At 33.6% G+C, this 144179-nt stretch overlaps 1 protein-coding gene across 1 annotated transcript; it reads right to left on the reverse strand.

Annotated features, from left to right (window-relative positions):
- Window positions 1-72705: 72705 nt before the first annotated feature.
- LOC139899816 (uncharacterized) lies at window positions 72706-73437 on the reverse strand. The gene is made up of 2 exons (XM_071882650.1): window positions 73030-73437; window positions 72706-72939 (listed from the first exon to the last, which is right to left on the reverse strand). The coding sequence occupies exons 1-2, from the start codon at window positions 73435-73437 to the stop codon at window positions 72706-72708; spliced, it is 642 nt and encodes a 213-aa protein (XP_071738751.1).
- Between the last annotated feature and the right edge of the window lie 70742 nt (window positions 73438-144179).

The following is a 144179-nucleotide window of genomic DNA, read 5'->3' on the forward strand; positions in this document are numbered from 1 at the left end:
ATAGTCCAATTTCCACAAGTGTCGGTCTTTTGCCCAAACCTTAATTATGGTACAAAGCCCAATTACCCAATTTTAGTAATTAGCCCAACATCATGATTACTTCGTTTTAAATAAGCATAATAATAACTTAGCTACGAGACATTAATATAAAAAGGTTGAACATAACTTACAATGATTAAAAATAGCGTAGCGTTACACGGACAGAATTTCGACTTACACACTCAAACGATCTCTATCATAAATCTTATTATTATCATAATTTAAAATTAAAATTAAGATTATTGTTATATCTTATTACATTAACATTATGATAGAGATTTTTAGATATTGATATTGATAATAGATTTTTAGGATAGAAAAAGGGATGCTTTTAAATTGATCGATAATCATCGCCTTTTATAGGCAAAATATGAAATTGAATTTTCATTTACGACCCCTGAACTATGCTAAATTAACAACTTTTTATTATTTAATATTATTCTTATTATGAATTATTTAAATATTATATTTTATTCTTGTGCATAGTTGACTCGTAATTTTTACACCGTTGCGTCGAGCGTTGAGAGTTGACTCATGTCCCGGTTCCGGATTTTCTAACGCCTTTTCGTATAATTTAATATCTTGTACTTTGCGTTTTGTAACTTGTACTCTTGTCATTTTTAGACGTTCTTCATCAATAATTTGAACCTTTTTAATTGTATCTTGTACTTTTGAGCTTTTTGGACCTTTTTGTCTTCAATTTGTCGAATCTGCCTTTTGTCTTCGCACTTATTTAATATAAACGAATATCACTTGAAAATGGAACAATTGCAACTAAAATCTTGTCTTTCTTGGGGGATAATGCTATGAAATATATGTTCCTTTTTAGCCTTATCAATATCCCCACACTTGAGCGTTGCTTGTCCTCAAGCAATATAGTCTTGAAATACTAGAATCACTTCTTTATTCTTCACACTTTGTACATCAGTGATTTTGATATGGCGGTATAAACAATGGTAGTAACGATATGGTTTACAGTCCCACATGACTATAAAAATTTAGATCCATTAAGGAAATTGGATCTTTATGAAAACATTTGATCTTTTGAAAATTCATTCTAGCTTTTACCCTAGATAAGTTTTCTGATTTGATCCATCATCGGTGTTGCAAAATATATTTGTGGATCAATATTTTAGCTAAAACTTTTAGGTTCGTGTAATCCACTGCTATCCCGGTATCGGAAAGCACACATCCAGTTTACTTGTTCCGTATATTACCTTTCGGTAAACTACCGTCCGGTTGTAAAGGAAAGTGATGAACAAGAAACTGTTAAGGCAATGTCCTGTGACATGCAGATGATTATGGTCTTATTAACGTGTCGGATGCTAGAACTATCCTTGGTAGGAGCGATAGTAAAGATCATCCTATAATTTTTCGGTCTGGCACAAGGTCCTGTCTCCGACCATGCTATGCAACCACCGTTCTTACGGTTGACACCCGATTTGGTTCAGGTGACCTAATGAATTCCAGGTGAATTCCTAGGATTTTACGTTCAATGGTAATGAACGCATTGAAAATGGGTTTTCAGAAAACAAATCGGTTTGTATTTTTGATCAAAATATTTTCTCGTTCAAGCTCGAGTTTAGATATCATTGAATTCCATGAGTTTGTAATTCTCAATCTTTAAAGTCAATCTCAAGGATTGAGTAATATCAGGCTTAAAAGCTGATTTTTGATCTTTTAAGGAGATTATCCTTTCTGGGGATCTAATTCATTAGTCTTATCCAGCTAATTTGCACGGTGCCTCCCCATTGTACGAGATAAATCCTTCTCATGGTTAGGATAAATCTGACCACATGGCGACCCTGTTTGATGCTGAGGTCCGTAGATTTCCTGCTGATTTTAGAGATGACTTTTCTAGATTTTTCGTCAACCTACAGCTGGTCTGGACGACAACTTCATGACCTAAATCAAGAAGCGCGTGTCTTTTTCGGAAGACTTTACTTCCTTCAAATGATGGAATTGATTCATCGTGTAGATCCATCTCTTCTTTTATGGTTTCATCGGGTAAAACAATTGATTATCGTCCAAAACAAAAGTATTTTCAAAAATTTGTACAAAAATATGTGGTATATGTTGTGAATAATTTGGTAAAGTTTTCCCACACTTGGCTTTTATTTATGTTTTTCTTTGCCTTTTTCTCCTCTATTCCATTCTTAAATGAATTCTAACATTTTAGTTGTTTCTCAATTTATGTCCTTTCCGAGGTAACGATAATTTCGGTATTAACACCTAGTTTTCATCGTTCATAAATATGTATAAACATGATTTTGAGTTCATTTAGTTGAAAATTTTTCAAATTTTCACAAAATTTGGCAATTAAACTAAGTGTAAACCCGAGAGAATTTATAACCCTTCCCTACACTTAAGATCATGCAATGCCCTCATTTGCATGAAATCAGACTATAATTATAAATTCATGAGGGTGATTAACGTAGAAAAGTGATTAAAAATACCGAGTTTGCAAACATATTGTTATTTCACATTTGATTTTTTGCGTCTTGTCAAAATCAGTAGCTTTTGCTGAACTTCATGACAGTCTTTGAAAGTGCGCTGTTTTACCCTGTTGTGTATATAACATAAAATACAAACATATATACATATTTTTGAAGTTTGGTACATAACCCCACGTTCAAAAATTTATAATATATAATATTTTTGGCATCCTTTAGATCAATAAAATTAAAAATAATGATAACAAAATTTGTCGCCCCGCCCTCGGGTAAAGCAATTTCGGTTCAATGACCTAGTGTTCAACTTACGACGAATTTTAAAAATCATATTTTAAACTTAATGAATTAAAGTAAATTTTGTTTTTAAAAACTTAAATTAAAATGCATATTAATTTCATAAAAAAAAAACCTACAAAACAAAAATTCAGAATGGAGGGAGAAAACTAGTTCTTTAGTGTCTGCTAGCGGAAAAGACCAATCGGATTTCATTCTCGGAACTACACGAGAACAGAACAACTAACTACAAACAGCATTTTCTTTTTAGAATATTTGAATCTCCTCACACTTAGGTAGCCGTGGTGTCAAAATTGTGATTAACTTCATCGTTAATTTCTCTTGGTCCATAATCAACTTGCATATCCGTGACTTTTTCTTTAAGCCATTGGTCGGATTCCTGTGTAATATCCACAATTTCAACTAGTTTCTCCTTTTCTTTAGGTGATAGATTGGATACTAACCGGTTACATAACTTAAAGTTCCCCTTGGTTTTAGCATCGCGAATCCGTTTAATAAGTTTCTTCATTGAACTATTAATAACGGGATCATTTAATTTCGTATCAACAACGGGGTTCTTTGTTATCATGTCATCATTAGGTGTTACTTCATTTTCCCCACACTTAGGCGTTTCATTATTGCTAAGTATTACCGTTGGAGTTGGTAAAACAACATGGTTCTTACCAATCGTTTTTGCTGGTTCAACGGTTTTGGTTGGTGGAGATTTAGTCTTTCGAATCATAAAGGTGATCGATTTGTCACCACTACTAAGTGTCATTCTACCATTTCCTACATCAAATAACGCCTTGGTGGACGCTAAGAATGGTCGACCTAAAATTAGAGGAATGTTTGGGTCCTCTTCTATGTTAATGACAATGAATTCGACTAGAAAGGTTAAATTGCCTACTTGAACGGGTAGGTTGTCAACAATTCCAACTGGGTGTTTAATGGTTTGATCAAAGAGTCGAACACTCATATCCGTTGGACTTAACTTACCTACACCTAATCTCTTATATAAGGAAAGAGGCATAACACTTACACTTGCACCTAAATCTGCTAGTGCATCATACATGACACAATCACTAAGTAGACAAGGAACAATAAATTCACCCGGATCACCTACCCTAGGTGGAGGTTTTGGTGGAACTGTCTTCACCGGGTTTATATTTACGGCTTTTGTTTCTTGCACTTTCTTATTCTTTTTCTTCTTCTTCTTTTCAGAGGTATCACAATCTTTATTACCTATCACTTGCTCATACTCAACTCCTTTTCTTGGAAACGGGATGGGTGGTTTGTATGGTGCCACCACTGGCTTTACATACTCGGGTGGTGGTGGTGTAACTTCTTCATTGTTACTCTCATCTAAAACCTTCCCATCTTCTGGTGCTGGTTTTTCAGAATTCGTTGAAACCATATTAACATTCTCATTCCGAGGATTTACTTCAGTATTACTCGGTAGCTTTCCTTGTTCCCTCTCACTCATCATGCTAGCAAGAGTACCTATGTGTTTTTCTAGATTCAAAATGGAAGCTTGTTGAGTTCTTAATGACTGATCAAACCTCTCGTTCGTTTGGGTTTGAGATGTAATGAATTGTGTTTGAGATTCAATCAGCTTTGCCATCATTTCTTCTAGATTTGGCTTTTTCTCTTCGGGTTGTTGTGGTGGTTTATACAAGCTAGGTCTTTGTTGATTGAAAGTGTTGTTTTGAGTTGGTTGGTTATTCGGACCTTGTTGGTTATACCAGTTATTTTCGGGTCCTTTTGGATTGTAAAGAATGTTTTGATTTCGATTGAAGTTTAGCTTTGGCGGTTGATAATTATTTTGATAATTATTTCCCGGCCTTTGGTTCATATAGGAAACATTCTCTCGTTGTTCCATCGTTGGTTCAATGTGACAATCTTTCAATAAGTGTGGTCCACCGCATTGCTCACAACTGATTCGTATTGCGTGAATATCTTTATTCATCTTTTTCGTTCGTCTTTCGAAAGCATCTATTTTTGCGGAAACGGAATCAAAGTCATGGCTAGAATTGGCTCTAGCCGCTTTAGATGATCGAAAGATATCTTTTTCTTGGTGCCACTCATGCGAGTGGGAGGCTGTGTTATCAATAATTTTGTAAGCTTCAGTTGCGGTTTTCTTCATAATGGATCCACCAGCGGTTATGTCGATGTCTTTTCGTGTGGCGATGTCTACGCCTTTATAGAAGATTTGCACTATTTGAAAAGTATCTAGACCGTGTTGAGGACATCCTCTCAACATCCTTCCGAATCTTGTCCACGCCTCATATAATGTTTCATTTGGCTTTTGCGCGAACGTAACAATTTCTCCTTGAAGTCTCACGGCTTTAGATGCCGGAAAGAATTGTTTAAGAAAATTTTCAACTAAAACATCCCATGTGTCAATCGCCCCTTCAGGTAACGATTCTAACCAATCTTTGGCTTCTCCCTTTAAAGTCCAGGGAAACAACATGAGATAGATCTGCTCATCTTCCACTTCTCGGATTTTGAATAGTGTACAAATTCTTTTAAACGTACGAAGGTGTTCGTTAGGATCTTCATTCGGTGCACCACTGAATTGGCATTGGTTAGTTACCATGTGTAGAATTTGTCCTTTGATTTCATAATCTGGCGCATTAACTTCTGGCTTAATAATGGCGTGACCTTATCTTCCATACTTAGAGGTTCCGTTACTTCCATAATTGAATTTGTTGAATACGAATCACTAGAGGATTCTGATTTAATGGTTTGTGGCTCAGGAGGAATAATTAGTGGTTCAAGATCTTGGAATTGTCCTTGAATATGCTCCGGGTTCTTAATTGTGAAGTCGGGTTCAAAAGATGGATTATCGGAAATTTGAGTTGGAGTTCTTGTTCGACTAGATGACGATTCTAAAGAAAAATCAACGGCGACAATATTTGCTAGATGTCTTGATCGAGTTACAGGTGGTGAACGTATGAAAGGTGGTGAACGTTTTGCTCGGTGCATTCACAGAATATCCTATTAGTTATAAAAATAAGAAAAACTTATATAAGTTGTCCAATTAATAGACTTTTCTAATTTTGCCCACGTTTCGAATAGCCAAAAGATGTAGCAGGTAGCCAGGACCCTTTAAATCGGAAGCCCACAACTAGCCACTAACAAATCCAACTATTACTACGAACCAGAAAAATGTCAACGTCTATTAATTTAACCGCTTAAATAATTTTTCTTTCCGTTTTAAGATTTAGATAAGAAGTATAGAAAATTCTAAGTCCTAAAAACTAGAGTATCGAGAAATAAGGAAGAAATAGATTGCGCGTCGAAAAATGTTGAAAAATAAAAAGGTCGAAAAATAGGCGTCGAAAAATAAAAATAAGAAAGTAGTGCGAAATACGGCGTCGTAAAATTCTAAAGCACCTAAAACTTAGTCTAAGGAATAAGCACTTAAGGGATTTTACGGCAAAGCCTAAAAATTCTAGAAGTAAAAATAACTATGGCAAAACTAAACTTAATACTAAAAGTTGCGACTATAGTCTAAAAATCTAAAGGTAATAAAACTAAAAAAAACATTTTTTTTTTATAGACAAAATCTTAAAAAAATATATTTTTTTTTTAATAATTTTTTTTTTTTTTACGTTTTTTTTTTTTTACGTTTTTTTTTTTTTTTACGTTTTTTTTTACGTTTTTTTTTACGTTTTTTTTTTTACGTTTTTTTTTTTTTTAAAACGATTTTTTTTACAAATTAATAATTTTTTTATAATTATTATTTTTTTTCAAAACTTTTTTTTAATTCATTTACTATTCATGAATAGTAAATGAAAAGAAATTAATTAATTTACTATTCACATGAAAGCGATATGATAGAAATTATTAATTACAAGTTACATAATATACCCCTGAAGTATTTAATAAATACGACTTTTTAAAATTTTACGTATCAAATTTTGATTCTAAAATATTATTATATTATTATATTCTATTTCAATATTATTATATTATTATATTCTATTTCAATATTATTATATTATTATATTTTATTTCAATATTATTATATTTAAAAATATAGTGTTTTAGCGCTCCCCGGCAGCGGCGCCAAAAACTTGATGTTAAAGCGAAGGGGTACGAAATATACTTATTTTTATTACGAAAAGCGATACAAAATTACACATGTTTTATTAATTTACGGATGGGATATACCTAAACCTTGCTACAACACTATAGGCAGTGTACCTAATCGTAGAGTAGTGTAGTTTTTAGTAAGTCCGGTTCGTTCCACAGGGAGCTAGTGATTACGTACTATATTTTTATAAAACTATATTTATATAAATATATATATATATATATATATATATATATATATATATATATATATATATATATATATATATATATATATATATATATATATATATATATATATATATAAGTAGTAATATTATTATAAAAGGGGGGTTTTTACCGTTTAATGACCGGTTTGTCGATTTTATATTTTTAAGCGTAAAGATAAATGACAATAATTAAAGTGCGTAAAATAAATAAATGACGATAAATAAAATAACAATAAATAAAATTGCGATAGAATATGAAATAAAAGGATTATGCTTATTTAAACTTCCGTAATCATGATGTTTGACGTTTTAATTTTAATTAATTGTTACTCGGGTTAATTGTCCTTTGTCATGGTTTATTTGATACCTATCTGGTTTTTATCCATAATAGTCCATCGGTCATAAATATAAAGTGCGAGTGTCCTCGTCAAATTACCCTTATACCCGAAGTCAAATATTCCAACTAATTAAGGATTTAAACTGTGACGCAGTTATCACTTCTGTCAACAATTACACCAGTTATCACTGTATGTAATCTACCCCTGTTTTGATTAGATATGAATATTAATTTACACACTTGATCAGTTTGAATAATCAATTACCCAACCCGAATAATTAATTAAATGATTATAATAGATTCCATATGAACGTCACTAAATAGGACAACCATAATCATTATTAATTATTAGGATAATTAATTTGAAGATAGGTTCGACAGACTCCAATGAGTTGTCACTCAATTAGACAATACCCCCCATCTATTAATAGTCAATAGTCCAATTTCCACAAGTGTCGGTCTTTTGCCCAAACCTTAATTATGGTACAAAGCCCAATTACCCAATTTTAGTAATTAGCCCAACATCATGATTACTTCGTTTTAAATAAGCATAATAATAACTTAGCTACGAGACATTAATATAAAAAGGTTGAACATAACTTACAATGATTAAAAATAGCGTAGCGTTACACGGACAGAATTTCGACTTACACACTCAAACGATCTCTATCATAAATCTTATTATTATCATAATTTAAAATTAAAATTAAGATTATTGTTATATCTTATTACATTAACATTATGATAGAGATTTTTAGATATTGATATTGATAATAGATTTTTAGGATAGAAAAAGGGATGCTTTTAAATTGATCGATAATCATCGCCTTTTATAGGCAAAATATGAAATTGAATTTTCATTTACGACCCCTGAACTATGCTAAATTAACAACTTTTTATTATTTAATATTATTCTTATTATGAATTATTTAAATATTATATTTTATTCTTGTGCATAGTTGACTCGTAATTTTTACACCGTTGCGTCGAGCGTTGAGAGTTGACTCATGTCCCGGTTCCGGATTTTCTAACGCCTTTTCGTATAATTTAATATCTTGTACTTTGCGTTTTGTAACTTGTACTCTTGTCATTTTTAGACGTTCTTCATCAATAATTTGAACCTTTTTAATTGTATCTTGTACTTTTGAGCTTTTTGGACCTTTTTGTCTTCAATTTGTCGAATCTGCCTTTTGTCTTCGCACTTATTTAATATAAACGAATATCACTTGAAAATGGAACAATTGCAACTAAAATCTTGTCTTTCTTGGGGGATAATGCTATGAAATATATGTTCCTTTTTAGCCTTATCATATATATTTATTTTATTTATATTATTATTATTATTATTATTATTATTATTATTATTATTATTATTATTATTATTATTATTATTATTATTATTATTATTATTATTATTATTATTAAGATTAATATTATTATTATTAATCGTATTCAGTAGTATTATTATTAGCATTATACATAAAATACTACGATGAAGTCATGAGCGAGTTATTTCAAAACGGGTTTTACGAGCGGGATAGAGCTAAGGAAAATATGGGTTATAGCTATGGAGATTATGGGAAATGCTTGGGGGTATGCTCGTGAGGTCAATTTAGTGTTTATCATCTCCGTTGCGTCTACGTACCTTTCCTGCAATATTGAATCTCAATATTGATACGTGAGCACTCATAACTCAACTTTTATATATTAATAGTGTATCCCTGACTAGTGCTCAAGTATATAGAATTATGCATGCTTGTATATTTAATATTGTCATTAAATAGTTGACGATAGATTATGAACTAGTTACATATGCGGTTGAGATAAGGTATAAGATATGCATGTCGTTGGAAAGCTAGCGAAAAATTAAGAACTTTTCATTTAGATATCGAATGGTTTCGATGAACGGATTAGAAGTTATAGTCAATTGAATTTTTGTATTATTATTAAAAATGATTATTATTATCGTCGTTATTATTGTCGTTATAGTTTTTATCTAATTATTATTATTATTATTATTATTATTATTATTATTATTATTATTATTATTATTATTATTATTATTATTATTATTATTATTATTATTATTATTATCATTATCAATAAAGGGTATTATCATTAAAAATTGTTATTTTTACTATCGTTACTATCGTTAAAGTTATAATTAGTATTATTATTATTATTATCATTAAAATAGTTATTAGTATTATCATTAATATTATCATAATAATTATTAGTATTAGTATTATTATTATAATTAAAACTAATATTAGTAACATCTAATTATTATGATTACTATTATTATCACTAATATTAACATGATATAAAAGACGATTAAAAGCTATTAAACGAATCGATTAGGAAATAATGAGTATAAGTATCATGATGAAATTAAAATATTGAAAGGTATTGATTTAGATAAAAATATCGTTTTCATTATTTTTATCAATATTATTATTAAAAGTATTATTAATATTAAAACTATAATTTTTACAAAAATTATTATTTATAGGAATATCATTGTTAATATAAAATATCATTATTATTATCATTTTAATAAAAATTATCATTTTATCATAATATCATTTTTAGTAAATATAAATATTGATATTATTATTAGTAGAATAATAATAATTATTATTACAAAATAATACAATTTTTACGTACTATTGTTATTATCGATATTAAATAAATATGTGATACAAAGATATTTTACTATGTGTAATATAATTACATTAATACTACCTATCATATTATTTTATAATATTAAATGAACTTTATAAATTTTATTACTTAAGATATATAAAAGTATATTTTTGTTATATAAATTTTAATATAAAATTGTAATTATTAATAAATGAATTATATTATTTACTCTAATAAAATCTTTTAAAAATATTTAAATATATAAAACGACTATTTTTAAATTATATAATAATCATGTATAAATTTTGGAAGTCATTTTGGTCAAAATGACTTTTGTTAACTTTTGCATATTAGTCTCGAGCATTAGGATTGTGATACACTATGACTTGACATAAATTGTTAGACAGATATTGATCGACATATAAATATATATAATTAATATAGGTTCGTGAATCCGAGGCCAACCTTGCACTTGTTCAATGACGTCATATGTATTTTTACTACGAAATACAGTAGTTTCATTTGCTCCCTTTTTAAATGCTTTTGCAATATATATTTTTGGGACTGAGAATACATGCGCTGCTTTTATAAATGTTTTACGGAATAGACACAAGTAATCGAAACTACATTCTATGGTTGGATTATCGAAATCGAATATCACCCTTTTTAGTCTGGTAATCTAAGAATTAGGGAACAGACACCCTAATTGACGCGAATCCTAAAGATAGATCTATTGGGCCTAACAAATCCCATCCAGGTTACGGATGCTTTAGTACTTTGATTTTATCTTATCCGATGAGAGTCCCGGAATGATGGGGATATTCTAGACGCGTTCTGTTAATGCCGATTACCAGGTGTTCACCATATGAATGATTTTTATCTCTATGCAGTTTTTGCGAAATGCCTGATATGAGATGATGTTTATGAAAAATGGAAATGAAAATCTTGTGGTCTATTAAAATTATGGAAATGATCGATTATGATAAACTAATGAACTCACCAACCTTTTGGTTGACACTTTAAAGCATGTTTATTCTCAGGTTTGAAAGAAATCTTCCGCTGTGCATTAGCTCATTTTAAAGATATTATTTGGAGTCATTCATGGCATATTTCAAAAGACGTTGCATTCGAGTCGTTGAGTTCAAAAAGATTATTATTAAGTCATTGATAGTTGATATACTATGAAATGGTATGCATGCCTGTTAACTTTAGATGTAATGAAAGTGTGTATTTTAAAAATGAATGCAATGTTTGTAAAATGTACCATTTAGAGGTCAAATACCTCGCAATGTAATCATATATTATTGTATTCGTCCTTATGGATTAGGACGGGTCACTTCATATATTAAATGGCTTCCCTCCATCCCATTCCAACATCCCCAAATCAATTGCAGTTAAAAACCCTAATAAAACCCTAATCAAATTGTTCGATCATAATGGAATGTTGGTGTGGTCGTCCCGCTATTGTTCGTATTTCCGAAACTGATGCTAACCCTGGTCGTCGTTTCTATTGTTGTGCATCACAGGTGATTGTCAAAAACCCTAAATTCGAGTAATATAGTTATGCATCACAAATTAGGGTTTTCGACCATAATTTGTATAATTAATTTTGATGGATTATATATGTTGCAGAGGGGTAGTTGCACCTTCTTTGCATGGTACGATCCTCCGAATCCCGTGATAGCTGCAGTGTATGAACGGCTTCGAAATGAAGAATGAAATGCTAGGACTTGGAAGTTAATATGCATTGTTAGTTGGGGTCTGCTTGCCATGTATTACTTTGGTAATTGATCTACAATGTAGTCTTATGGAAGTTTTTGTTTTAGTATGTATTTGGTATGTTTTTTGTTTGTGAACTTGTTTTGGTTTTATGTAAATGTAATCAGTGAATGGTTGTTGAAGTAATGAATGAAATGAATGGTTATTTGATCAATCCGTGTTTGTAGAATGTAAATGTGTACAATTATTGATGTAATCAGTGAATGGTTGTTGAAGTAATGCAATTGCAATTTGCATTGACCTGCTTTGAACATGTAATATCAAATAACAATGGAAACAACTTGAAATGTCAAATTAAAACTACCATTACATAGTCAACATAAGACAATTAGTTTACTACCATTACATAAACTGTTTCCAAAAGACAATAACACAAGTACCAAAAGACAATAACACAAGTACCAAAAAGAAAGTAGAATTGTTCAGGTACACAACCATAACAAATTTAAACATTAAAGATCCAACATAATTTGCTATTTCTTCTTCTTCCCAACTGCTGCAACCTTTCCCTTTTGCTTCACACTTCCACCACCACTAGTAGATGCCTCCCCTTTTTCCTTTACAGCCTCTCTTGTTATGTCCATACTCTCCACATGATCCACACTTCTTCAACTTACCTGACAGTTACATAGAAACAACCATGCTAAGAAACTTAAACTAAGTAGGAATAAATTGTAAAAGTTAAGTAAGCATACCTTGTGTTGACAGTTTTCCTCCATTACAAATCTCATCAACCTCATTTGCAGACATCCTCCTTTTTTTCTTAGGTCTTCCAGGAGTGGAAACCTTTTGTGATGCCACAAGTTTGTACAAATCACCACCTTTTGGCCATAAATGCCTGCCATTCAAAGGCTCAATTGTAAACTGATAGGTGTTGTTCCAAGTAGTTAACTTATACACAGAATGAACCAAAGTTTCTGGATCACCAACTTCAAAACCATTTTCAACCATATTCAAGTTAACTGCAACTGCATGTTTGCATGGTATGCCAGTTAACTCCCACTTTCTACAGGCACAAGTTCTGATCTCCATATCAACAACAAACTTCTCTTGTGGTTGTCCATTGATAGCTGGTCCAGTAACTTGATATTTTTGGTTTCCTCCCCATAAAACATTGCATTTGTTAGCTTCAGATTTAATTTTTTCAAAAACTTTAGTAGCTCCAATATTTAAAGGGCCATCACACTTTGACTTTTCTTGATAACATTCACAATCCTGTTCATACAATACTCCCTAATGTACTCTAAAGCTATTACAATGGGGTTGTCTCTTGCATCAACAAGCAATCTATTAAAAACCTCACACATGTTGCTAAGTAAAACATCAGAAACAGCCCTGCCAGTAAAGTGACTCCTTGCCCATTGATGAGGAGACTGTGACGACCCGAAAATTTCCTACCAAATTTAAACTTAATCTTTATATGTTTCTGACACGATAAGCAAAGTCTGTAATGTTGAGTCTCAAAAACTTTGAAAGTGTTTCATATATTCAGTTGACCTTCGATTGTTCTCGACGATTCACGAACAAGTAATTGTAAATAGATTCATATATAATAATAATATGCATATAAATATTGCTTGTAAATATATATAAATATATTAAATCTATTTGTTTAAAAATATATAATATATTTATTTTAGTAGTTAAACTCGCTATTTAAAACTGTTTATATATAGAAAGAGAATATATTAAAAATAAGTGATTTTGAACCCAATTAGTAAACGTCAGTAACACTCGGTTGACATTTCTTTAGTGTTCATATTGATATAGTACATATTTATGAAGATTTAAAATAAAAGTTGAACTGTAAATCGATTACGAAGATTTTAGGATTGATAAAAATATTTTTACCTTTGATAAAAATATTTTAACCTTTTTAGATTAAATATTAGTACTCCGTACATATTATTTGGAACAGAAAATAAATAGTTAACGAACATTTTTGATCAGGTTTCAAACAGTTAATGAGTGAAATAATTAAATATATTTAATCTAAAAATTTGGGATTTTTCTGAATTAAATTTATCCGTAACTCTTTAGCAAGGGACACGATGTAATAGTCCGTGAATAAGTGTCGGTAGCATGCAAACAACTAAACATTACGAGAGTGTAATATAATTGTCACTTTTTATTTCCTGCTTTTAACTTAATACATGAGTAAGAATATGACATAATATATGATATAATATATATATCTCTACATCTCTTCTCTCTTGTAGTACTCGATCAAAACATGCAAACTATCTTCTACTTCTTGTTTCTATCCCCACGAATCTCTAGTTATTCATAATCCTTCTTTGTTTCATATTTTTTTTTTGAACCAAACCGCCACCATCAACTAATCATCATTGAAAGATTTCTCGTGTCTTGTTTTTGTTTTCGTAGATCACCAACACCAAACCAAAACCGTAACTACTGCTAGGTTTGCTATTTCGGTTTCCTTATCCTTTTGATCGACTCAATTCAAAACACCAACCACACCACACCTACAATCACCATGTGCTCGTTATTTCCTGTATAAACTACCATCAAACAAACCTCTCGATCACTGCAATTGCTACTATGCCTAATTGCTATTCAACCCACCATCGTGAACCTTCTTTGATCGACCACCATGCACCACTCAACTTAAAACCACACAAACCATCACAAAATTTCTGTTTTTCTTCCTGTCCGAACACTTGCTGTTCCTACTATTCCTGCACAGTAAAAACCACCTCAAAATAACACCATAAACCGCCATCAATAGCTGCTACACGTCTTATTTTTCTATTCTGGTTACAGCCACTGTTCAACAACCCAAACTCATTGAATTCCTGATGCTATTCGAAGGTCGGAGATATCCATGTTGAACCTGCAAGTTCCACTTTTACAGCTGCGTATTATTTTCTCCTTTTTCTTCTGATTTTAACCGTTGACAACCACCACCGTTGACTAACAACACCAAACCCACCACATCCATCTAACCATCAAGAAACCCACATGAAATCACGAAACCACTACTCGAGCTATCTCTGTTGTGCTTATTAAAACCGAGACTCTAACACCACCCTATCACCACCCATATTACCACCAAACCACCTTCTGCACCCGGTGCTATTTTGATCAAAAATCCACTGATATTCAATTCTTTTTCTTAGTTTGAATCGATGAACAACACTCACCCACAAACTTAATTTATGTTCGCTGCTCCTGTGTGAGTGGATATTGATTCGACAATCACAGCTAAGGCCATCGAACTATTCCTGCTGTTTGTTTATTCAATGAAAGGAAACAAGATAGAAAGAAACAAAGTAAGTGGATTGATTGATAGCTGATGCACGAATAAAATAACAAATTGGAGGGGTCAGGTTAGGTACGTCTTTTTTCTTGGATTCTAAAACACCCCGTACATTTTCACTGTTTATATCAAATATTTATATCACAGCATACATCCTGACTTGGGCTGTAAATGGACAGTTTGGACTGCATATTTTTTTAATTGGGCTGTGTTACTATTTTCGTTGGGCCAAAAATCGGCTTAGGTAGCTACTGAAAAGACAATAATAATAATGATACACTGTTAGATTAGGATGAAGATGATGATTGATGATGTTTATGTTGATGATGATGAGGATAGTTATATTTTTCTTTTGTATATACAACGATGATGATGAATTTTTTTTTTAAAACAAATGGTATGATGATTATCATAATCATGGTGATCATTAGAAGAATGATATGATTATGATAATGGTACTCGATGATATAGATATTGATGATGATCGAAGATGATGTCGAGGGTTCATGTGATATTGATCGATATAGATTTGATGATGATGAGAAGATGGTAACAGAAAATGAATTAAAAGAAACTAAGATCGTAATTAAGTCAGAAATGTAACAGATGGAGTATTGGTTTAGAGGAGTGTTTGGGAAATAGGAGGTCCTGTGTTCGAATCTAGGCCACTGCAATTCTTTTTAATTTTAACAATAGAAGCTGCTGGGCTAGCCGTGAAATGTCCCGTTCATATTGATTATAAACGTTCCATATTAATTGATTTCGTCGCGAGGTTTTGACCTCTATATGAGACGTTTTTCAAAGACTGCATTCATTTTTAAAACAACCATAACCTTTATTTTATCTATAAAGGTTTAAAAAGCATTACGTAGATTATCAAATAATGATAATCTAAAATATACCGTTTACACACGACCATTACATAATGTTTTACAATAAGAATATATTACATCAAAAATAAGTTTCTTGAATGCAGTTTTTACATAATATCATACAAGCATGGGCTCCAAATCTTGTCCTTATTTTAGTATGCAACAGCGGGAGCTCTTAATAATCACCTGAGAATAAACATGCTTAAAACGTCAACAAAAATGTTGGTGAGTTATAGGTTTAACCTATATATTATCAAATCATAATAATAGACCATAAGATTTCATATTTCAATATACATCCCATACATAGAGATAAAAATCATTCATATGGTGAACACCTGGTAACCGACATTAACAAGATGCATATAAGAATATCCCCTATCATTCAGGGAAATCCTTCGAACTTGATAAAAACAAATTCGAAGTACTAAAGCATCCGGTACTTTGGATGGGGTTCGTTAGGCCCAATAGATCTATCTTTAGGATTCGCGTCAATTAGTAGATCGGTTTACTAATACTTAGGCTACCAAGCAAAAGGGCATATTCGGCTTCGATCATTCACCCATATAATGTAGTTTCATTTACTTGTGTCTATTTCGTAAAATATTTATAAAACTGCATGTATTCTCATCCCAAAATATTAGATTTTAAAAGTGGGACTATAACTCACTTTCACAGATTTTTACTTCATCGGGAAGTAAGACTTGGCCACTGGTTGATTCACGAACCTATAAAAAATATGTACATATATATCAAAGTATGTTTAAAATATATTTCCAACATTTTTAATGAAATGTCCCGTTCTTATTGATTAAAAACGTTCCATATTAATTGATTTCGTTGCGAGGTTTTGACCTCTATATGAGATGTTTTTCAAAGACTGCATTCATTTTTAAAACAAACCATAACCTTTATTTCATAAATAAAGGTTTAAAAAGCTTTACGTAGACTATCAAATAATGATAATCTAAAATATCCTGTTTACACACGACCATTACATAATGGTTTACAATACAAATATGTTACATCGAAATCAGTTTCTTGAATGCAGTTTTTACACAATATCATACAAACATGGACTCCAAATCTTGTCCTTATTTTAGTATGCAACAGCGGAAGCTCTTAGTATTCACCTGAGAATAAACATGCTTTAAACGTCAACAAAAATGTTGGTGAGTTATAGGTTTAACCTATATATATCAAATCATAACAATAGACCACAAGATTTCATATTTCAACACACATCCCATACATAGAGATAAAAATCATTCATATGGTGAACACCTGGTAACCGACATTAACAAGATGCATATATAAGAATATCCCCATCATTTCGGGACACCCTTCGGATATGATATAAATTTCGAAGTACTAAAGCATCCGGTACTTTGGATGGGGTTTGTTAGGCCCAATAGATCTATCTTTAGGATTCGCGTCAATTAGGGTGTCTGTTCCCTAATTCTTAGATTACCAGACTTAATAAAAAGGGGCATATTCGATTTCGATAATTCAACCATAGAATGTAGTTTCACGTACTTGTGTCTATTTTGTAAATCATTTATAAAACCTGCATGTATTCTCATCCCAAAAATATTAAATTTTAAAAGTGGGACTATAACTCACTTTCACAGATTTTTACATCGTCGGGAAGTAAGACTTGGCCACTGGTTGATTCACGAACCTATAACAATATATACATATATATCAAAGTATGTTCAAAATATATTTACAACACTTTTAATATATTTTGATGTTTTAAGTTTATTAAGTCAGCTGTCCTCGTTAGTAACCTACAACTAGTTGTCCACAGTTAGATGTACAGAAATAAATCGATAAATATTATCTTGAATCAATCCACAACCCAGTGTATACGTATCTCAGTATTGATCACAACTCAAACTATATATATTTTGGAATTAACCTCAACCCTGTATAGCTAACTCCAACATTCACATATAGAGTGTCTATGGTTGTTCCGAAATATATATAGATGAGTCGACATGATAGGTCGAAACATTGTATACGTGTCTATGGTATCTCAAGATTACATAATATACAATACAAGTTGATTAAGTTATGGTTGGAATAGATTTGTTACCAATTTTCACGTAGCTAAAATGTGAAAAATTATCCAATCTTGTTTTACCCATAACTTCTTCATTTTAAATCCGTTTTGAGTGAATCAAATTGATATGGTTTCATATTGAACTCTATTTTATGAATCTAAACAGAAAAAGTATAGGTTTATAGTCGGAAAAATAAGTTACAAGTCATTTTTGTAAAGGTAGTCATTTCAGTCGAAAGAACGACGTCTAGATGACCATTTTAGAAAACATACTTCCACTTTGAGTTTAACCATAATTTTTGGATATAGTTTCATGTTCATAATAAAAATCATTTTCTCAGAATAACAACTTTTAAATCAAAGTTTATCATAGTTTTTAATTAACTAACCCAAAACAGCCCGCGGTGTTACTACGACGGCGTAAATCCGGTTTTACGGTGTTTTTCGTGTTTCCAGGTTTTAAATCATTAAGTTAGCATATCATATAGATATAGAACATGTGTTTAGTTGATTTTAAAAGTCAAGTTAGAAGGATTAACTTTTATTTGCGAACAAGTTTAGAATTAACTAAACTATGTTCTAGTGATTACAAGTTTAAACCTTCGAATAAGATAGCTTTATATGTATGAATCAAATGATGTTATGAACATCATTACTACCTCAAGTTCCTTGGATAAACCTACTGGAAATGAGAAAAATAGATCTAGCTTCAAAGGATCCTTGGATGGCTTGAAAGTTCTTGAAGCAGAATCATGACACGAAAACAATTTCAAGTAAGATTTCCAATCTAAATAAGATTATTATAGTTATAGAAATTGAATTAAAGTTTGAATATGATTATTACCTTGTATTAGAAAGATAACCTACTGTAAGTAACAAAGGTTTCTTGATCTTGGATGATTACTTGGAATGGATTTAGAAAACTTGGAAGTAAACTTGCAATCTTGGAAGTATTCTTGATTTTATGAAACTAGAACTTTTAGAATTTATGAAGAACACTTAGAACTTGAAGATAGAACTTGAGAGAGATCAATTATATGAAGAAAATTAAAGAATGAAAGTGTTTGTAGGTGTTTTTGGTCGTTGGTGTATGGATTAGATATAAAGGATATGTAATTTTGTTTTCATGTAAATAAGTCATGAATGATTACTCATATTTTTGTAATTTTATGAGATATTTCATGCTAGTTGCCAAATGATGGTTCCCACATGTGTTAGGTGACTCACATGGGCTGCTAAGAGCTGATCATTGGAGTGTATATACCAATAGTACATACATCTAAAAGCTGTGTATTGTACGAGTACGAATACGGGTGCATACGAGTAGAATTGTTGATGAAACTGAACGAGGATGTAATTATAAGCATTTTTGTTAAGTAGAAGTATTTTGATAAGTGTCTTGAAGTCTTTCAAAAGTGTATGAATACATATTAAAACACTACATGTATATACATTTTAACTGAGTCGTTAAGCCATCGTTAGTCGTTACATGTAAATGTTGTTTTGAAACCTTTAGGTTAACGATCTTGTTGAATGTTGTTAACCCATTGTTTATTATAACAAATGAGATGTTAAATTGTTATATTATCATGATATAATGATATATAATATATCTTAGTATGATGTATATACAGTTAAATGTGTTTACAACGATAATCGTTACATATATGTCTCGTTTCGAAATCATTAAGTTAGTAGTCTTATTTTTACATATGTATTTCATTGTTAATACACTTAATAATATTTTTACTTATCATTTAACATAATTAACCAAGTGTATCAATATCTTAATATGATTCATATGTACCTAGTAAGACGTTGTTATAACGATAATCGTTATATATATCGTTTTCGAGTTTCTTAAATTAATAGTCTCATTTTTATGTATATAACTCATTGTTAAAATACCTAATGAGATACATACTTATAATAAAATCATGTTAACTATATATATAACCATATATATGTCATCGTATAGTTTTTACAAGTTTTAACGTTCGTGAATCACCGGTCAACTTGGGTGGTCAATTGTCTATATGAAACCTATTTCAATTAATCAAGTCTTAACAAGTTTGATTGCTTAACATGTTGGAAACACTTAATCATGTAAATACCAATTTCAATTAATATATATATAAACATGGAAAAGTTCGGGTCACTACAGTACCTACCCGTTAAATAAATTTCGTCCCGAAATTTTAAGCAGTTGGAGGTGTTGACGTATCTTCTGGAAATAAATGCGGGTATTTCTTGTTCATCTGATCTTCTCATTCCCAGGTGAACTCGGGTCCTCTACGAGCATTCCATCGAACCTTAACAATTGGTATCTTGTTTTGCTTAAGTCTTTTAACCTCACGATCCATTATTTCGACGGGTTCTTCGATAAATTGAAGTTTTTCGTTGATTTGGATTTCATCTAACGGAATAGTGAGATCTTCTTTAGCAAAACATTTCTTAAAACTCGAGACGTGGAAAGTGTTATGTACAGCCGCGAGTTGTTGAGGTAACTCAAGTCGGTAAGCTACTGGTCCGACACGATCAATAATCTTGAATGGTCCAATATACCTTGGATTTAATTTCCCTCGTTTACCAAATCGAACAACGCCTTTCCACGGTGCAACTTTAAGCATGACCATCTCTCCAATTTCAAATTCTATATCTTTTCTTTTAATGTCAGCGTAGCTCTTTTTTCGACTTTGGGCGGTTTTCAACCGTTGTTGAATTTGGATGATCTTCTCGGTAGTTTCTTGTATTATCTCTGGACCCGTAATCTGTCTATCCCCCACTTGACTCCAACAAATCAAAGACCTGCACTTTCTACCATAAAGTGCTTCAAACGGCGCCATCTCAATGCTTGAATGGTAGCTGTTGTTGTAGGAAAATTCTGCTAACGGTAGATGTCGATCCCAGCTGTTTCCGAAATCACTAACACATGCTCGTAGCATGTCTTCAAGCGTTTGTATCGTCCTTTCGCTCTGCCCATCAGTTTGTGAATGATAGACAATACTAATGTCTAGACGAGTTCCTAATGCTTGCTGTAATGTCTGCCAGAATCTTGAAATAAATCTGCCATCCCTATCAGAGATAATAGAGATTAGTATTCCATGTCTGGAGACGACTTCCTTCAAATACAGTCGTGCTAACTTCTCCTTCTTGTCATCTTCTCTTATAGGCAGGAAGTGTGCTGATTTGGTGAGACGATCAACTATTACCCAAATAGTATCAAAACCACTTGCAGTCCTTAGCAATTTAGTGATGAAATCCATGGTAATGTTTTCCCATTTCCATTCCGGGATTTCGGGTTGTTGAAGTAGACCTGATGGTTTCTGATGCTCGGCTTTGACCTTAGAACACGTCAAACATTCTCCTACGTATTTAGCAACATCGGCTTTCATACCCGGCCACCAAATATGTTTCTTGAGATCCTTGTACATCTTCCCCGTTCCAGGATGTATTGAGTATCTGGTTTTATGAGCTTCTCTAAGTACCATTTCTCTAATATCTCCAAATTTTGGTACCTAAATCCTTTCAGCCCTATACCGGGTTCCGTCTTCCTGAATATTAAGATGCTTCTCCGATCCTTTGGGTATTTCATCCTTTAAATTTCCCTCTTTTAAAACTCCTTGTTGCGCCTCCTTTATTTGAGTAGTAAGGTTATTGTGAATCATTATATTCATAGATTTTACTCGAATGGGTTCTCTGTCCTTCCTGCTCAAGGCGTCGGCTACCACATTTGCCTTCCCCGGGTGGTAACGAATCTCAAAGTCGTAATCATTCAACAATTCAATCCACCTACGCTGCCTCATATTCAGTTGTTTCTGATTAAATATGTGTTGAAGACTTTTGTGGTCGGTATATATAATACTTTTGACCCCATATAAGTAGTGCCTCCAAGTCTTTAATGCAAAAATAACCGCGCCTAATTCCAAATCATGCCTCGTATAATTTTGCTCGTGAATCTTCAATTGTCTAGACGCATAAGTAATCACCTTCGTTCGTTGCATTAATACACAACCGAGACCTTGCTTTGATGCGTCACAATAAATCACAAAATCATCATTCCCTTCAGGCAATGACAATATAGGTGCCGTAGTTAGCTTTTTCTTCAATAACTGAAACGCTTTCTCTTGTTCATCCTTCCATTCAAATTTCTTCCCTTTATGCGTTAATGCAGTCAAGGGTTTTGCTATTCTGGAAAAGTCTTGGATGAACCTTCTGTAGTAACCAGCTAGTCCTAAAAACTGGCGTATGTATTTCGGAGTTTTCGGGGTTTCCCACTTTTCAACAGTTTCTATCTTTGCCGGATCCGCCTTAATACCTTTTTTGTTCACTATGTGACCGAGGAATTGAACTTCTTCCAACCAAAATGCACACTTTGAAAATTTAGCGTACAATTCTTCCTTCCTCACTACTTCTAACACCTTTCCCAAATGTTCACCGTGTTCTTGGTCATTCTTTGAGTAAATAAGTATGTCATCAATGAAAACAATGACAAACTTGTCAAGGTATGTTCCACACACTCAGTTCATAAGGTCCATGAACACAGCTGGTGCATTAGTTAAACCAAACGGCATGACCATAAACTCGTAATGACCGTAACGTGTTCTGAAAGCAGTCTTTGGAATATCATCTTCTTTCACCCGCATTTGATGATATCCGGAACGTAAGTCAATCTTTGAATAAACAGACGAGCCTTGTAGTTGATCAAATAAGTCGTCGATTCTCGGTAGTGGGTAGCGGTTCTTGATGGTAAGTTTGTTCAACTCTCGGTAGTCGATACACAACCTGAATGTACCATCTTTCTTCTTGACAAACAAAACAGGAGCTCCCCATGGTGATGTGCTTGGTCGAATGAAACCACGCTCTAAAAGTTCTTGTAATTGGCTTTGCAGTTCTTTCATCTCACTGGGTGCGAGTCTGTAAGGAGCACGAGCTATTGGTGCAGCTCCTGGTACAAGATCTATTTGAAATTCAATGGATCGATGTGGGGGTAATCCCGGTAATTCTTTCGGAAATACATCGGGAAATTCTTTTGCGACGGGAACATCATTGATGCTCTTTTCTTCAGTTTGTACTTTCTCGACGTGTGCTAGAACAGCATAGCAACCTTTTCTTATTTGTTTTTGTGCCTTCAAATTATTAATAAGATGTAGCTTCGTGTTGCCCTTTTCTCTGTACACCATTAAGGGTTTTCCTTTTTCTCGTATAATGCGAATTGCATTTTTGTAACAAACGATCTCTCCTTTCACTTCTTTCAACCAGTCCATACCGATTATCACATCAAAACTCCCTAACTCTACTGGTATCAAGTCAATCTTAAATGTTTCGCTAACCAGTTTAATTTCTCGATTCCGACATATATTATTTGCTGAAATTAATTTACCATTTGCTAATTCGAGTAAAAATTTACTATCCAACGGCGTCAATGGACAACTTAATTTAGCACAAAAATCTCTACTCATATAGCTTCTATCCGCACCCGAATCAAATAAAACGTAAGCAGATTTATTGTCAATAAGAAACGTATCCGTAACAAGCTCCGGGTCTTCCTGTGCCTCTGCCGCATTAATATTGAAAACTCTTCCCCGGCCTTGTCCATTCATGTTCTCCTGGTTCGGGCAATTTCTAATAATGTGGCCCAGTTTTCCACATTTATAACAAACTACATTGGCATAACTTGCTCCGACACTACTTGCTCCGCCATTACTCATTCCGACACCATTTGTTCCTTTCGTTCTGTTAACCCCTGGTCCGTAGACCTCACACTTCACCGCGCTATGACCATTTCTTTTACACTTGTTGCAAAATTTGGTGCAGAACCCCGAGTGATACTTTTCACACCTTTGGCATAGCTGCTTCTGATTGTTGTTGTTGTTGCGATTGTTATTGTTGTTGGGACGATTGTTGTAGTTGCTGTTGTTGTTGTTGTTGTTGTTGTTGGGCCATTTGTTGTAGTTGCGATTGATGTTGCGATTGTTGGGATAATTATTGCGATTATTATTGTAATTGCTGTTGTTGTTGTATTGGTGATTCTTATCACCGTTTTCCTCCCACTTTCTTTTGACTTGCTTCACATTGGCCTCTTCAGCCGTCTGTTCTTTAATTCTTTCCTCAATCTGGTTCACTAGTTTGTGAGCCATTCTACATGCCTGTTGTATGAAGGCGGGCTCGTGTGAACTTATATCTTCTTGGATTCTTTCCGGTAATCCTTTCACAAACGCGTCGATCTTCTCTTCCTCATCTTCGAATGCTCCCGGACACAATAGGCACAATTCTGTGAATCGTCTTTCGTACGTGGTAATATCAAATCCTTGGGTTCGTAACCCTCTAAGTTCTGTCTTGAGCTTATTGACCTCGGTTCTGGGACGGTACTTCTCGTTCATCAAGTGCTTGAATGCTGACCACGGTAGTGCGTAAGCATCATCGTGTCCCACTTGCTCTAGATAGGTATTCCACCATGTTAACGCAGAACCTTTGAAGGTATGCGTAGCGTACTTCACTTTGTCCTCTTCAGTACACTTACTTATGGCAAACACCGATTTGACCTTCTCGGTCCACCGTTTCAATCCGATCGGTCCTTCGGTTCCATCAAATTCCAAAGGTTTAAAGGCAGTGAATTCTTTGTAGGTGCATCCTACACGATTTCATGTACTGCTAGATCCAAGGTTATTGTTGGTATGTAGCGCAGCCTGTACTGCGGCTATGTTTGAAGCTAGAAAAGTACGAAATTCCTCTTCATTCATATTCACGGTGTGTCGAGTAGTCGGTGCCATTTCCTTCAAAATAGTCAAATGGAACAAGTTAATCATACAGAATATTAAGAGTAGTTAATAGTATTTCGTAGCATAATATGAACTCATTTATAAAAGCTTTTTCTTCATATTAGCATTTTATAAGTTTAAATTCGGGTAGTGCCTACCCGTTAAGTTCATACTTAGTAGCTAATATACAATTCAACTACTACAATTCTATATGAAAAACTGATTATAATAATATTTCGCGTTCAAACTTTTATACAATATTTTACAAACTTACAATACCGCTTATTTTACATAAAGCATGAAATATAGCACACAATAACTTTGATACAAGATAGTTGTGAAGATAATTCTAGCTAGTACACAAGTCGTTCAGCAAAGGCAATAAAGACACGTAATTCATACGTCCAGAAACAAGTCATGCATTCTGGTTTTACTAGGACTACTTCCCATCCTTGGTCTTGTGGAACATAACCGTTATGGCGGTTGATAAGATAGCGTGTTGTAACGTCGTCAATGGGACGAGGGTTACGTAATGACCAACAGTCTCGTAATAACCTAAAAACCTCATTTTGAAATGTCCCGTTCTTATTGATTAAAAACGTTCCATATTAATTGATTTCGTTACGAGGTTTTGACCTCTATATGAGACGTTTTTCAAAGACTGCATTCATTTTTAAAACAAACCATAACCTTTATTTCATAAATAAAGGTTTAAAAAGCTTTACGTAGATTATCAAATAATGATAATCTAAAATATCCTGTTTACACACGACCATTACATAATGGTTTACAATACAAATATGTTACATCGAAATCAGTTTCTTGAATGCAGTTTTTACACAATATCATACAAACATGGACTCCAAATCTTGTCCTTATTTTAGTATGCAACAGCGGAAGCTCTTAGTATTCACCTGAGAATAAACATGCTTTAAACGTCAACAAAAATGTTGGTGAGTTATAGGTTTAACCTATATATATCAAATCGTAACAATAGACCACAAGATTTCATATTTCAATACATATCCCATACATAGAGATAAAAATCATTCATATGGTGAACACCTGGTAACCGACATTAACAAGATGCATATATAAGAATATCCCCATCATTCCGGGTCACCCTTCGGATATGATATAAATTTCGAAGTACTAAAGCATCCGGTACTTTGGATGGGGTTTGTTAGGCCCAATAGATCTATCTTTAGGATTCGCGTCAATTAGGGTGTCTGTTCCCTAATTCTTAGATTACCAGACTTAATAAAAAGGGGCATATTCGATTTCGATAATTTAACCATAGAATGTAGTTTCACGTACTTGTGTCTATTTAGTAAATCATTTATAAAACCTGCATGTATTCTCATCCAAAAAATATTAGATTTTAAAAGTGGGACTATAACTCACTTTCACAGATTTTTACTTCGTCGGGAAGTAAGACTTGGCCACTGGTTGATTCACGAACCTATAACAATATATACATATATATCAAAGTATGTTCAAAATATATTTACAACACTTTTAATATATTTTGATGTTTTAAGTTTATTAAGTCAGCTGTCCTCGTTAGTAACCTACAACTAGTTGTCCACAGTTAGAATTACAGAAATAAATCGATAAATATTATCTTGAATCAATCCACGACCCAGTGTATACGTATCTCAGTATTGATCACAACTCAAACTATATATATTTTGGAATCAACCTCAACCCTGTATAGCTAACTCCAACATTCACATATAGAGTGTCTATGGTTGTTCCGAAATATATATAGATGTGTCGACATGATAGGTCGAAACATTGTATACGTGTCTATGGTATCTCAAGATTACATAATATACAATACAAGTTGATTAAGTTATGGTTGGAATAGATTTGTTACCAATTTTCACGTAGCTAAAATGAGAAAAATTATCCAATCTTGTTTTACCCATAACTTCTTCATTTTAAATCCGTTTTGAGTGAATCAAATTGCTATGGTTTCATATTGAACTCTATTTTATGAATCTAAACAGAAAAAGTATAGGTTTATAGTCAGAAAAATAAGTTACAAGTCGTTTTTGTAAAGGTAGTCATTTCAGTCGAAAGAACGACGTCTAGATGACCATTTTAGAAAACATACTTCCTCTTTGAGTTTAACCATAATTTTTGGATATAGTTTCATGTTCATAATAAAAATCATTTTCTCAGAATAACAACTTCTAAATCAAATTTTATCGTAGTTTTTAATTAACTAACCCAAAACAGCCCGCGGTGTTACTACGACGGCGTAAATCCGGTGTTACGGTGTTTTTCGTGTTTTCAGGTTTTAAATAATTAAGTTAGCATATCATATAGATATAGAACATGTGTTTAGTTGATTTTAAAAGTCAAGTTAGAAGGATTAGCTTTTATTTGCGAACAAGTTTAGAATTAACTAAACTATGTTCTAGTGATTACAAGTTTAAACCTTCGAATAAGATAGCTTTATATGTATGAATCGAACGATGTTATGAACATCATTACTACCTCAAGTTCCTTGGATAAAACTACTGGAAATGAGAAAAATAGATCTAGCTTCATAGGATCCTTGGATGGCTTGAAAGTTCTTGAAGCAGAATCATGACACGAAAACAATTTCAAGTAAGATTTCCACTCGAAATAAGATTGTTATAGTTATAGAAATTGAATTAAAGTTTGAATATGATTATTACCTTGTATTAGAAAGATAACCTACTGTAAGTAACAAAGGTTTCTTGATCTTGGATGATTACTTGGAATGGATTTAGAAAACTTGGAAGTAAACTTGCAATTTTGGAAGTATTCTTGATTTTATGAAACTAGAACTTTTGGAATTTATGAAGAACACTTAGAACTTGAAGATAGAACTTGAGAGAGATCAATTAGATGAAGAAAATTGAAGAATGAAAGTGTTTGTAGGTGTTTTTGGTCGTTGGTGTATGGATTAGATATAAATGATATGTAATTTTGTTTTCATGTAAATAAGTCATGAATGATTACTCATATTTTTGTAATTTTATGAGATATTTCATGCTAGTTGCCAAATGATGGTTTCCACATGTGTTAGGTGACTCACATGGGCTGCTAAGAGCTGATCATTGGAGTGTATATACTAATAGTACATACATCTAAAAGTTGTGTATTGTACGAGTACGAATACGGGTGCATACGAGTAGAATTGTTGATGAAACTGAATGAGGATGTAATTGTAAGCATTTTTGTTAAGTAGAAGTATTTTGATAAGTGTCTTGAAGTCTTTCAAAAGTGTATGAATACATATTAAAACACTACATGTATATACATTTTAACTGAGTCGTTAAGTCATCGTTAGTCGTTACATGTAAATGTTGTTTTGAAACCTTTAGGTTAACGATCTTGTTGAATGTTGTTAACCCATTATTTATTATAACAAATGAGATATTAAATTGTTATATTATCATGATATTATGATATATAATATATCTTAGTATGATATATATACAGTTAAATGTCGTTACAACGATAATCGTTACATATATGTCACTTTTCGAAATCATTAAGTTAGTAGTCTTATTATTACATATGTATTTCATTGTTAATACACTTAATAATATATTTACTTATCATTTAACATAATTAACCAAGTGTATCAATATCTTAATATGATTCATATGTACCTAGTAAGACGTTGTTATAACGATAATCGTTATATATATCGTTTTCGAGTTTCTTAAATTAATAGTCTCATTTTTATGTATATAACTCATTGTTAAAATACCTAATGAGATACATACTTATAATAAAATCATGTTAATATATATATAACAATATATATGTCATCGTATAGTTTTTACAAGTTTTAACGTTCGTGAATCACCGGTCAACTTGGGTGGTCAATTGTCTATATGAAACCTATTTCAATTAATCAAGTCTTAAAAAGTTTGATTACTTAACATGTTGGAAACACTTAATCATGTAAATAACAATTTCATTTAATATATATATATAAACATGGAAAAGTTCGGGTCACTACAGTACCTACCCGTTAAATAAATTTCGTCCCGAAATTTTAAGCAGTTGGAGGTGTTGACGTATCTTCTGGAAATAAATGCGGGTATTTCTTGTTCATCTGATCTTCTCATTCCCAGGTGAACTCGGGTCCTCTACGAGCATTCCATCGAACCTTAACAATCGATATCTTGTTTTGTTTAAGTCTCTTAACCTCACGATCCATTATTTCGACGGGTTCTTCAATGAATTGAAGTTTTTCATTGATTTGGATTTCGTCCAACGGAATAGTGAGATCTTCTTTAGCAAAACATTTCTTCAAATTTGAGACGTGGAATGTGTTATGTACAGCCGCGAGTTGTTGAGGTAGCTCCAGTTGGTAAGCTACTGGTCCGACACGATCTATAATCTTGAATGGTCCAATGTACCTTGGATTTAGTTTCCCCCGTTTACCAAATCGAACAACGCCTTTCCAAGGTGAAACCTTAAGCATGACCATTTCTCCAATTTCAAACTCTATATCTTTTCTTTTACAGTCCGCGTAGCTCTTTTGTCGACTCTGGGCGATTTTCAATCTTTGTTGAATTTGGATGATTTTCTCGGTAGTTTCTTGTATTATCTCCGGACCCGTAATCTGTCTATCCCCCACTTCACTCCAACAAATCGGAGACCTGAACTTTCTACCATAAAGTGCTTCAAACGGCGCCATCTCAATGCTTGAATGGTAGCTGTTGTTGTAGGAAAATTCTGCTAATGGTAGATGTCGATCCCAACTGTTTCCGAAATCAATAACACAAGCTCGTAGCATGTCTTCAAGCGTTTGTATCGTCCTTTCGCTCTGCCCATCAGTTTGTGGATGATAGGCAGTACTCATGTCTAGACGTGTTCCCAATGTTTGCTGTAATGTCTGCCAGAATCTTGAAATAAATCTGCCATCCCTATCATAGATAATAGAGATTGGTATTCCATGTCCGGAGACGACTTCCTTCAAATACAGTCGTGCTAACTTCTCCATCTTGTCATCTTCTCTTTTTGGCAGGAAGTGTGCTGACTTGGTGAGACGATCAACTATTAACCAAATAGTATCATAACCACTTGCAGTCCTTGGCAATTTAGTAATGAAATCCATGGTAATGTTTTCCCATTTCCATTCCGGGATTTCAGGTTGTTGTAGTAGACCTGATGGTTTCTGATGTTCAGCTTTGACCTTAGAACACGTCAAACATTCTCCTACATATTTAGCAATATCGGCTTTCATACCTGGCCACCAAAAATGTTTCTTAAGATCCTTGTACATCTTCCCCGTTCCAGGATGTATTGAGTATCTGGTTTTATGAGCTTCTCTAAGTACCATTTCTCTCATATCTCCAAATTTTGGTACCCAAATTCTTTCAGCCCTATACCGGGTTCCGTCTTCCCGAATATTAAGATGCTTCTCCGATCCTTTGGGTATTTCATCCTTTAAATTTCCCTCTTTTAAATCTCCTTGTTGCGCCTCCTTTATTTGAGTAGTAAGGTTAGTGTGAATCATTATATTCATAGATTTTACTCGAATGGGTTCTCTGTCCTTTCTGCTCAAGGCGTCGGCTACCACATTTGCCTTTCCCGGGTGGTAACGAATCTCAAAGTCGTAATCATTCAACAATTCAATCCACCTACGCTGCCTCATATTCAGTTGTTTCTGATTAAATATGTGTTGAAGACTTTTGTGGTCGGTATATATAATACTTTTGACCCCATATAAGTAGTGCCTCCAAGTCTTTATTGCAAAAACAACCGCGCCTAATTCCAAATCATGCGTCGTATAATTTTGCTCGTGAATCTTCAATTGTCTAGACGCATAAGCAATCACCTTCGTCCGTTGCATTAATACACAACCGAGACCTTGCTTTGATGCGTCACAATAAATCACAAAATCATCATTCCCTTCAGGCAATGACAATATAGGTGCCGTAGTTAGCTTTTTCTTCAATAATTGAAACAACTTCTCTTGTTCATCCTTCCATTCAAATTTCTTCCCTTTATGCGTTAATGCAGTCAAGGGTTTTGCTATTTTGGAAAAATCTTGGATGAATCTTCTATAGTAACCAGCCAATCCTAAAAATTGACGTATATGCTTCGGAGTTTTTGGGGTTTCCCACTTTTCAACGGTTTCGGTCTTTGCCGGGTCCACCTGGATACCTTCTTTGTTCACTATGTGATCGAGGAATTGAACTTCTTCCAACCAAAATGCACACTTTGAAAACTTAGCGTACAGTTTTTCTTTCCTCAATACTTCTAGCACTTTTCTCAAATGTTCTTCGTGCTCTTGATCATTCTTTGAGTAAATAAGTATGTCATTAATGAAAACAATGACAAACTTGTCAAGATATGGCCCACACACTCGGTTCATAAGGTCCATGAACACAGCTGGTGCGTTAGTCAATCCAAACGGCATAACCATAAACTCGTAATGACCATAACGCGTCCTAAAAGCAGTTTTTGGAATATCATTCTCTTTTACTCGCATTTGATGATATCCAGAACGTAAATCGATCTTCGAATAAAATGACGAGCCTTGTAGTTGATCAAATAAGTCATCAATTCTCAGCAGTGGATAACGGTTTTTGATGGTAAGTTTGTTCAACTCTCTGTAGTCAATACACAACCTAAATGTACCATCCTTCTTCTTGACAAACAAAACAGGAGCTCCCCATGGTGATGTGCTTGGTCGAATGAAACCACGTTCTAATAGTTCTTACAGTTGGCTTTGCAGTTCTTTCATCTCGCTGGGTGCGAGTCTATAAGGAGCACGAGCTATTGGTGCAGCTCCTGGTACAAGAACTATTTGAAATTCAACAGATCGACGTGGAGGTAGTCCAGGTAATTCTTTCGGAAATACATCGGGAAATTCTTTTGCGACGGGAACATCATTGATGCTCATTTCTTCAGTTTGTACTTTCTCGACGTGTGCTATAACAGCATAGCAACCTTTTCTTATTAGTTTTTGTGCCTTCAAATTACTAATAAGATGTAGCTTCATGTTGCCCTTTTCTCCGTACACCATTAAGGGTTCTCCTTCTTCTCGTACAATGCGAATTGCATTTTTATAACATACGATCTCTGCTTTCACCTTCTTCAGCCAGTCCATGCCAACTATTACATCAAAACTCCCTAACTCTACTGGTATCAAATCAATCTTAAATATTTCGCTACCCAGTTTAATTTCTCGATTCCGGCATATATTATCTGCTGATATTAATTTACCGTTTGCTAATTCGAGTAAAAATTTACTATCCAATGACGTCAATGGACAACTTAATTTAGCACAAAAATATCTACTCATATAGCTTCTATCCGCACCCGAATCAAATAAAACGTAAGCAGATTTATTGTCAATAAGAAACGTACCCGTAACAAGCTCCGGGTCTTCCTGTGCCTCTGCCGCATTAATATTGAAAACTTTTCCGCGGCCTTGTCCATTCGTGTTCTCCTGGTTCGGGCAATTTCTAATAATGTGGCCCAGTTTTCCACATTTATAACAAACTACATTAGCATAACTTGCTCCGACACTACTTGCTCCGCCATTACTCGTTCCGACACCATTTGTTCCTTTCGTTATGTTAACCCCTGGTCCGTAGACCTCACACTTCGCCGCGCTTTGACCATTTCTTTTACACTTGTTGCAAAATTTGGTGCAGAACCCCGAGTGATACTTTTCACACCTTTGGCATAGCTACTTCTGATTGTTGTTGTTGTTGCGGTTGTTATTGTTGTTGGGATGATTGTTGTAGTTGCTGTTGTTGTTGTTGTTGTTGTTGTTGTTGTTGTTGTTGTTGTTGTTGTTGTTGTTGGGCCATTTGTTGTAGTTGCGATTGATGTTGCGATTGTTGGGATAATTGTTGCGATTATTATTGTAATTGTTGTTGTTGTTGTTGTTGTATTGGTGATTCTTATCACCGTTTTCCTCCCACTTTCTTTTGACTTGCTTCACATTGGCCTCTTCAGCCGTCTGTTCTTTAATTCTTTCCTCAATCTGGTTCACTAGTTTGTGAGCCATTCTACATGCCTGTTGTATGGAGGCGGGCTCGTGTGAACTTATATCTTCTTGGATTCTTTCCGGTAATCCTTTCACAAATGCGTCAATCTTCTCTTCCTCATCTTCGAACGCTCCCGGACACAATAGGCACAATTCTGTGAATCGTCTTTCATACGTGGTAATATCAAATCCTTGGGTTCGTAACCCTCTAAGTTCTGTCTTGAGCTTATTGACCTCGGTTCTGGGACGGTACTTCTCGTTCATCAAGTGCTTAAATGCTGACCACGGTAGTGCTTACGCATCATCTTGTCCCACTTTCTCTAGATAGGTATTCCACCATGTTAACGCAGAACCTGTGAAGGTATGCGTAGCGTACTTCACTCTGTCCTCTTCAGTACACTTACTTATGGCAAACACCGATTCGACCTTCTCGGTCCACCGTTTCAATCCGATCGGTCCTTCGGTTCCATCAAATTCCAAAGGTTTGCAGGCAGTGAATTCTTTGTAGGTGCATCCTACACGATTTCCTGTACTGCTAGATCCAAGGTTATTGTTGGTATGTAGCACAGCCTGTCCTGCGGCTATGTTTGAAGCTAGAAAAGTACGGAATTCCTCTTCATTCATATTCACGGTGTGTCGAGTAGTCGGTGCCATTTCCTTCAAAATAGTCAAATGGAACAAGTTAATCATACAGAATATTAAGAGTAGTTAATAGTATTTCGTAGCATAATATGAACTCATTTATAAAAGCTTTTTCTTCATATTAGCGTTTTATAAGTTTAAATTCGGGTAGTACCTACCCGTTAAGTTCATACTTAGTAGCTAATATACAATTCAACTACTACAATTCTATATGAAAAACTGATTATAATAATATTTCGCGTTCAAACTTTTATACAATATTTAACAAATTTACAATACCGCTTATTTTACATAAAGCATGAAATATAGCACACAATAACTTTGATACAAGATAGTTGTGAAGATAATTCTAGCTAGTACACAAGTTGTTCAGCAAAGGCAATAAAGACAAGTAATTCATGCGTCCAGAAACAAGTCATGCATTCTGGTTTTACTAGGACTACTTCCCATCCTTGGTCTTGTGGAACATAACCGTTATGGCCGTTGATAAGACAGCGTGTTGTAACGTCGTCAAAGGGACGAGGGTTACGTAATGACCAACAGTCTCGTAATAACCTAAAAACCTCATTTCTTACCCCAATTACAGACTCCGTCACTTGTGGGAACGTTTTGTTTAATAGTTGTAGCTCGATGTTCTTTTTCTCACTTTGGTGAGAAGCGAACATTACTAACCCGTAAGCATAGCATGCTTCTTTATGTTGCATGTTAGCCGCTTTTTCTAAATCATGAAATCCTATATTCGGATACATTGAGTCAAAATAATTTCTTAACCCGTTGCGTAAAATAGCATTTGGGTTCCCCGCAATATATGCGTCAAAGTAAACATATCGTAACTTCTGGGTTTCCCAATGTGATATCCCCCATCTTTCAAACGAAAGTCTCTTATAAACCAAGACATTCTTGGAATGTTCTTCGAATGTCTTACAAACTGATTTCGCCGTAAATAGTTGTGCCGAAGAATTCTGACCGACTCTAGACAAGATTTCATCAATCATGTCTCCGGGTAGGTCTCTTAAAATATTGGGTTGTCTATCCCTTTTGTGTTTTTATACTGTAAAATAGACAAGAGTTAGATTCATAAAAAAAATACTTATTAATACAAGCAATTTTTACATATATCATAAAGCATAAGCACACTATATTACATATATTACACCACACGAATACAACTATCTTATTCCGACTCGCTCGTTTCTTCTTCTTCGGTTTTGGTTCGTTTTGCCAAGTTTCTAGGGATATATGATGTTCCCCTAATACGAGCTGTCGTTTTCCACAACGGTTTAGAAAAACCTGGTGGTTTAGAGGTTCCCGGGTCATTGTTACAACTTAAGGGCTTCGGGGGTTAACGATACATATAAAGTTCATCGGGGTTGGAATTAGATTTCTCTATTTTTATGACCTTTCCCTTATTATTTTCTTTTGCCTTTTTAAATTCAGTTGGGGTAATTTCTATAACATCATCGGAATTCTCGTCGAAATCCGATTCATCGGGGAATTGGTAATCCTCCCAATATTTTGCTTCCTTGGCGGAAACACCAGTGACCATAATTAACCTTGGTCGGTTGGTTAAGGATTTTCTTTTACATAACCGTTTTATTATTTCCCCCACCGGTTCTATTTCCTCCTCCGGTTCCTCCTCTTCCGGTTCTGATTCTTCTTCCGGTTCTGATTCTTCTTCCGGTTCTTCTTCGGGAACTTGTGAATCAGTCCAATATATATTCAACTCTTCGTTATTATTAGGTGAGTCAATGGGATTTGTGCTAGAGGTAAACATCTATCACATAATATCAAACATGTTAAGAGATTAATATATCACATAATATATACATGTTAATAATATATAGTTTCCAACAAAAATGTTAAGCAATCATTTTTAAAGAAAACACGGTCGAAGTCCAGACTCACTAATGCATCCTAACAAACTCGATAAGACACACTAATGCAAATTTCTGGTTCTCTAAGACCAACGCTCGGATACCAACTGAAATGTCCCGTTCTTATTGATTAAAAACGTTCCATATTAATTGATTTCGTTGCGAGGTTTTGACCTCTATATGAGACGTTTTTCAAAGACTGCATTCATTTTTAAAACAAACCATAACCTTTATTTCATAAATAAAGGTTTAAAAAGCTTTACGTAGATTATCGAATAATGATAATCTAAAATATCCTATTTACACACGACCATTACATAATGGTTTACAATACAATTATGTTACATCGAAATCAATTTCTTGAATGCAGTTTTTACACAATATCATACAAACATGGACTGCAAATCTTGTCCTTATTTTAGTATGTAACAGCGGAAGCTTTTAGTATTCACCTGAGAATAAACATGCTTTAAACGCTATATATATCAAATCGTAACAATAGACCACAAGATTTCATATTTCAATACACATCCCATACATAGAGATAAAAATCATTCATATGGTGAACAGCTGGTAATCGACATTAACAAGATGCATATATAAGAATATCCCCATCATTCCGGGACACCCTTCGGATATGATATAAATTTCGAAGTACTAAAGCATCCGGTACTTTGGATGGGGTTTGTTAGGCCCAATAGATCTATCTTTAGGATTCACGTCAATTAGGGTGTCTGTTCCCTAATTCTTAGATTACCAGACTTAATAAAAAGGGGCATATTCGATTTCGATAATTCAACCATAGAATGCAGTTTCACGTACTTGTGTCTATTTAGTAAATCATTTATAAAACCTTCATGTATTCTCATCCCAAAAATATTAGATTTTAAAAGTGGGACTATAACTCACTTTCACAGATTTTTACTTCGTCAGGAAGTAAGACTTGGCCACTGGTTGATTCACGAACCTATAACAATATATACATATATATCAAAGTATGTTCAAAATATATTTACAACACTTTTAATATATTTTGATGTTTTAAGTTTATTAAGTCAGCTGTCCTCGTTAGTAACCTACAACTAGTTGTCCACAGTTAGATGTACAGAAATAAATCGATAAATATTATCTTGAATCAATCCACGACCCAGTGTATACGTATCTCAGTATTGATCACAACTCAAACTATATATATTTTGGAATCAACCTCAACCCTGTATAGCTAACTCCAACATTCACATATAGAGTGTCTATGGTTGTTCCGAAATATATATAGATGTGTCGAAATGATAGGTTGAAACATTGTATACGTGTCTATGGTATCTCAAGATTACATAATATACAATACAAGTTGATTAAGTTATGGTTGGAATAGATTTGTTACCAATTTTCACGTAGCTAAAATGAGAAAAATTATCCAATCTTGTTTTACCCATAACTTCTTCATTTTAAATCCGTTTTGAGTGAATCAAATAGCTATGGTTTCATATTGAACTCTATTTTATGAATCTAAACAGAAAAAGTATAGGTTTATAGTCAGAAAAATAAGTTACAAGTCATTTTTGTAAAGGTAGTCATTTCAGTCGAAAGAACGACGTCTAGATGACCATTTTAGAAAACATACTTCCACTTTGAGTTTAACCATAATTTTTGGATATAGTTTCATGTTCATAATAAAAATCATTTTCCCAGAATAATAACTTTTAAATCAAAGTTTATCATAGTTTTTAATTAACTAACCCAAAACAGCCCGCGGTGTTACTACAGCGGCGTAAATCCGGTTTTACGGTATTTTTCGTGTTTCCAGGTTTTAAATCATTAAGTTAGCATATCATATAGATATAGAACATGTGTTTAGTTGATTTTAAAAGTCAAGTTAGAAGGATTAACTTTTATTTGCGAACAAGTTTAGAATTAACTAAACTATGTTCTAGTGATTACAAGTTTAAACCTTCGAATAAGATAGCTTTATATGTATGAATCGAATGATGTTATTGAAATGTCCCGTTCTTATTGATTAAAAACGTTCCATATTAATTGATTTCGTTGCGAGGTTTTGACCTCTATATGAGACGTTTTTCAAAGACTGCATTCATTTTAAAACAAACCATAACCTTTATTTCATCAATAAAGGTTTAAAAAGCTTTACGTAGATTATCAAATAATGATAATCTAAAATATCCTGTTTACACACGACCATTACATAATGGTTTACAATACAAATATGTTACAACAAAATAAGTTTCTTGAATGCAGTTTTTACACAATATCATACAAGCATGGACTCCAAATCTCGTCCTTATTTAAGTATGCGACAGCGAAAGCTCTTAATAATCACCCGAGAATAAAACTGCTTAAAACGTTAACAAAAATGTTGGTGAGTTATAGGTTTAACCTATATATATCAAATCATAATAATAGACCACATGATTTCATATTTCAATACACATCCCATACATAGAGATAAAAATCATTCATATGGTGAACACCTGGTAACCGACATTAACAAGATGCATATATAAGAATATCCCCATCATTCCGGGACACCCTTCGGATATGATATAAATTTCGAAGTACTAAAGCATCCGGTACTTTGGATGGGGTTTGTTAGGCCCAATAGATCTATCTTTAGGATTCGCGTCAATTAGGGTATCTGTTCCCTAATTCTTAGATTACCAGACTTAATAACAAGGGGCATATTAGATTTCGATAATTCAACCATAGAATGTAGTTTCACGTACTTGTGTCTATTTTGTAAATCATTTATAAAACCTGCATGTATTCTCATCCCAAAAATATTAGATTTTAAAAGTGGGACTATAACTCACTTTCACAGATTTTTACTTCGTCGGGAAGTAAGACTTGGCCACTGGTTGATTCACGAACCTATAACAATATATACATATATATCAAAGTATGTTCAAAATATATTTACAACACTTTTAATATATTTTGATGTTTTAAGTTTATTAAGTCAGCTGTCCTCGTTAGTAACCTACAACTAGTTGTCCACAGTTAGATGTACATAAATAAATCGATAAATATTATCTTGAATCAATCCACGACCCAGTGTATACGTATCTCAGTATTGATCACAACTCAAACTATATATATTTTGGAATCAACCTCAACCCTGTATAGCTAACTCCAACATTCACATATAGAGTGTCTATGGTTGTTCCGAAATATATATAGATGTGTCGACATGATAGGTCGAAACATTGTATACGAGTCTATGGTATCTCAAGATTACATAATATACAATACAAGTTGATTAAGTTATGGTTGGAATAGATTTGTTACCAATTTTCACGTAGCTAAAATGAGAAAAATTATCCAATCTTGTTTTACCCATAACTTCTTCATTTTAAATCCGTTTTGAGTGAATAAAATTGCTATGGTTTCATATTGAACTCTATTTTATGAATCTAAACAGAAAAAGTATAGGTTTATAGTCGGAAAAATAAGTTACAAGTTGTTTTTGTAAAGGTAGTCATTTCAGTCGAAAGAACGACGTCTAGATGACCATTTTAGAAAACATACTTCCACTTTGAGTTTAACCATAATTTTTGGATATAGTTTCATGTTCATAATAAAAATCATTTTCTCAGAATAACAACTTTTAAATCAAAGTTTATCAAAGTTTTTAATTAACTAACCCAAAACAGCCCGCGGTGTTACTATGACGGCGTAAATCCGGTTTTACGGTGTTTTTTGTGTTTCCATATTTTAAATCATTAAGTTAGCATATCATATAGATATAGAACATGTGTTTAGTTGATTTTAAAAGTCAAGTTAGAAGGATTAACTTTTGTTTGCGAACAAGTTTAGAATTAACTAAACTATGTTCTAGTGATTACAAGTTTAAACCTTCGAATAAGATAGCTTTATATGTATGAATTGAATGATGTTATGAACATCATTACTACCTTAAGTTCCTTGCATAAACCTACTGGAAAATAGAAAAATGGATCTAGCTTCAACGGATCCTTGGATGGCTCGAAGTTCTTGAAGCAGAATCATGACACGAAAACAAGTTCAAGTAAGATCATCACTTGAAATAAGATTGTTATAGTTATAGAAATTGAACCAAAGTTTGAATATGATTATTACCTTGTATTAGAATGATAACCTACTATAAGAAACAAAGATTTCTTGAGGTTGGATGATCACCTTACAAGATTGGAAGTGAGCTAGCAAACTTGAAAGTATTCTTGATTTTATGTAACTAGAACTTGTAGAATATATGAAGAACACTTAGAACTTGAAGATAGAACTTGAGAGAGATCAATTAGATGAAGAAAATTGAAGAATGAAAGTATTTGTAGGTGTTTTTGGTCGTTGGTGTATGGATTAGATATAAAGGATATGTAATTTTGTTTTCATTTAAATAAGTCATGAATGATTACTCATATTTTTGTAATTTTATGAGATATTTCATGCTAGTTGCCAAATGATAGTTCCCAGATGTGTTAGGTGACTCACATGGGCTGCTAAGAGCTAATAATTGGAGTGTATATACCAATAGTACATACATCTAAAAGCTGTGTATTGTACGAGTACGAATACGGGTGCATACGAGTAGAATTGTTGATGAAACTGAACGAGGATGTAATTGTAAGAATTTTTGTTAAGTAGAAGTATTTTGATAAGTGTATTGAAGTCTTTCAAAAGTGTATAAATACATATTAAAACACTACATGTATATACATTTTAACTGAGTCGTTAAGTCATCGTTAGTCGTTACATGTAAGTGTTGTTTTGAAACCTTTAGGTTAACGATCTTGTTAAATGTTGTTAATCCAATATTTATAATATCAAATGAGATTTTAAATTATTATATTATCATGATATTATCATGTATGAATATCATTAAATGTCTTTACAACGATAATCGTTACATATATGTCTCGTTTAAAAATCATTAAGTTAGTAGTCTTGTTTTTACATATGTAGTTCATTGTTAATATACTTAATGATATGTTTACTTATCATAGTATCATGTTAACTATATATATATATCCATATATATGTCATCATATAGTTTTTACAAGAATCACAGGTCAACTTGGGTGGTCAACTGTCTATATGAAACATATTTCAATTAATCAAGTCTTAACAAGTTTGATTGCTTAACATGTTGGAAACATTTAATCATGTAAATATCAATCTCAATTAATATATATAAACATGGAAAAGTTAGGGTCACTACAGTACCTACCCGTTAAATAAATTTCGTCCCGAAATTTTAAGCTGTTGAAGGTGTTGACGAATCTTCTGGAAATAGATGCGGGTATTTCTTCTTCATCTGATCTTCACGCTCCCAGGTGAACTCGGGTCCTCTACGAGCATTCCATCGAACCTTAACAATTGGTATCATGTTTTGCTTAAGTCTTTTAACCTCACGATCCATTATTTCGAAGGGTTCTTCGATGAATTGAAGTTTTTCGTTGATTTGGATTTCATCTAACGGAATAGTGAGATCTTTTTTAGCAAAACATTTCTTCAAATTCGAGATGTGGAAAGTGTTATGTACAGCCGCGAGTTGTTGAGGTAACTCAAGTCGGTAAGCTACTGGTCCGACACGATCAATAATCTTGAATGGTCCAATATACCTTGGATTTAATTTCCCTCGTTTACCAAATCGAACAACGCCTTTCCAAGGTGCAACTTTAAGCATGACCATCTCTCCAATTTCAAATTCTATATCTTTTCTTTTAATGTCAGCGTAGCTCTTTTGTCGACTTTGGGCGGTTTTCAACCGTTGTTGAATTTGGATGATCTTCTCGGTAGTTTCTTGTATAATCTCCGGACCCGTAATCTATCTATCCCCCACTTCACTCCAACAAATCGGAGACCTGCACTTTCTACCATAAAGTGCTTCAAACGGCGCCATCTCAATGCTTGAATGGTAGCTGTTGTTGTAGGAAAATTCTGCTAACGGTAGATGTCGATCCCAACCGTTTCCAAAATCAATAACACATGCTCGTAGCATGTCTTCAAGAGTTTGTATCGTCCTTTCGCTCTGCCCATCAGTTTGTGGATGATAGGCAGTACTCATGTCTAGACGAGCTCCTAATGCTTGCTGTAATGTCTGCCAGAATCTTGAAATAAATCTGCCATCCCTATCAGAGATAATAGATATTGGTATTCCATGTCTGGAGATGACTTCCTTCAAATACAGTCATGCTAACTTCTCCATCTTGTCATCTTCTCTTATTGGCAGGAAGTGTGCTGATTTGGTGAGACGATCAACTATTACCCAAATAGTATCAAAACCACTTGCAGTCCTTGGCAATTTAGTGATGAAATCCATGGTAATGTTTTCCCATTTCCATTCCGGGATTTTGGGTTGTTGAAGTATACCTGATGGTTTCTGATGCTCAGCTTTGACCTTAGAACACATCAAACATTCTCCTACGTATTTAGCAACATCGGCTTTCATACCCGGCCACCAAAAATGTTTCTTGAGATCCTTGTACATCTTCCCCGTTCCAGGATGTATTGAGTATCTGGTTTTATGAGCTTCTCTAAGTACCATTTCTCTTATATCTCCAAATTTTGGTACCCAAATCCTTTCAGCCCTATACCGGGTTCCGTCTTCCCGAATATTAAGATGCTGCTCCGATCCTTTGGGTATTTCATCCTTTAAATTTCCTTCTTTTAAAACTCCTTGTTGCGCCTCCTTTATTTGAGTAGTAAGGTTATTATGAATCATTATATTCATAGATTTTACTCGAATGGGTTCTCTGTCCTTCCTGCTCAAGGCATCGGCTACCACATTTGCCTTCCCCAGGTGGTAACGAATCTCAAAGTCGTAATCATTCAACAATTCAATCCACCTACGCTGCCTCATATTCAGTTGTTTCTGATTAAATATGTGTTGAAGAATTTTGTGTTCGGTATATATAATACTTTTGACCCCATATAAGTAGTGCCTCCAAGTCTTTAATGCAAAAACAACCGCGCCTAATTCCAAATCATGCGTCGTATAATTTTGCTCGTGAATCTTCAATTGTCTAGATGCATAAGCAATCACCTTCGTTCGTTGCATTAATACACAACCGAGACCTTGCTTTGATGCGTCACAATAAATCACAAAATCATCATTCCCTTCAGGCAATGACAATATAGGTGCCGTAGTTAGCTTTTTCTTCAATAACTGAAATGCTTTCTCTTGTTCATCCTTCCATTCAAATTTCTTCCCTTTATGCGTTAATGCAGTCAAGGGTTTTGCTATTCTGGAAAAGTCTTGGATGAACCTTCTGTAGTAACCAGCTAGTCCTAAAAACTGGCGTATGTGTTTCGGAATTTTCGGGGTTTCCCACTTTTCAACAGTTTCTATCTTTGCCGGATCCACCTTAATACCTTTTTTGTTCACTATGTGACCGAGGAATTGAACTTCTTCCAACCAAAATGCACACTTTGAAAATTTAGCGTACAATTCTTCCTTCCTCAATACTTCTAACACCTTTCTCAAATGTTCACCGTGTTCTTGGTCATTCTTTGAGTAAATAAGTATGTCATCAATGAAAACAATGACAAACTTGTCAAGGTATGGTCCACACACTCGGTTCATAAGGTCCATGAACACAGCTGGTGCATTAGTTAAACTAAATGGCATGACCATAAACTCGTAATGACCGTAACGTGTTCTGAAAGCAGTCTTTGGAATATCATCTTCTTTCACCCGCATTTGGTGATACCCGGAACGTAAGTCAATATTTGAATAAACAGACGAGCCTTGTAGTTGATCAAACAATTTGTCGATTCTCGGTAGTGGGTAGCGGTTCTTGATGGTAAGTTTGTTCAACTCTCGGTAGTCGATACACAACCTGAATGTACCATCTTTCTTCTTGACAAACAAAATAGGAGCTCCCCACGGTGATGTGCTTGGTCGAATGAAACCATGCTCTAAAAGTTCTTGTAATTGGCTTTGCAGTTCTTTCATCTCGCTGGGTGCGAGTCTGTAAGGAGCACGAGCTATTGGTGTAGCTCCTGGTACAAGATCTATTTGAAATTCAACGGATCGATGTGGGGGTAATCCCGGTAATTCTTTCGGAAATACATCGGGAAATTCTTTTGCGACGGGAACATCATTGATGCTCTTTTCTTCAGTTTGTACTTTCTCGATGTGTGCTAGAACAACATAGCAACCTTTTCTTATTAGTTTTTGTGCCTTCAAATTACTAATAAGATGTAGCTTCGTGTTGCCCTTTTCTCCGTACACCATTAAGGGTTTTCCTTTTTCTCGTATAATGCGAATTGCATTTTTGTAACAAACGATCTCTGCTTTCACTTCTTTCAACCAGTCCATACCGATTATCACATCAAAACTCCCTAACTCTACTGGTATCAAGTCAATCTTAAATGTTTCGCTAACCAGTTTAATTTCTCGATTCCGACATATATTATCTGCTGAAATTAATTTACCATTTGCTAATTCGAGTAAACATTTACTATCCAAAGGCGTCAATGGACAACTTAATTTAGCACAAAAATCTCTACTCATATAGCTTCTATCCGCACCCGAATCAAATAAAACGTAAGCAGATTTATTGTCAATAAGAAACGGACCCGTAACAAGCTCCGGGTCTTCCTGTGCCTCTGCCGCATTAATATTGAAAACTCTTCTGCGGCCTTGTCCATTCGTGTTCTCCTGGTTCGGGCAATTTCTAATAATGTGGCCCAGTTTTCCACATTTATAACAAACTACATTGGCATAACTTGCTCCGACACTACTTCCTCCGCCATTACTCGTTCCGACACCATTTGTTCCTTTCGTTCTATTAACCCCTGGTCCGTAGACCTCACACTTCGCCGCGCTATGACCATTTCTTTTACACTTGTTGCAAAATTTGGTGCAGAACCCCGAGTGATACTTTTCACACCTTTGGCATAGCTGCTTCTGATTGTTGTTGTTGTTGTTGCGGTTATTATTATTGTTGGGATGATTGTTGTAGTTGCTGTTGTTGTTGTTGTTGTTGTTGTTGTTGTTGTTGTTGTTGTTGTTGTTGTTGTTGTTGTTGTTGTTGTTGTTGTTGTTGTTGTTGTTGTTGTTGTTGTTGTTGTTGTTGGGCCGTTTGTTGTAGTTGCGATTGATGTTACGATGGTTGGGATAATTGTTGCGATTATTATTGTAATTGCTGTTGTTGTTGTATTGGTGATTCTTATCACCGTTTTCCTCTCACTTTCTTTTGACTTGCTTCATATTGGCCTCTTCTGCAGTCTGTTCTTTAATTCTTTCTTCAATCTGGTTCACTAGTTTGTGAGCCATTCTACATGCCTGTTGTATGGAGGCGGGCTCGTGTGAACTTATATCTTCTTGGATTCTTTCCGGTAATCCTTTCACAAACGCGTCGATCTTCTCTTCCTCATCTTCGAATGCTCCCGGACACAATAGGCATAATTCTGTGAATCGTCTTTCGTACGTGGTAATATCAAATCCTTGGGTTCGTAACCCTCTAAGTTCTGTCTTGAGCTTATTGACCTCAGTTCTGGGACGGTACTTCTCGTTCATCAAGTGCTTGAATGCTACCACGGTAGTGTGTACGCATCGTCTTGTCCCACTTGCTCTAGATAGGTATTCCACCATGTTAACGCAGAACCTGTGAAGGTATGCGTAGCGTACTTTACTTTGTCCTCTTCAGTACACTTACTTATGGCAAACACCGATTCGACCTTCTCGTTCCACCGTTTCAATCCGATCGGTCCTTCGGTTCCATCAAATTCCAAAGGTTTGCAGGCAGTGAATTCTTTGTAGGTGCATCCTACACGATTTCCTATACTGCTAGATCCAAGGTTATTGTTGGTATGTAGCGCAGGCTGTACTGCGGCTATGTTTGAAGCTAGAAAAGTATGGAATTCCTATTCATTCATATTCACGGTGTGTCGAGTAGTCGGTGCCATTTCCTTCAAAATAGTCAAATGGAACAAGTTAATCATACAGAATATTAAGAGTAGTTAATAGTATTTCGTAGCATAATATGAACTCATTTATAAAAGCTTTTTCTTCATATTAGCGTTTTATAAGTTTAAATTCGGGTAGTACCTACCCGTTAAGTTCATACTTAGTAGCTAATATACAATTCAACTACTACAATTCTATATGAAAAACTGATTATAATAATATTTCGCGTTCAAACTTTTACACAATATTTTACAAACTTACAATACCGCTTATTTTACATATAGCATGAAATATAGCACACAATAAATTTGATATAAGATGGTTGTGAAGATAATTCTAGCTAGTACACAAGTCGTTCAGCAAAGGCAATAAAGACACGTAATTCATACATCCAGAAACAAGTCATGCATTCTGGTTTTACTAGGATTAATTCCCATCCTTGGTCTTGTGGAACATAACCGTTATGGCCGTTGATAAGACAGCGCGTTGTAACATCGTCAAAGGGACGAGGGTTACGTAATGTCCAACAGTCCCGTAACAATCTAAAAACCTCATTTCTTACCCCAATTACCGACTTCGTCTGTTGTGGGAACGTTTTGTTTAATAGTTGTAGCCCGATGTTCTTGTTCTCACTTTGGTGAGAAGCGAACATTACTAATCCGTAAGCATAACATGCTTCTTTATGTTGCATGTTAGCCGCTTTTTCTAAATCACGAAGTCCAATATTCGGATATATTGAGTCAAAATAATTTCTTAACCCATTGAGTAAAATAGCATTTGGGTTCCCCGCAATATATGCGTCAAAGTAAACACATCGTAACTTATGGATTTCCTAATGTGATATCCCCCATCTTTCGAACGAAAGCCTTTTATAAACCAAGGCATTCTTGGAATGTTCTTCGAATGTCTTACAAACTGATCTCGCCTTAAATAGTTGTGCCGAAGAATTCTGACCGACTCTAGACAAGATTTCATCAATCATGTCTCCGGGTAGGTCTCTTAAAATATTGGGTTGTCTATCCATTTTGTGTTTTTATACTGTAAAATAGACAAGAGTTAGATTCATAAAAAAAAATACTTATTAATACAAGCAATTTTTACATATATCATAAAGCATAAGCACACTATATTACATATATTACACCACACGAATACAACTATCTTATTCCGACTCGCTTGTTTCTTCTTCTTCGGTTTTGATTCGTTTTGCCAAGTTTCTAGGGATATATGATGTTCCCCTAATACGAGCCGTCGTTTTCCACATTGGTTTAGAAAAACCTGGTGGTTTAGAGGTTCCCGGGTCATTGTTACAACTTAAGGACTTCGGGGGTTGACGATACATATAAAGTTCATCGGGGTTGGAATTAGATTTCTCTATTTTTATGCCCTTTCCCTTATTATTATTTTTTTTGCCTTTTTAAATTCAGTTGGGGTAATTTCTATAACATCATCGGAATTCTCGTCGGAATCCGATTCATCGGAGAATTGGTAATCCTCCCAATATTTTGCTTCCTTGGCGGAAACACCATTGACCATAATTAACCTTGGTCGGTTGGTTGAGGATTTTCTTTTACTTAACCGTTTTATTATTTCCCCCACCGGTTCTATTTCTTCATCCGGTTCCGATTCTTCTTCCGGTTCCGATTCTTCTTCCGGTTCCTCTTCGGGAACTTGTGAATCAGTCCACGAATCATTCCAATTTACATTTGACTCTTCATTATTATTAGGTGAGTCAATGGGACTTGTTCTAGAGGTAGACATCTATCACATAATATCAAACGCGTTAAGAGATTAATATATCACATAATATTCACATGTTAAAAATATATAGTTTCCAACAAAATTTGTTAAGCAATCATTTTTCAAGTAAACACGGTCGAAGTCCAGACTCACTAATGCATCCTAACAAACTCGATAAGACACACTAATGCAAAATTCTGGTTCTCTAAGACCAACGCTCGGATACCAACTGAAATGTCCCGTTCTTATTGATTAAAAACGTTCCATATTAATTGATTTCGTTGCGAGGTTTTGACCTCTATATGAGACGTTTTTCAAAGACTGCATTCATTTTAAAACAAACCATAACCTTTATTTCATCAATAAAGGTTTGAAAAGCTTTACGTAGATTATCAAATAATGATAATCTAAAATATCTTGTTTACACACGACCATTACATAATGGTTTACAATACAAATATGTTACAACAAAATAAGTTTCTTGAATGCAGTTTTTACACAATATCATACAAGCATGGACTCCAAATCTCGTCCTTATTTAAGTATGCGACAGCGGAAGCTCTTAATAATCACCTGAGAATAAACATGCTTAAAACGTCAACAAAAATGTTGATGAGTTATAGGTTTAACCTATATATATCAAATCATAATAATAGACCACAAGATTTCATATTTCAATACACATCCCATACATAGAGATAAAAATCATTCATATGGTGAACACCTGGTAACCGACATTAACAAGATGCATATATAAGAATATCCCCATCATTCTGGGACACCCTTCGGATATGATATAAATTTCGAAGTACTAAAGCATCCGGTACTTTGGATGGGGTTTGTTAGGCCCAATAGATCTATCTTTAGGATTCGCGTCAATTAGGGTGTCTGTTCCCTAATTCTTAGATTACCAGACTTAATAACAAGGGGCATATTCGATTTCGATAATTCAACCATAGAATGTAGTTTCACGTACTTGTGTCTATTTTGTAAATCATTTATAAAACCTGCATGTATTCTCATCCCAAAAATATTAGATTTTAAAAGTGGGACTATAACTCACTTTCACAGATTTTTACTTCGTCGGGAAGTAAGACTTGGCCACTGGTTGATTCACGAACCTATAACAATATATACATATATATCAAAGTATGTTCAAAATATATTTACAACACTTTTAATATATTTTGATGTTTTAAGTTTATTAAGTCAGCTGTCCTCGTTAGTAACCTACAACTAGTTGTCCACAGTTAGATGTACAGAAATAAATCGATAAATATTATCTTGAATCAATCCACGACCCAGTGTATACGTATCTCAGTATTGATCATAACTCAAACTATATATATTTTGGAATCAACCTCAACCCTGTATAGCTAACTCCAACATTCACATATAGAGTGTCTATGGTTGTTCCGAAATATATATAGATGTGTCGACATGATAGGTCGAAAAATTGTATACATGTCTATGGTATCTCAAGATTACATAATATACAATACAAGTTGATTAAGTTATGGTTGGAATAGATTTGTTACCAATTTTCACGTAGCTAAAATGAAAAAAATTATCCAATCTTGTTTTACCCATAACTTCTTCATTTTAAATCCGTTTTGAGTGAATAAAATTGCTATGGTTTCATATTGAACTCTATTTTATGAATATAAACAGAAAAAGTATAGGTTTATAGTCGGAAAAATAAGATACAAGTCGTTTTTGTAAAGGTAGTCATTTCAGTCGAAAGAACGACGTCTAGATGACCATTTTAGAAAACATAATTCCACTTTGAGTTTAACCATAATTTTTGGATATAGTTTCATGTTCATAATAAAAATCATTTTCTCAGAATAACAACTTTTAAATCAAAGTTTATCATAGTTTTTAATTAACTAACCCAAAACAGCCCGCGGTGTTACTATGACGGCGTAAATCCGGTTTTACGGTGTTTTTCGTGTTTCCAGGTTTTAAATCATTAAGTTAGCATATCATATAGATATAGAATATGTGTTTAGTTGATTTTAAAAGTCAAGTTAGAAGGATTAACTTTTGTTTGCGAACAAGTTTAGAATTAACTAAACTATGTTCTAGTGATTACAAGTTTAAACCTTCGAATAAGATAGCTTTATATGTATGAATCGAATGATGTTATGAACATCATTACTACCTTAAGTTCCTTGGATAAACCTACTGGAAAAGAGAAAAATGGATCTAGCTTCAACGGATCCTTGGATGGCTCGAAGTTCTTGAAGCAGAATCATGACACGAAAACAAGTTCAAGTAAGATCATCACTTGAAATAAGATTGTTATAGTTATAGAAATTGAACCAAAGTTTGAATATGATTATTACCTTGTATTAGAATGATAACCTACTGTAAGAAACAAAGATTTCTTGAGGTTGGATGATCACCTTACAAGATTGGAAGTGAGCTAGCAAACTTGAAAGTATTCTTGATTTTATGTAACTAGAGCTTGTAGAATTTATGAAGAACACTTAGAACTTGAAGATAGAACTTGAGAGAGATCAATTAGATGAAGAAAATTGAAGAATGAAAGTGTTTGTAGGTGTTTTTGGTCGTTGGTGTATGGATTAGATATAAAGGATATGTAATTTTGTTTTCATGTAAATAAGTCATGAATGATTACTCATATTTTTGTAATTTTATGAGATATTTCATGCTAGTTGCCAAATGATGGTTCCAACATGTGTTAGGTGACTCACATGGGCTGCTAAGAGCTGATCATTGGAGTGTATATACCAATAGTACATACATCTAAAAGCTGTGTATTGTACGAGTACAAATACGGGTGCATACGAGTAGAATTGTTGATGAAACTGAACGAGGATGTAATTGTAAGAATTTTTGTTAAGTAGAAGTATTTTGATAAGTGTATTGAAGTCTTTCAAAAGTGTATAAATACATATTAAAACACTACATGTATATACATTTTAACTGAGTCGTTAAGTCATCGTTAGTCGTTACATGTAAGTGTTGTTTTGAAACCTTTAGGTTAACGATCTTGTTAAATGTTGTTAATCCAATATTTATAATATCAAATGAGATTTTAAATTATTATATTATCATGATATTATCATGTATGAATATCATTAAATGTCTTTACAACGATAATCGTTACATATATGTCTCGTTTAAAAATCATTAAGTTAGTAGTCTTGTTTTTACATATGTAGGTCATTGTTAATATACTTAATGATATGTTTACTTATCATAGTATCATGTTAACTATATATATATCCATATATATGTCATCATATAGTTTTTAGAAGTTTTAACGTTCGTGAATCACCGGTCAACTTGGGTGGTCAATTGTCTATATGAAACATATTTCAATTAATCAAGTCTTAACAAGTTTGATTGCTTAACATGTTGAAAACATTTAATCATGTAAATATCAATCTCAATTAATATATATATATATATAAACATGGAAAAGTTCGGGTCACTACAGTTATGAACATCATTACTACCTCAAGTTCCTTGGATAAACCTACTGGAAATGAGAAAAATAGATCTAGCTTCAAAGGATCCTTGGATGGCTTGAAAGTTCTTGAAGCAGAATCATGACACGAAAACAATTTCAAGTAAGATTTCCACTCGAAATAAGATTGTTATAGTTATAGAAATTGAATTAAAGTTTGAATATGATTATTACCTTGTATTAGAAAGATAACCTACTGTAAGTAACAAAGGTTTCTTGATCTTGGATGATTACTTGGAATGGATTTAGAAAACTTGGAAGTAAACTTGCAATCTTGGAAGTATTCTTGATTTTATGAAACTAGAACTTTTGGAATTTATGAAGAACACTTAGAACTTGAAGATAGAACTTGAGAGAGATCAATTAGATGAAGAAAATTGAAGAATGAAAGTGTTTGTAGGTGTTTTTGGTCGTTGGTGTATGGATTAGATATAAAGGATATGTAATTTTGTTTTCATGTAAATAAGTCATGAATGATTACTCATATTTTTGTAATTTTATGAGATATTTCATGCTAGTTGCCAAATGATGGTTCCCACATGTGTTAGGTGACTCACATGGGCTGCTAATAGCTGATCATTGGAGTGTATATACCAATAGTACATACATCTAAAAGCTGTGTATTGTACGAGTACGAATACGGGTGCATACGAGTAGAATTGTTGATGAAACTGAACGAGGATGTAATTGTAAGCATTTTTGTTAAGTAGAAGTATTTTGATAAGTGTCTTGAAGTCTTTCAAAATTTTATGAATACATATTAAAACACTACATGTATATCCATTTTAACTGAGTCGTTAAGTCATCGTTAGTCGTTACATGTAAATGTTGTTTTGAAACCTTTAGGTTAACGATCTTGTTGAATGTTGTTAACCCATTGATTATTATAACAAATGAGATGTTAAATTGTTATATTATCATGATATTATGATATATAATATATCTTAGTATGATATATATACAGTTAAATGTCGTTACAACGATAATCGTTACATATATGTCTCGTTTCGAAATCATTAAGTTAGTAGTCTTATTTTTACATATGTATTTCATTGTTAATACACTTAATAATATATTTACTTATCATTTAACATAATTAACCAAGTGTATCAATATCTTAATATGATTCATATGTACCTAGTAAGACGTTGTTATAACGATAATCGTTATATATATCGTTTTCGAGTTTCTTAATTTAATAGTCTCATTTTTATGTATATAACTCATTGTTAAAATACCTAATGAGATACATACTTATAATAAAATCATGTTAACTATATATATAACCATATATATGTCATCGTATAATTTTTACAAGTTTTAACGTTCGTGAATTACCGGTCAACTTGGGTGGTCAATTGTCTATATGAAACCTATTTCAATTAATCAAGTCTTAACAAGTTTGATTTCTTAACATGTTGGAAACACTTAATCATGTAAATAACAATTTCATTTAATATATATATAAACATGGAAAAGTTCGGGTCACTACACATTTCTTACCTCAATTACCGACTCCGTCACTTGTAGGAACATTTTGTTTAATAGCTGTAGCCCGATGTTCTTTTTCTCACTTTGGTGAGAAGCGAACATTACTAACCCGTAAGCATAGCATGCTTCTTTATGTTGCATTTTAGCTGCTTTTTCTAAATCATGAAGTCCTATGTTCAGATACATTGAGTCAAAATAATTTCTTAACCCGTCGCGTAAAATAGCATTTGGGTTCCCCGCAATATATGCGTCAAAGTAAACACATCGTAACTTATGGGTTTCCTAATGTGATATCCCTCATCTTTCAAACGAAAGTCTCTTATAAACCAAGGCATTCTTGGAACGTTCTTCGAATGTCTTACAAACTGATCTCGCCTTAAATAGTTGTGCCGAGGAATTCTGACTGACTCTAGACAAGATTTCATCAATCATGTCTCCGGGTAGGTCTCTTAAAATATTGGGTTGTCTATCCATTTTGTGTTTTTAAACTGTAAAATAGACAAGAGTTAGATTCATAAAAAAATACTTATTAATACAAGCAATTTTTACATATATCATAAAGCATAAGCACACTATATTACATATATTACACCACACGAATACAACTCTCTTATTCCGACTCGCTCATTTCTTCTTCTTTGGTTTTGGTTCGTTTTGCCAAGTTTCTAGGGATATATGATGTTCCCCTAATACTAGCTGTCGTTTTCCACAACGGTTTAGAAAAACCTGGTGGTTTAGAGGTTCCTGGGTCATTGTTACAACTTAAGGACTTCGGGGGTTGACGATACATATAAAGTTCATCGGGGTTGGAATTAGATTTCTCTATTTTTATGCCCTTTCCCTTATTATTTTCTTTTGCTTTTTTTAAATTCATTTGGGGTAATTTCTATAACATCATCGGAATTCTCGTCGGAATCCGATTCATCGGAGAATTGGTAATCCTCCCAATATTTTGCTTCCTTGGCGGAAACATCATTGACCATAATTAACCTTGGTCGGCTGGTTGAGGATTTTCTTTTACTTAACCGTTTTATTATTTCCCCCAACGGTTCTATTTCCTCCTCCGATTCCTCCTCTTCCGGTTCTGATTCTTCTTCCGGTTCTGATTCTTCTTCCCGTTCCTCTTCGGGAACTTGTGAATCAGTCCAATATATATTCGACTCTTCGTTATTATTAGGTGAGTCAATGGGATTTGTGCTAGAGGTAGACATCTATCACACAATATCAAACATGTTAAGAGATTAATATATCACATAATATATACATGTTAATAATATATAGTTTCCAACCAAAATGCTAAGCAATCATTTTTAAAGAAAACACGGTCGAAGTCCAGACTCACTAATGCATCCTAACAAACTCGATAAGACACACTAATGCAAATTTTCTGGTTCTCTAAGACCAACGCTCGGATACCAACTGAAATGTCCCGTTCTTATTGATTAAAAACGTTCCATATTAATTGATTTCGTTGCGAGGTTTTGACCTCTATATGAGACGTTTTTCAAAGACTGCATTCATTTTTAAAACAAACCATAACCTTTATTTCATAAATAAAGGTTTAAAAAGCTTTACGTAGATTATCAAATAATGATAATCTAAAATATCCTGTTTACACACGACCATTACATAATGGTTTACAATACAAATATGTTACATCGAAATCAGTTTCTTGAATGCAGTTTTTACACAATATCATACAAACATGGACTCCAAATCTTGTCCTTATTTTAGTATGCAACAGCGGAAGCTCTTAGTATTCACCTGAGAATAAACATGCTTTAAACGTCAACAAAAATGTTGGTGAGTTATAGGTTTAACCTATATATATCAAATCATAACAATAGACCACAAGATTTCATATTTCAATACACATCCCATACATAGAGATAAAAATCATTCATATGGTGAACACCTGGTAACCGACATTAACAAGATGCATATATAAGAATATCCCCATCATTCCGGGACACCCTTCGGATATGATATAAATTTTGAAGTACTAAAGCATCCGGTACTTTGGATGGGGTTTGTTAGGCCCAATAGATCTATCTTTAGGATTCGCATCAATTAGGGTGTTTGTTCCCTAATTCTTAGATTACCAGACTTAATAAAAAGGGGCATATTCGATTTCGATAATTCAACCATAGAATGTAGTTTCACGTACTTGTGTCTATTTTGTAAATCATTTATAAAACCTGCATGTATTCTCATCCCAAAAATATTAGATTTTAAAAGTGGGACTATAACTCACTTTCACAGATTTTTACTTCGTCGAGAAGTAAGACTTAGCCACATGTTGATTCACGAACCTATAACAATATATACATATATATCAAAGTATGTTCAAAATATATTTACAACACTTTTAATATATTTTGATGTTTTAAGTTTATTAAGTCAGCTGTCCTCGTTAGTAACCTACAACTAGTTGTCCACAGTTAGATGTACAGAAATAAATCGATAAATATTATCTTGAATCAATTCACGACCCAGTGTATACGTATTCCAGTATTGATCACAACTCAAACTATATATATTTTGGAATCAACCTCAACCCTGTATAGCTAACTCCAACATTCACATATAGAGTGTCTATGGTTGTTCCGAAATATATATAGATGTGTCAACATGATAGGTCGAAACATTGTATACGTGTCTATGGTATCTCAAGATTACATAATATACAATACAAGTTGATTAAGTTATGGTTGGAATAGATTTGTTACCAATTTTCACGTAGCTAAAATGAGAAAAATTATCCAATCTTGTTTTACCCATAACTTCTTCATTTTAAATCCGTTTTGAGTGAATCAAATTGCTATGGTTTCATATTGAACTATATTTTATGAATCAAAACAGAAAAAGTATTGGTTTATAGTCAGAAAAATAAGTTACAAGTCATTTTTGTAAAGGTAGTCATTTCAGTCGAAAGAACGACGTCTAGATGACCATTTTAGAAAACATACTTCCACTTTGAGTTTAACCATAATTTTTGGATATAGTTTTATGTTCATAATAAAAATTATTTTCTCAGAATAAAAACTTTTAAATCAAAGTTTATCATAGTTTTTAATTAACTAACCCAAAACAGCCCGCGGTGTTACTACGACGGCGTAAATCCGGTTTTACGGTGTTTTTCGTGTTTTAAATCATTAATTTAGAATATCATATAGATATAGAACATGTGTTTAGTTGATTTTAAAAGTCAAGTTAGAAGGATTAACTTTTATTTGCGAACAAGTTTAGAATTAACTAAACTATGTTGTAGTGATTACAAGTTTAAACCTTTGAATAAGATAGCTTTATATGTATGAATCGAATGATGTTATGAACATAATTATTACCTCAAGTTCCTTGGATAAACCTACTGGAAATGAGAAAAATAGATCTAGCTTCAAAGGATCCTTGGATGGCTTGAAAGTTCTTGAAGCAGAATCATGACACGAAAACAATTTCAAGTAAGATTTCCACTCGAAATAAGATTGTTATAGTTATAGAAATTGAATTAAAGTTTGAATATGATTATTACCTTGTATTAGAAAGATAACCTAATGTAGGTAACAAAGGTTTCTTGATCTTGGATGATTACTTGGAATGGATTTAGAAAACTTGGAAGTAAACTTGCAATCTTGGAAGTATTCTTGATTTTATGAAACTAGAACTTTTGGAATTTATGAAGAACACTTAGAACTTGAAGATAGAACTTGAGAAAGATCAATTAGATGAAGAAAATTGAAGAATGAAAGTGTTTGTAGATGTTTTTGGTCGTTGGTGTATGGATTAGATATAAAGGATATGTAATTTTGTTTTCATGTAAATAAGTCATGAATGATTACTCATATTTTTGTAATTTTATGAGATATTTCATGCTAGTTGCCAAATGATGGTTCCCACATGTGTTAGGTGACTCACATGGGCTGCTAAGAGCTGATCATTGGAGTGTATATACCAATAGTACATACATCTAAAAGCTGTGTATTGTACGAGTACGAATACGGGTGCATACGAGTAGAATTGTTGATGAAACTGAACGAGGATGTAATTGTAAGCATTTTTGTTAAGTAGAAGTATTTTGATAAGTGTCTTGAATTCTTTCAAAATTTTATGAATACATATTAAAACACTACATGTATATACATTTTAACTGAGTCGTTAAGTCATCGTTAGTCGTTACATGTAAATGTTGTTTTAAAACCTTTAGGTTAACGATCTTGTTGAATGTTGTTAACCCATTGTTTATTATAACAAATGAGATGTTAAATTATTATATTATCATGATATTATGATATATAATATATCTTAGTATGATATATATACAGTTAAATGTCGTTACAACGATAATCGTTACATATATGTCTCGTTTCGAAATCATTAAGTTAGTAGTCTTATTTTTACATATGTATTTCATTGTTAATACACTTAATAATATTTTTACTTATCATTTAACATAATTAACCAAGTGTATCAATATCTTAATATGATTCATATGTACCTAGTAAGACGTTGTTATAACGATAATCGTTATATATATCGTTTTCGAGTTTCTTAATTCAATAAACACAATTTTATGTATATAACTCATTGTTAAAATACCTAATGAGATACTTACTTATCATAATATCAAGTTAACTATATATATAATCATATATATGTCATCATATAGTTTTTACAAGTTTTAACGTTCGTGAATCACCGGTCAACTTGGGTGGTTAATTGTCTATATGAAACCTATTTCAATTAATCAAGTCTTAACAAATTTGATTGCTTAACATGTTGAAAACACTTAATCATGTAAATAACAATTTAATTTAATATATATAAACATGGAAAAGTTCGGGTCACTACAGCACCTACCCGTTAAATAAATTTCGTCCCGAAATTTTAAGCAGTTGGAGGTGTTGACGTATCTTCTGGAAATAAGTGCAGGTATTTCTTCTTCATCTGATCTTCTCGTTCCCAGGTGAACTCGGGTCCTCTACGAGCATTCCATCGAACCTTAACAATTGGTATCTTGTTTTGTTTAAGTCTTTTAACCTCACGATCCATTATTTCGACGGGTTCTTCGATGAATTAAAGTTTTTCGTTGATTTGGATTTCGTCTAATGGAATAGTGAGATCTTCTTTAGTAAAACATTTCTTCAAATTCGAGACGTGGAAAGTGTTATGTACAGCCGCGAGTTGTTGAGGTAACTCAAGTCGGTAAGCTACTGGTCCGACACGATCAATAATCTTGAGTGGTCCAATATACCTTGGATTTAATTTCCCTCGTTTACCAAATCGGACAATGCCTTTCCAAGGTGCAACCTTAAGCATGACCATCTCTCCAATTTCAAATTCTATATCTTTTCTTTTAATGTCGGCGTAGCTCTTTTGTCGACTTTGGGCGGTTTTCAACCGTTGTTGAATTTGGATGATCTTCTCGGTAGTTTCTTGTATTATTTCTGGACCCGTAATCTGTCTATCCCCCACTTCACTCCAACAAATCGGAGACCTGCAGTTTCTACCATAAAGTGCTTCAAACGGCGCCATCTCAATGCTTGAATGGTAGCTGTTGTTGTAGGAAAATTCTATTAACGGTAGATGTCGATCCCAACTGTTTTCGAAATCAATAACACTTGCTCGTAGCATGTCTTCAAGAGTTTGTATTGTCCTTTCACTCTGCCCATCCGTTAGTGGATGATAGGCAGTACTCATGTCTAGACGAGTTCCTAATGCTTGCTGTAATGTCTGCCAGAATCTTGAAATAAATCTGCCATCCCTATCAGAGATAATAGAGGTTGGTATTCCATGTCTGAAGACGACTTCCTTCAAATATAGTCATGCTAACTTCTCCATCTTGTCATCTTCTCTTATTGGCAGGAAGTGTGCTGATTTGGTGAGACGATCAACTATTACCCAAATAGTATCAAAACCACTTGCAGTCCTTGGCAATTTAGTGATGAAATCCATAGTGATGTTTTCCCATTTCCATTCCGGGATTTCGGGTTGTTGAAGTAGACCTGATGGTTTCTGATGCTCAGCTTTGACCTTAGAACACGTCAAACATTCTCCTACGTATTTAGCAACATCGGCTTTCATACCCGGCTACCAAAAATGTTTCTTGAGATCCCTGTACATCTTCCCCGTTCCAGGATGTATTGAGTATCTGGTTTTATGAGCTTCTCTAAGTACCATTTCTCTCATATCTCCAAATTTTAGTACCCAAATTCTTTCAGCCCTACACCGGGTTTCGTCTTCCCGAATATTAAGATGCTTCTCCGATTCTTTGGGTATTTCATCCTTTAAATTTCCCTCTTTTATAACTCCTTGTTGCGCCTCCTTTATTTGAGTAGTAAGGTTAGTGTGAATCATTATATTCATAGATTTTACTCGAATGGGTTCTCTGTCCTTTCTGCTCAAGGCGTCGGCTACCACATTTGCCTTCCCCGGGTGGTAACGAATCTCAAAGTCATAATCATTCAATAATTCAATCCACCTACGCTGCCTCATATTCAGTTGTTTCTGATTAAATATGTGTTGAAGACTTTTATGGTCGGTATATATAATACTTTTGACCCCATATAAGTAGTGCCTGTGAAGACCCGTCCTAATCCATCCGGACGAAGTCCATATCGATTATAAACGATTCACAACAGTTGATTACATCGCGAGGTACTTGACCTCTATATGATACATTTTACAAACATTGCATTCATTTTTGAAAAGACAATCTTTCATTACAATGAAAGTTGACGGCGTGCATACCATTTTATAATATATCTAACTATAATTGACTCAATAATAATCTTGATGAACTCAACGACTCGAATGCAACGTCTTTTGAAATATGTCATGAATGACTCCAAGTAATATCTTTAAAATGAGCAATTGCACAGCGGAAGACTTCTTTCATACCTGAGAATAAACATGCTTTCAAGTGTCAACCAAAAGGTTGGTGAGTTCATTAGTTCAACATAAATAATCATTTCATAATTTTAATAGACCACAAGATTTCATATTTCCATTTCTCGTAAACATACGTCCCATGCATAGAGACAAAAATATCATTCATATGGATTGAACACCTGGTAACCGACATTCACAATATGCATATAAGAATATCCCCATCATTCCGGGATCCTCCTTCGGACATGATATAAATTTCGAAGTACTAAAGCATCCGATACTTTGGATGGGGCTTGTTGGGCCCGATAGATCTATCTTTAGAGTTCGCGTCAATTAGGGTGTCTGTTCCCTAATTCTTAGATTACCAGACTTAATAAAAAGGGCATATTCGATTTCGATAATTCAAACATATAATGTAGTTTCAATTACTTGTGTCTATTTCGTAAAACATTTATAAAAATTGCGCATGTATTCTCAGCCCAAAAATATAAAGGGTAAAAAGGCAAATGAAACTCACGTATATAAATATTGTAAAACAGTTAATAAAGCATTTGCATGTATTCTCAGCCCAAAAATGTAATGAGTAAAAAGGGAGCAAATGAAACTCACCTAATGTATTTTGTAGTAAAAATACATATGACGTCATTTAACAAGTATAGGGGTAGCCTCGGATTCACGAACCTATATCATTCGTATATATATATATTAAAACATATAATCATAATCGAACAATTGTATATATTATTATTAGTGATGTAATTGTTATTTTTAATAATTTATATATTTCATTATTTATCTTTATATCTTTATTTTATATATATTAATATTAATATAATTAAGTTATGTATATTATATTTATCTTTTATATGAAGATCATTTGATTATGAAATTAATAATTATAATAATACTAGTATTAGTAAAAAAATATTGATACTATATAATGATAAAAGTGATAATAATAATGTTAATGAAAATTATGATATTAATAATGAAAATAATACTAAGTATTATAAAGATAATTATGATAACAATAATTATAAGACTTTTAATAATTTCATTAAAAATGCATCAATTAAGATTTTAATCGTTTCCATAGTAATATTTATATCCAAAATTTCTATATTTATTATTTTATCGATATTATTAAAACCTGTATATTCATAGTTATAATTCACAACCTTCGCGTTTAATTTATAAACTATTGATGATAGTTTCTTTTAACATTAATTTGTAATCATAATTATCATTTTTACATATTTTCATATAATTATAACCAATTTCCTTACTCTTTAATATAACATCTTTTATTATATAATTGTGATATTAACATGTTTAATAACCTTAAATTCATAATCATAATAAGACTAACAATAATGACACAATAATAATAATGCTAATATTATCAATAATATTAGGATTGATAATACTAATAAATTTTTAAATGATAATACTAGTAATAATAATGATAATATTATAAATTACTTTAATGATCGATTTGTTGATAATAATATCTATCATCTATCATAATGACAATAATACTAATTAATGATAATAATAATGATTATAATAGTAATAATAATAATAAAAATAATCATAATCATAAGGAAAATAATAATAATAATAATAGTAATAGTAATAATAATAATAATAATACTAATAAAAATGATTTACTACCTTAAAGGATCAAAAAGATAACAATTTGCCCAAGCTGGGACTCGAACCCGCGACCTCCCGTACACCAACACAACCCCTAACCGTTCCACCATTTTCTGTTTTTCTGAATATAACCATATCCTTATATATTTAACCTTATTACGTCTGCCTCATATATCATGTTCTTCCTCAAACACAAATCGACCAAAGCTCGAATTACCAGCAAACACTTTATATATTGGCTTTAAGACTTTCCTACGAATTGTAATCAATCTATATGGGTCTTTATATTGCTTGAAAACAACAAAAAAATTAATAAAAATAGATGTAGCTGCTGCCGCTGTTTAAATAAAAAAAATGACTTTTCGATTTTAAGAATGTTTTAGCTCAACGTTTCAATATGAAACAAGTTTCAAATGCCTCCTTGAAACTTTCTGTACACTTAATTTAACATAAAACATAAAAACAGATGCGAATTTTGTGAGGAACACACAGGTTGACTTTTTAAAAGATTATCTTTGACTCGTAAATTGGAATTCGATATGAGAAATTAGAATTTGAAATTATACAGATAGTTTGAGTAACAGGTTTCTAACATAACTGCATTAAAGGATTTTTAAAATTTAAACAAAATTGAGGTTTTGTGATTTTGGTCAAGAACAGAGCTTATGAAGAATTTTCTGTTTTGAATTTTCCAATTTGAAATCTGTTTAATGTTGTTGTAGTAGACATGAAGGGTAAGAAGTCGACTGGTCTTCCCTTAACACTGCCTTTTCTAAGTTTATTGAAATTAAGTGGTCGACATATAGTACACAGATAAGAAAAAAAAAATAAGAAAAAAGAAGAAAAAGAAAAAGAAGAAAGTGACCTTAAACTGAATTTGGGTGGTTTTGTGATCTTAAATCCGTGATTTGTACTGAGTTAGAGACAAGAATCAAATTATATACAGTATGATAGGTATATGAAACAGATTCAAATTCTTATTTGATACATATGAGGTTATATATATTAATAATTATTAATAATAATTAATTTTCTAATATTATTAATAATAGAACTAATATTAATAATAATATTAATATTATCATAAAAATGAGTTTAATAATATTGATAATAATAATAATAACAATTTATATTATTTTTTAATAATTAAAATAATGATAATGACAATAATTTATAATAATAATAATTCTTAATATTAATATCTAATAACAATACTAAAAATAATAATACTAGTATTAATATCAAGTATATTGATAATTATTAATAATAATTTTAATAATGATATTAATAATAATAATAATAATAATAATAATAATAATAATAATAATAATAATAATAATAATAATAATAATAATAATAATAATAATAATAATAATAATAAGTAACAATAATAATAACTTTACCAATGATAATAATAATACTAACTATGATAATGTCTATATTATTAATGTTAATAATATTAATAATAATACTGCTATCAATTATATATAACAAATTTGCATCTTTAAATTATATATAATATTAATAACACTAATGTTACTATTAATATTGAAAGTAGTAACGATATTATACAATAATTGTTTATATGATTGTATCTAATCTGTTGTTAATTATATACTACTTATATTATATAATATCATAATTGAATATTTAATATTTATCCACTTTATATATGTTACAATATATTAGCTACTAATAGAAACCTTTTATATGTATATATATAAATCCATAATAATATTATATCTATATATATATATATATATATATATATATATATATATATATATATATATATATATATATGCTTATTGTAATAGTAACTTAGTTATTTGGTTTATTATTTATTAATTCCAATTGATTAATGTATACTTACTAATTTAAATTTTTATATATACACTTATGTATATATATATATATATATATAATTATTTAATCATTGGTTCGTGAATCGTCGGGACTGGTCAAGGTCAAGGTCAAATGATTTCATAAAATAGTTCAAAGATTTTTGAGGCTCAATAAACCAGGTTTTTTTTTTTGCTTATCGTGTCGGAAACATATAAAGATTAAAGTTTAAATTTAGTCGAAAATTTCCGGGTCACTACAGTGCCTCCAAGTCTTTAATGCAAAAACAACCGCGCCTAATTCCAAATCATGCGTCGTATAATTCTGTTCGTGAATCTTCAATTGTCTAGACGCATAAGCAATTACTTTCATTCGTTGCATTAATACATAACCGAGACCTTGCTTTGAGGCATCACAATATATCACAAAATCATCATTCCCTTCAGGTAATGACAATATAGGTGCCGTAGTTAACTTTTTCTTTAACAATTGAAACGCTTTCTCTTGTTCATCTTTCCATTCAAATTTCTTCCCTTTATGCGTTAATGCAGTCAAGGGTTTTTCTATTCTGGAAAAGTCTTGGATGAACCTTCTGTAGTAACCAGCTAGTCCTAAAAACTGGCGTATGTGTTTCGAAGTTTTCGGGGTTTCCCACTTTTCAACAGTTTCAATCTTTGCTGGATCCACCTGAATACCTTCTTTGTTCACTATGTGACCGAGGAATTGAACTTCTTCCAACCAAAATGCACACTTTGAAAACTTAGCGTACAGTTTTTCTTTTCTCAGCAACTCTAGCACTTTTCTCAAATGTTCTTCGTGCTCTTGATCATTCTTCGAGTAAATAAGTATGTCATCGATGAAAACAATGACAAACTTGTCAAGATATGGCCCACACACTCGGTTCATGAGGTCCATGAACACAGCTGGTGCGTTAGTCAATCCAAACGGCATAACCATAAACTCGTAATGACCGTAACGCGTCCTAAAAGCAGTCTTTGGAATATCATCCTACTTCACCCGCATTTGATGATATCCAGAACGTAAATCGATCTTCGAATAAACAGACGAGCCTTGTAGTAGATCAAATAAATCGTCGATTCCGGTAGTGGGTAGCAGTTCTTAATGGTAAGTTTGTTAAACTCTCGGTAGTCGATACACAACCTGAATATACCATCTTTCTTCTTGACAAACAAAACAGGAGCTCCCCATGATGATGTGCTTGGTCGAATGAAACCACGCTCTAAAAGTTCCTGTAACTGACTTTGTAATTCTTTCATTTCGCTGGGTGCGAGTCTGTATGGAGCACGAGCTATTGGTGCAGCTCCTGGTACAAGGTCTATTTGAAATTCAACGGATCGATGTGGGGGTAATCCCGGTAATTCTTTCGGAAATACATCGAGAAATTCTTTTGCGATGGGAACAACACTGATGTTCTTTTCTTTAGGTTTTACTTCCTCGATGTATGCTAGAATGACGTAACAACCTTTTCTTATTAGTTTTTGCGCCTTCAAACTACTAATAAGATTTAATTTCGCGTTGTTCTTTTCTCCGTACACCATTAAAGGTTTTCCTTTTTCACGCATAATGCGAATCGCATTTTTGTAACAAACGAACTCTACTCTCAACTTTTTCAACCAGTCCATGCCAATTATTACATCAAAACTCCCTAACTCGACTGGTATTAAATCAATTTTAAACGTTTCATCCCCCAGTTTAATTTCTCTCTCCCGACATATATTATCTGCTGAAATTAATTTACCGTTTGCTAATTCGAGTAAAAATTTACTATACAAAGGCGTCAATGGGCAACTTAATTTAGCATAAAATTCTATACTCATATAGCTTCTATCCGCACCCGAATCAAATAAAACATAAGCAGATTTATCGTCAATAAGAAATGTACCCGTAACAAGCTCCGGGTCTTCCTGTGCTTCTGCCGCATTAATATTGAAAACTCTTCCACGGCCCTGCCCATTAGTATTCCCCTGATTCGTGCAATTTCTAATAATGTGGCCCGATTTTCCACATTTATAACAAACAGCGTTGATATTACTTGCTCCGACACTATTCGTTTCGGCATTACTTGTTCCGGCATTATTTGCTCCCTTAGTTCTGTCAAACTTTGGTCCGTAGACCTCACACTTTGTCGCACTATGACCATTTCTTTTACACCTGTTGCAAAATGTCGTGCAAAACCCCTGATGATTTTCTTCACACCTATGACATGGCTGTTTTTGGTTTTTGTTGCCGTTATTGTTATTGAGGTTGTTGTTTGGATTGTTATTATTGTTGAAACGGTTGTTGTAGTTGTTGTTGTTGTTGGGATGTTTGTTGTAGTTATTGTTAGGATTGCGGTTATTGTTGCGATTGTTGTTGCGGTTTTTGGGATAGTTGTTGCGATTGTGGTTGTAATTGTTGTTGTTGTTGTACTGGTGACTCTTGTCACCGTTTTCCTCCCACTTCCTCTTGAGTTTTTTCGTGTTGGCTTCTTCGGCTGCCTGCTCTTTAATTCTTCTCTCAATCTGATTTATGAGTTTATGAGCCATTCGACTTGCCTTCTGTATAGAAGCGGGCTCGTGTGAACTCACATCTTCTTGAATCCTTACTGGTAACCCTTTTACAAAAGCGTCGATCTTCTCTTCTTCATCTTCGAATGCTCCCGGACACAATAGGCACAACTCTGTGAATCGTCGTTCATATGTGGTAACGTCGAACCCTTGTGTTCGTAACTCTCTAAGTTCTGCCTTGAGTTTATTGACTTCGTTTCTAGGACGGTAATGCTCGTTCATCAATTGCTTGAATGCCGACCACGGTAGTGCGTAAGCAGCATTTTGTCCTACCTGTTCAAGATAGGTGTTCCACCACGTTAACGCAGTACCTGTGAAGGTATGCGTAGCGTACTTAACTTTGTCCTCTTCAGTACACTTACTTATTGCAAACACCGATTTGACTTTCTCGGTCCACCGTTTTAATCCAATTGATCCTTCGGTTCCATCAAATTCCAAAGGTTTGTAGGCAGTGAATTCTTTGTAGGTGCATCCTACACAATTTCTTGCGCCGTTAGCTGCATTGCTAGATTCAGAGTTATTATTGGTATGTAGCGCAGCCTGTACTGCGGCTATGTTTGCAGCAAGAAAGGTACGAAATTCCTCTTCGCTCATATTCATGGTGTGTCGAGTAGTCGGTGCCATTTCCTTCAAAATAGCCAACTGAATCGAGTTAATCATACAGAATATTAAGAGTAGTCAATAGTATTTCGTAGCATAATATGAACTCATTTATAAAAGCTTTTTCTTCATATTAGCGTTTTATAAGTTTAAATTCGGGTACTACCTACCCGTTAAGTTCATACTTAGTAGCTAATATACAAATCAACTACTACAATTCCATATGAAAATCTGATTATAGTAATATATCACATATAAATATTCTTCAAACTTACAACATCGCTATATTACATATAACATGAAATATAGTACACTTTGATACAGGACAGTTTTGAAGATAAATCTAGTTAATACGCAAGTTGTTCAGCAAAGAAAATAAAGACACGTAATTTATAAGTCCCGAAACAAGTCATGCATTCTGGTTTTACTAAGACGACTTCTCATCCTTGGTCTTATGGAAAATAACCGTTATGACCATTGGCTAGGTAGCATGTTGTAATGTTGTCAAAAGGACGAGGGTTTCGTAATTTCCAACAGCCCCGTAATAATCTAAAAACCTTGTTTCTCACCCCAACTACTGAATCCGTCACTTGTGGGAAGGTTTTATATAAAAGTTGCAATCCAATGTTCTTTTTCTCACTTTGGTAAGAAGCGAACATCACTAACCCGTAAGCATAACATGCTTCTTTATGTTGCATGTTAGAAGCTCTTTCTAATTCACGAAATCCTATGTTGGGATATGTTGAGTCAAAATAGGTTCTTAACCCGTAGCGTAAAATTGAATTTGGGTTCCCCGCATTTAACGCTTTAAAGAAAACACGGCGTAACTTACGGTCTCCCCAATGTGATATACCCTACCTATCAAAGGAAAGCCTTTTATAAGCTAAGGCATTTCTGGAAAGTCTTTCAAATGTTTGACAAGTTAATTTCGCCATAACTAAATGTGCTGATGAATTCTGACCGACTCTAGACAAGATTTCCTCAATCATATCCTCTGGTAGGTCTTCTAAAATATTCGGTTGTCTACCCTTAACGTCTATTTTGTTTTTATACTGTAAAATAGACAAGGATTAGATTCGTAAAAGATAATTAACAAACAATACAAGCAATTTTTACATAGAACATAAAAGTACAAGCACACTACAATACATATAATACACAACATGATTACAACCTTCTAATCTGAATCACTAGTTTCTTCTTCTTCAAACTTGGTTCGTTTTCCTAATTTTCTAGGAATATATGGTGTTCCTATAATACGAGCTGTCGTTTTCCATAATGGTTTAGAAAAACCTGGTGGTTTAGAGGTTCCCGGGTCATTGTTCCATTTTAGGAAATACGGATGTTGTCGATACATATAAAGTTCATCGGGGTTGGAATCAGGTTTCTCTATTTTTATACCTTTTCCCTTGTTATTTTCTTTCGCTTTATTAAATTGGGTCGAGGTAATTTCTATAACATCATCGGAATCCTCATCGGGATCAGGTTCATCAGAAAATTGGTAATCTTCTCAATATTTTGCTTCCTCGGCGGAAACACCATTGACCATTATTAACTTTGGTCTGTTGGTTGAGGATTTTCTTTTATTTAATCGATTTACTATAGGTATCAACATTTCTTCCTCCAAAATCTCTTCTTCTTCTGGTTCCTCCTCTTCCGATTCATCCTCTTCCGGTTCCTCCTCTTCCGGTTCCTCCTTTTCCAATTCCTCTTCGGGAATTTGTGAATCTTCCCAAAATATATTCAACTTTTCATTATTATTAGGTGAATCAATGGGATTTGTACTAGAGGTAGACATCTATCACACAATATCAAACACGTTAAGAGATTAATATATCACATAATATTTACATGTTAATAATATATAGTTTCCAACAAAAAAAATGTTAAGCAATCATTTTTAAAGAAAACACGGTCGAAGTCCAGACTCACTAATGCATCCTAACAAACTCAGTAAGACACACTAATGCAATTTTCTGGTTCTCTAAGACCAACGCTCGGATACCAACTGAAATTTCCCGTTCATATTGATTATAAACGTTCCATATTAATTGATTTTTTCGCGAAGTTTTGACCTCTATATGAGACGTTTTTCAAAGACTGCATTCATTTTTAAAACAACCATAACCTTTATTTTATCTATAAAGGTTTAAAAAGCATTACGTAGATTATCAAATAATGATAATCTAAAATATACCGTTTACACACGACCATTACATAATGGTTTACAATAAGAATATATTACATCAAAAATAAGTTTCTTGAATGCAGTTTTTACATAATATCATACAAGCATGGACTCTAAATCTTGTCCTCATTTTAGTATGCAACAGCGGAAGCTCTTAATAATCACCTGAGAATAAACATGCTTAAAACGTCAACAAAAATGTTGGTGAGTTATAGGTTTAACCTATATATTATCAAATCATAATAATAGACCACAAGATTTCATATTTCAATATACATCCCATACATAGAGATAAAAATCATTCATATGGTGAACACCTGGTAACCGACATTAACAAGATGCATATAAGAATATTCCCTATCATTCCGAGAAATCCTTCGGACATGATAAAAACGAATTCGAAGTACTAAAGCATCCGGTACTTTGGATGGGGTTCGTTAGGCCCAATAGATCTATTTTTAGGATTCGCGTCAATTAGTAGATCGGTTTACTAATTCTTAAGCTACCAACCAAAAGGGGCATATTCGGCTTCGATCATTCACCCATATAATGTAGTTTCATTTACTTGTGTCTATTTCGTAAAACATTTATAAAACTGCATGTATTCTCATCCCAAAATATTAGATTTTAAAAGTGGGACTATAACTCACTTTCACAGATTTTTACTTCGTCGGGAAGTAAGACTTGGCCACTGGTCGATTCACGAACCTATAACAAATATGTACATATATATCAAAGTAAGTTCAAAATATATTTACAACATTTTTAATACGTTTTGCTGTTTTAAGTTTATTAAGTCAGCTGTCATTGTTAGTAACCTACAACTAGTTGTCCATAATTAGATGTACAGAAATAAATCGATATATATTATCTTGAATCAATCCACGACCCAGTGTATACACGTCTCAGGCTAAATCACAACTCAAACAATATATATTTTTGGAATCAACCTCAACCCTGTATAGCTAACTCCAACATTACTGCATATAGAGTGTTTATGGTTGTTCCAAATAATATATATAGATGGGTCGATATGATATGTCAAAACATTTGCATACGTGTCTATGGTATCCCAAGATTACATAATATATTAGAATACATGTATAATACAATATAAGTTAGCTAGGATATGATTAATATAGATTTGTTACCAATTTTCACGTAGCTACAACAAGCAAAAATAACCAAACTTGGTTTATCCATAACTTTTTCGTTTTAAATCCGTTTTGAGTGAATCCAATTGCTACGGTTTCATATTGAACTTAAGTTTATGAATCTATACAGAAAAAGTATAAGTTTATAGTTGGAATTACAGGTTACAAGTCATTTTTGTAAAGGTAGTCATTTCAGTCGAAAGAACGACGTCTAGATGACCATTTTGGAAAACATACTTCCACTTTGAGTTTAACCATGATTTTTGGATATAGTTTCATGTTCATAAGAAAAAATATTTTCCCAGAAGAACAACTTTTAAATCAAAATTTATCATAGTTTTTAATTAACAAACCCAAAACAGCCCGCGGTGTTACTACAACGGCGTATATTCGGTTTTACGGTGTTTTTCGTGTTTTCTGGTTTTAAATCATTAAGTTAGTATATCATATAGATATAGAACATGTGTTTAGTTGATTTTAAAAGTCAAGTTAGAAGGATTAACTTTTGTTTGCGAACAAGTTTAGAATTAACTAAACTATGTTCTAGTGATTTCAAGTTTAAACCTTCGAATAAGGTAGTTTTATATATATGAATCGAATGATGTTATGAACATCATTACTACCTCAAGTTTTGTGGATAAACCTACTGGAAATGAGAAAAATAGATCTAGCTTCAAAGGATCCTTGGATGGCTTAAAAGTTCTTGAAGCAGAATCATGACACGAAAACAAGTTCAAGTAAGATTTCCACTCGAAATAAGATTATTATAGTTATAGAAATTGAATCAAAGTTTGAATATGAGTATTACCTTATATTAGAAAGATATATTACTGTAAATAAGAAAGATTTCTTGAAGTTGGATGATCACTTTACAAGATTGGAAGTAAGCTAGCAAACTTAGAAGTATTCTTGATTTTATGAAACTAGAACTTATAGAATTTAGGAAGAACACTTAGAATTTGAAGATAGAACTTGAGAGAGATCACTTAGATGAAGAAAATTGAAGAATAAAATTGTTTGTAGGTGTTTTTGGTCGTTGGTATATGGATTAGATATAAAGGATGTGTAATTTTGTTTTCATGTAAATAAGTCATGAATGATTACTCATATTTTTGTAATTTTATGAGATATTTCATGCTAGTTGCCAAATGATGGTTCCTACATGTGTTATGTGACTCACATGGGCTGCTAAGATCTGATCATTGGAGTGTATATACCAATATTACATACATCTAAAAGTTGTGTATTGTACGAGTACGAATACGGGTGCATACGAGTAGAATTGTTGATGAAACTGAACGAGGATGTAATTGTAAGCATTTTTGTTAAGTAGAAGTATTTTGATAAGTGTCTTGAAGTCTTTCAAAAGTGTATGAATACAGGTTAAAACACTACATGTATATACATTTTAACTGAGTCGTTAAGTCATCGTTAATCGTTACATGTAAATGTTGATTTGAAACCTTTAAGTTAACGATCTTGTTAAATGTTGTTAACCCAATATTTATTATATCTAATGAGATGTTACATTATTATATTATCATGATATTATGATATATTAATATATCTTAATATGATATATATACATTTAAATGTCGTTACAACGATAATCGTTACATATATGTCTCGTTTCGAAATCCTTAATTTAGTAGTCTTGTTTTTACATATGTAGTTCATTGTTAATATACATAATGACATGTTTACTTATCATTTATCATGATTAAACATAGTGTAACAATATCTTAATATGATCCATATGTAATTAGTAAGACGTTGTTATAACGATAACCGTTATATATATCGTTTCGAGTTTCTTAATTCAATAAACACAATTTTATGTATATAACTCATTGTTAAAATACCTAATGAGATAATTACTTATCATAATATCATGTTAACTATATATATAATCATATATATGTCATCATATAGTTTTTACAAGTTTTAACGTTCGTGAATCACCGGTCAACTTGGGTGGTCAATTGTCTATATGAAACCTATTTTAATTAATCAAGTCTTAACAAATTTGATTGCTTAACATGTTGGAAACACTTAATCATGTAAATAACAATTTAATTTAATATATATAAACATGGAAAAGTTCGGGTCACTACAAGCTGTTGGAAACTTGGGCCTGTTGGGCTCATTAATGATGTCGGACTGGGCTATTAATTTCTAAAACGGGATTAAAAGAAATCATGTATCATTTAGATTAGAGAGAAACATATGGAGCGATGGTTTAAGGTTGTTTATGTTTAACAAGAGGTCTCGGGTTCGAGCCCGGGCAACTACATATATTTTTGGAAAGCTTGTTCTTAAGGTAGTAATATTAGTATTATTATTATTATTATTATTATTATTATTATTATTATTATTATTATTATTATTATTATTATTATTAAAAACTATTATTATTAATATTATCATTCCTAATAACTATTTTTATCATTATTATTAAAATTATATTTTTTATTAAAAATTAATATTACTATTATTATTATTATTAGTATTATTAAAACTATCATTTTATTATTATTTAAACTATCATTTTATTATTATTATTATCATTATTATTTTTATGACAATTACTATTATTATTAATTTTATAAATATTGTAACTAATATTATCATCATTATTATTTTTAACATTATTATTATTATTATCATTATTTGTATTACTAATATTACTACTAGTATTTTTATTATTATTACAACAAATATTCTTTATATAAAATATAATTATTACATGTAACATAAATATAACTAATATTACAAACTACTATATTTTAATATATTAACCAATATATTATTATTATAACATTAATTAAATTATATATCACATATATAATATAACCTATTATAAGGATTAATATAATTATATATAAGGATATTAATCATAATACATTATAAAATTTATAAACTTAGTTGATTAATATTATGTGTTAATATATATACTTGATATACGTTCGTGAATTTGAGGCCAACCCTGCATTGTTCAGTATCGTCGTATGCATATTTTTACTACAAAATATCATATTGTGAGTTTCATTACTCTCTTTTTAAATGCTTTTGCAATATATATTTTTGGGACTGAGAATACATGCGCTTTTATAAATGTTTGACGAAATAGACACAAGTAATCGAAACTACATTATATGGTTAGATTATCTAAATCGAATATCGTCCTTCAAGTCTGGTAACCTAAGAATTTAGGAAAATGGCCCCTAGTTGACGCGAATCCTAAAGATAGATCTATGGACCTTGACAAATCCCATTCGGGGTACGAATGCTTTAGTACTTCGAGATTATTATTATACAGATGAGATGTCTGTGGGGATATTCTATGCATTAAAGTTAACGTCGGTTACCAGGTGTTCAATCCATATGAATGATTTTTATCTCTATGCAGTTTGCGAAATACCTGATATGAGATGTATATTTATGAGAAATGAAAATGAAAATCTTGTGGTCTATTAAAATGATTGAAATGATTGATTACGATAAACTAATGAACTCACCAACCTTTTGGTTGACACTTGAAAGCAAGTTTATTCTCAGGTTTGAAAGAAATCTTCCGCTGTACATTTGCTCATTATAGAGATATTACTTGGAGTCATTCATGGCATATTTCAAAAGACGTTGCATTCGATTCGTTGAGTTCATCAAGAATATTATTAAGTCATTTATAGTTGGATATATTATGAAATGGTATGCATTCTGTCAACTTTCGATGTGATGAAAGTTTGTCTTTTAAAAATAAATAAAATGTTTGTAAAATGTATCATATAGAGGTCAAGTACCTCGCGATGTAACCAAATGTAATGTATTCATCCAGATGGATTAGGACGGGTCATTAAAGATATCACTTAACCAAATATAAGCAGCATTATCAAATTCTTTTAACTGGTTCATTGAATGTTCAAACTCAGGTACAATTGTCACAGTGGCACACCTCCACAAGTGATTTTTATGGGCCACTCCTCTAAATTGGCCTTTCATATTGCCATGAATATGCCTTAAACAGTGTCTGTGCTCAACACATGGAAACAAATTCTCTACAGCATGTACCAAACTCTAATAACATAAATTAATGAAAGTAACATTAATTAAGGCCTAACAACTATATGAATAAAAAAATTAGATATGAATTTAAACAATTAATACCTTTTGTCTGTCTGATATGAATGTAAAGTTAGAGTTGCTGCCCAATTCAAGATCTTCACCCAAACATTTTAAAAACCAAGTCCAAGAAGCTCCACATTCTAGCTCAACAATGGCATATGCTACAGGATAAATGCCATTATTGGAATCAACACCTACAGCTGTTAAAATACAACTTTTTGCTGGTTCCTTCATGAAACAACCATCTAATCCCAACAAATCTCTACCAATTGCCTTGAATCCTTTTTTTAGAGCTTCCATACATACATAAATTCTTTTAAAAACCCTAGTTTTAGATTTTAGGTTACCAGGCTCCACGTCAAGTTTCACAGTTGTACCAGGATTAGACCTCTGCAGTTCTAAGATATAATCTCTAAGATCCCCATATTGTGATTGATAATCACCTTGCATTATCTTAGTTGTAGTTTTTAAAGTTTAATGACCCGTCCTAATCCATCTGGACGAATACATTACATTTGGTTACATCGCGAGGTACTTGACCTCTATATGATACACTTTACAAACATTGCATTCGTTTTTAAAAGACAAACTTTCATTACATCGAAAGTTGACGGCTTGCATAACATTTTATAATATATCCAACTAGAATTGACTTAATAATAATCTTGATGAACTCGACGACTCGAATGCAACGTCTTTTGAAATATGTCGTGAATAACTCCAACTAATATCTCTAATATGAGCAAATGCACATCGGAAGATTTCCTTAATACCTGAGAATAAACATGCTTTAAAGTGTCAACCAAAAGGTTGGTGAGTTCATTAGTTTATCATAAATAATCATTTCCAGTAGTATAATAGACCAAAAGGTTGCTATAAAATCATTCATATGAAGAACACCGGAACCTTTCAAAGCAACTCACCAACGGTAGCTAATGCGTCGTGCAATGCAAAATCATCTCACCGAGGGTAGTTAAAATGGTAGCTAGTGCGTAGTGCAACGCAAAATCATCTTAACGTTACTAACTACTAAATATATATATATATATATATATATATATATATATATATATATACATATATATATAATAGTAACTTATTTACCTTATTTATATTTTTACATTTTTTAATTCCAAATGATTAATTGTACTATATCTATACACTTATATTTATTTTTATTTATATATATATATATATATATATAAATATATTTACATATTTATTTACACACAATTGTTCGTGAATCATTGGGAATCGTCACAGGATAACTTAATATATGATGATAATGGTTCAAAATTTTTGAGATGCAATATTACAGACTTTGCTTATCGTGTTGAAATCATATAAAGATTAAGTTTAAATTTGATCGAAAATTTTTGGGTCGTCACATAAAGCACGATATGCTTTATATTCAGAGATTACAAGTTCCAGATCTGTTTCCAAAAAAGCCTTAACAGCTTTAATAGGTATTTTGGGATTTGTAGCTAATTTAGGCAAAACCTTGGTTGATAAGAATTTGCAAGTGCAGAAAGGTAGCTTTCTGGATTATTTGCAAGTGTGATGGGGTTTGTAGGTTTTCACCTCCCATTCATTACAATCTGGTTGTTTGGAGATCAATAATAAAAGTCACATTTAATATTCAATTTTCTTTTTACCCACTTCCTTTTTGCAGGTGCACAAGATTCCCCCTTATCACATTTATTGGAATCCCCATTGACTTGTTTGTCTTTATCCTTTAAACGTTTGTATTTACTTTTCCCACCTAAACTACCTTTTTTACCACACGTTTTTACTCTGTTGGGCCCCTCACCACACTTTTGACCTACACTTTCTTTATTACACTCTTGACTACCACCATTAGCAGCTTTGGGTTTAGTAACTTCTGGTTTAGTAACAAGCCCTTTACATCGAACCCTAATCCTTTTTTTATCATTCTTAACAAACACAAGCTTCCTTCTTGTTTCAATAGCATGTAAATGAACTGCTTCCTTAACCTCAGCTTTTGATTCAAACTTTTGCCCTAAATAAAAAAAGGTCTTTCCAATCTCTGCATTTGATTCCTCATGTGCTCTTATCCCACGAATTTTCTTCTTCCTTAAAGCTTCTTCATCACTTTCAGAATCATAACTCTCAAACCCATCAATATTCAATTCTTCTAGCTCATGATCATCCTCATTTTCTACAACCTCTGTGTTGAAAACTTAGAACCATTACCCATAAACTCAATGTCTTTATCAATGTTGAAGGTGAAGTCTCTCATGTCTACATCATCATCATTATTTCGATTATCCTCATCTATTTCAATATAATCACCATCTTCACTACGTTCACTAGCTTTACTACCTGCATTACCTTCACAAACATTCTCATCAATTTCTTGAATAAGTACCCTCTTCCCAGTTTTATTTGGATGCTCAACATAGACATTAAACTCTCTAGTATTATCACTATCCATGTAAGTAAGCATCATAAAACCATCTTCATCATTGTCTAACAGATGTAACCCAACATTCAACTCTGTATTCGGTTGTAGATACCTCAATACCACAGGATCTTGAGGATCATAACCCAACTCTGTTAATACGTGCTTAAATTGATAAAATTTAAACTTATCTACATCAAAACAATCAATGTAGGTTGTTTGTCCACTGTAAACTAGTTCACTACCTTTTTTCATTAGACAACCACTATGATGTAAGATAATCGTGAACAAATCAGGGTAACAATCTGCAATTAATTTTGTAAACTTAAAATTAGGCTTCATTCGATTCTAGGGTTCTAAATCTGCAATATATATATATATATATATATATATATATATATATATATATATATATATATATATATATATATATATATATATATATATATATATATATATATATTAAAGTATAGAAATACATACCGTATATGTCATTGATTGACTTAGGATCGGTATCAGGTGTGTGAATCTGCCAAGACATTGCTTCGATCGATCGATTTAGGGTTTGTGGATTTTGATCGTGTAAAATGAGAGGATGATATGTGTGTGTGTAAATTAAATGTGGATACCAACCTTTTCAAACCGGTTTAATATGCTTAAATCTGTAAAAGGACCAAAATATCCATCACGTTTCATGCACGCGATGGTACTTAACGTCCAAGTATGACGTCTGACTGACGGAGGGACGCGTAATCAAAAAAAGTGATAATAGAGGGATGTTGAAATCCAAAAAAAAAAAAAAAAAAAAACTTGAGGGACGCTGTTAGCTTTTTGGGGTAAAATGGAGGGACCAACGGCACAATTATTTCTTATTTATTTACAGCGGACATTTACATGGTAGATTAGTCAATAAACAAATAGAAAGAGAATAGAGAGACAATTGTTGAGTGATCCAATCTAATCAATGGTTCTTACTGAAAGTTGAAAGTGAATCCAATGGTTCTCTTTTTTCCATTTTTTCTTTTTAAGAATGATTAGCAAAATATGACTTTGTTATTATATATAATATAGAAGAATATACATATTATATTTAGTAAATCATAGTTTTTCAACTTAATTTTTTGTCTAATAGATATATGAATGTATTATACTAGGAGTATACTAGGCAAAGATCCGCGAATTCGCGAGAGTTTTTAAAATGATATTTTATACTCTGTGGTAGAGTAGAAATAACATGAAACAATAATTTATATTAAAAAGTAACACTGTTAAAACACAAAAATTCAATTTGAAATTAAACATCTAAATAAATATATTTTGCATTTGTGGGTGCAAAAGAACTCCATAGAACTCATCTTCCATTTGTTACAGTGTACAAAATACTCACTTATGAGTGCAATGAGACATACACGGAAATCAAAATTCAAAAGGCTAGAATGTAGATCACATTCTTGAAAATTTACTTGGTTGAGAGTTGAGTAAACAAATGGTATAACGCCAACCTGTGGGATGATTTTCACAAAGTATTTAGCGACCAATTCTGTAAACCTGATTCAAGAAAATAATATGAAAAGGATAATATGCAATATTGAATATACATGTTTAGATAGAGAATCAATCTTTTCCTTGAAGTAAGGTGTGATGACGTATTAGATTGGTTGCAATGACACCGGATGCAATAAGTTTGCAGTCAAGACTCCTGCATTATTAATTTTGACAGCAAGAAACAATCATAATATTTGAACTTTTCAATATTGATATATAGGGTATAGACAAAAATAGAACGATAACGTAGCTCACACGAGAATGTTTAAAGAAAGCCCTGGTGACCAATACTCGGATGTAAAAGTCTATATGAATGCTAAAGAGCTGAGATCTAACTCCATAACCTCAACTTTAACATTAGGTGTTTCAGCAAGTATGTTTTAACTTTCGCACCAGTTTCTGTATTTCTTATTTCTTACTGCCATAACCGCATGTACACCGTGCAACGCAATGACCAGTGCTGTAGTGCTGTCTCTGAGCCAATACCACTTGAAGCTCCTAAATACAAACACCGGTATCATATTAACAAAGTTACAATACGGAAAATTATGTCAAAAGTACGTACAAGAATAACATATTGACACAGTCTATTTTAAAGTTAACATATGTACATTTTGATTTATGACTTATATCATGAAAGTTAAACCTTTTACATAGATCAAGATAGTAGCACTGGATGAACAAAACAACCTGGAAAAACACCGACTCTCATAAATATTCATATTCAGCCAAACACATGATGTTGCGAGATCGGTGGGCCAGGTGATGGGTATTAATGTTAGAATGAATAATTGGGTTGGTTCGAGTTGACCTATACATTCTTTTCTCTTTTAGTATTTTTCTTGAGATTCATTAACAACTAAAGATCTGACCACGTAAATTGATTGAAGAAAGCCTGAACAAACTTTGTATTAAAGTAACTTAATAGTTTTTAAATTCATTTATAAACCCTTAAGGTTACTTTCAAATTCAACCCATTCGACCAGTTCCAATGAGATTTAACCATCCATAAATATAAAAGAAGTAATTAATTAAATGAATGGGTTGAAACATGAACTTTGACAAATACCTTTGATATAAGATTCTTTTTTTTTTTTTTTGGATAAAAAACGTAATAACATTTATAACGGATCTGAAAATTGAACAAGTACAAATGATACAAGGAGATCCAAACCTAGGCAAAAACCGCGACCAAATCGAATCCAAACTAAACGATCTCACCAACAGGGTGAAGACACACTTTACCAAGAAACAAAAAACTAGTCTAACATGCCAACAAACAAAGATTACCAGTATATCATAAGTACTAAAATAAAGCTAGTAACCAACAAAGGATAAAATAATCGTTGGACACCAACCGGAATACATCAGAAACATGCAACCATCTTCAAAAATCCAAACACGGCCAAAACCCAAGTAAGAGAACGTCACCAAGGTTCAAACTAGCAGGCATCTAAGACAATCACCAACAACATATTCCGGCCAAAAAGTGGCCGGCCGAAAAACATAACCGTCACCCACCATTCAAACGACCACCTTGAAAACGGAGAAAGGAAACAAAAGGCCCTCGGACCACCCTCAACAGAGAACCAGAATACCAACTTGGTATTCGTCGTCTGGCCAAAGAGAAGAGTGATACCAGAGCAACCTTAACTCCGGCGAGAAGCACGAAAATTCAGTGACTCGGTAAAATCCGAAGACACAACCAAGCTACCATTAAAGCCACAAAAACAGTGGCGATAAAGAGCAAAATGGATGGAATCCGTCGAGAGAGAGAGTAAACGAAAAAAAGAGAACCCTTCGGCCCACCGGCGAGATGCCGATGGCCAGAGATAACAACGTACCTGAAGGATCTACAAAATAGGAGCATATCTGCGGCGATGGAGGCTGAAAAAGTTAGGGTTTATAAGGTGGGCGGGAACACAGGAAAAGAGTGAAAAAAGGAGAGCGTTTTGATATAAGATTCTGATAGGGATTATATTCCACTTTTAAATTGAGGTGAATGATATGCCTAATAGTCTCAAAAGATGAAGCAACTATCATAACCTTTAGCAGCAAAGCCTTTAAGACCTGCAATTTCGCAAATACATAATTCAATGCATCCCAAAATATAAAAATCGTCAGAGAAGTGACATTAAATGTCAATAACATAACTTACAGAGGTTGAAATTCAGTCAACTGTCCAATATCAAGGTCCCAATCGAGAAGATTGCTTTGACATTTTAATCCTACCTGAAAGAGAGTTAGTGGTGGATTGTTAAAGTTCCGAAAATTCAAATAAAACGAAGCTTATCAAATAATACCAAAACTTGCAACCCATTTTATATTTGTTGAAAGCGGATATTTTAACAAATTATGGACTCACGTAGAAGTGAAACGCCCATTTCCGCACCTTTGGGGAAGTGTGTAAACACCTATCAAAGACAGCAAATACCTCAAAACATAAATTACCTAAAACAAAGAAGGAACCGGAACATTTATTCCAACCACACAGAAGCAGCTAAACCCTTACCTATGATTCAAAAATGGCAAACTACAAAATAGAAATCATCATTAGCCCAAGCAGTAATGAATTAAAGTACAATAAGTCGTACTATAAAAAAGGAGCACTTGCAACTCTGATAAAGGAGAATTTGCATTAGCTCAAATAAAAAATCAATACTTACACTAAACTCAATATGTTTAAACAAATTAAATAGGATCAGATCTGCAACTGAGGGTTCAGGTCTAAAGAAGATCTGAAATCCGCCGTGGCTGCAAACACATCAGCAACATGGTGCAAAGATACAACAAAACAAAACCCATGAGTACCACCCGATGTTCGATCTTTCATTATTAGATCCTCAATCACCTCAACCACTGCAAAAAAAACCATTTGAGCTCGAAAGTTAATGCGACTCTACCACCGCATATCATGGATTATATCAAAATATCACTTCTAATTACATATAATAAAACATAAGCCTTTAAAAAGAAGATTATTATTAATTCATTTCCTCGTATATAATACGGAGTATAAATTAGCATCATATGTAACAATATAAATATAAAAACACCATATAAATATAAAACCGACTTCAAAAGTTTAACTCTCACTAAATATTTCTAATGTCAATTCTAATTTTTTGTAGTCATCTGTCATCTTTAATCAGATAACATAACAGTAACTACAGTGCTGATAATAAAAGTCAGTTTAACACTAACCATCAAATGAATTCATCCACAAACTATCTGGTTTGAGACCATGAAAATAATAGCCATGTTGGTTCATGTACACAACACCTTGAAACAAACTGAAGCACATGTCTCTAAATTGTGACATGGTGTCATCACCCCTATAAAAAATTGGCAAAAATCAAAGCAGATTGAAATACTTGAAGTTGAAATGACTCAAACACTATTAGGATAACCATTACATGAAAATATGATTAAATAACTATGTATTAATTGTGACGACTCGGGAATTTCCGACTAAATTTAAACTTAATCTTTACATGATTTCGATACGATAAGCAAAGTCTGTAGAGTTGAGTCTCAAAATTTTGGAACAATTTGCATGAATGCATTTGACCTTTGACTATGTCCGACGATTCACGAACACTTGTTTGTAAATAAATATGTATATATATAAATATATAAAAATAAGTATATATAATAATTTGGAATAGTAAAAATTCAATTTAATCAGTAGAAGTAAATATGTAAAATAATATGCGTTATAATGAAAACTACTATTACAAAATATATATGTATATAAATATGTATATAAATAGTACTTGTAAATATTTAAAATACTATTAAATATATTTGGTTAGAAATATATAATATATATTTATGTGAAAAGATTGGTTATTTAAAACTGATTATATTTAGAGAGAGAGAGAGAATGGAAAATGAATGATTTCGAGCTTAATTGGTAAACGTCAGTAACACTCGATTGACGTTTCGTTAGTTTTAATATAGATATAATACACATTCATGATTGATTGAAATAAAAGTTGGACTGTAAATTGATTTCGAAGATTTTAGATTTGTCAAAAATATTTTTACCTTTTTAAGATTTAATATTAGCACTCTGTACATATAAATTGGAACAGAAAATAAATAATTATTGAACCTTTTTAATCAAGTTTCAAACAGTTAATGAGTGAAATAATTAAATATATTTAACCTAAAAATTTGGGATTTTTAGGGACACTTTTATATTTTAACTGTTTAGCAATGGACACGAGATAATACCCGTGTTAAAGTGTCGGCAACCAGTTTCACACGTTTAGTTTACATTTGATTATTAATAATTATTATTATTATATTATTATTATTTACTCCATGATCTAATGAATTCCATCAAGGGGTACTGTGTGTTGTGTGTTAACTAACTAATTAAGATATATATATCTTAGACAAATGCTGAGATACTCATACATATCACATATGCAATTTATCAACCATTGAGAACATAACACATATCTATATCTCTATTTCTGTTGTGAACTCAACTATCTCATCACCATCTCCGGCCACCATCACCGGGAACCACCACCTCGCCACCATCCTCTTCATGTTAAACCACCATATGGAAACCTTCGATATTTTTTTTTCTGTTTCGTTTGCAGCACCACCGTGATAACCATCAACCATCGGTTAGTCACCATCACCAATTATACGACCAATACAACCTACCATAACTTATAACCCTCACCTTTGAACAACCATCTCGTCACCACCTCCAACATATAAACCCACCACTACGTACTACCATATTTTTTTTATTTCCTTCTGTTACTATTACTCCCCAACGAACCAATGAACCTACCATCACCTCACTGTTTAGGTTCCTGTTCAATCATCACCAAACCATCGCCACCACCACAGCACACTTCACCACCTCAAATGGTTCATGAAACCCACTTGCACTTACAACCACCGTTATATATATTTTTTTGTACTTATTTCGCTGCTACAGCCCTTTATTCACGTTTGAACTGCAGCTTCTACTGCAGTTTATTTTCGTTATATTAGCTTGATTAGACCACCCATATACGAAGGTAATAACGGTTACTAAAGGTGACGATGGTAATAAATGAAATAATGATAAATCGATAATATTAGGTTATAGATGATGATAGAGTGCTAATGACGAATAATTAAGCTTATAATGGTGATAATGAACTCAATATTAAGATGATGAGAAATAGTTCTAGGTGTTGTGTTGGAGAAGAAAAAATGAAACAGAAATATGGGTTATAAAATTTTAATCAGAGAGTATAACAGAAATAAGTGGATAGCGTGATGGTTAAGTGTATTGGTGATTTTCGAGAGGTTGCAGGTTCAATCCCTGCTGTGCCACATTTTTTTTTAAAAAAAAGAAGAACCAGAATTGCAGTTGGGCCGTGGGTTTACAGTTGGGCTAAAAGATATTATTCTCTGTTGGGCAGTGAGGTTTAAACGTTGAGTTGGGCTTCTAGTTGGGTCAAGAGATACATGATAAAGAGAATTATTCGGGTAATAAAAACAGAAAAAAATGGCTCAAATGGTCTGAGAGGAAGGCGTGTTATCGGGAGGTCTTGGGTTCGAGTCCGGTCCAAGGCTATTCTTTTTAGAAAAGCTTTTCATGAGGGTATACCTTTCTTTTCATTTTATTATTATTACTATTATTATCATTGATATCATTAGTTATTGTTATTTGTAATATTAGAAAAGGAATTATTATTAGTGTTAATACAACTAGTACTATTATTATTATTATTATTATTATTATTATTATTATTATTATTATTATTATTATTATTATTATTATTATTATTATTATTATTATTATTATTATTATTATTATTACTATTACTAATATAAGTGTATTTATAAAAGTTATCATTTATTAACATTATCAAGTATTGTGGATATTATCATTATTATTAGTATGATTATAGTTATAATTAAGAATATTGTTATTATTATTATAATTATTATTATTATTATTATTATTATTATTATTATTATTATTAATACAAATAATTATGTTTATATAAAAATACATTACTAGAACGTTAAAATCACATATCACTATAATTTTATTATTAACAAAATAGTAACTAAGCTATATATATGAAATATATCAATTAATATATACATATATATATATATATATATATATATATATATATATATATATATATATATATATATATATATATATATATATATATATATATATATATATATATATATATATATAAACCCTAATATAAATTATTATTATTAATATGTTATAATGAAAGATAAACACTAATTAAATCAAATAGATAAATCAAATATATCTATATCTGTACCTATATAACAAATAATTTAACAAGTATATTACTAAAAATAATATATAGATTTATTCGAATACGAGTATATGTTTTAATATATATATACAAATGATATAGGTTCGTGAATCCGAGGCCAACCCTGCATTGTTCAGTTGTTCAATATAGTCATATGTATTTTTACTATAAAATACAGTATGGTGAGTTTCATTTGATTCCCTTTTTACTTTTAACATATTTGGGCTGTGAATACATGCAAATGCTTTATTAACTGTTTTACAATATTTATATGCGTGAGTTCATTTGCTCCCTTTTTACTCATTAAATTTTTGGGCTGAGAATACATGCAAATGCTTTATTAACCGTTTTATGATATTTATATGCGTGAGTTTCATTAATCCCTTTTTAAATGCTTTCGCAATATATATTTTTGGGACTGAGAATACTTGTGATGTTTTTATAAATGTTTTACGAAATAGACACAAGTAATTGAAACTACATTATATGGTTGAATTATCGAAATCGAATATGCCCCTTTTTTATTAAGTCTGGTAATCTAAGAATTAGGGAACAGACACCCTAATTGACGCGATTTTTAAAGATAGATCTATCGGGCCCAACAAGCCCCATCCAAAGTACCTGATGCTTTAGTACTTCGAAATTTATATCATGTCCGAAGGAGGATCCCGGAATGATGGGGATATTCTTATATACATATTGTGAATGTCGGTTACCAGGTGTTCAATCCATATGAATGATACTTTTGTCTCTATGCACGGGACGTATGTTTATGAGAAATGGAAATATGAAATCTTGTGGTCTATTAAAATTATGAAATGATTATTTATGTTAAACTAATGAACTCACCAACCTTTTGGTTGACACTTTAAAGCATGTTTATTCTCAGGTATGAAAGAAATCTTTCGCTGTACATTTGCTCATTTTATAGATATTACTTGGAGTCATTCATGGCATATTTCAAAATACGTTGCATTCGAGTCGTCGAGTTCATCAAGATTATTATTAAGTCAATTATAGTTGGATATATTATGAAATGGTATGCATGCCTATCAACTTTCGATGTAATGAAAGATTGTCTTTTCAAAAACGAATGCAATGTTTGTAAAATGTATCATATAGAGGTCAAGTACCTCGCGATGTAATCAACTGTTGTGAATCGTTTATAATCGATATGGACTTCGTCTGGATAGATTAGGACGGATCTCTACAGTTGGTATCAGAGCGGTGGTCTTAGCGAACCAGGTCTGCATTAGTGTGTCTAACTGATAAGTCGTTAGGATGCATTAGCGAGTCTGGATTTTGACCGTGTCTGCATGTCAAAAGTTTTGCTTATCATTAGTGCCGAAAATTATTTGCTTATCATCCATAAAGTCTAGTCACGTCTTACTGCGTCTATTGCATAGACAGTGTATAGATAAATTCATATCTTAGCATATCTGTTATTGTTACCTTTGCCTGAAAGCTTCCGTAGATTCCTCCATAACTTATGGGATTTTAGTATTATATATGCATATGTAAATTATGTATTGCAGGGTACTAATCTACATCCTATAAACTATTTCTTATTGAAAATCTTTCATCTGATCGTACGAGATGAATCCCTCAACCAGTTCAAATTCCTCGGATTTCGACAGCTATTCCGACATGGATATTCACCTAAGCTCCGAAAGCGGTGTCACCAGAATGAATCAATCAATCAGCCATCCCTAATTCATCTGATGGGTTCGTAGTCAACTTAATCAATGGATACGAGAAGAAGGCGATCCCTTCCACCAACCATATTGCCCTCTTGGCAAAGAACCTGAAGCACTTACCGGCGAACCTGTTCGTAATACCATTTTCTTTCTCATTTTTTGAATATCTCGCCATGAATATATACTATCTCAAAACCTTATTCACTCGCTCGTTCCAACCGCCAATTATCCTGAAGTAATAGTAGAAGCCAACGAGCTTCGCGCTCGAGTTGTAGCTTTAGAAAATATGGTGCAAAACGTACCAGCTTCAGCAACGTCACCAGCATCAACAGTACCACCAACAACCCAAGCTTCAACATCACATGCCTCAACATCTCATTCTGTACCTCGAGTATAATCATTGTTCTATGTATCGTTCTACATCAATTATCTTCGTTCTTCATGGCGATTATGTAATCTCTAAAGTCTTAGAGATTATTTATTCTAGCTCAAACTGAAAATCAAATGAGGTTAATATCCTATTAACTCATTAAATCCATGATTTCATCTGAAGAAAATATATATGTATATATGTTTTCATAAAGATTGTAATTAAAAATCCTTTTATACAAAATGTTAATGATAAAAATATTTTAACGGGTAGGTAATATCCGAGGAACATTTAAATTTCACATTAATAAGTTACACTGTACATTCTTCGAACCTGATTCAACAGTCATTTACTATCCTACTTACATCTACCGATATACAAATCCGTTCACCACAGAATAACCATTTTCATTCAATTTCATATTCGGATTTTGATTTATCAGAATCAAACAAGTGGCATAATGAAGAACACATTTGACGAAATAAAATTTGATAGAAACAAACAAATTAACTACGAAAAATCTTGTTAAGAATCCACGCTAACTGTTTCCAGCTAATTTTTCCTAGCTAACTGATTACATTTTATTTATCGCAGTTTATTTATCGCAATTTAATTATCGCAATTTTATTTTTGTCATTTAATTTTCCGTTATTTACTTTACGCACTTTATTTATCGTCATTTAATTTCTGTTATTTAATTTACGCACTTTAAATATCGGGACATGTATACAATGTTTTGACATATCATATTGACCCATCTATATATATATATAATTTGGAATAACCATAGACACTCTATATGCAGTAATGATAGAGTTCTCTATACAGGGTTGAGGTTGATTCTATAAAAATATATATAGTTTGAGTTGTGATCGAGTCTGAGACGTATACGGGTCACGACACGTATTAATTAATTCGAATATTATATATTAAACTATATATGAATTATTGGACTGTCGACTGTGGATTATCGACTGTGGACTAATGACTTTGGACAATTAAAATGAATTAAAATGTTGATTATAATATATGAAACTAAATAATTCTTCAAGTTGCCACTTGATTTCATCTTAAACGCCATTTGTATCTTGACAATTCTAATCTGCGTTCAAACCTTTCAATATTTTTGAAAACACCTCAATTGAAAGGATGAACCAACCGCACTTCATCTATGGAAGAAAAGATTGACGCATATAGTTATGCACTTGAAAACTCCCGGACCCTAAGTAAAATTTAACACGTGTCTGTGTTAGCTCCTTTGGCATTGTTATTACCGAAAATAACATTGCAACTCTTTTTCAAATTAGCCAATTTTATCACAGCTTCAACAAATCAACTTCAACTTCCATTCGAATTAGCCTTATTATAATCTCGATATATAAGTTGCCTGTCGTCATCGTTACCGGAGAACCGTTTATATTTCACCACATTAGCAGTAAAATTACCAGCAACTTCAATGAATTTGGACTTTCTGAAAATCATTATATTCATTGAAACCCCATCTTGTATTCATCTATACCCTGTAACAATAATTGCCATACCAATTACCGGGAATCAGCAATCTGTATATCGAATCTCGTAGCTATAACAACCCAACCCGTTAACCAACCAATAACGCGGATCAAAAAAAAATTGCTGAAACAGCATATGGCGCGGCGCGCCATATGGCCGCGCGGCGCGCCAAAGTGGCCTGTCCAAAAAGTCATGAAATGCGAAAATGTTTGACCACTTCCCGACGTATTTAGACAAAACGCTTTTAACCATACATTAATATATGTAGAACTAACACGTTCCATTAATAAAATTAGTTTTACGAAGACCGGGCCCACATCGGCCGTTTAACAACTTTCGTACGAAAATACAAGTTTTCAATCACATGATTTGTAATACAAAATAAAGGCCGAGCATGGCGATTGGGGATACGCTACCCAATCCTAATCAATCCAAAAGCAAGCCTTCTAAAGCAACTACGCAAGTCCACTAGTCCCTGCTTACCCGAGCCTCCGCATCCATGCAATCTATATAAAAAAAGTCAACAATGAGAGGGTAAGCTAACGCTTAGTGAATGATAACATACTACATGCATATATATGTATAAAATGGACACGCCACCCAAATATCAAATACCGCATACCGAAGCATCCAAGCATAAAGGCAAGCTAGTCTAAGCATACCGTAACATCACTAAGCAACAAGCTAACAATAAATAAAGTGAGTTCACCAACGACGATGTGAACAACGCCAATAAGCCACACCCGGAGGGTTAGCTACATCACAACAATTCATTAATATAAACAACATTATACGTATACAATGTATATATATAAATATCTCGAATAGCATAATTGCTTACGCTTACATCACAATAACCATGGTTAACCAAATCTTCGCAAGGGAATGACTTCGCGAAATAAGTCATCGATGTTCATAACATTCTTTAGTATACTTAACACCTCGTATCACTAAACCCTAGGGTGGCACCTTAACACCTCGGTACTTCACCCCGAGTGGCATCTTAACACCTCGATGCTTCACTCATTATTTTACGGAGTGGTGTCTTAACACCTCGACACTACACCCCTAGGTGGCATCTTAACACCTCAATGCTTCACCCCGAGTGGCATCTTAACACCTCGATGCTTCACCCATCAATTACTTAGAGTGGCATCTTAACACCTCGATGCTTCACTCCGAGTGCCATCTTAACACCTCGACACTTCACTCGTCACGTGAAACGTGGTGTCTTAACACCTCGACACTACACATTTCACGCTACCACAAATAGATATATTATATACCTACACATATAATTATTCCACTCACTATATTAACCCTTCGTCATTGGGGTTATATAAGTCCACATCACACGCCCATGTGATAACGTACACACAAAGTGTGCACCTCGCCAAAGTGGTTAACCAAAATGCACAACCGCGCCAATTGGACCTATAAACAAGTCCAACGATTCCACCTATACGAGAAGCGAGCTCTACAAGCGAGAACCCCTTCACCCGACCCGCACCCATCCTACACATACATATGCATATAGGATATTAACACTCACCTTGTCGCCTTGAAGAATGCTACCGAATAATCCGCAATCGCCGATGGAATGTACCTAATCCATTTATCACATAACAAGTAACACAATTAGGGTGGATATACAAATCAACCCAAATTGACAACTAGTGCAATTTCGACCCAAATGCACTTCCAAGCACAAACCACGCCCAAACTAACCAATAATCACTAACACAAGTGAGAATGGTCCTAATATACCAATCAAACCCAATCATAGGTGTTAAACACCTATCTTGCCCAAAATGACACTTAAACCCTAATTTGACCCATAAGAAGTCAATATCACGCCATTAGCAAGTTTTGACACCAAAACATATTTAACTCGGTTCTATGCTTCAACTTAATCCATTTTAAGTTTATAAACCTTATTAAATCGACAATTGGGTTATAATCATCACCAAACCCTAATCTTTGACTCTAGTCAAAGTTAGTCAACCAAACATACCCAAAAGAGTTTCAACACTACTAGAGTCACTAATACTAGAGATTACACACTACATATAAGCCTTAAACATGGTTAAATCATTAACCAACCCTAAACCCACCAACATCAACAATAACTAGTTAAAATTACCCATTTCACCTCCTAAATGGGTTTTATAACTAACTAGTTCAAAACCCTAAACTTGAATATCAAATTACAAAGATGAAGTTCGGAGTTTGAACTTACCAATACTACCAAAATGATGCCGTTGACGGGTAGAACAACTTTAATACCCGAGGTTTGACCCGAAACACCCTTCTTCTTCTCCAATTGGAGCTCTCTCTCTCTCTCTCTCTAAAACTCTCCTCTCACTCTAGGGTTTGAAGATGAGAGTGTTTGATGAGTGAAAATGAGCTCCAATGGAGTTCTAGATCAGTTTTGGTGACCCTAAACCGACCCTAAATGAAAAGACCAAAGTACCCCTCATTTAATCCTTTTAAAAAGGCTGAAAATTGCATCAGACGGGTTCGGCGCGCCGCGCCAAAAGGTGGAGCGCCGCTCCAACCTACAGGTCAGTTTTCAGAAACTTGTTTTGGCCATAATTTTTTGACCGTAGCTCCGTTTTCGATGAATCAGATATCGTTGGAAACGTAATAAGATTTCCTTTCCAATGATAAGATTTGAAACATCAACACAAACTTTATTTGGGGTTAAAATGATACGTACACACCTTGTCACTTCAGACAACATCCAGTTTCCTTCGGCGTTCGAGCAAGCAACACGTACACTTCATACACGCATCGTACACCATAAATACATTATGTACAATAAATATTTGGGTCTTACAACTCTCCCCCACTTAAACTCGATCACGTCCTCGTGATCTTCACCACTTAACCATTCCAGAACTACTCAACGGCCCTCAATCCTAAGTTCCAATCCGAACTTTCCTAGACAATTCTTCCCAATGAATCACCTTTAACAACTAAAATCGTCACCCGCCGATTTATCAAAACCACTATCCGAGCACTAAAACCTGCTCTTTTTCCCATATCGGGAAAAACTCAACCAATCTCGTACCGAGATATCAATTCCTTAGCGTACCTTTACCAAGGACAACGCTAAAAGTGACCAAGTCTCAACCTAAAGTCAACGATCCGAACGTTGAAGATCGAACCACATGAATCCTTACGGATTACACTTACCACTAAACATCCTTTGTAGTGTGCAATACAACCAATATGCCACTATCCTAACATCATAAGCAACGACTAAAACCAAAAGCGCCCAAAACGACTATGGCAATGCTAAACCTAAGTTGTACAAAATCGACTATTGTCACACCCGTAACAACATGTGAGCGAAACACGGCTATCGCCTCACTAATCCCACGACATGGTCCTCACTATCCCACCATCGGTGTATAAAACAGCCGATAGATCACACCACATGGTCCTTACGACCCCCCCATCGGTGTATAAAACAACCGATAGATCCCTCAAAACCGGATGAAGTCAGCGGACCCTGTCAACGGTCATGCTTCACCGATATAACACTACACCCATGATGAAGTCAGCGGACCCCGAAGGTCATGCTTCACCAATCAATGATCTCATGATGAAGTCAGTGGACCCCGAAGGTCATGCTCCACAAATCAACAATCCCATGATGAAGTCAGCGGACCCTGAAGGTCATGCTTCATCAATCATCAATACCATGATGAAGTCAGCGGACCCCGAAGGTCATGCTTCATCAATCAACGCCCCTTTGGCCTCGAAGGACGAGTAGCGTAACATCGCGCTCTGCTACGCCATAGTGAATCCTAACGGATACCACTAACCATTCACACAATCGAGCAAGAACCACCTATATCAAACATAGACACAAAACATTAATTCTATAAAAGAGAATCCGACACACACATCCCTTAACCGAGGGATTTCACCTTGCTTGCCAAACACGTCCATTATCTCTCAACGAGATTTACCACGTTACCACCTTGGTGATAATTCAAATCCAAAATCATAAGTACAATTTAACCGAAATTGTACTCTACCATTACCGACCAAATCTAGGTCCCGACACAAGTTTGCGTTTACTAAAAGCGTCATTCGAAATCTCCCACCAAAACCTCCTCGTGCGGGAGTGTAACTCCCCTTCTTGGAACTACGTTCCATAACCGCAGTTTGTACAACCGCACATTGCTACCCAAGGTAGACTTTACCAACAATCGGGTTCACACGGCCCTTCACCATGTCTTGCTCCAATCTTGAGCACACAAAGGATTTTAACCAATCCTTAACACTTCGAACGAAAAGTGTACCGCAAATTACACAACTCCACTCTCGCAATCATCCAATTGCTATAGCTTGTCAAATTTTACCCAGTCACTCATGTAACTAAGGGTTTCACTTCGGTACCCTAGTACAATGTAACCGCAACACAATCGGAGTAGAACACCACGCTAGTAGGTATAAAAAGGCACCTAATGTCGCGTCACGTTGACTCCTTTACCAACATACATCGAGATCAACACTCGATTTCAAGAATTCTAATCTACCCGACGAACCTCATGGTTCATCCACTTCAACGCGAAAGCGAACACGCGCTTAACGACCGAACACCAAAACCCATTTTCATGGTTTGGTAGAAACATTTCCCAAATACTAAGGGATGCTCGGTTGCACCAAGTCTTACGCCCTTCGCCCGACAATCCAATATCACTATAGGGTACTTCCATTAGGAACGTCACCCATATCAATAACATGCACAACACAATTGAGACCTTAAGGGTCTCACTCGAACGAGCTTAACGACCCGATACCAACCAAAATGCCTAAGCGCCCAAGGATTCGCACCATAGGGTCAAGGCACAACACACCACTTATACACTCTACTGAGAGCAAACCGGAACCATAAACGTAAACCGCCCGCTTACTACGAATTATCTCCAATAGAGAATAAAGTTTAGCTAAGACTTACGCACATACCGCATGTTATTACAAACAAACAACATATAATTTCGTACTAAAAGTACCTGATGTAGCGCTGTTGGGCTTCCGTGCTCCACTACCCATCATGTAATCGCGCTCTAACCTCCTAACCCGATCGTCATGCGATTCGGAACACTCTGACTTCCGGTGTCCCTCCATCCGGCAAATGAAACACCTGATTGAGCCTAAAGGCACCACCGTACAATCTTGTGCCAAATGACCCCGTTCCCCACACTTAAAGCACGTGAACTTGTAACCCTTCTTACTCTTCTTCTTCACATTCACGACGCCTTCAGGCGTACTTCGTGCCCTCTTGCCATGAGCACCATGTAATCCTAACCTTGCAAGTACATCTTCATCATCGCTACCTCGAGGTTTGGGAAACCTCTTTTCAAACTCTTCCTTTACAACTTTAGTCACTTGGTCTCGGACCATTTCCGTCATTTGTCCTTCGACCAACTCCTTGGTTACTTCCCTAACTTTTCCGGTGAGAACCGAGACATATTGTTCAAACACGGCCTCAATCTTTAACGTTAACTCATCCTTCTCTTCGTGAATAGGCTCACTCGTTCTGCATCCATCTTCCGTTTTCATTCTAAGGAATGCAAACGATTAGTTCACGAACGTATAAACCACACGCACAACACCGCCCCATCTTGCTAAACACTCATCGTACATCACTTCTTAGACATGATTTGCACCCGTAATATGGTTTAAAAGTCCTTATTACGCATACACGCCGTATCCACTTGTTAGTACAACGACCGCCTCACTCGATGATATAAACAAACACAAACAAAATTCTACGTGATATAAACACACGCGAGAATTATTATCACAACACAAAAGTATATTAATAATATCCGCATTACTAATATAAACGTTAGTCCACTTACAAACAAGGCACTAACTATAACCCATTCTGACCTGTAATCCTACAAGTCCCGCAACAATTTAGCACACACAAAAGTCTAAGTCTAGGCACCTATCTCAAGTCACCTAAATCCCTTAGACCATGCTCTGATACCACTTGTAACAACCTAACCCGTTAACCAACCAATAACGCGGATAATTTTTTTTTTTTGCTGGAACAGCATATGGCGCGGCGCGCCAAAGTGGCCTGTCCAAAAAGTCATGAAATGCGAAAATGTTTGACCACTTCCTGACGTATTTAGACAAAACGCTTTTAACCATACATTAATATATGTAGAACTAACACGTTCCATTAATAAAATTAGTTTTACGAAGACCGGGCCCACATCGGCCGTTTTACGACTTTCGTACGAAAATACAAGTTTTCAACCACATGATTTGTAATACAAAATAAAGGCCGAGCATGGCGATTGGGGATACGCTACCCAATCCTAATCAATCCAAAAGCAAGCCTTCTAAAGCAACTACGCAAGTCCACTAGTCCCTGCTTACCCGAGCCTCCGCATCCATGCAATCTATATAAAAAAGTCAACAACGAGAGGGTAAGCTAACGCTTAGTGAATGATAACATACTACATGCATATATATGTATAAAATGGACACGCCACCCAAATATCAAATACCGCATACCGAAGCATCCAAGCATAAAGGCAAGCTAGTCTAAGCATACCGTAACATCACTAAGCAACAAGCTAACAATAAATAAAGTGAGTTCACCAACGACGATGTGAACAACGCCAATAAGCCACACCCGGAGGGTTAGCTACATCACAACAATTCATTAATATAAACAACATTATACGTATACAATATATATATATATATATATATATATATATATATATATATATATATATATATATATATATATAGAATAGCATAATTGCTTACGCTTACATCACAATAACCATGGTTAACCAAATCTTCGCAAGGGAATGACTTCGCGAAATAAGTCATCGATGTTCATAACATTCTTTAGTATACTTAACACCTCGTATCACTAAACCCTAGGGTGGCACCTTAACACCTCGGTACTTCACCCCGAGTGGCATCTTAACACCTCGATGCTTCACTCATTATTTTACGGAGTGGTGTCTTAACACCTCGACACTACACCCCTAGGTGGCATCTTAACACCTCGATGCTTCACCCCGAGTGGCATCTTAACACCTCGATGCTTCACCCGTCAATTACTTAGAGTGGCATCTTAACACCTCGATGCTTCACTCCGAGTGGCGTCTTAACACCTCGACACTTCACGCATCACGTGAAACGTGGTGTATTAACACCTCGACACTACACATTTCACGCTACCACAAATAGATATATTATATACCTACACATATAATTATTTTACTCACTATATTAACCCTTCGTCATTGGGGTTATATAAGTCCATATCACACGCCCATGTGATAACGTACACACAAAGTGTGCACCTCACCAAAGTGGTCAACCAAAATGCACAACCGTGCCAATTGGACCTATACACAAGTCCAACGATTCCACCTATACGAGAAGCGAGCTCTACAAGCGAGAACCCCTTCACCCGACCCGCACCCATCCTACACATACATATGCATATAGGATATTAACACTCACCTTGTCGCCTTGAAGAATGCTACCGAATAATCCACAATCGCCGATGGAATGTACCTAATCCATTTATCACATAACAAGTAACACAATTAGGGTGGATATACAAATCAACCCAAATTGACAACTAGTGCAATTTCGACCCAAATGCACTTCCAAGCACAAACCGCTCCCAAACTAACCAATACTCACTAACATAAGTGAGAATGGTCCTAATATGCCAATCAAACCCAGTCATAGGTGTTAAACACCTATCTTGCCCAAAATGACACTTAAACCCTAATTTGACCCATAAGAAGTCAATATCACGCCATTAGCAAGTTTTGACACCAAAACATATTTTACTCGGTTCTATGCTTCAACTTAATCCATTTTATGTTTATAAACCTTATTAAATCGACAATTGGGTTATAATCATCACCAAACCCTAATCTTTGACTCTAGTCAAAGTTAGTCAACCAAACATACCCAAAAGAGTTTCAACACTACTAGAATCACTAATATTAGAGATTACACACTACATACAAGCCTTAAACATGGTTAAATCATTAACCAACCCTAAACCCACCAACATCAACAATAACTAGTTACAATTACCCATTTCACCTCCTAAATGGGTTTTATAACTAACTAGTTCAAAACCCTAAACTTGAATATCAAATTACAAAGATGAAGTTCGGAGTTTGAACTTACCAATACCGCCAAAATGATGCCGTTGACGAGTAGAACAACTTTAATACCCGAGGTTTGACCCGAAACACCCTTCTTCTTCTCCAATTGGAGCTCTCTCTCTCTCTCTAAAACTCTCCTCTCACTCTAGGGTTTGAAGATGAGAGTGTTTGATGAGTGAAAATGAGCTCCAATGGAGTTCTAGATCAGTTTTGGTGACCCTAAACTGACCCTAAATGAAAAGACCAAAGTACCCCTCATTTAAGCCTTTTAAAAAGGCTGAAAATTGCATCAGAAAGGTTTGGCGCGCCGCGCCAAAAGGTGGAGCGCCACTCCAACCTACAGGTAAGTTTTCAGAAACTTGTTTTGGCCATAACTTTTTGACCGTAGCTCCGTTTTCGATGAATCAATTATCATTGGAAACGTAATAAGATTTCCTTTCCAATGATAAGGCTTTGAAACATCAACACAAACTTTATTTGGGGTTAAAATGATACGTACACACCTTGTCACTTCAGACAATGTCCAGTTTCCTTCGACGTTCGAGCAAGCAACACGTACACTTCATACACGCATCGTACACCATAAATACATTATGTACAATAAATATTTGGGTCTTGCAGTAGCATTTCTACATCAATAGTTATATGTATACATATAACAATTATCTCCTATAATTACGATCTTCAATTCTGAAATTTTGAAAAGGAACCCAGTTTACGAATCGATACTCTGAATGTTGAAAAAGCTGAATGAAGCAGCAGAAACTATAGGCAACCGTAAACGACCTTAGTCGTCGGAAGTTTGATGATAAAGAATAATATGTTGGAAAAGCTCAGAAACATTGGAACTGGAAAACGAATAGAGTTAACCATGAAGGAGACCAAGGACAAATACAAGGACCATACCCTATATTCAAAGAATCCAGATAATTCTGAATCCGTTGAAATCTTTAGAGAATATCTTGCTCCGAAGTCATGTTAAAATCTTGCGGAAAATCTTTCTCCATCAACCATCGAACTTAGAAATTCCAAAATATCATCATCAATATCTTCGATATTTCTGAGGATATTTTCATAAATATTCTCGTCCGAAATTATATACCTCTTCGTGCTTCCTGTGTATCATTATATTGGAAACATTCAAGAGAAAATTTAGTACCGAAAAGTAGATTATGCGAAACTATGAAGAAAGCCGTGGACAAATCACAAAGAATAAGTTTGACTTCAAAGAATCTAAATGATTCAATGTCTGCTAAAGTCTTTAGTGAATACCTTGCTCCTTACTCTAAACCCTTGCAGACAATAGTTTCTATCATCCGCTGATCTTAGATATTCCGAGATATTATCGTATCTTTCATTATAAATATCCTCCATAATTCTGGAGATATTTTTATAACTATTCTTATCTGAAATAATTAATCTCTTCGTGCTATCAGTATTACATCATATAGAAACTGTTAGTTTCTATATTCTGTAAACTTTCGAGCTTAAAATATGAATGTTATTGAAGTAATGTTGGGAACTGATGCATGGGTTAGTATAATATAATGACACTTGATCAACGTGATTATATTACAGTAAGTCATGCTGAGTTTCTAATGGGACGTGATGATTCACAGATCCTAACGTCATCACGTGCCATGTTACATAACTCTTTCATTATGCTTAACTTCTGAACATATCAAGAAAGTATATTCTTGGTAGTTCTATTCTCAGTGATTCTGGTAATTTGATAAATCAAATCGTACTAATACATTAGTTCTTATTTAGAACACGATGTTTATTTGAAATTCCATACTTACGAATTCTGGACCGTTACTCGCTTTACTAGAGGTCGGGAGGATAATAAAAAGGCAAAGAGCTCCAAAATATAAGAGAAAATATAAAGCCCAATAACAACACCGAAATTACAAACCGTGGATATCAGTGCATATAGCAATATAAAGATACGGGAGGATTATAAATACAATAATCCCTAAAGCATAGTAGAAATAAACGGATTCCTCTGGTGGAAGTTGGAAAAGGAGAATGATTGTTGCGATAATCAGGATAAGGACAAGGATCAGAACTGGATTAAGCATTTCCACGATCTTTTGAATTTGGGAATTGAGTATTGAAGTGGTGAAAATTAATGGAACGGAAAAGGTAAAATTTATAGTGAAAATATCAGACAGAGGAATCGAGGCAGATCACCGCATTTAATTATAGAAATCTAAATTTCCTTATTCGCAGGAGAATCAAATCTTTTAGATTTCGAAGATTTTCTTCAAATCCCTTAAATTCCGGAATTCAACCAAAACAACGTCAAAAGTTAAGACGCATCCTGTTTTCTATATTCAATCGCGACTACGTCAAAAGTTATGGAAAATCTCCATTTCTTCATCTCGATCTTTTGTGATAGCTTCATTTATACGCTTCGATTAATCGAATCATTTTAGCCATATTACTCAATGATGATAAAACTCTATTTATCAACTCATATTTGTCATGAAAACAATTTTTTTATTAGCCATGACCACCCCACTCAAATTTCGGGATGAAATTTCTTTAACGGGTAAGTACTGTGATGACCCGGGAATTTTCGACTAAATTTAAACTTAATCTTTACATGATTTCGATACGATAAGCAAAGTCTGTAGAGTTGAGTCTCAAAATTTTGGAACAATTTGCATGAATGCCTTTGACCTTTGACTATGTCCGACGATTCACGAACACTTATTTGTAAATAAATATGTATATATATAAATATATAAAAATAAGTATATATAATAATTTGGAATAGTAAAAATTCAATTTAATCAGTAGAAGTAAATATGTAAAATAATATGCGTTATAATGAAAACTACTATTACAAAATATATATGTATATAAATATGTATATAAATAGTACTTGTAAATATTTAAAATAATATTAAATATATTTGGTTAGAAATATATAATATATATTTATGTGAAAAGATTGGTTATTTAAAACTGATTATATTTAGAGAGAAAGAGAATGGAAAATGAATGATTTCGAGCTTAATTGGTAAACGTCAGTAACACTCGGTTGACGTTTCGTTAGTTTTAATATAGATATAATACACGTTCATGATTGATTGAAATAAAAGTTGGACTGTAAATTGATTTCGAAGATTTTAGATTTGTCAAAAATATTTTTACCTTTTTAAGATTTAATATTAGCACTCCGTACATATAAATTGGAACAGAAAATAAATAATTATTGAACCTTTTTAATCAGGTTTCAAACAGTTAATGAGTGAAATAATTAAATATATTTAACCTAAAAATTTAGGATTTTTAGGGACACTTTTATATTTTAACTTTTTAGCAATGGACACGAGATAATACCCGTGTTAAAGTGTCGGCAACCAGTTTCACACGTTTAGTTTACATTTGATTATTAATTATTATTATATTATTATTATTATTTACTCCATGATCTAATGAATTCCATCAAGGGGTACTGTGTGTTGTGTGTCAACTAACTAATTAAGATATATATATCTTAGACAAATGCTGAGATACTCATACATATCACATATGCAATTTATCAACCATTGAGAACATAACACATATCTATATCTCTATTTCTGTTGTGAACTCAACTATCTCATCACCATCTCCGGCCACCATCACTGGGAACCACCACCTCGCCACCATCCTCTTCATGTTAAACCACCATATGGAAGCCTTCGATATTTTTTTTCTGTTTCGTTTGCAGCACCACCGTGATAACCATCAACCATCGGTTAGTCACCATCACCAATTATACGACCAATACAACCCACCATAACTCGTCACCCTCACCTTTGAACAACCATCTCGTCCCCACCTCCAACATATAAACCCACCACTACGTACTACCATATTTTTTTTATTTCCTTCGGTTACTATTACTCCCCAACGAACCAATGAACCTACCATCACCTCACTATTTAGGTTCCTGTTCAATCATCACCAAACCATCGCCACCACCACAGCACACTTCACCACCTCAAATGGTTCATGAAACCCACTTGCACTTACAACCACCGTTATATATTTTTTTTTTTGTACTTATTTCGCTGCTACAGCCCTTTGTTCACGTTTGAACTGCAGCTTCTGCTGCAGTTTATTTTCGTTATATTAGCTCGATCAAACCACCCATATACGAAGGTAATAACGGTTACTAAAGGTGACGATGGTAATAAATGAAATAATGATAAATCGATAATATTAGGTTATAGATGATGATAGAGTGCTAATGACGAATAATTAAACTTATAATGGTGATAATTAATTCAATATTAAGATGATGAGAAATAGTTATGGGTGTTGTGTTGGAGAAGAAAAAATGAAACAGAAATACGGGTTATAAAATTTTAATCAGAGAGTATAACAGAAATAAGTGGGTAGCGTGATGGTTAAGTGTATTGGTGATTTTCAAGAGGTTGCAGGTTCAATCCCTGCTGTGCCACATTTTTAAAAAAAAAAAAGAAGAACCAAAATTGCTGTTGGGCCGTGGGTTTACAGTTGGGCCGAAAGCTATTATTCTCTGTTGGGCCGTGAGGTTTAAACGTTGAGTTGGACTTCTATTTGAGTCAAGAGATACATGATAAAGAGAATTATTCGAGTAATAAAAACATAAAAACAAAATGGCTCAAATGGTTTGAGAGGAAGGCGTGTTATCGAGAGGTCTTGGGTTCGAGTTCGGTCCAAGGCTATTCTTTTTAGAAAAGCTTTTCATGCGGGTATACCTTTCTTTTCATTTTATTATTATTACTATTATTATCATTAAAAATCATTAGTTATTGTTATTTGTAATATTAGAAAAGGAATTATTATTAGTGTTAATACAACTAGTACCACTACTACTATTATTATTATTATTATTACTATTACTAATATAAGTGTATTTATAAAAGTTATCATTTATTAACATTATCAAGTATTGTGGATATTATCATTATTATTAGTATGATTATAGTTATAATTAAGAATATTGTTGTTATTATTATTATTATTATTATTATTATTATTATTATTATTATTATTATTATTATTATTATTATTATTATTAATATTAATACAAATAATTATGTTTATATAAAAATACATTACTAGAACGTTAAAATCACATATCACTATAATTTTATTATTAACAAAATAGTAACTAAGCTATATATATGAAATATATCAATTAATATATATATATATATATATATATATATATATATATATATATATATATATATATATATATTTTATATATAAACCCTAATATAAATTATTATTATTAATATGTTATAATGAAAGATAAACACTAATTAAATCAAATAGATAAATCAAATATATCTATATCTGTACCTATATAACAAATAATTTAACAAGTATATTATTAAAAATAATATATAGATTTATTCGAATACGAGTATATGTTGTAATATATATACAAATGATATAGGTTCGTGAATCCGAGGCCAACCCTGCATTGTTCAGTTGTTCAATATAGTCATATGTATTTTTACTACAAAATACAGTATGTTGAGTTTCATTTGATTCCCTTTTTACCTTTTACATTTTTGGGCTGAGAATACATGAAAATGCTTTATTAACTGTTTTACAATATTTATATGCATGAGTTCATTTGCTCCCTTTTTACTCATTACATTTTTGGGCTGAGAATACATGCAAATACTTTATTAACTATTTTACAATATTTATATGCGTGAGTTTCATTAATCCCTTTTTAAATGCTTTTGCAATATATATTTTTGGGACTGAGAATACATGTGATGTTTTTATAAATGTTTTACGAAATAGACACAAGTAATTGAAACTACATTATATGGTTGAATTATCGAAATCGAATATGCCCCTTTTTTATTAAGTCTGGTAATCTAAGAATTAGGGAACAGACACCCTAATTGACGCGAATCCTAAAGATAGATCTATCGGGCCCAACAAGTCCCATCCAAAGTACCGGATGCTTTAGTACTTCAAAATTTATATCATGTCTGAAGGAGGATCCCGGAATGATGGGGATATTCTTATATACATATTGTGAATGTCGGTTACCAGGTGTTCAATCCATATGAATGATACTTTTGTCTCTATGCACGGGACGTATGTTTATGAGAAATGGAAATATGAAATCTTGTGGTCTATTAAAATTATGAAATGATTATTTATGTTAAACTAATGAACTCACCAACCTTTTGATTGATACTTTAAAGAATGTTTATTCTCAGGTACGAAAGAAATCTTTCGCTGTGCATTTGCTCATTTTATAGATATTACTTGGAGTCATTCATGGCATATTTCAAAAGACGTTGCATTCGAGTCGTCTAGTTAATCAAGATTATTATTAAGTCAATTATAGTTGGATATATTATGAAATGGTATGCATGTCTGTCAACTTTCGATGTAATGAAAGATTGTCTTTTCAAAAACGAATGCAATGTTTGTAAAATGTATCATATAGAGGTCAAGTACCTCGCGATGTAATCAACTGTTGTGAATCGTTTATAATCAATATGGACTTCGTCTGGATGGATTAGGACGGGTCTCTACATTAATCACAAAAGCTTCGTATATACATGGCCTGCTTATATCAAGTAATCAAGATTCATTACCAGTTATCCAAAACAATATGTAAAGAAAAACAGTTACACAGTGAATGATTAATGTTGTTATCAGTAAATTGATATAATAGGCACCTCATTATCATTTAAGATCATTTCGATAAAAGATGTGTGATTAGGTTTTGTGATATGCGTTTTCTTCCACTAAAAAAAACCTTCACACAATGTTTCAGAAATATCCATCTACATTACCTGTTGCAAGGTTTTAATTTGAATAATAGTCGGTAGTATTTTTTGTTAATTATAATATAATGCAATATGAACTTTGTTGTTTCATAGCATGCATTTATCAAATAAAGACCAAGGCCATTTCCAATCAAACAAACATGATTAAAAATATGTACTCTTTAAAAAAAATAAAAATACAGTACAATTATCAAACCTGGTTGTAGAATGCAAGACCCAATACAAAATGATCGAACAAACATGGAAACTGTGATGACCCGGGAATTTTTGACCAAATTTAAACTTAATCTTTATATGATTTCGATACGATAAGCAAAGTCTGTAATGGTGAGTCTCGAAAATGTTAGAACTATGTTCATATAATCAATTGACCTTTGACTATTACCCGACTATTCACGAACCTATAATTGAAAATATAAATGTATATATAAATAACTATACATGTAAATAATTATATATACAATAAATTAAATATAATAATGAACTACTATGTGATTTAGTTATTATGGAAAATAACTTCAAATAATAAAAAGTTGTTAATTTGAATATATAAAGTATATGGAAGATAAATAATTTCGAACATTAATTGTCAACGACAACAAGGTATTGAAATTTATAATGTTATACTTTGAGTTTAATTGTTCCAATATATATAATTAACATATTTATCTACGTAATAAATATGATATTTAAAAACATAATTACATATATAGTAGTAAGAATAGATATGTGACATCTATACATAATTAGTACTATATGTATATTGATAGAATGTATACATATTAAATATATATAAAATAAATAATTAATAACATATAAATAAATGTAACTACAAGATAAAATACAGTTATTGTATTAATGTTATTATTATTGCTTTCATGAATATTAAAACTAAATATTTAATGTTAATATCAGTGTTATTGTTATTATTATATGTAATACATAAATATGAAATTTGATATAGTAATTACTAGTATTATCATTATTATCATAACAAATGTCATAATTAGTAGCAACAAAATTATAAATTTAGTATTATCATGTTGAATGTTAAAAACTATCTCTTTTAGTTAAGATTTATTAATATCGATATTCCTATTACAATTATGAGAATTAAAATTATTTTGATATAATTATTAATTTTATTTTTATTAATAGTATTATTATTATTTCTATTATTATTATTTCTGTATTTATTATTATTAGTATTTTATTATATTATAAAGTATTATTACTAACAATTATTAATATTATTAATTACATATAAAATTAGGGACAGCTAATCGAAATGGTTACCCATCTCTGTCTGCTTTCCATTTTTCTTCATGGACTAAATTCTGTCCACTAAATCTTAGCAACAAAACAAATCTTGCTTAACATCTTTTCCTGTCTTTTTTTTTCTTTCTTCCCTGAGTGTTAGTTGGTGACCAATTCTTCACTACATCAGAATTGATTGCTCATTATTATTTAGGAATGTATTCGATATCCCCACCCTCTGTATCAATTAAAATTGCAATCATCTTCTTTTATCTGTTAAATTAAACACGCGATTTAAAAAAAAAAAAACTCGAGTACCTCTGTTTAAGTAATTTTTAAATCAAAAGCTCAAATTCGATTTTATCTTCAAAATCTAGAAATACAGGAGTATTAGGAAACCTTTATTCGATCTACCTACAAATTGTGAAGATTTAATTTCTTGTATCGAATTAGAATCTCGAAGTCAAAGTTAAGTTTTAAAAGTCGAACGTTTTTTTTCTTCAATCAAATTAACGTTACAGAGATTATTACAATTGGAAGTAATGATTCAAAAATATTCCATTAAAGATTTAGAACACATTTCATGTTGTAATGAGTGTCTGAAAATGTCTGAATTTCGAAATCAGTGTTTGGGTTGTTCATGGTGTTCATCGAGTATTTTATCCTGATGCTGCTATTTTTATTCTTATTTTTTTCGATTCTGATAACCATGACCACTCAAGATCGATTCCTTCCGTATTAATTCAAGTTTCAAATAAAACAAATAAATCAAATAATATGATACTCAGTATCCTGGTCGATGAGTTTTTGGAAGAAGAAGAAGAATACAGAAACGGATTTAAATAAAAACGGATAGTGTTTTAATTCGGAAATAAATGTCTGGAGACATGGTTAAGGGTGTAGTCAGGTGAGTGAGAGGTCTCGAGTTCGAGCCCGACTCGTGGCAATTTTTTTTTACAAAAGCTTTTGGAAGGTAGTTTTCTCTTTAAAAATTATTACTATTATTATTATCGTTATTATTATTATTATTATTATTATTATTATTATTATTATTATTATAAATCTTATAATTATTATCATTGCCATGAACTATTATTTAGGATTAATGCTATTATTATTATTGTATATTAGTATTATGGTATTATTAGTGATTATCAACATTATTAATAACATGATTAGTATTCTTAATGAAATTTACATTATTTTCATTTCAAGTATTATTATTATATACTATCATTAATATTATAAAAAAATATTACTAATATCATTATTATTATTAATTTTACCAATTTAGTATTATTAGAATTAATATGATTATTATTATTATAAAGATAATACAATTTAATATTATGTTCATAAATATTAATATTAGTAACACTCTATGATTATTAGTATCAGTATTATCATTATGTAATATTATTACTATTATCATTATTAACGATGTTATCAGATCATTATAATTATTATTAATGTTATCCTGAGAATCATTATAAGTATCGAAATTAGTATCATAACTATCATTAACAGTAAAAGTAAGGTTTTTAAAAGTATTATTATTAATATCATTGTTATTATCACTAATAGGGTTATTACTAACATATGTATATTATTAATGTTATTATTATTATTTTTACTAATATTAACTTAGTATAATAGAACTACTGTTTTGATAAACAAATGAAATACATATATAAATATATATATTTAACACACATAACATAACAAAATTTAATATTTTTATATACAAAATGAACATATAAACCATATATATTATTAACATAAAAATGATATAACTAATACATTTATACATGCATGTGTTCAATTACAACTATAAATATTAATATATATATATATATATATATATATATATATATATATATATATATATATATATATATATATATATATATATATATATATATATATATATAATGATATAGGTTCGTGAATCCGAGGCAAACCCTGCATTGTTAAATGACGTCATATGTATTTTTACTACAAAATATAGTATGGTGAGTTCATTTGATTCCCTTTTACTCTTTACATTTTTGGAACTGAGAATACATGCGCTACTTTTACAACTGCTTTATTAAATGCTTTTGAAATACATTTTGAACTGCGAATATATGAAATGCTTTTATAAATGTTTGACGAGATAGACACAAGCAAAACATTCCTCGAATGAATTATGTGGACGTGATAATTGCCACCATTGAATTATGTGGACATGATAATTGCCACAATTGATATGAATATTTTTTCCTTGATTATTATTGCTTGGTAACCTAAGAATTAGGGAACATCACTAATTTTGAGAATTAGTGCACGCCTAATTGACGCGAATCCTAAAGGTAGCTACCGGGTTTAACACCCCCACCCAGAATGTTCACTAGACGGAAGGGCTAGTGGGCGTGGTGTTTAGTACTTCGAAGTTTATATGATTATTATACAGACGAGATGTTCTGTTTTGGGGATATTATTATGCGCATTATATGTTAAGGTCGGTTACCAAGCCAAGCTATGAAAGAAATGAAAAGTGAATGTTATGTATCGAGAGAATGATTTTATACACAGGTTATGTGTATGTTATTTTTGTGCACGAGATATGTGTACGGTTACTAAGATTTATGAAAGATGATTTCGTACACGAGAAAGGTGTACTGTATTTAAAAGATATCGCATGTACATTACAGGTGGGTATAGGATTTGGGTCCATTTGTACCATGCAGGATTTAAATCTTGTGGTCTATCAAAATGATGAATTTTATTGTTTTATGATAAACTTATGAACTCACTAACCTTTTGGTTGACACTTGAAAGCATGTTTATTCTCAGGTATAAAAGAAACATTCCGCTGTGCATTTGCTCATTTTAAAGACAGTATTTGGAGTCGATCATCGCAATGGAACCAGTTGTTGGTGACTTCGTCCAGATGGATTAGGACGGGTCATTTCAGAAACACCGTCTCAAAGGCTTCACTTTAACCGTAAGTTCATCGTCAATAAATACATCGACAAAAATTACAACGACCATCACCTAAAAGATAAATCGTCAAAATAAAGTAACAAAACAAACAGAAGAAGCAACATACCAGTCGAACAAACACGGCAATGATAACGATTTGAATTGGGTTGCCTTAAACCCTAGTTAATCAACCGAAACCCTAATTTTCCGCACAAACGTAACCACCAAATCAAATTGACAATCTAAATCCTAATTTCTGCCAAACGCGCGATCGATGAAAAGGATACAAAATTATCCTTCGTGAATCTGGTGTAGGCGAATTATGAAAAAATTAAAATAGGCGAGCAAAAATGATCGGTGGTTGAGTCGCAGATTTGGCAATTTAATTAAATCCCATTATTTACGGGATAAATAAAGGAATTTTATTAAATGAAAACATTAATAATTAATTATAGGAATTAATGGAATATGGAATATTGCAAAATAAATGCCGATTTTTTCTACTCCGTATTTTTTTGAATTTGAATTCAATTCAGCTTTTAATTCCGTTTTTATTCAAATGGAGGGTAATGATGTCTATTTACTTGAAAACGAAAATTGATTATGTAATAATATTTTCGTGATGCAAATCAAGGGTTGGATTTTAATGATCCTTGATAATGAATGGTCAAGATTTGTTAATTCAAAAGATTATTACTTAATTTGGCTTCTTTTTTAATAAGAAGAGGGAAGGGATTGTAGAATTAATTGTACTTTGTATTAGGATTCGATTTTCTTTATGGTATGTTCCCTTGAACTTTGACTTGTTGCACAAGCTAAGGATTGTTACGTAAATATAATTTGTATTTGTATTTGTATTATACAATAAATAGAGATGGAGATTAATGGAATGAGGGGCATAAATAAAATCTATAAGCATTATAGGAACATAAATGGTTCTTATTTGTAGGTAATAATAAACATAAAAAAAACATTTTAAGTAAATATGAATATTGTATAATTTTTTTTATCTATAATATGAATCTAAATATTAATATTTAATGAGAGTTTACATAAAATGTTACTCTGTAATATTTTACCATAACATTTAGACCATCTTTATCCCTGAAGGGGCGTGTTGGCGTGTTGCTGGGTGGAGGTGGGGTGCTTGATGAGCGTGCTGCCAGACTGCTATGTAATGGGGTGGGTGTTAAGTAGCGTATTGGGTGATGTGTTAAAATCTAATTGGAAGTTGTGTGAAATAGTGGATAAAAACTAATTAAAAAATGAGAAAAAATGCAGCACATGAGCTACTTTGTCTGTGCTCACTTGATGCACACCACCAACACATGAACCAACACACCCTGTTATGATGTGCTAGGTGCCGTGTTGGCCAACACACACCCTAACATGCCACGATAAATGTGGTCTTATAAAGGTTAAAAGGTAAAATCAATAAATTATCTAAGAAAAAAAAATAGTGGGGCCGTGTAGCTTCTGCTTCCCAACATATTTCCCAACAACAAAACTTCACTCATTTTAATCAACTATGAAGCAACACGTTGCCCATTAAGTCAAAATACCATGTTTCAAAACGAAATTTTTTTTACCCCAGCTTTAAAACTCAAAACGTCATCCGGAGCCCTTTGCTAATATATATACGTAAATTTGGACATGGCAGCACATCAATTTTATGGTTTTTTTTTTTCCAGTGGTTTTACTAATTCATACTTATCCATACATCGGTATTTCGGTGCCTTTTCTTATTTTGGTTACTTTTTCAATTTCATTAAAGAATTATTGAGTTATTAATTAAATAAGGAAATTTTTAATGATTTTTTTATTTATTAATATTGTGATAATTTAGATTTAGAATTTATCATACATTATTTATTTATCGGGATTTGGTGATAACCGTTGTATGTGTCCAGGAAACATTTGTTTCTGAAACCTGCTAGGAACTCAACCTTCTAATCGATTTTCGGCAAGGGATAGTTATCTTTTGGGCATGCCTTGTTGATGTCTTTGTAATCGACACACGTACGCCCTGAGCCGTCTGCCTTTTTCACCATGATCGGGTTGGCCACCTATGTTTGGTATTTTACTTCCTTCATTATCCCTGCACCAACCAGTTTTTGTACCACTTTATCCACGAATTTGCTTCGCTCGAAAGCCATTGTCCGTTTCTTCTGGACGACTGGTGTGATATTAGGTTTACGTTCAATCGGTGCTGAGCTATTTTGCGTGAGACCCCTGTCATGTAGGATGGTTGTCATGCAAAAACGTCAATATTTGTTGCCAAGAGTTTGCAGAGCGTGTCCTTAGTGTTAGCACTTAGACCAGTACCGAGCTGAATTCTCTGTTCCGGATGTGTGGGATTCGGCGAGATGGATCTGTCATCGTGCATACTTACATTTTCATTATCTATTAATATTTGCAAACATTCAATCGGTTCCCACTCCTGTGTCCGGATTGTTGTTATATCGGCTGGGGTTGAAAATTCCAACATGCCGTGTATGGCCGATGTAACCGCTCCAAATTTCTGCATGGCGTTTTGTCCGAGTATGACATTATACCGGGAATCAATTTTGACAATGGAGAACTCGATTTCGGCGGTGCTTTGAAAAGGTATTTTTCCCTAGAACGACTTCCAGTGTGATGGAGTCAACTGGACAAGTTGTCGTGTACTGTTGAACCCTGCCAATGGTGAAGTTGCGAATCTTTTGAGCTTACGGACGTCCTCCGGTAGTTGCAAGAAGCAATGTTCGAACATGACTTCCGCCCTCGCACCGATGTCTATGTAGATTCGACTAATTTGGCAGTTCGAAATGTGTGATTTAATGATAACTGGTTCGCATAAAGGATTGACATTAAATAATGATGAGAAGATGATAGGTTCGTGTTTCCATTCATCTAATGCACCTGCCTTTCGTCTTTGCCCAACAGCCCATGGATGAATCATGTAAAATCGTCTTCTGTCGTTTTGCCTTTGTTTGTTTCTTCTACGTCTAGCTCGATGAGGTAAAGAGTGGTTAATTTCGTACAGTTAGATAGCGCCATTTGATCACGCCTAAATATAAATGGGATGCTTTAGAATTAGATTTGAGTGCTTAATTTGGAGAAAATGTGTTTGATTTATTTAACTCCAATAACTGTGCAAACCCCGTTTCAAATCTGGATTTCAAGGGCGTAAAACAAACGATGAGATTAACCGCACTCGATTAGATAGAATAAGTTAATTTCTTGAGTTTTGATGAACTCCAATATCGACCGAGATCTCAATCAGAGTTGTATTCTCGACTGAACAATGTTACGACGTGATTCCAGCAGAGTAACAGTATATGTCTAGTTTGTGGAAATGAATGACCCATGGGGTATATTTATAGATACTTCCAAAGGGTTTGTTAAAAGGAATGATGACGTGGCACATGTCCCTTTCATAGTCATAAAACTTTACCAGATTCGTTGTCTGACGTGGCACCCATCCCTTTCATTGGCATAACAAACAAATTCTAACAAACTTTTCAAGATTCGTGGGCTGACGTGGCATACGATCCATTCATGTGTTTGTTCCGGGACCAAATGCTTATTCCGAGGTCATGCTCCATTTCGGAATTGTGTGATTACCCCGGAATGGTGTGGTTATTCCGGAATGGTGTGGTTATTCCGGAATGGTGTGGTGGATCCGTCTATGATGAGTCGGATGAACGTCTAACTCTTGGTTAGTTAAAAGGACTTTTCCTGATGTATATCCAAGTGCTTCTTCATGGTATTCCCATGAACGTGTAAGTGTAGTGACCCGAACTTTTCCATTTTTATATATATATTAAATGAAATTGTTATTTTACATGATGAAGTGTTTGCAACATGTTAAGCAATCAAACTTGTTAAGACTTGATTAATTGAAATAGGTTTCATATAGACAATTGACCACCCAAGTTGACCGGTGATTCATGAACGTTAAAACTTGTAAAATCTATATGACGACATATATATGGTTATATATATAGTTAACATGATATTATGATAATTAAACATATCATTAAGTATATTAACAATGAACTACATATGTAAAAACAATACTACTAACTTAATGATTTTGAAACGAGACATATATGTAACGATTATCGTTGTAACGATATTTAATGTATATATATCATATTAAGAGATATTCGTACATCATAATATCATGATAATATAATAATTTAAAATCTCTTTTGATATTATAAACATTGGGTTAAAAACATTTAACAAGATCGTTAACCTAAAGGTTTCAAAACAACACTTACATGTAACGACTAACGATGACTTAACGACTCAGTTAAAATGTATATACATGTAGTGTTTTAATATGTATTCATACACTTTTGAAAGACTTCAAGACACTTATCAAAATACTTCTACTTAACAAAAATGCTTACAATTACATCCTCGTTCAGTTTCATCAATAATTCTACTCGTATGCACCCGTATTCGTACTCGTACAATACACAGCTTTTAGATGTATGTACTATTGGTATATACACTCCAATGATCAGCTCTTAGTAGCCCATGTGAGTCACCTAACACATGTGGGAACCATCATTTGGCAACTAGCATGAAATATCTCATAAAATTACAAAAATATGAGTAATCATTCATGACCTATTTACATGAAAACAAAATTACATATCCTTTATATCTAATCCATACACCAACGACCAAAAACACCTACAAACACTTTCATTCTTCAATTTTATTCATCTAATTGATCTCTCTCAAGTTCTATCTTCAAGTTCTAAGTGTTCTTCATAAATTCCAAAAGTTCTAGTTTCATAAAATCAAGAATACTTCCAAGATTGCAAGTTTAATTCCAAGTTTTCTAAATCCATTCCAAGTAATCATCCAAGATCAAGAAACCTTTGTTACTTACAGTAGGTTATCTTTCTAATACAAGGTAATAATCATATTCAAACTTTAATTCAATTTCTGTAACTATAACAATCTTATTTCGAGTGAAAATCTTACTTGAAATTGTTTTCGTGTCATGATTCTGCTTCAAGAACTTTCAAGCCATCCAAGGATCCTTTGAAGCTAGATCCATTTTTCTCATTTCCAGTAGGTTTATCCAAGGAACTTGAGGTAGTAATGATGTTCATAACATCATTCGATTCATACATAAAAAGCTGTCTTATTCAACGTTATAAACTTGTAATCACTAGAACATAGTTTAGTTAATTCTAAACTTGTTCGTAAATAAAGTTAATCCTTCTAACTAGACTTTTAAAATCAACTAAACACATGTTCTATATCTATATGATATGCTAACTTAATGATTTAAAACCCGGAAACACGATAAACACCATAAAACTGGATATACGCCGTCGTAGTAAAACCGGGGGCTGTTTTGGTTGGGATAATTAAAAGCTAAGAAGAATTTTGATTTAAAAGCTATACTTCTGGAAAAATGATTTTTATTATGAACATGAAACTATATCCAAAAATCATGGTTAAACTCAAAGTGAAATTATGTTTTTCAAAATGGTCATCAAGATGTCGTTCTTTCGACGGAAATGACTACCTCTTTCAAAAATGACTTGTAATTTTTATTTCCGACTATAAACTTATACTTTTTCTGTTTAGATTCATAAAGTTAAGTTCAATACGAAACCGTGGCCACTGGAATCACTCAAAACGGATTAGAAACGAAGAAATGGCGAGTAAAACAAGATTAATAAAAACTACTCATTTTACCTACGTGAAAGTTAGTAATAAATCTATTCCAACCATAACCTAATCAACTTATATTGTATATTATGTAATCTTGAGATACCATAGACACGTATACAATGTTTCGACCTATCATGTCGACACATCTATATATATTTCGGAACAACCATAGACACTCTATATGTGAATGTTGGAGTTAGCTATACAGGGTTGAGGTTGATTCCAAAATATATATAGTTTGAGTTGTGATCAATACTGAGATACGTATACACTGGGTCGTGGATTGATTCAAGATAATATTTATCGATTTATTTCTGTACATCTAACTGTGGACAACTAGTTGTAGGTTACTAACGAGGACAGCTGACTTAATAAACTTAAAACATCAAAATATATTAAAAGTGTTGTAAATATATTTTGAACGTACTTTGATATATATGTATATATTGTTATAGGTTCGTGAATCAACCAGTGGCCAAGTCTTACTTCCCGACGAAGTAAAAATCTGTGAAAGTGAGTTATAGTCCCACTTTTAAAATCTAATATTTTTGGGATGAGAATACATGCAGGTTTTATAAATGATTTACAAAATAGACACAAGTACGTGAAACTATATTCTATGGTTGAATTATCGAAATCGAATATGCCCCTTTTTATTAAGTCTGGTAATCTAAGAATTAGGGAACAGACACCCTAATTGACGCGAATCCTAAAGATAGATCTATTGGGCCTAACAAACCCCATCCAAAGTACCGGATGCTTTAGTACTTCGAAATTTATATCATATCCGAAGGGTATCCCGGAATGATGGGGATATTCTTATATATGCATCTTGTTAATGGTCGGTTACTAGGTGTTCACCATATGAATGATTTTATCTCTATGTATGGGATGTGTATTGAAATATGAAATCTTGTGGTCTATTGTTACGATTTGATATATATATATATATAGGTTAAACCTATAACTCACCAACATTTTTGTTGACGTTTAAAGCATGTTTATTCTCAGGTGAATACTAAGAGCTTCCGCTGTTGCATACTAAAATAAGGACAAGATTTGGAGTCCATGTTTGTATGATATTGTGTAAAAACTGCATTCAAGAAACTGATTTCGATGTAACATATTTGTGTTGTGAACCATTATGTAATGGTCGTGTGTAAACAGGATATTTTAGATTATCATTATTTGATAATCTACGTAAAGCTTTTTAAACCTTTATTTATGAAATAAAGGTTATGGTTTGTTTTAAAAATGAATGCAGTCTTTGAAAAACGTCTCATATAGAGGTCAAAACCTCGCAACGAAATCAATTAATATGGAACGTTTTTAATCAATAAGAACGGGACATTTCAGTTGGTTTCAGAGCGTTGGTCTTAGAGAACCAGAATTTTGCATTAGTGTGTCTTATCGAGTTGTTAGGATGCATTAGTGAGTCTGGACTTCGACCGTGTTTACTTGAAAAAAAAAAAAGATTGCTTAACAAATTTTGTTGGAAACTATATATTTTTAACATGTGAATATTATGTGATATATTAATCTCTTAACGTGTTTGATATTATGTGATAGATGTCTACCTCTAGAACAAGTCCCATTGACTCACCTAATAATAATGAAGAGTCAAATGTAAATTGGAATGATTCGTGGACTGATTCACAAGTTCCCGAAGAGGAACCGGAAGAAGAGTCAGAACCGGAAGAAGAATCGGAACCGGAAGAAGAACCAGTGGGGGAAATAATAAAACGGTTAAGTGGAAGAAAATCCTCAACCAACCGACCAAAGTTAATTATGGTCAACGGTGTTTCCGCCAAGGAAGCAAAATATTGGGAGGATTACCAATTCTCCGATGAATTGGATCCCGACGAGGATTCCGATGATGTTATAGAAATTACCCCAACTGAATTTAAAAAGGCAAAAGAGAACAATAAGGGAAAGGGAATAAAATGTAGTGACCCGAACTTTTCCATGTTTATATATATATTAAATGAAATTGTTATTTACATGATTAAGTATTTCCAACATGTTAAGCAATCAAACTTGTTAAGACTTGATTAATTGAAATAGGTTTCATATAGACAATTGACCACCCAAGTTGACCGGTGATTCACGAACGTTAAAACTTGTAAAAACTATACGATGACATATATATGGTTATATATATAGTTAACATGATTTAATTATAAGTATGTATCTCATTAGGTATTTTAACAATGAGTTATATACATAAAAAATGAGACTATTAATTTAAGAAACTCGAAAACGATATATATAACGATTATCGTTATAACAACGTCTTACTAGGTACATATGAATCATATAAAGATATTGATACACTTGGTTAATTATGTTAAATGATAAGTAAATATATTATTAAGTGTATTAACAATGAAATACATATGTAAAAATAAGACTACTAACTTAATGATTTTGAAAAGAGACATATATGTAACGATTATCATTGTAACGACATTTAACTGTATATATATCATACTAAGATATATTATATATCATAATATCATGATAATATAACAATTTAACATCTCATTTGTTATAATAAACAATGGGTTAACAACATTCAACAAGATCGTTAACCTAAAGGTTTCAAAACAACATTTACATGTAACGACTAACGATGACTTAACGACTCAGTTAAAATGTATATACATGTAGTGTTTTAATATGTATTCATACACTTTTGAAAGACTTCAATACACTTATCAAAATACTTCTACTTAACAAAAATGCTTACAATTACATCCTCGTTCAGTTTCATCAACAATTCTACTCGTATGCACCCGTATTCGTACTCGTACAATACACAGCTTTTAGATGTATGTACTATTGGTATATACACTCCAATGATCAGCTCTTAGCAGCCCATGTGAGTCACCTAACATATGTGGGAACCATCATTTGGCAACTAGCATGAAATATCTCATAAAATTACAAAAATATGAGTAATCATTCATGACTTATTTACATGAAAACAAAATTACATATCCTTTATATCTAATCCATACACCAACGACCAAAAACACCTACAAACACTTTCATTCTTCAATTTTCTTCATCTAATTGATCTCTCTCAAGTTCTATCTTCAAGTTCTAAGTGTTCTTCATAAATTCCAAAAGTTCTAGTTTCATAAAATCAAGAATACTTCCAAGATTGCAAGTTTACTTCCAAGTTTTCTAAATCCATTCCAAGTAATCATCCAAGATCAAGAAACCTTTGTTACTTACAGTAGGTTATCTTTCTAATACAAGGTAATAATCATATTCAAACTTTAATTCAATTTCTATAACTATAACAATCTTATTTCGAGTGGAAATCTTACTTGAAATTGTTTTCGTGTCATGATTCTGCTTCAAGAACTTTCAAGCCATCCAAGGATCCTTTGAAGCTAGATCTATTTTTCTAATTTCCATTAGGTTTATCCAAGGAACTTTAGGTAGTAATGATGTTCATAACATCATTCGATTCATACATATAAAGCTATCTTATTCGAAGGTTTAAACTTGTAATCACTAGAACATAGTCTAGTTAATTCTAAACTTGTTCGAAAATAAAAGTTAATCCTTCTAACTTGACTTTTAAAATCAACTAAACACATGTTCTATATCTATATGATATGCTAACTTAATGATTTAAAATCTGGAAACACGAAAAACACCGTAAAACCGGATTTACGCCGTCGTAGTAACACCGCGGGCTATTTTGGGTTAGTTAATTAAAAACTATGATAAACTTTGATTTAAAAGTTGTTATTCTGGGAAAATGATTTTTATTATGAACATGAAACTATATCCAAAAATTATGGTTAAACTCAAAGTGGAAGTATGTTTTCTAAAATGGTCATCTAGACGTCGTTCTTTCGACTGAAATGACTACCTTTACAAAAACGACTTGTAAATTATTTTTTGACTAAAAACCTATACTTTTTCTGTTTAGATTCATAAAATAGAGTTCAATATGAAACCATAGCAATTTGATTCACTCAAAACGGATTTAAAATGAAGAAGTTATGGGTAAAACAAGATTGGATAATTTTTCTCATTTTAGCTACGTGAAAATTGGTAACAAATCTATTCCAACCATAACTTAATCAACTTGTATTGTATATTATGTAATCTTGAGATACCATAGGCACGTATACAATGTTTCGACCTATCATGTCGACACATCTATATATATTTCGGAACAACCATAGACACTCTATATGTGAATGTTGGAGTTAGCTATACAGGGTTGAGGTTGATTCCAAAATATATATAGTTTGAGTTGTGATCAATACTGAGATACGTATACACTGGGTCGTGGATTGATTCAAGATAATATTTATCGATTTATTTCTGTACATCTAACTGTGGACAACTAGTTGTAGGTTACTAACGAGGACAACTGACTTAATAAACTTAAAACATCAAAATATATTAAAAGTGTTGTAAATATATTTTGAACATACTTTGATATATATGTATATATTGTTATAGGTTCGTGAATCAACCAGTGGCCAAGTCTTACTTCCCGACGAAGTAAAAATCTGTGAAAGTGAGTTATAGTCCCACTTTTAAAATCTAATATTTTTGGGATGAGAATACATGCAGGTTTTATAAATGATTTACAAAATAGACACAAGTACGTGAAACTACATTCTATGGTTGAATTATCGAAATCGAATATGCCCCTTTTTATTAAGTCTGGAAATCTAAGAATTAGGGAACAGACAACCTAATTGACGCGAATCCTAAAGATAGATCTATTGGGCCTAACAAACCCCATCCAAAGTACCGGATGCTTTAGTACTTCGAAATTTATATCATATCCAAAGGGTGTCCCGGAATGATGGGGATATTCTTATATATGCATCTTGTTAATGTCGGTTACCAGGTGTTCACCATATGAATGATTTTTATCTCTATGTATGGGATGTGTATTGAAATATGAAATCTTGTGGTCTATTGTTACGATTTGATATATATAGGTTAAACCTATAACTCACCAACATTTTTGTTGACGTTTAAAGCATGTTTATTCTCAGGTGAATACTAAGAGCTTCCGCTGTTGCATACTAAAATAAGGACAAGATTTGGAGTCCATGTTTGTATGATATTGTGTAAAAACTGCATTCAAGAAACTGATTTCGATGTAACATATTTATATTGTAAACCATTATGTAATGGTCATGTGTAAACAGGATATTTTAGATTATCATTATTTGATAATCTACGTAAAGCTTTTTAAACCTTTATTTATGAAATAAAGGTTATGGTTTGTTTTAAAAATGAATGCAGTCTATGAAAAACATCTCATATAGAGGTCAAAACCTCGCAACGAAATCAATTAATATGGAACGTTTTTAATCAATAAGAACAGGACATTTCAGTTGGTATCCGAGCGTTTGTAGCGACCCGACCAAATCGTCATTGACGGCGCCGTCTACTTAGGTCCCGTTACGTGGTCATAAGTCTTTAAAACAACGTTTGACCAAAAGATATGTCGCCTTCATTTCAAAATAAAGATTGTTCCCAAAGTTTACAAGAATTGTTCAACCAATAGTTAAGTTACAACGTTATAATACGAATGAAATCTAGGCGACACGGTTTAAAGTAAAGTCAAAAGACGCTCCATGAAATGCACATATACTCGACATCCAATGCAAGTATCAAAATAATGAGCGGAAGCATGTATCATGTATCGTTCAAGGACCTGAGAAAAACATAGAAATCTGTCAACGAAAACGTTGGTGAAATCATAGGTTTAAGTAAGTAAGTACAAGTGAACCACAAGATTTGCATCAATGAAATAATAGTAATACATTCCAAAAGTTTGTTTCACGAGCACCCAATTATCAAAGCTTAACATTCCTTCCATTGTATACCCCATCACTTAGTGCTAGAACAAACACTGATTCTCGAAAATATATTTCATCCGTAGACGGTAGCGAACCGTCAAAGATGAGGGTTGTCAACCCATATGGCCATATAACATAAGTTCTCGCTTACACCCGGCAAGTGTAACTAATGATAATCGAATTGAGGATTTTGTTCTAAACTCGTATGTAGAATGTTTGTTTTCCCGTTCTTGTGTTCACTTAGTTCAAAAGAATCGTTTATGTTTTCTCATCCCAATATAAGTTCAAAAAGAGTAAAAGTGGGACTATGATCTCACCTTGAGTGCACGAGTAGTAAAGTACTTCGACAAGTAAACGTGTGCAAAGAACAATGCTAGTCTTGACCTAAACAATAGGTTTGTATCAATAACGGTAAACACGATAGGTCAAAGATGTTCAATTAGTCCTATGGCTCGTTAAGACTCGGTCATAATAGCATGTGAATCAAATTGTCATGTTTCATGCAAGGTACAAGTATAAAAACATGTTAGAACGATTGCACAATTATTTGGTTAAGTTTGATTAAAAGTCAACTTGGTCGGGTCAAAGTCAACAGAAAAGTCAACGGGGTCGGGTTGGGTATCCGACAATTTTTCTAAGTTATATAATCATATATGAGCATGTTGGCCAAATTTCATGTTAATCGGAGGTCCGTAGCATAGCAAACATTTTTATGTCAAATGACCAAGGTAACAGCCAGTTTTAGCACAATGGGACGACGTCCCAAATTGCTAGACGGCGTCCCGTTTTTAAGGTTGGGACGGCGTCCTGATAAGCTAGACGGCGTCCCGGTTTTAAGTTTGGGACGGCGTCCTGAGTTTCTGGACGGCGTCCTGGTTGGTTTCCAGGCCCTGTTTGCTGCAACTCTAAGTGCACGAACCAACAATCAAACCAACCCAAATTACAAACCGCAAACAATTAGAACATGCATTTTATATCACCGGAAAGGTAATTTGACGAGGAAAACACCTATACACATTTCATCAAGCAATTCAACACTTACACACCCCAAACCTTATTTAAACGTCCATAATCAAAGTTCAAGTTCCAAATATGCATTTCATGATTCGGGCAACCGAATTACATGAACAATATGCCGTTTCGAAGGTAATTAAGCATACAACACAACCTAACACTTACAACTAACATTCCATGTCATTCAATGCATCAAAAGTCCATTTCAAGTTCATCAAACCCTAACTCAAATTCACCAAAATCAATAATCAAGTTCATGAAGTTTTCTAAGGCAACCTACACATCAAATTGAAGCTAGTGATGCTAGTAACACAATTAAAACACCAACTTTTAACATCTAACAACATATGATCATCCAAAATTCAAGAATAACACACCAAAATTCAAGTTCATGCTAGTTACACTAAAACAACGAGATCGAGCATATAAATCATATATTCATGTTAGACTTGAGCCATAGACACTAATTAACACTTTTATAAGTTAAAAACATCAAGAACACAAAATCTAGTGATTTTAGAAAGTTACCCAAATGAGATGAAGTTGGTACCAAAATGAAGAGGATGAAGAGAGGATCACGAATATGTAATTTATTTGGTTGCTAGCTCCTTAATCCGGATTTAGATGATGAATGAATGAATATGATAATTGGGTGTGTTCTTGCTAGAGAGAAAGAGAGAGAGAGAGTGAGAGATGGTTGAAATGGTGGTAATTGGGGTAGACTAGGTGACCTAGTCAACTAGTTTGCCCCGTGTCAATTTTAGTCCCTCGAGTTTGTAGTCGGGTGCGGAAAATACCTAAACGGAATATTTTTAAAACGCGTATTAACGGGAGATGTTGTAAACATATAACGGAGTTTAAATTAGTATAACGGAAAAGAAAACGGAAAAAGGTGGGATGTTACATTACCTACTCCTTAAAAGAAATTTCGTCCCGAAATTTAAGTAGGCGTAGTAGTCGTTGTTTCTTCTTCGAGATCTTGCGTTTCTGAATTCACAAATAGATGAGGATACTTCCTTTGCATTTGGTCTTGTCTTTCCCAAGTAAACTCGGGTCCTCTTTTGGCATCCCAACGAACCTTGACAATCGGGATTCGGCTTTGTTTCAATGTCTTGACGGAGGTGTCTACAATTTCAACCGGTTCCTCCACAAAATGAAGTTTGTCATCCATAGTAAGTTCTTCGAGAGGGATGACGATATCGGGTTCGGCAAGACACTTTTTCAAGTTAGATACATGGAAGGTAGGATGAACGGAGTTCAATTGAGGCGGAAGATCTAAACGATAAGCAACGGTTCCAATACGCTCCAAGATTTCGAAAGGACCAATATACCGCGGATTTAGCTTCCCGCGTTTCCCAAAACGGATTACACCCTTCCAAGGTGCGACTTTTAACATTACTCGGTCACCGACTTGAAATTCAAGATCGTTGCGTCGTTTGTCGGTATAGCTCTTTTGACGACTTCGGGCCGTCCTAAGCCTATCTCGGATTTGAACGATTTTCTCGGTGGTTTCGTGAATGAGTTCGGGTCCGGTGATTTGCACGTCGCCTACCTCGGCCCAACAAAGAGGTGAACGACATTTGCGGCCATATAGCGCTTCAAAAGGTGCGGCTTTAATACTCGCGTGATAACTATTGTTGTAAGAGAACTCGGCGAGAGGTAAGTGCTTGTCCCAAGCTTTTCCGAAATCAACCACGCAAGCTCGTAACATGTCCTCTAAGGTTTGAATTGTACGTTCGCTTTGTCCATCGGTTTGAGGATGATATGCGGTGCTCATGTCTAAACGTGTTCCCAACGCTTCTTGCAATGTACGCCAAAATCTAGAAACGAAACGGCCATCTCGGTCGGAGATAATCGATAAAGGTACACCGTGTCGGGCTACGAACTCCTTAATGTAAAGTTGTGCAAGTTTCTCCATTTTGTCCGTTTCTTTCATGGCCAGGAAGTGTGCGGATTTGGTGAGACGGTCAACAATAACCCAAATGGTATCATAACCGCCCGTCGTTTTTGGTAGTTTGGTGATAAAATCCATCGTTATCCTTTCCCATTTCCATTGCGGGATCTCGGGTTGTCGAAGTAGTCCGGACGGTCTTTGGTGTTCGGCTTTGACTTTGGAACATGTCAAACACTTGGAAACATAAGTAGCTACGTCCCTTTTGATGTTCGGCCACCAATATAGCTGTTTAAGGTCGTGGTACATCTTATTGGCACCGGGGTGAATCGAGTATCGTGACTTATGGGCTTCATCTAAAATAAGGCTTCGTAGGTCCCCATAACTAGGCACCCAAATCCTTCCGGCGAAATATCGGAGTCCGGTTTCTTTAACTTCGAATCGAGAGGTGAGGACGTTCAAGTGTTCGAGAGAGATGTTTTCATCCTTGAGAGCCTCATCTTGGGCTACCCGAATTTGGCTATTAAGGTTTGTGTGGATGGTGATGTTTAAGGCTCGGACACGAAGAGGCACCACTCTTTCTTTTCGACTTAAGGCATCGGCTACTACATTTGCCTTCCCGGGATGGTAACGAAGCTCGCAATCGTAATCGTTTAAGGTTTCAATCCACCTTCGTTGTCTCATGTTTAGTTGCTTTTGATCGAAAATGTGTTGAAGGCTTTTGTGATCGGTGAAGATAGTACTCTTGGTTCCATAAAGATAGTGTCTCCACATTTTAAGTGCAAAGACAACGGCTCCGAGTTCGAGATCATGTGTCGTATAGTTTCGTTCATGAATTTTGAGTTGTCGAGAAGCATAAGCAATGACTTTCGTTCGTTGCATCAATACACACCCAAAACCATGTTTTGAGGCATCGCAATATACAACAAAGTCATCATTGCCTTCGGGAAGTGACAAGATAGGAGCGGTGGTTAGCTTCGTTTTCAAGATTTGGAATGCGGATTCATGTTCGGTCGCCCAAATGAATTTCTTTCCCTTGTGAGTCAATGCGGTTAGAGGACGTGCAACCAAAGAGAAATTTTCGATGAATCTACGATAGTACCCTGCGAGACCCAAAAATTGACGAATGTGAGTAGGAGTAGTAGGAGTCTCCCATTTGCTAATGGCTTCGATTTTCGTTGGATCGACTTTAATACCTTGGTCACTTACAACATGACCAAGAAATTGAACTTCCTTTAACCAAAATTCACACTTGGAGAATTTGGCATAGAGTTGTTCTTGTCTTAAAAGTTCAAGCACAAGTCGGAGATGCTGTTCGTGCTCTTCTTCATTTTTAGAATAGATCAATATGTCATCGATGAACACAATAACGAATTTATCGAGATACGGTTTGCACACACGGTTCATAAGATCCATGAACACCGCCGGTGCGTTAGTGAGACCAAATGGCATGACAAGGAATTCATAACTACCATAACGAGTTCGGAAAGCGGTTTTGGAGACATCTTCCCCCTTAACCCTCAATTGATGATAACCCGAGCGGAGATCGATTTTCGAATATACACAAGACCCTTGTAGTTGATCAAAGAGGTCATCGATGCGAGGAAGAGGATATCGGTTCTTAACCGTCAATTTATTTAGTTCACGATAATCGATGCACATTCGTAGGGATCCGTCTTTCTTTTTAACAAACAAAATCGGAGCGCCCCAAGGTGAATGGCTAGATTGGATAAAACCTCGATCAAGTAGTTCTTGGATTTGACTTTGCAATTCTTGCATTTCAGATGGAGCGAGTCTATATGGTGCACGTGCTACGGGTGCGGCTCCCGGAATAAGATCGATTTGGAATTCAACCGGTCGATGAGGCGGAAGACCCGGCAATTCGTCGGGAAATACATCGGAATAGTCACTAACAATTGGCACATCATCGATGTGTTTCTCATCGGACTCGACTTTCTTAACGTGGGCAAGGATCGCAAAACAACCCTTACGGAGTAGTTTTCTAACTTTAAGGCACGAAACGAGGTTGAGTCTGGTGCAACTCTTATCGCCATAAACAATCAAAGGTTCACCATTCTCGATAGGAATTCGGATTGCGTTGAGATCACAAAGAATGTGAGATTTCGTTTTGACTAACCAATTCATACCGATTATTACATCAAAGCTTCCTAGTTCCATGGGTATCAAGTCAATTTCAAATTCCCTACCCAAAATGTTTAACGTACACCCCCGGTAATATGTGTCGGCACTTAATAGTTTTCCGTTAGCCACTTCAATGGTATAAGTGGTATCTAATGGAAGAGGTGGAGTGCTAAAAGAATGAGTCAAAGTCTTGGATACAAAGCATTTATCGGCACCCGAATCGAATAAGCAAGAGACATAAGAATTGTTGAGAAGAAACGTACCCGTGACTAGTTCAGTGTCATCCCGGGCTTCCTCGGTGTTTATGTTGAAAACTCGGCCGCGCGTATTGGGGTTATCTTTCCTCTTCGGGCATGCATTTCTATAATGGCCCGTTTGGCCACATTCATAACAAGTGCCCGTCTTTGGTGCATTGGGCCATTTTTGAGCGACGGGAGTGGCACTTTTACAATCGTTGGCCTTATGACCAATTCCTTGGCACCGGTGGCAAATTAACTTACTACATTCGCCAAAGTGATGTTTGTTGCATTTGTTGCAAAGAGGTAGGTTCCCGGCATAACCCTTCTTGCCGTCGGAAGTGAAAGATTTCTTGGCAAAGTTGTTGTTGCTTGATTGGGAGGGTTCCCACTTTCTTTTGTTGCCGCCCGATTTATCCTCGGCCTTAGGTGCCGGAATTACGATTTCGTCAACCGTTTCAATTAGTTGGCGAGCCATGTTCATAGCGGCTTGATGAGTAGTGGGTTTGGATGACATCACCCCTTGTTTGATGCTTTTTGGAAGACCGAGCATGTAGAGCTCAATCCTTTGAGATTCGGGGTTAACAAGATTAGGACACATCAAGGATAGTTCGGCGAAGCGTTGATTATAAGCTTTAAGATCGTTTCCGACCGCTTTCAAAGCTCTTAGTTCTTCCTCAAGCTTTCGGGTTTCTTCGCGCGGAAAATATTCAACAATCATCTTTTCCTTTAGATCGGCCCAAGAGAGGGCATGAGCCTCATTGGTACCCACCGATTGAACATAGGTGTTCCACCATGTTAGAGCAATTCCGGAGAAAGTGTGAGTGGAGTATTTGACCTTGTCTTGGTCCCGACAACTGCTTATGCTAAAGACGGCTTCCGTTTGCTCAAACCATCGGGTGAGCACGACCGGTCCCCCGGTTCCATCAAAAGTGTGAGGTTTGCACCCCATGAAAGCTTTATAGGAGCATCCCTCGTTTGAGTTTCCAGCTCCATTGTTGTTGTTGTTGTTGTTGTGGTTGTTATTATTATTGTTGTTGGATGAGTGACCGGCCATGGCCGCATCTACGGCGGTGGCTATCATCCGTTCGAGAGCTTGTTCGGGAGTTTCATTGCGGCGTACACGACGAGGAGCCATTGTTCCTTCAAGACACAAGAATATCATTGATTAGTATTTTCAATAATACTAACCGTGATATAGAATAAAGATAAAGAGAAGTTTTTCCTCGACTCGCCTTAAATTCTTTATGTCATAATGTCGGAACGTTCATATGAGTCACCGTAATATAATCCCGGAAATTATATTACCCTGATTCATATGTGCATTCGACATCATTTCATATAGTCAAGGTGGCGCGTCAATCAAATTAAACAACGTGAGATTAAGATGAACTAAGAGTAGATATGAGTAGAAGCGTTCGAGTATAAATGCACAAGTAGTCAAGTAATTCCTACTTCAAGTCTATATGCCGGTTGTAGTCTAGACTCACCAATGTACCCTATGACTCGGGGTCGACACCAATGAACTCTAAATCCCTACAACCAACGCTCTGATACCATTCTGTAACACCCCAGGTAAAACGTTCCCCGTAGCATGATATTGTCCGCTTTGCAGAGATAGGGACGTACCCTTGTCTCCCCCCGTAGGTTGCTCATGGATTTTTATTGGCGACCACACACGATGAACACTTTCCCAGGAGGTCACCCATCCTGGTAGTGCCCTTTCCTGAGCACGCTTAACTGCAGAGTTCTCATGGGATCTGCTGCGCTTGTGGTCCCAAAACGCGTCATGCTAGGAAAGGTCTCCACACCCTTATAAGGAATGCTTCGTTCCCCTCTCCAACCGATGTGGGACGGATGTAGCACGGATGTTACAATCCTCCCCCCTAATGGGACACAGCGTCCTTGCTGTGCACGTTTGGTCCGGGGCCTGGCTCTGATACCATCTGTAGCGACCCGACCAAATCGTCATTGACGGCGCCGTCTACTTAGGTCCCGTTACGTGGTCATAAGTCTTTAAAACAACGTTTGACCAAAAGATATGTCGCCTTCATTTCAAAATAAAGATTGTTCCCAAAGTTTACAAGAATTGTTCAACCAATAGTTAAGTTACAACGTTATAATACGAATGAAATCTAGGCGACACGGTTTAAAGTAAAGTCAAAAGACGCTCCATGAAATGCACATATACTCGACATCCAATGCAAGTATCAAAATAATGAGCGGAAGCATGTATCATGTATCGTTCAAGGACCTGAGAAAAACATAGAAATCTGTCAACGAAAACGTTGGTGAAATCATAGGTTTAAGTAAGTAAGTACAAGTGAACCACAAGATTTGCATCAATGAAATAATAGTAATACATTCCAAAAGTTTGTTTCACGAGCACCCAATTATCAAAGCTTAACATTCCTTCCATTGTATACCCCATCACTTAGTGCTAGAACAAACACTGATTCTCGAAAATATATTTCATCCGTAGACGGTAGCGAACCGTCAAAGATGAGGGTTGTCAACCCATATGGCCATATAACATAAGTTCTCGCTTACACCCGGCAAGTGTAACTAATGATAATCGAATTGAGGATTTTGTTCTAAACTCGTATGTAGAATGTTTGTTTTCCCGTTCTTGTGTTCACTTAGTTCAAAAGAATCGTTTATGTTTTCTCATCCCAATATAAGTTCAAAAAGAGTAAAAGTGGGACTATGATCTCACCTTGAGTGCACGAGTAGTAAAGTACTTCGACAAGTAAACGTGTGCAAAGAACAATGCTAGTCTTGACCTAAACAATAGGTTTGTATCAATAACGGTAAACACGATAGGTCAAAGATGTTCAATTAGTCCTATGGCTCGTTAAGACTCGGTCATAATAGCATGTGAATCAAATTGTCATGTTTCATGCAAGGTACAAGTATAAAAACATGTTAGAACGATTGCACAATTATTTGGTTAAGTTTGATTAAAAGTCAACTTGGTCGGGTCAAAGTCAACAGAAAAGTCAACGGGGTCGGGTTGGGTATCCGACAATTTTTCTAAGTTATATAATCATATATGAGCATGTTGGCCAAATTTCATGTTAATCGGAGATCCGTAGCATAGCAAACATTTTTATGTCAAATGACCAAGGTAACAGCCAGTTTTAGCACAATGGGACGGCGTCCCAAATTGCTAGACGGCGTCCCGTTTTTAAGGTTGGGACGGCGTCCCGATAAGCTAGACGGCATCCCGGTTTTAAGTTTGGGACGGCGTCCTGAGTTTCTGGACGGCGTCCTGGTTGGTTTCCAGGCCCTGTTTGCTGCAACTCTAAGTGCACGAACCAACAATCAAACCAACCCAAATTACAAACCGCAAACAATTAGAACATGCATTTTATATCACCGGAAAGGTAATTTGACGAGGAAAACACCTATACACATTTCATCAAGCAATTCAACACTTACACACCCCAAACCTTATTTAAACGTCCATAATCAAAGTTCAAGTTCCAAATATGCATTTCATGATTCGGGCAACCGAATTACATGAACAATATGCCGTTTCGAAGGTAATTAAGCATACAACACAACCTAACACTTACAACTAACATTCCATGTCATTCAATGCATCAAAAGTCCATTTCAAGTTCATCAAACCCTAACTCAAATTCACCAAAATCAATAATCAAGTTCATGAAGTTTTCTAAGGCAACCTACACATCAAATTGAAGCTAGTGATGCTAGTAACACAATTAAAACACCAACTTTTAACATCTAACAACATATGATCATCCAAAATTCAAGAATAACACACCAAAATTCAAGTTCATGCTAGTTACACTAAAACAACGAGATCGAGCATATAAATCATATATTCATGTTAGACTTGAGCCATAGACACTAATTAACACTTTTATAAGTTAAAAACATCAAGAACACAAAATCTAGTGATTTTAGAAAGTTACCCAAATGAGATGAAGTTGGTACCAAAATGAAGAGGATGAAGAGAGGATCACGAATATGTAATTTATTTGGTTGCTAGCTCCTTAATCCGGATTTAGATGATGAATGAATGAATATGATAATTGGGTGTGTTCTTGCTAGAGAGAAAGAGAGAGAGAGAGTGAGAGATGGTTGAAATGGTGGTAATTGGGGTAGACTAGGTGACCTAGTCAACTAGTTTGTCCCGTGTCAATTTTAGTCCCTCGAGTTTGTAGTCGGGTGCGGAAAATACCTAAACGGAATATTTTTAAAACGCGTATTAACGGGAGATGTTGTAAACATATAACGGAGTTTAAATTAGTATAACGGAAAAGAAAACGGAAAAAGGTGGGATGTTACAGCGTTGGTCTTAGAGAACCAGAAAATTTGCATTAGTGTGTCTTATCGAGTTTGTTAGGATGCATTAGTGAGTCTGGACTTCGACCGTGTTTTCTTTAAAAATGATTGCTTAACATTTTTGTTGGAAACTATATATTATTAACATGTATATATTATGTGATATATTAATCTCTTAACATGTTTGATATTGTGTGATAGATGTCTACCTCTAGCACAAATCCCATTGACTCACCTAATAATAACGAAGAGTCGAATATATATTGGACTGATTCACAAGTTCCCGAAGAGGAACCGGAAGAAGAATCAGAACCGGAAGAAGAATCAGAACCGGAAGAGGAGGAACCGGAGGAGGAAATAGAACCAGTGGGGGAAATAATAAAACGGTTAAGTAAAAGAAAATCCTCAACCAACCGACCAAGGTTAATTATGGTCAATGGTGTTTCCGCCAAGGAAGCAAAATATTGGGAGGATTACCAATTCTCCGATGAATCGGATTCCGACGAGAATTCCGATGATGTTATAGAAATTACCCCAATTGAATTTAAAAAAGCAAAAGAAAATAATAAGGGAAAGGGCATAAAAATATAGAAATCTAATTCCAACCCCGATGAACTTTATATGTATCGTCAACCCCCGAAGTCCTTAAGTTGTAACAATGACCCGGGAACCTCTAAACGACCAGGTTTTTCTAAACCGTTGTGGAAAACGACAGCTAGTATTAGGGAAACATCATATATCCCTAGAAACTTGGCAAAACGAACCAAAACCGAAGAAGAAGAAACGAGCGAGTCGGAATAAGATAGTTGTTTTCGTGTGGTGTAATATATGTAATATAGTGTGCTTATGCTTTATGATATATGTAAAAATTGCTTGTATTAATAAGTATTTTTTTATGAATCTAACTCTTGTCTATTTTACAGTTTAAAAACACAAAATGGATAGACAACCCAATATTTTAAAAGACCTACCCGGAGACATGATTGATGAAATCTTGTCTAGAGTCGGTCAGAATTCCTCGGCACAACTATTTAAGGCGAGATCAGTTTGTAAGACATTCGAAGAACGTTCCAAGAATGTCTTGGTTTATAAGAGACTTTCGTTTGAAAGATGGGGGATATCACATTGGGAAACCCATAAGTTACGATGTGTTTACTTTGACGCATATATTGCGGGGAACCCAAATGCTATTTTACGCAATGGGTTAAGAAATTATTTTGACTCAATGTATCCGAATATAGGACTTCATTATATAGAAAAAGCGGCTAACATGCAACATAAAGAAGCATGCTATGCTTACGGGTTAGTAATGTTCGCTTCTCACCAAAGTGAGAAAAAGAACATCGGGCTACAGCTATTAAACAAAACGTTCCCACAAGTAACGGAGTCGGTAATTGGGGTAAGAAATGAGGTTTTTAGGTTATTACGAGACTGTTGGTCATTACGTAACCCTCGTCCCTTTGACGACGTTACAACACGCTGTCTTATCAACAGCCATAACGGTTATGTTCCACAAGACTAAGGATGGGAAGTAGTCCTAGTAAAACCAGAATGCATGACTTGTTTCTGGACGTATGAATTACGTGTCTTTATTGCCTTTGCTGAACGACTTGTGTACTAGCTAGAATTATCTTCACAACTATCTTGTATCAAAGTTATTGTGTGCTATATTTCATGCTTTATGTAAAATAAGCGGTATTGTAAGTTTGTAAAATATTGTATAAAAGTTTGAACGCGAAATATTATTATAATCAGTTTTTCATATAGAATTGTAGTAGTTGAATTGTATATTAGCTACTAAGTATGAACTTAACGGATAGGTACTACCCGAATTTAAACTTATAAAACGCTAATATGAAGAAAAAGCTTTTATAAATGAGTTCATATTATGCTACGAAATACTATTAACTACTCTTAATATTCTGTATGATTAACTTGTTCCATTTGACTATTTTGAAGGAAATGGCACCGACTACTCGACACACCGTGAATATGAATGAAGAGGAATTCCGTACTTTTCTAGCTTCAAACATAGCCGCAGTATAGGCTGCGCTACATACCAACAATAAGCTTGGATCTAGCAGTACAGGAAATCGTGTAGGATGCACCTACAAAGAATTCACTGCCTGCAAACCTTTGAAATTTGATGGAACCGAAGGACCGATCGGATTGAAACGGTGGACTGAGAAGGTCGAATCGGTGTTTGCCATAAGTAAGTGTACTGAAAAGGACAAAGTGAAGTACCCTACGCATACCTTCACAGGTTCTGCGTTAACATGGTGGAATACCTATCTAGAGCAAGTGGGACAAGATGATGCTTACGCACTACCGTGGTCAGCATTCAAGCACTTGATGAACGAGAAGTACCGTCCCAGAACCGAGGTCAATAAGCTCAAGACAGAACTTAGAGGGTTACGAACCCAAGGATTTGATATTACCACGTACGAAAGATGATTCACAGAATTGTGCCTATTGTGTCCGGGAGCGTTCGAAGATGAGGAAGAGAAGATTGACGCGTTTGTGAAAGGATTACCGGAAAGAATCCAAGAAGATATAAGTTCACACGAGCCCGCCTCCATACAACAGGCATGTAGAATGGCTCACAAACTAGTGAACCAGATTGAGGAAAGAATTAAAGAACAGACGGCTGAAGAGGCCAATGTGAAGCAAGTCAAAAGAAAGTGGAAGGAAAACGGTGATAAGAATCACCAATACAACAACAACAACAGAAATTGCAATAATAATCGCAACAATTATCCCAACAATCGCAACATCAATCGCAACTACAACAAACGGCCCAACAACAACAACAACAACAACAACAGCAACTACAACAATCGTCCCAACAACAATAACAATCGTAACAACAACAACAATCAGAAGCAGCTATGCCAAAGGTGTGAAAAGTATCACTCGGGGTTCTGCACCAAATTTTGCAACAAGTGTAAAAGAAATGGTCATAGCGCGGCGAAGTGTGAGGTCTACGGACCAGGGGTTAACAGAACGAAAGGAACAAATGGTGTCGGAACGAGTAATGGCGGAACAAGTAGTGTCAGAGCAAGTTATGCCAATGTAGTTTGTTATAAATGTGGAAAACCGGGCCACATTATTAGAAATTGCCCGAACCAGGAGAACACGAATGGATAAGGCCGCGGAAGAGTTTTCAATATTAATGCGGCAGAGGCACAGGAAGACCCGGAGCTTGTTACGGGTACGTTTCTTATTGACAATAAATCTGCTTACGTTTTATTTGATTTGGGTGCGGATAGAAGCTATATGAGTAGAGATTTTTGTGCTAAATTAAGTTGTCCATTGACGCCGTTGGATAGTAAATTTTTACTCGAATTAGCAAATGGTAAATTAATTTCAGCAGATAATATATGTCGGAATCGAGAAATTAAACTGGTTAGCGAAACATTTAAGATTGACTTGATACCAGTAGAGTTAGGGAGTTTTGATGTGATAATCGGTATGGACTGGTTGAAAGAAGTGAAAGCAGAGATCGTTTATTACAAAAATGAAATTCGCATTATACGAGAAAAAAGAAAACCCTTAATGGTGTACGGAGAAAAGGGCAACACGAAGCTACATCTTATTAGTAATTTGAAGGCACAAAAACTAATAAGAAAAGGTTGCTATGCTGTTCTAGCACACGTCGAGAAAGTACAAACTGAAGAAACGAGCATCAATGATGTTCCCGTCGCAAAAGAATTTCCCGATGTATTTCCGAAAGAATTACCGGGATTACCCCCACATCGATCCGTTGAATTTCAAATAGATCTTGTACCAGGAGCTGCACCAATAGCTCGTGCTCCTTACAGACTCGCACCCAGCGAGATGAAAGAACTGCAAAGCCAATTACAAGAACTTTTAGAGCGTGGTTTCATTCGACCAAGCACATCACCGTGGGGAGCTCCTGTTTTGTTTGTCAAGAAGAAAGATGGTACATTCAGGTTGTGTATCGACTACCGAGAGTTGAACAAACTTACCATCAAGAACCGCTACCCACTACCGAGAATCGATAACTTATTTGATCAACTACAAGGCTCGTCTGTTTATTCAAAGATTGACTTACGTTCCGGGTATCATCAAATGCGGGTGAAAGAAGATGATATTCCAAAGACTGCTTTCAGAACACGTTACGGTCATTACGAGTTTATGGTCATGCCGTTTGGTTTAACTAATGCACCAGCTGTGTTCATGGACCTTATGAACCGAGTGTGTGGACCATACCTTGATAAGTTTGTCATTGTTTTCATTGATGACATACTTATTTACTCAAAGAATGACCAAGAACACGGTGAACATTTGAGAAAGGTGTTAGAAGTATTGAGGAAGGAAGAATTGTACGCTAAGTTTTTAAAGTGTGCATTTTCGTTGGAAGAAGTTCAATTCCTCGGTCACATAGTGAACAAAGAAGGTATTAAGGTGGATCCGGCAAAGATAGAAACTGTTGAAAAGTGGGAAACCCCGAAAACTCCGAAACACATACGCAAGTTTTTAGGACTAGCTGGTTACTACAGAAGGTTCATCCAAGACTTTTCCAGAATAGAAAAACCATTGACTGCATTAACGCATAAAGGGAAGAAATTTGAATGGAAGGATGAACAAGAGAAAGCGTTTCAGTTATGGAATAAAAGCTAACTACGGCACCTATATTGTCATTGCCTGAAGGGAATGATGATTTTGTGATTTATTGTGACGCATCAAAGCAAGGTCTCGGTTGTGTATTAATGCAATGAACGAAGGTGATTGCTTATGCGTCTAGACAATTGAAGATTCACGAGCAAAATTATACGACGCATGATTTGGAATTAGGCGCGGTTGTTTTTGCATTAAAGACTTGGAGGCACTACTTATATGGGGTCAAAAGTATTATATATACCGACCACAAAAGTCTTCAACACATATTTAATCAGAAACAACTGAATATGAGGCAGCGTAGGTGGATTGAATTGTTGAATGATTACGACTTTGAGATTCGTTACCACCCGGGAAAGGCAAATGTGGTAGCCGACGCCTTGAGCAGGAAGGACAGAGAACCCATTCGAGTAAAATCTATGAATATAATGATTCACAATAACCTTACTACTTAAATAAAGGAGGCGCAACAATGAGTTTTAAAAGAGGGAAATTTAAAGGATTAAATACCCAAAGGATCGGAGAAGCATCTTAATATTCGGGAAGACGGAACCCGGTATAGGGCTGAAAGGATTTGGGTACCAAAATTTGGAGATATGAGAGAAATGGTACTTAGAGAAGCTCATAAAACCAGATACTCAATACATCCTGGAACGGGGAAGATGTACAAGGATCTCAAGAAACATTTTTGTGGCTGGGTATGAAAGCCGATGTTGCTAAATACGTAGGAGAATGTTAGACGTGTTCTAAAGTCAAAGCTGAGCAGCAGAAACCATCAGGTCTACTTCAACAACCCGAAATCCCGGAATGGAAATGGGAAAACATTACCATGGATTTCATCACTAAATTGCCAAGGACTGCAAGTGGTTTTGATACTATTTGGGTAATAGTTGATCGTCTCACCAAATCAGCACACTTCCTGCCAATAAGAGAAGATGACAAGATGGAGAAGTTAGCACGACTGTATTTGAAGGAAGTCATCTCCAGACATGGAATACCAATCTCTATTATCTCTGATAGGGATGATAGATTTATTTCAAGATTCTGGTAGACATTACAGCAAGCATTAGGAACTCGTCTAGACATGAGTACTGCCTATCATCCACAAACTGATGGGCAGAGCGAAAGGATGATACAAATGCTTGAAGAAATGCTACGAGCATGTGTTATTGATTTCGAAAACAGTTGGGATCGACATTTACCGTTAGCAGAATTTTCCTACAACAATAGCTACCATTCAAGCATTGAGATGGCGCTGTCTGAAGTACTTTATGGTAGAAAGTGCAGGTCTCCGATTTGTTGGAGTGAAGTAGGGGATAGACAGATTACGGGTCCGGAGTTAATACAAGAAACTACCGAGAAGATCATCCAAATTCAACAACGGTTGAAAACCGCCCAAAGTCGACAAAAGAACTACGCTGACATTAAAAGAAAAGATATAGAATTTAAAATTGGAGAGATGGTCATGCTTAAAGTTGCACCTTGGAAAGGTGTTGTTCGATTTGGTAAACGAGGGAAATTAAATCCAGGGTATATTGGACCATTCAAGATTATTGATCGTGTTGGACCAGTAGCTTACCGACTTGAGTTACCTCAACAACTCGCGGCTGTACATAACACTTTTCACGTCTCGAATTTGAAGAAATATTTTGCTAAAGAAGATCTCACTATTCCGTTAGATGAAATCCAAATCAATGAAAAACTTCAATTCATCGAAGAACCCGTCGAAATAATGGATCGTGAGGTTAAGAGACTTAAACAAAATAAGATACCGATTGTTAAGGTTCGATGGAATGCTCGTAGAGGACCCGAGTTTACCTGGGAACGAGAAGATCAGATGAAGAAGAAGTACCCGCACTTACTTCCAGAAGATGAGCCAACACCTCCAATCGCTTAAAATTTCGGGACGAAATTTATTTAACGGGTAGGTACTGTAGTGACCCGAACTTTTTCATGTTTATATATATATTAAATGAAATTGTTATTTTACATGATTAAGTGTTTCCAACATGTTAAGCAATCAAACTTGTTAAGACTTGATTAATTGAAATAGGTTTCATATAGACAATTGACCACCCAAGTTGACCGGTGATTCACGAACGTTAAAACTTGTAAAAACTATATGACAACATATATATGGTTATATATATAGTTAACATGATATTATGATAAGTAAACATATCATTAAGTATATTAACAATGAACTACATATGTAAAAACAAGACTACTAACTTAATGATTTTGAAACGAGACATATATGTAACGATTATCGTTGTAACGACATTTAATGTATATATATCATATTAAGAGATATTCGTACATCATAATATCATGATAATATAATAATTTAAAATCTCTTTTGATATTATAAACATTGGGTTAACAACATTTAACAAGATCGTTAACCTAAAGGTTTCAAAACAACACTTACATGTAACGACTAACGATGACTTAACGACTCAGTTAAAATGTATATACATGTAGTGTTTTAATATGTATTCATACACTTTTGAAAGACTTCAATACACTTATCAAAATACTTATACTTAACAAAAATGCTTACAATTACATCCTCGTTCAGTTTCATCGACAATTCTACTCGTATGCACCCGTATTCGTACTCGTACAATACACAGCTTTTAGATGTATGTACTATTGGTATATACACTCCAATGATCAGCTCTTAGCAGCCCATGTGAGTTACCTAACACATGTGGGAACCATCATTTGGCAACTAGCATGAAATATCTCATAAAATTACAAAAATATGAGTAATCATTCATGACTTATTTACATGAAAACAAAATTACATATCCTTTATATCTAATCCATACACCGACAACCAAAAACACCTACAAATACTTTCATTCTTCAATTTTCTTCATCTAATTGATCTATCTCAAGTTCTATCTTCAAGTTCTAAGTGTTCTTCATAAATTCCAAAAGTTCTAGTTTCATAAAATCAAGAATACTTCCAAGATTGCAAGTTTACTTCCAAGTTTTCTAAATCCATTCCAAGTAATCATCCAAGATCAAGAAACCTGTGTTACTTATAGTAGGTTATCTTTCTAATACAAGGTAATAATCACATTCAAACTTTAATTCAATTTCTATAACTATAACAATCTTATTTCGAGTGGAAATCTTACTTGAAATTGTTTTCGTGTCATGATTCTGCTTCAAGAACTTTCAAGCCATCCAAGGATCCTTTGAAGCTAGATCCATTTTTCCCATTTCCAGTAGGTTTATCCAAGGAACTTGAGGTAGTAATGATGTTCATAATATCATTCGATTCATACATAAAAAGCTGTCTTATTCAATGTTATAAACTTGTAATCACTAGAACATAGTTTAGTTAATTCTAAACTTGTTCGCAAATAAAGTTAATACTTCTAACTAGACTTTTAAAATCAACTAAACACATGTTCTATATCTATATTATATGCTAACTTAATGATTTAAAACCCGAAAACACGATAAACACCATAAAACTGGATATACGCCGTCGTAGTAAAATCGGGGGGCTATTTTGGTTGGGATAATTAAAAGCTAAGAAGAACTTTGATTTAAAAACTATACTTCTGGAAAAATGATTTTTATTATGAACATGAAACTATATCCAAAAATCATGGTTAAACTCAAAGTGAAAGTATGTTTTTCAAAATGGTCATCAAGATGTCGTTCTTTCGACGGAAATGACTACCTCTTTCAAAAACGACTTGTAATTTGTATTTCTAACTATAAACTTATACTTTTTCTGTTTAGATTCATAAAGTTAAGTTCAATACGAAACCGTGGCCACTGGAATCACTCAAAACGGATTAGAAACGAAGAAATGGCGAGTAAAACAAGATAAATAAAAACTACTCATTTTACCTACGTGAAAGTTAGTAATAAATCTATTCCAACCATAACCTAATCAACTTATATTGTATATTATGTAATCTTGAGATACCATAGACACGTATACAATGTTTCAACCTATCATGTCGACCCATCTATATATATATTGCGGAACAACCATAGACACTCTATATGTGAATGTTGGAGTTAGCTATACAGGGTTGAGGTTGATTCCAAAATATATAGTTTGAGTTGTGATCAATACTGAGATACGTTTACACTGGGTCGTGAATTGATTCAAGATAATATTTAGCGATTTATTTATGTACATCTAACTGTGGACAACTAGTTGTAGGTTACTAACGAGGACAGCTGACTTAATAAACTTAAAACATCAAAATGTATTAAAAGTTTTGTAAATATATTTTGAACATACTTTGATATATATGTATATATTGTTATAGGTTTGTGAATCAACCAGTGGCCAAGTCTTACTTCCCGACGAAGTAAAAATCTGTGAAAGTGAGTTATAGTCCCACTTTTAAAATCTAATATTTTTGGGATGAGAATACATGCAGGTTTAATAAATGATTTACAAAATAGACACAAGTACGTGAAACTACATTCTATGGTTGAATTATCGAAATCGAATATGCTCCTTTTTATTAAGTCTGGTAATCTAAGAATTAGGGAACAGGTACCCTAATTGACGCGAATCCTAAAGATAGATCAATTGGGCCTAACAAACCCCATCCAAAGTACCGGATGCTTTAGTACTTCAAAATTTATATCATATCCGAAGGGTGTCCTGGAATGATGGGGATATTCTTATATATGCATCTTGTTAATGTCGGTTACTAGGTGTTCATCATATGAATGATTTTTATCTCTATGTATGGGATGTGTATTGAAATATGAAATCTTGTGGTCTATTGTTACGATTTGATATATATATAGGTTAAACCTATAACTCACCAACATTTTTGTTGACGTTTAAAGCATGTTTATTCTCAGGTGAATACTAAGAGCTTCCGCTGTTGCATACTAAAATAAGGACAAGATTTGGAGTCCATGTTTGTATGATATTGTGTAAAAACTGCATTCAAGAAACTGATTTCGTTGTAACATATTTTTGTTGTAAACCATTATGTAATGGTCGTGTGTAAACAGGATATTTTAGATTATCATTATTTGATAATCTACGTAAAACTTTTTAAACCTTTATTTATGAAATAAAGGTTATGGTTTGTTTTAAAAATGAATGCAGTCTTTGAAAAACGTCTCATATAGAGGTCAAAACCTCGCAACGAAATCAATTAATATGGAACGTTTTTAATCAATAAGAACGGGACATTTCAGTAAGGTTGCAGCCGGTTCATATTTTTGTAGAGATTACTGGACGACCAGATTATTTGGCTTACCTTAGTGTGGAAATACAATTCGTGACCTCTCGGTGCTTCGTGCCCGGGTGAGTTGTGTCAGCATTCGGCACGCATGTACGGGTAAAATGGGCTTACGTGTCACCAAATTTCAAAATAAAGGCTTTACAAAGTTGTCACATAAGATTTTTAAAACCTTATTATATATATAAAAACAATATATTATACATAATAATAATAATAATAATAATAATAATTTATTTATATTTATACATTTATTTATTTTATTTTATACATTATTATAAAACGCATGCTATAAATCCTATGTGTAATTTTCTTAATTAATCTTCATTAATTTTTGCCACATGTCATCTCCTTATTCAAAGTTTCCACATGTCACTCCCACTATAATTCCATAATATCTTTTCAAGATTTTAATTCTATATATATAAAATAATCTATAAGTATTAAAAATATATATCCATTAAAAATATCTTTAATAAAAATCATAAATTACCTTGATCGTAGCTAATTTAACAAAAAAAACATTTATTAATTGTAATATCCACTAAATTCGTACTGAGTTATTCCCTTATTCATTATTCGTCTTGATTTAAAAGTAGTTATTAAATATATATTCAATATTCAATAGTTACTTAGATATTATTTAAATAATAAATAAGTTTTCCTACTTTGATTGTATGAACCTTATGTTAAATTTTTATACATTTACTATAACACGTCCAAACTTATAAAATAGAATAGATAACTAACCGAGAGATATATTAGGTATAACACTCTCTCTATAACTCTAAAATATTTTTCCAAGAATATAATTATAATCTATTAATTAAATTAGTTTAATGTGTGTGCAATATACTGACGTGTTATCTCTGGGTCAAATTTTGTCACACGTAGGGCTGTAAATGAGCCGAGCTACTCGTTAGCTACTCTTGCTCGGCTCGTTAAAACTCGATTCAAGTCGAGCCTAAAAGAGCTCGAGTTCGAGCTTAAGATAGGGCTCATTTGATAAACGAGCCCGAGCTCGAGCTTCATATGTCGAACTCGTTTAAGCTCGTGAACCTAAACGAGTTTTCGTGTATATGTAATAATAATAATAATAATAATAATAATAATAATAATAATAATAATAATAATAATAATAATAATAATAATAATAATAATAATAATAATAATAATAATAATAAAGTATTAAATACGGAGTAATTATAGTGTTTCAGAATTTGGTTTACCCGATGTCAAAATTCAGCTATTGGAAAATGATTTTTTAACCTACTCCTTTTTCAACCTAACAAATTAAAACATGACAAATGGCATATGTATTTTAAGTATCTGTTTAATTAATATATATTTTTTGACTATTCCAAAATCACCCTTTTTAGAATACCCACCAAGTCATTTGTGAAAGCTACATGCATGTATAACTGGAAAAACCCATCGTCAAGATCCAGGGACGCAGCATATAAGGGGTAGGGTGGGCCCTAGCCACCCCATATTTTTGTGTCCTTTTTAGCAATGTTTTGAATTTTAAGGGTGTTATATGAAAAAAAAATTGACATCCCATTTGATTAACCCACTCAAAGAGTCAAAGTAACTCCATAAGTAGAATTGAGTTTTCTAATTATCACATAATACTTGTCTACTAGTGGCATAGCATATGCAATATCAATATAAAAAATATAACCTATTTTCCCCGAATTTCACAATCTATATCTATATTCTATATCTATATCTATCTATATTCTATATCTATATTATATATAATAACAAAGTCTAATTTAGCTAATCATTATCCAAAAAATTTAAATGGACTAAAAAGGACCCTTGGATTAAATACCATCTTTCAATAACAACCGTTAGATTGTTTGATCACTCAACATTTGTCTCTCTCTCCCATTTCATTTGTTTGTTGACTAAACTACCCTCCTCTTAACAAACGGCGCCTAATGAAAATACGGGCTAGGTTGAACTTCAGCGATAGCTTCATAGATACCTTTGAATCAAACAACGAATGTTTAGAGGACGATCAGCAAAGCATCCAGATACTTCAATCGATTTACGAGAATAATCAATTTTGTTGTATCTCACCAACCATCGATAACTGTTAATCCATTCCATTTTGTACATTTTGTTCAATTGTTTGGTTTTATCAAGATATGTATTCAATAATCGATGGTATTTCATTTGTTAATTGATAGTTAATTGTTTGTGAATGCATCTTATTTGTGTTTTGTTGTGAATTACAAATTTTAGGGTTTGTGAAAACGTCGATAGGGTTTGTGAACACATCAGGTAATCAGTGTTTGCAAAATCAAGGTTAGTATCATCCAAAACCAAGGTTAGTATCATCCAATTAGGGTTCGCAAAATCAAAAGGTGAATTGAATCTTATCCTTCTTCACGATTTGTTAAATTGTTTAATGTTATCAAAACTTTTGTTTAATAATTTTGAATCTTCATCAATCGATGATGTTCAATGAAATTATATAAAATTGATTTTATCATAATTACAAACTAATTTCATGATCGATTTCCATAAATTAGTAGATCAGGATCACGGGTAATGTATAATTGTCGCTTTCATCAATCCTGTTAGGGTTCTTATCAGGATTCTTATTGTGTTTTAGTGTACTTATATTTAGGTAAGTATTTTTATGAATATTTATGAATACAATTATATACATCATAAAGAAGATGTATATATGAATATTTGATTTTAAAAATACAGTTATACTTATGATTTTTAAAAGGTAAGTATTTTTATGAATATATGTATATTCATACAGTTATATATGATTTCTTGCCCCACAAATTCGCTATACTTTACAAATCTGATAACAAATCTTTATTATTACAGATAAACATTACTCCGATGTTTGGTTGAGGCTATAAATGTGTTCTTTTGTGTCCGTATTTGATGTCTTAGTTTAGTTTCCGATGACTGGTCTTACTAATTACGATATCTGCAATTTCTATTATGAATTATGTTGGTTGTAATAGATGTTTCAGGAACCAATGATGGTGCTATGTTGTTGGGTACATTAGTCAAACCTTCTAAAGAGAACAATGATGAAGTTGCGAGGGGAGATTGTCATCGAAGGGGGGTGGAGTACATATTCGACTCCTCTTCAAGAGGTAAACCATAAACCACGATCTGTTTTAGTTTAACAATGATGAATAACCCCTAATATGAAGATTGCTCTTATGTGAAAATATAAGGACGTCTACTGAACTGCTAAATTGGTTCGGTTATGTCAGATTTGGTTAAACCATGTAGACTATTTTCTCTTACTAAATTCACATTTGTAAACAATGCAGGCTCATGGAAGAAATGATCCAAACCCATTGCCCTGCAGATGCTTCTGATATTAACGTATGGTTTAAATAATTCATCATCTTTCACCTCATTGCCTTGCATATGCTTCCGATATTATCGTATGTTTTTGACACTTCATCCACTATTGGCATGCTAGCAGGGGATTTGGAATCACTCTAATGATTCAGGTATTTATGTATCTTCTAATCTTGTAAAGTTTGAAGTCTTAGTTTAGCAATGAGTTGCTTACATGTGGGGTAAATGGAATGGGTAATCTATTTTACAGTTTCTAAAGCCTGACATCTAACTGTTTAGATAACCAGTAAACGATGATGGTATGGGTGTACATTTGTCCGTGTTATGTTTTAGTTAAGTAATTTAGAAATCGGACCAAAGTTAACATTATCAAGTCAAAAGTGTGGTACCACTACACTCCCAAAGGGAGATCAAAGAGATGACCTACGTAAAGAGATAGCTGAAAATCTTAATTGAAACAGCTCGTGTTCTCACACAAATTGAAGAGGTTGAATACGATATTTGTGTCAAAATTAATAGTTATTCTCCGTATGAATGATTTTAGCTATCTTTTTTATGTTGTTATTTCATATTATTGTTAAGAATAAGCTCTTGCATTGTACTCTTGAAGCAGTTGTTCTTTGGCTTCCAATTTCAAGAAGGCAACATTTCTTGCATTATACTTTTTGTTAACCGTGTGTTGATCTGTGTACTTCAATATCTCTTTTTTCAAGTTGGTTGTAGATAGCGAGACAGAGTTATCAGAAGGATATTTTGACTTTTGGGAAGGCTAGGGATTTTAATGCAACTTCGTTAGATGTTCAAGCAGGCGGTGAAGGGATAGGTGATGTATCTACTATTTCCAGGGGTTATGAATTTTATCACCCATCGTCTTGCATTACTTGCAAAAAAAGTAGTTGTCATCCTTTAAAGACATACGATACCCGACCCCCATAAACTACATTCAAATGTTAGACAGATTAAAAGTGTGTTAACCAAGCTGTGTTCTTTCTTATTTAGTGAACATTTATGCAATTGTCTTTTGTTTCACACTGAAAGTATTTCTGTTCGCTTATACCAGTTTTTGTTTTTGATAGACCCTTAACAAGTTATAATAGAATGAATCCAATATAGATTGCAAGTCAAGTACATTTTTTTTAGTTAAGTTCTCTCTCAAATCATTAGTTTAGTGGCACATTAGTAGAATTGTTTATTGGGGGCTTTCTATTGTAATTGTAATACAGTTTAAATGGCAATTGATAGGGAAGCAAGGAGATTATATGAGATAATGAAAAGATTAAAGATGTGATGAGATTACATATGATAGCTTAGTAGCCATAGATATTTAAGAGTGTGTTACTGCAGGGAATATTGTCATACAGTTTACATGGCAATATTCGTTGAACTTTTTTTATTCGAATTTACAATATCGCAATAGATAAGTGGGTAACCCAGGAAGAAGCATTTGCTGCGGCATTGAAACAACCTTCAGGGCCTCTACAACCGAAGCCCATTTTTAATTCACCATATTTGATTTCCAAAGGTCAAATCGACTTTTATTATGATTTTTCTCATTTACTTGCTGACATTTGGAGGTGTCAAATTGAGTGAGTTGTAGTATGGCTTAAAATTTGTAAATTGTTGGTACTTGCCGAGCCAAATTGATCTCAAACACCTTTTTCATGATTTCTATTATGAATTTTCTCATTTACTTGCCGCCACCATAATCGTGCTTTTACCTCCACAGTTAACTTTTTTTTTTTTTTATGTTGGCATCAAGCTGAAAAAGAAACTAATGTCCATCGAACGTGTTTATATAGGGTTAATGTATGGCAACAAATACAAAACGTTAGAGAAACACAACTAATTTTATAACGTCTATTTTGTTAACGATAGTGCAATAAACGGACTCAGATGATTTAAAATAGAATATAAAAGTGTTTGCACTGTACTAATTGACAGCCATTAGCGATTAGCACATGGACAAAAAAACCAGATCTTTAAAGATAAGTTACATGATACCTAGCATGTGAAAATTAACCATGCATTCTACTTTTGATCAGTATCTGTAATTGTGTTTAATACTAACGTTCTCAAAAATTAATGTGTATCTTCAACTGAAAACAAAAAAGCTAATTGTTTACCTATAAAACAAACTTTATTTTTAAAGCCCGCGAAATTGCGGGTTATAAACTAGTTTACATAAATACATGATTGGGGATCACACTTAAAAAAGTAAGGTAACTGTATTATTCTTGCTTCTTTCAATTATAGTCTTGAATTATTTATCTATTCATTGATCAATTGAATTAGTCTTTATGTGTGTATGTATGTATGTATGTATGTATGTATTACTTCTTTTAGTACATTTGAATTAATTTATGTATTTATTGATTAAATGAACATTTTTTATCGAGTAGATGTATTTATTTGTGCTTTGGACAAGTAATTACATGAGTTGGCCAGTAGATTTCATAACTAAATATGGAATTATTAACTTTTAGCTCAACTTTAATTTCAAAAAAAAAAAAAAAATTTCTGAGGTGAGTTTGTAATTGATGAGTTTAAGAACCTTAAGTTTTGTCGAGCTGAGTTGTAGCATTATTTTGTGATTTAATGGATTTTAACCTCTATATATAATATTTATGAAACTACATGTTTAGCTTGATATAGTTCAGCTTCGTCCCCCTTCGAGTTAACCTTCAAGTTTCGTCCCTGTCAAGATCATCATCGCCAAATGTACGTGTTTCAGTGTCAATATAACCGTCATCAATATCACCATCTGAAACCAACGATAATGGTGATAGAAGAACAATTAGCAGGATTTTTTTCACTCTTATAGCAATATACAAATCTGATTTAGGTGAAAGAACAATTATCAAGGTAAAGAAGAATTTGGTAACAACAATTCATCAAATTATAGTTACTGATTTGGGTGATTTCACGTTTCTTAAAATAATGATTTGGGTGTTTTTATTTTTGTTTTTGATTTCAACATGCGTGTAGTGTTTTTGATTTTGAATATGCACCTCGAACCATTTTGGATTATTGAAGGAAGTTTGTTACTTTTTTTTAATTTATTCCCTTTGTTCATCTTGGACTATTGAAGGGTATTTTTTCCAGTTTATACATTTTGTTCCCAATTACTCAATTGATTGATCGATATTATAATATAATGCAATTGCTTCTACTAATTTTATACATTTACATATATGTTTAATATATGTTTACGTATGTATAACTGCGAATAGGAGACGACTGAGTATATATATGTGCATAATGATAATGATAAATACGAGTAATTAAAAAGGGTATTTTAGTAATAAGCCAAAGTTTAGATATTAATTAAATAAATTTTTAAATGAGATATGCCACTTGTCAAGTTTTAGTTTAGTAGGTTAAAAGGTAGGTAGAAAGAGGTAGGCTAAAAAGGGAAAAGGAATATTCAAAAGCTAACTATTAGCTTCTCGTATGTATTCTCATAAATATCTGCCATCACCGTATATATCAACCTATTGGATGGTTTACTTGTAATGACTAATTATTTAACAAACCAATATCAATACTCTTTTCGTTCTAGATGACTATATGTAGTAACCCGAACTTTTCCATGATTATATATTAAATGAAAACTATATTTGCATGATTAAATGTTTCCAACATGTTAAGCAATCAAACTTGTTAAGACTTGATTAATTGAAATAGGTTTCATGTAGACAATTGACCACCCAAGTTGACCGGCGATTCACG

This window comes from Rutidosis leptorrhynchoides, chromosome 1, assembly GCF_046630445.1.
Source record: "Rutidosis leptorrhynchoides isolate AG116_Rl617_1_P2 chromosome 1, CSIRO_AGI_Rlap_v1, whole genome shotgun sequence".
Classification (NCBI taxonomy): Eukaryota; Viridiplantae; Streptophyta; class Magnoliopsida; order Asterales; family Asteraceae; genus Rutidosis; species Rutidosis leptorrhynchoides.

Bases quoted from the DNA above. Each gene is read 5' to 3' on its own strand.
- LOC139899816 (XM_071882650.1), bottom strand. From the start codon at position 73,437: ATGCAAGGTGATTATCAATCACAATATGGGGATCTTAGAGATTATATC. The intron at 72,940-73,029 runs GTATTAATTGTT...TTATGTTATTAG, and splicing joins TCATATCAGACAGACAAAAG to AGTTTGGTACATGCTGTAGA.